Source organism: Mixophyes fleayi, chromosome 2 (genome assembly GCF_038048845.1).
Source record: "Mixophyes fleayi isolate aMixFle1 chromosome 2, aMixFle1.hap1, whole genome shotgun sequence".
Taxonomy (NCBI): domain Eukaryota; kingdom Metazoa; phylum Chordata; class Amphibia; order Anura; family Limnodynastidae; genus Mixophyes; species Mixophyes fleayi.
In genome coordinates, this window is record NC_134403.1 from 15,508,524 (window position 1) to 15,624,673 (window position 116,150).

Below are 116,150 nucleotides of genomic sequence, written 5' to 3' on the forward strand. Positions count from 1 at the left end.
TCCTAATGACTGGATAGACTGCATTCTCAGTGATGTCACTGGTTCCTAGTAACTGGATAGGCTGCATTCTCAGTGATGTAATTGGGTCCTAGTGACTGGATAGACTGCATTCTCAGTGATGTCACTGGTTCCTAGTGACTGGATAGGCTGCATTCTCAGTGATGTCACTGGTTCCTAGTGACTGGATAGGCTGCATTCTCAGTGATGTCACTGGTTCCTAGTAACTGGATAGGCTGCATTCTCAGTGATGTAATTGGGTCCTAGTGACTGGATAGGCTGCATTCTCAGTGATGTCACTGGTTCCTAGTGACTGGATAGACTGCATTCTCAGTGACGTTACTGGTTCTTAGTGACTGGATAGACTGCATTCTCAGTGATGTCACTGGTTCCTAGTGACTGGATAGGCTGCATTCTCAGTGATGTCACTGGTTCCTAGTGACTGGATAGACTGCACTCTCAGTGATGTCACTGGTTCCTAGTGACTGGATAGGCTGCATTCTCAGTGATGTCACTGGTTCCTAGTAACTGGATAGGCTGCATTCTCAGTGATGTCACTGGTTCCTAGTGACTGGATAGGCTGCATTCTCAGTGATGTCACTGGTTTCTAGAGAATGGATAGGCTGCATTCGCAGTGATGTCACTGGTTCCTAGTGACTGGATAGGCTGCATTCTCAGTGATGTCACTGGTTCCTAGAGAATGGATAGGCTGCATTCGCAGTGATGTCACTGGTTCCTAGTGACTGGATAGGCTGCATTCTCAGTGATGTCACTGGTTTCTAGTGACTGGATAGGCTGCACTCTCAGTGATGTCACTGGTTCCTAGTGACTGGATAGGCTGCATTCTCAGTGATGTCACTGGTTTCTAGTGACTGGATAGGCTGCATTCTCAGTGATGTCACTGGTTCCTAGTGACTGGATAGACTGCACTCTCAGTGATGTCACTGGTTCCTAGTGACTGGATAGGCTGCATTCTCAGTGATGTCACTGGTTCCTAGTGACTGGATAGGCTGCATTCTCAGTGATGTCACTGGTTTCTAGAGAATGGATAGGCTGCATTCGCAGTGATGTCACTGGTTTCTAGTGACTGGATAGGCTGCATTCTCAGTGATGTCACTGGTTCCTAGAGAATGGATAGGCTGCATTCGCAGTGATGTCACTGGTTCCTAGTGACTGGATAGGCTGCATTCTCAGTGATGTCACTGGTTCCTAGTTAAGTGATTTTTCAGCACACGAACATTTGGACGCTGTTATCTTCTGTGTCACTAAAGGAGTCCCCATTGACATCAGTATCAGATTTTATTATCCAGACAGAGGAGACAGTTAAGGGAAAGGTGAAGAAACACAGGGGAGACATTAGGAGAAGTTGAAGTGACACAAGAGACACGAGGAAGAGATAGTGGGTGACAATGGAGAGGTAATTAGACATAGGAGAAGGGGGGCACAGGATGGATAGTCTTGCATCAGTTAATATTCTTCATATTATACTATATGGTGTTAAAATACATCTAAAATTAATTATTCATTTTAAACTTTCAAAATCCCTCAAGCTTCTTGGGGTCTAGGAGCCCCCCAGCCTCCAATGTCCATACCAACACTTCTAAATTCCCACTTTAACCTCTGGTATTAATACACCCAAACCACACTAGATGCCTAGAAATTAGTGAAAACCCTGCTTAAGAGTCATTTAAACGTATCCTAATTGCGAATTTGTAAAATCACATTAGTGACTATTCTCTGTTTCTGTTTTACTTATTATTCAGATATTGTTATGTCTATTGTCTTCTCATGTGTCATTACTGCATATCACTGCTCAGTTAATCTCTATCTACCAATATATTGTACTGATATTATTGCATCTTTCCATTTTGTGGTTACATTAACCTGCACTTTATCAGCCTTATCAGAGATTAGACTTGTTATACGTCACCTACTGCTTACTGGGTTACAGTCCTATAGGTTACATGACCTTTAATAAATGTGCCGTGTGGCTCGCAGCCTGTTCCCGGAGTGTATGGGAGCTGTCACAAGAGAGGGGGGGTAAATTTCTTAAAACTTCTAAAAAGGAGAAGTGGAGGTGTTGCCCATAGCAACCAATCAGATTCTAGTTGTCATGTTCTAGAATGTAGTAGATAAATGACAGCTAGAATCTGATTGGTTGCTATGGGCAACACCTCCACTTTTTTTAATTGCAGATTTGACAAATTTTCCTTGAGGTTTTGCTAAATCAACCCCTGGGGGTCCTTGTCAGTGGCCCAGAGACAAACCGTGACTCGGGTGGAGGCTGCATTTGAGAACTTGACAAAATATGACATCACCCCTCTCCCCACCGAATGCTTTGAGATACCTGGGGGCACAGGGGCTACATATAAATAATATTTTTCCTGCTTTATTATCTTACTTTTTCCTATCTTTTAACTCCACATTTCCACATTTGACAAGATAATAATATGCATTAAAAAAATTGCTCTATAACTTAATGGAAATTTCAATGGAAAATGACTATATTAACATAAAAAAACTTAAATAATATTGAAAGATTTCATTGTTTCACTTCTATAACATCACTTTTGAAAATATTCTCCAATGAGTTTGCAACAAAGGTGCTTCTGTGTACTCATATATAATGTGTAGTTATTACTATGTCTACCAATGCTCCATATGGGGTACAGGCAATAACTTTTAATCTATACAAACCTTAGTTTTTTTCCCATCAGTAACAAATTAATAATGAATAAAAATAAGACTGATACTACATATAAACACCTTACCAGGATAGTGTTTCCGTGATTCGTGTAGTGAATCCCTTAACTTCTGAGACCATAAATTCTCTAGATTGCTGATAATTACATTTTCGGAGAAGTGTTTATAGTGCACAAATAATATGTCAGTTAAAATTGGGGGTAATCAGTAAATGTTCTATTGGCAAGATTTTTTTGCAAGGGTTGGAATTCAGGCCACAGAGAAACCTGGAATTAACACATATTGGATCGATTTATCAAACATTCTAAAAAAGAAAAGTGGATGTGTTGCCCGTAGCAACCAGTCAGATTCTAGCTGTCATGTCCTAGACAGTACTAGATAAATGATAGCTAGAATCTGATTGGTTGCTATGGGCAACACCTCCACTATGGGCAACACCTCCACTTTTCCTTATTAGAAGCTTTGATAAATCTACCCAATAATGTCCCCTCTAATTTTTATATTCTTTTTTCAGTAGTTCATGGATAATTTTACTAGTGTGCAATGGTGGAACAACAGAATGCGGGGAACAGGGGTGCAAAATATATTGCCCCCCATGCACAGCTTAGCTCTCTGGTCTTTGGCGCCTACACCCCCCCCCCCTCAAGAAAAACAACAACAACAACAACATGCTGCTGTGTGTTTGGGGCGTACACAGATTGAGTTTGGAGCTTGCCTGGGCAGTACGCCATTCTTCGCTCACCCAGGGCCCCTTCGTTAGTCCTTATTCCCCAGCCCTTCGGTGCATTTCATACAAGCGTTTGCATATGTCTGTTTTTAAACCTCTATTCTGGTTCTTTCCGCTCGCAATGACTGTAGCTGAGGTTTCTGTCTAAGCCACATCCTTGGCTGTCAGTTTGTGAATTGCAGAACTGAACTGTCCCTCTGATTACCAGCGAAGGCTGCGGGTGTATGTTGCACTTCTGCTGCCAGTCTGCGAGACGGCCACAACAAGTGTGACGCTCGGTAGATTTGAATCATTGCCTTCCCTGTCAACCTCTGTCCTTTCACGCTCTGACTCTAAACGCTGTCTGAGAATAATGCTGAAACTGCATCTTATAACATAAGTCTGCCAAGAGGTCACACTTATGCCAAATGGATAATTGTTAATAACCTGCTGTAACAGGAGTATGTGACAAACCAAGCCCACAAGGCGCTTTATACGATGTGCAAAGTTTTCATTTTGTATTGTCTGAGAGAAAGGTTTAACCCAGCGACGTAAAGCGTGGCGGGATCCTATTGGCTAGTTTAATTAACATATTAACATACCTACTTTTTCATTGGTGGACTCGGGACAGCGTGGGCGTGCCACTGTGAGGTGGCCACAACACACAACAAGAGAGCGGTCACATACCCCTGGGGGCTTTCCCAGCGCTTCAGGAGCCCCCCCATCCCCTAATTATGCCCCATTCAATGCCATGCGCTCCTGCCTCTGGTATGCACGGCTTCCAAGGGGACACAACACCCAACTATACTGGAAGTGGTCAAATGTCCTGATGGCATGACAGTCCCCTTAATTTCAGGACTGTCACACTTAAATCGGGACAGCTGGGAGGTATATATTAGTTATTGGGAGAAAGAAATATAATTTTGGGAGTGAATTCTGTTTCACAAGTATTGGACCAACATGTAGAATGATAGTATTTTTCAGGCCTGGCTGTCGCGGTCTTAAACTCATCACTGCATGGTCCTAACACAAACCCTAATGATGTCACCAAATTGTATAGAAACCACTGTTTTAGGGATCACTCCGACCAAAACTAAAAATGCTGTTTTGGCTGAAGACCAATGAGATGAAATAAAAAACAAACATTTACATACCTTCCACCTTGACCGGATCCTCTCTGGTCCCCAGATGGGTCTATTGGTTCCATACCAAACTCCCTTCTATTCTTCCTAAGCGTCCTCCATCAACATGGGGAAGGGTTAATGAAACCCACTTCAATGGTGTCCTTAGGCTTGGTTCCAATGGCCCAGAATCCCCCCTACACTCAAATTGGGACAGCTCTGTGGTTTAGAGGGAGGAAACAGCTTCTAGGCATCTCACCCCTCTTGTCTGCCAAAAAAACTATAACACAGCCTGCAGTCTAGGACCCATTTTTGTGGGGATCTGCTATTCCTTTAATGAACTTTGGCTTCAACAAAATGGCTGCCATGATCGTTCTTACCTTTGGTTCCAATGTATGGGTAATATTTATGCTTTAACTCTAGGGTTTCTGTGAATGCAGTAAAAGTCAGTTACTTGTGATATTCTGCAATATTTTGGCTGCTGAGAGTGATGTAAAGCAATTGAATATGAGGGGAGATTAGTATTTATTGTGTAGAGTTGCATTACTTTACAAGGTATTATTATTATTATCATTTATTTGTTAGGCACCACAAGATTTACGCAGCGCCGTACACAGTACAAACAGTAGACTATACAGGGTGAGACAGTACAGAACAATAAACAAAAATACCAATACTTCAGAAACTCCAGGCAGGCAGATGCAATAAGCATGGAGCCGAAGAACAGGTGAGGAGACAGGAGGGAAGAGGGCCCTGCTCATGTGAGCTTACATCCTAAAGGAGGGTAGACAGAACAGGCACAAGGGGAGCCAGAAGAGAGAAGGGAGAGCGAGTGGAGGAGGTGAGGTATTACATTGCATTAATATTAATCATCATCATCATCATTTATTTATATAGCGCCAGCAAATTCCGTAGCGCTTTACAATTGGGAACAAACATTAATAAAACAATACTGGGTAATACATATAGACAGACGGTAAGAATACGGCATAAGTTTTTTTTCTTACCTCATTTATGTATAATACATTATTATATTTATATATTTATATATTATATAATTTATATTTATGTACTGTTATTATTATGGCAATTTTTTTAGGCTTTTTTTCAAAAATAAATTATTTAGAAGGCTCCCTCTACAAACCCTGCGTTAGTCGCTGCACTTTGTTTGTTTGTAACTTCCCACGCGGAAAAAGGATAGAATCGCATGGTGGGGGGACCATTGCAGTGAGCAGGGGCCTTGGCGGATGCAGTGAATAGAGTATAGAAATTACTGTAAGTAAATAAAAAAAAAAGATTTTATCTCATCAAACTCCACCCAAAACTTATTATGCTGTAAATACTAGAATGTAAGCTCTTTGGGAAAGGCAATATCAGAAGAGTGTATGATGAGCCCCAACAAAATTAATTTTAGGGTAAATTTTTTTAGCAACTATGATTACCTATGGGAAAGGATATATTATCGTATAAGAAGAAAATAAAACAGAACTTTTGGACTTTATAGTAATTAAGAGGTTATATATAAATCTAGCAGCATTCGATTGATTTTTGTTGATGGCCAATCACACGCATCCTTTTCTGGTTCACGACCAATCATATGCAGCCAATTACAGACAGAAACTACCCCCGTCTCTCTTTAAATCTGTCCCTGAGTTATTTTAATACCAGAAGACTGTACAACCCATTTAAATGCATTTTTAGTTTTGTCATATTTCATTTTACTGACGCGAAATAGCTAATAAGGGGTACAAGCTAAATATTTAACTGGGAAGTCTTACCCCAGGTATCCTAGGGACCATTTGGAGTTCATTATTCAAATGTTGAGATTTTGAGTCCCTAAATAAATCAGTAAACTATGAAAGTAATGTGTCCAGACAGTGTCAAAAAGTCTCATCATTTGAAAGATAATCTTTCAAATCAATTATTAATCAATATTGACTGTCTGAGTGGCCATTCTGGGTACTTATTCTATTTTAACCATCGTATTTCATTTTAAACAACATGTTGAAAAGAAGTTCATCAAAGATGGGCCTAGATATGGGTTTAATCCTGCGTTTTTGTGTGTTGACAGTAGGGGCTAGATTTACAGCGGGTTTGAAAAAGAGGAGATGTTGCCTATAGCAACCAATCAGATTCTAGGGCCTGATTCATTAAGGATCTTAATTTAAGAAACTTTTTATTTAAGTCTCCTGGACAAAACCATGTTACTGTTATTTGTGTGCTACATGAAAAAACAGTCAGTAACTTATGTGCAAAACAGAATACTAATTTGCACTCCTTGCATTGTAACATGGTTTCGTCCAGGAGACTGAAATAAGAAGTTTCTTAAGTTAAGATCCTTAATGAATCAGGGCCCTAGTTATCATTTATTTAGTGCATTCTATAAAATGACAGCTAGAATCTGATTGGTTGCTATAGGCAACATCTCCACTTTTTCAAACCCGCAGTTTAGCAAATCTATCCCTAGAAGTTTATATAGTTTATTATCACTGGTGCAACAAAAATATATAAACACTGTTCAAATAAAAAACAAAATTATTGTTTTGTTCTAATAATTCCAGTATTAGTGTTTCAATGTCATGCTCTAGTTTAAGGAAAAATATCTATAAAATATATGGTGAACAGCGATGTATGATAAAACATATAATAATATAAGAGGGAAGATGAAATGTTGCATTGACACATGTGATACATACATAATGTGCTGTAAGTTAGCGGGAGTGAGAGTGAGTGGGGGCTGAGTGCACGGTGCCTTCCTGAGGTCACAGGTTTTACTATGAGATGATCTGAAGAAGTTCGGGTCAGACACAGGGTGAGAATGGAGACGTTTTACCCATACTTGGGTGGCAAAGTGAGAAGTGAGTAAATCGGGGAACTTACACCACAGACAGATGAATCATCAGTGTAACACAGAGGTCGGGTTCTCACCAGCCTGAGATGGGAGGTATTCAGCCCATCAAGGGGTTTTCTATGTGTGAATTTGTAGCTAGAGACTCACAAGTGGCTGGGACAGGGGCTCTAGGATTGTGGATGGAGGCAGCAGAAATGGACATTCCTGGTAACACTGCGTCCTGGATTCTTGTCCTCTCTGAGCCACCTCCGATTAGGAATAGAATCCATCACTTTTCCTTTCTACCTCTTTACCCAATATTACCTTCTTTTCAATGCTGCATCGCTACTGCTACTATACATCTCAGAAGCCTGTGGCTGTCCAGCTATTCTGGGCAGTGGCGGATCCAGGGGGGGGGCCATCAGGGCAATCCCCCCCCCCCCTAGCAGGGGCTTGCTGCCGACGGCTGCACAATATGTGCAGGTCCGTTCGGCAGTGACAATGTGCTGCCCGGCTGCTCTGATTGCGTTTAAAACACAATCAGAGCAGCCGGGCAGCACATTGTCACTGCCAAACGGACCTGCACATAGTGTGCAGCCGCCGGCAGCCTTTGAAGTCAGAAAGGGGGCAGGGCCTAAATCGCCCGGGGTAGAAAATTTTTCTAGATCCACCCTTGATTCTTTGACTTATAGTTCCACAACAGATAGCGTACCACAAGTTAGATACCTATGCATTACATTCTCCATAACAAAGCACCCAACTGTCCCCTCTGCATCTTTACTCCAATTCTTCACCTCTCTTTATATAAAACTATATAATGAATCTCTTGTTCTCTCTCTCTCCCTCTCTCTCTTTTTCTCTCTCTCTTACTCTCTCTCTTTCTCTGTCTCTCTCTCTCTATTTCTCTCTCTTTGTTTTTCTCTCTTTCTTTCACTCTGTCTCTCTCGCTCTCTCTCGTTCTCTCTCTCTGTCTCTCTCTTGCTCTCTGTCTCTATCTCTCGCGCTCTCTTTCTCTCTCTCTGTCTCTCTCTTGCTCTCTCTCTTTCACTCTCTCTCTCTCTCTCGCTCTCTCTTCCTCTCTCTCTGTCTCTCTCTCGATCTCTCTTTCTTTCTCTCTCTCTGTCTCTCTCTGTCTTTCTCTCTCGCTCTCTCTGTCTTTCTCTCATCTCTCTCTTGATCTCTCTCTGTCTGTCTTTCTTTCTCCTTTTCTCTCTCTCTCTTTCTCTCTCTCTCTCTCTCTCTCTCTCTCTCGCTCTCTGTCTCTCTCCCATTCTCTGTCTCTCTCTGTCTATCTCTCTCTCCCATTCTCTGTCTCTGTCTCTCTTGCTCTCTCTCTGTCTATCTCTCTCTCCCATTCTCTGTCTCTGTCTCTCTTGCTCTCTCTCTGTCTATCTCTCTCTCCCATTCTCTGTCTCTGTCTCTCTCTCTCTCTGTCTATCTCTCTCCCCCGTTCTCTGTCTCTCTCTCTCTCTCTCTTTCTAGATAGATAGATATTTATAGATAAGATTTGACACATTTTTGTTTTCCTACAAAAATATTTCACTGCGTTGCTTTAGCCAGGCTCAGGGGCTGGCTGGGCTGGGGGGCAGTGGGGGCAGGGGGACAAGGGAACTGTGGGGGCATCTGCCCTCCGGCACGGTCCCATAGTGGGCTACCTTAGGCTGGGTCACTAGGTTACCTGCATTTTTTCCCTTTAAACTGTTCCCAATCGGCTGCGGAGCCGAATCTCACCACCACTGGCTAAACTTTGCAGTCAGCCCCTGGTCGGATGGGCTACAGAAATCCCAATTGCTGGATGGACAGGGCTTCTAAAAATGTGCCATGGGTGTATCTTTTGGGGGAAATGTCTATAGCTATCAGTGGGTGCATTCTGTGTGTATCTGGAAGGACTAGGGGGGATCCCAGGATTCGTTGTACACACAACACAGCCCCCTCTGCTCCTCTTACTTATCACACCAGATCCATTCGCTGCTAAACACCTTAGAAAACAACTGACGCTTTGTTAACAAGGTAAAGTAACTTTATTTCATTTTCATTCATTCTTTTTGCTTACAACGTGACAGCAGATGAAATAATATTACTACAGTATTTGGTAAGACTTTCTAATCCCTAAAAGGTTTGCAATTAATGAATAGTGCAACAGAACCCTACAAATATTTCTGCTCAGTTGTGACATTCTTGGTATTGATATTTGCTTTCGAAAGATCCAAACACTTAGAACAATAATTCACAATATTTACACATCTGCGTCTTTCTATGGAAGGAATCTCACATCATTTTTGAAAAACAATATTTGCTAGAAAATGATGCAAACAGTCTTAAACGGACATTTTTTTCTTTAACAAAAAAACATGGAACAAACATGAGAAACAGATTTTTTTTTTTACCATCGATATTGCAGAGAAAATACTATGTGCATTTACAGTTTTTTTACTATTGGATGTTTTTTAGAAAGAAAAGTGGTATTTATGTCAGTTTGATAGTGTGCATCTCTATCTAGCAATGTATTTTTTGCAATGTGTGACATATATATAATGTATACAGTTGTGTATAAAACACTTCTATATATAGTACATTGGTAGCGCATTATATACTAGTAGACTATTCATCCAAGTCATTTATCTCCAAAAGTTTTTTGCGTTCTTACATGTCGCTGACTCTTGTTGCTGCACTTGTTTGGTGTGTTCATCGGTTACCTGTGTAAGTGCTGGTACTTTCCAAGGTGGCACTGTTGGTTGGCACGCTCCAGCCTGTAATAGGCAGTATTGAACGACAAGTCCGGAACAACCCTGGCAAAGCCGATTGCGCCCGGCGTCTGAAGCCGGCGTCCAGCAGGGCGTAGATCAGGGGGTTGGCGCAGCTGTTGGCGAAGGCGAGGGCAGCTGTGGCAGTCATGGCTTGGTGTATCGCTAGCCAGGCTGGGCACGGTATGTCTGCCCCCAATTTAGATATCACCGAAACAGTACTGAGAGTGTTGAATGGAAGCCAAGAGAAGCAGTAAGCTCCGACCACGCAAGACACGATGCGTAGCCACCTGTGCCCACGCCGTGGCTTCCCAGAAGTCAACGACGTCCCTACGTAGCTGCCAAAGTAGTTCCACAGGTACTTGGCCATTCTACAGTAGCAGAACAGCACAACAGCAAATGGCAAGACAAACGTTAGCAGAATAACCGCCATCTTGAATCCTAGACTGAAAGTTGACGTGCCGGAGTCCACACAGGTAAATTTTTCGCTATCAACATGCCGGCTGACCAGCGAAGGGAAGCCAACGAGGATGGACAACGCCCAAATTGTACAGCAGGCCCCAACAGAGCAGGATCGTATGCGTAGCGGGTGTACCTTTGTTCCCTTTATCACGGCAAAATAGCGGTCCACGCTCATGATTGCCATGAGTAAAGAACTGGCGCAACGGGTGACGGCAATGGCAAACCCGCTAGCTTTGCAAAGGTAAACCCCGAATGGCCACTGACCTCCCTGTGCCAGGGCCGATGCCCACAGAGGCAACGTCATAACAAAGAGCAGGTCAGAGACCGCGAGGTTGAGAATGAAGGTGTCCGCGCGACGTGAGCTGCGCTTGAACACCACAGCAATCACCACCACGTTGCCAGTCAGCCCAATGAGGAAAAAGACAGAGTAGAGGGTAGGTAGAAGCCAGCGGGCGTGGGGCAACTCCTCAAACTGGCAAGTCCCATTCTCATAATCCAGAGGAAAGTAGTCGAAAGTCCAAGGCTCCTCAGTCGCATTCTCAGAATCCAGAGAATAGTAGTCGAAAGTCCAAGACTCAGTGTCCATCGTGTCCATAGCTTCAGAGAGTTGTAACATAACACAAGATGCCAAGTGGGGTTTATGTACGTCTCCGATGCAAACACATATTTGGTGTGCCTTCCTGTGGTTACACACCCAATAATCACACAGTAAATAACCAATCCCTCTCAGATCAACACCGGTAACTCCCAACACCCCAGAACCCCAGTGACCTCGCCTGGCACCCTTTATCTGAAATTAGGTCATTTTTTCTTGTGTTTTTTTGTTTGTTTGTTTGTTTGTTTTCATTTTCTTGTGATCACTAGTCAAACTTTTACTGTGACATTATAACAAACAATTTGACCTAAAAACGTGCAATAGAATCCTGAACTAACACTAATAGCCAACAGCAAAGCCGGTACTAGCTACGATTATTAGTACATCTTGATTAGAAACTTCAAATGATCAATTATAAATGATGTGTAAGTGAGAAACACAGCATTGATATGTATATTTAAATACTATATATATATATATATATATATATATATAATGAACTGCTATGTATACAATAAATATATTGTACCACTCTACAGACCTATTTTTCTGTCATCTCTTATCCCATTTATATTTACATCTGCCTGTAATTATATTGCAACTTTTTGTGTATATGGTCTGTAAGAATGCATAATGTAACAAATAGAACATTTTAAATTGTGGAAGTTATCTAAGAGTTAACTAATAAGGAAGCGAAATGTTTCTCCGATACAGAACTAGTAAAATATTATTAATCTGAAATTAAATGAAATGGGAGTTACCAGTGAGCTGTGACCCAGATGAATGTTTAGATTTTGAAAATCAAATCATTAACAGTCTTAATAACACTATATATATATATATATATATATATATATATATTACATTTGAACACATTGTTAAAATACATAACTTGTGCTGTGTTTGTATCTAATTCCCTGTGTGTTTTCTTATTCTGTATTTATGAACAGCTGCATAGCACAACTTCTCTACCACTGTTTATTGATTGTAATTCTTAGTATTCATTCTTATTCTGTAAATTTGGACACCTGCACAGTACCACTTCCATTGTTCTTACAATGTTCTTTATGTTGGATGTGATTTTCAGTATTTTTACTTTTTATGTATGAACAGCTACACAGTACCACTTTCCTTAATCTGTGTGTCATTCTCAGTATCTGCTTTTATTCTTCATTCATCAATAACTGCACAGTACCACTTCCCTTCTCATGTGCATCATTCTCAGTACCTGCTTTTTTTCTGCAGTCATAAATAAATGCACAGTACCACTTTCCTTCTTCTGTGTGTCACTCTCAGTATCTGCTCTTACATTGCACTCACAGATAACTGCACAGTACAACTCCTCTTCTTCTGTGTGTCATTCTCAGTATCTGCTGTTACACTGCATTCATAGATAACTGCACAGAACCACTTCCCTTGTTTTGTATTACGGCTGCAGTGTATAAAACAGGGGCAGCGTACACCGGAGGCGGTAGACTGAAGAGAGACATTTGTGAGTTCTTTCTGTAACACTGACGTCTTTTCAGCTCCTCTGGGCGACCGTCACTGCACCTGTCTATTGTTCCTACTTTACTGGACTCTGAAACAGCCGGAGAGACAACTGATAATACTGATATATTATACTTATCTGTCGCACTTCACAGCATTGCACAAACTACACTGAGGGTCTATGTGCAATGACTCCTCTTCTATATGTAATGATACGTAGCTGTCTTTGTATGTATAAATAAATATACGCATTTATTTACTTCTCAAACTGATTATACAGTTTTCAGTTTATAGACTTTCAGGGGTAAATGATAATGAGAGTAAAGTATGAGTAATGGTTACTGAGTGAGAGATAATCAGGGGTAACAGAGGGTTAATCCTGCGCAGTTTTGTTTTTTTCCTACTTACTATAATACTATCTATTACATGTTTTTGATTTGAGCTTAATTCATAGAATTGTGATAAATTGAACACAAAATTTGCACTTCTTATGGTTATTTTTAAGCACAATTCTGCATTTTTAGTCCATTTTGTAGACTATTGCTCTCATAACTAACTGATAATGTTACTATGCAAATTTCCAGACACAAAAGCATCCTCTCGGCCCCACAGTAAACAGAATGTACCAAACCTTCTTATATCTGCCATAATGGGTCTGCATTTGTCTCTTGATGCATCAGTTTGTTGATCAGCTGTAATTAAATAATTAATGCCCTTGTTTCCAATTAATAGTGATTCACTTTCCTACTGACATAGGCCCTATATGGATCGCAGTAATCTGGGAATCTCCACATTGATTTTACATGAACACCTACACAGGTTAGTCCTTAATAAAGCATTGTCAGTGATTGTCATACGGTATACGGCCAACGGCTAGACATTCATTTGGCTGACAATTCAAATGTAGACATTATTATATAGACAGGGTTAGGGGTAGTGATAGGGGTCAGGTTAGGAGTATGGTTAAGCATAGGGGTAGGGATAGAGTTAAGGATTAGGGATAGGGTCAGGGATAGGGTCAGGGTTAGGCATAAGGTCAGGATCAGGGTTAGGGACAGGGTCAGGGATAGGGTTAGGGATAGGGTCAGGGTTATGGATAGGGTTAGGGATAGGGTCAGGGTTAGGGATAGGGTTAAGGATAGGGTCAGGGTTAGAGATAGGGTTAGGGATAAGGTTAGGGATATGCATAGGGTCAGGGTTAGGTATAGGGTCAGGGTTGGGGTCAGGTTTAGGGATAAGGTTATGGATAGGGTTAGGGATAGGCATAGGGTCAGGGTTAGGTATAGGGTCAGGGTTAGGGATAGGGATAGGGTTAGGAATAGATTTCAGGATAGGGATATGGTTAGGTATTGCTTCTAGGATAGGGATAAGGTTCGACATTGTGCTAGGGATAGGATTAAGGATTAGAAATAGTGTTAGGGATAGGGTTAAGGATTAGGGTTAGGGATAGAGTTTGGGATAGGGATAGGGATAGGGTTCGGCATAGGGTTAGGGACAGGGTTAAGGATTAGGGTTAGGGTTAGGGATAGAGTTCGGGATAGGATTAGGGATAGGGTTAGAGATAGAGTTGGGATAGGGATAGGGTCAGGGATTGGGATAGGGATTGGGTCGGGGATAGGGATAGGGTTAGGGATAGGGATGGTTTAGGGTTAGGGTTAGGGTTATGGTCAATGATAGGGATAGGGTCAGGGATAGGGATAGGGTCGGGATAGGGTGAGGGTTAGGGATAGGATTAGGAATAGGTTTAGGGATAGTATTGTCGACCTAATAATATTGTCTACATTTGAATTGTCTACCTAGGAGCTGGATAACCAAGGATTTTGAGTCTATGTTCTGTTTTGACAAATTGCACCCTACCATATTAAATAAAACTAACTACCGACTGGTTTGTGTTTTACACTATGGTTGTCAGGAAAAGTTGCTATTATAACTTCTCGGTAGGGGATTAGTGAAACACCCAAAGTAAACACTTGTGCAGTTTAAACGCAGGACACAATGTGGTCTGAGTTTAGTAGCCAAACAAGAGAGGGGCTCACTGAGAGGGTCAGTGGTTATCTTTCTCGCTATGGTTAGTATTTTATAAAGGCGCACATTCAGGATGTGGGTAACGAAAGACTTTTGTTATTTTTAAAGATACCCTGATAATTCTGGTTTAGCTTTGTGATGTTTTTGTGCTTTCACAATAACCACCCAGCCTTTACTGCAGCCTTAATACGGAGATCAGCGTAGGATACTTTGTTTAAAATATAATAATAAACCTTTACCAAACCCAAATGAAAATAAACTAAATCAGCATAAAATAAAAATCACCAGGGATATCCTATTACTAACCAGGATAGTGTCGTGTATTATATCCCAGATACCCCATCAGGAGCTGGCTGGAATGGGAGCAGGGGGGCATCTGAGCCGGTCCCATAGTGGGCTACCTTGGGGAAGATATTATATTAGACACGTGCTGACATAGATCTAGTACTAATTGCTATTTTACTTACTAATCGATACGGTTTGCTTTGGATATATCAGTTATTAGACTAGGGGCAATCTATTTGAGTGTTTTCTGAGGCTTTTTCGTGTTAAAAGAAAAGAAACAAAAAAAAACCTAAAAACTGTTTCTGTTCCAGCACATAAAATACAAATATGTATTAACCCTTTATCCGGGATTAGTAGAGGAATACATTTCAGAGAAATGTTCATGGATTTGTAAACGTAACCATGGAAAAATGGGATTTTTTTTTTCCCCTTAACAAATGGAGATAATTAGATAAATAAGTGGACAATTTTTTTATTTTTTTTTGGGGGGGGGGGGTATATTAACAAATTAAAGTAATTACCAGCTACAATGATGTTGTGCTGTACAAGGAAAAAGGGTTTGTCATAGAAATATAGACTAACCCTGGTCTTGAAAGAGTCAACTAAAACAGATCTAGCAGATAAATACTGGTGTAATTTATAGGACTGTTTGATACATAATTGCCATGTAAATAAATAGGAATTAGAATTTTTCAACCCTGCAATATCACTAAACCTTCATCTCCATCCTACCCTCTTTTCAATGTTGAGGGATCTTCAGTCCTGTAGCATGGGACTTGGATTTTAGAAGGTAGTAGTAAATCCTCAATAGATTATAAATAAATTGGGTTTATATCTAACAGTAACACTGTGACTATGACAAAGTGCGTTAGACACGTTTTGGTCAATCAAAATTATTTTCCAACAAGTGGCTAAAAAATATTTTGTCTCGAATGACAATAGACGACGAACACGTCATTGGAAAACTTGTTCAATCAGGTTGGAAAATTCTGGTTGATTATTAGCAGATTGGTATATTTAGCTAATTTAAATCAATACTAATATTTGAAAATAAATTAATTTAAGCAAAAAAATCTAAATCTGTACCATCTAAATCTTGGGTTTGTGGTGTCATTATTTGTTTTTGGACAAATTAGGTGATCTGCAAATATTAAAATCAGTTACCAATCAAATCATTTATCTTTAAATTAATAAATCGAGTATGTTGCTGACTTTTTAACAACAGGAAAAAGCTTACCCCCGACATCCAGAGAGCACGTCTTCAGTTCTGATATGTTTATACGAATGGTTAAGCTCTAATTTAGCAATCTGTTAGTGTGAGTTCTCACAACTGCTAACATTTATTTTATCGCCAATTGTTTACTGTACTATTTCTTATTTTTTTTTGCAATGATCTGTTTTGAAACATTCACACTTTGCATTTGTTTCTGTGGTTGATTGTTCAGCCAGAGGTAATGCCAGAATTTGCCTTCAGTTCAAATAATCCCATTATATTTCTTGAAACTGAAATTGTACAAGATTAAAATCAAATTAGCAATTGCACAAAAGTTGTTTTTGTGCTCATTAAATAAAAAAATGAAGGAAAATGGAAAAACATAACAAAAAATACACAAAAGCAAATCCAGTGTATTAACAATATTTTGCAATTCTATTCACAAAATAAGTTTGTTTATTTTTTTTTATTCTTTTTTGCAAAAGTGGTAAAATACATATTCTTGATTAAGGAAAAAAAATACTTTTCTGGCTAAAAGTATAATTATATTTGGAAATTAAAATTGTGAAACAGATGGGTTGCATTTTAAAAACATTAATCAAACCATTAATTATCTGCTTTCTTGCAACTGTTGAGCAGATTGAAACAGGAAACTCCACTACGCTAACAAATATGGTGTTTAAAAGCAATTTAAATGGTAACAGTTTGATTTGATACTCCTATATAGGGGCAGTTTATGTGCCTGTATATACAAACATCACGGGGACTTGCCAGAATTAAAGCTAGTGCTACAGCAATTTTTCTATTGTGTTAGTAAACCTCCGATCAAACAAAGCAAGAAGTTAATATACAGTATAAAACGGAATATTACAGAGGACAGTATTTTGCACTCAGCTCAATAAGAATATTTGGCATGAGGACATCAGCAAGAGGTGTTTGCACATGCGGAACAGGGCTTCAAAAATGGGCTTTCGTTTAAAAAAAACAGAAATGTGAGCATGGACGATGCAGTTAAACATATGAACATAGGAGGATTGAGGGCTTCAATGTCTCTCCATCCATAGATCTTTTGCATACATTTGTGACTGCTACAAGATATTGGAGCAACATCAAAGTTTTGGTTTAGTGTTCATTAATTATTGCATATCAATGCTTACAATGATTGCACGCATTAATCACTATATACTTATTATATAAATTATTTGTTTAGTCTGTTTTTTTCCCTGAACACACAGGATAAGCATTTTTGCAGTCGTTGCTTAAGTTTGTTTTTGCAATAGTAACACTTGTGGTTTCTCTGAAACCTCCTCCGTTTAGTTCTGTGTATGCGGTGAGCAGATTTACAGCCCTTCCTAGTAATCAAAATTATTCACACATTTTTGCTTTAAGCATTATTTTTTTTATTCCAGCACATGCTCAGTGGGGAGTAATAGAAAGCAGGAGATACATAGAAAATCACAGTTAAAGGCTGTTGATATATATATAAATATATATATATATATATATATATATATATATATATGTATATATATATATATATATATATATATATATATATATTTATATATATTTATAGACATATATATATATATATATATGTAGATATATATACATATATATATATATATATATATATATATATATATATATATATATGTAGATACATATATATATATATATATATATATATATATATATATATAAATATGTATATATATCTACATATATATATATATATATATATATATATACATATATATATATATATATATATATATATATATATATATATATATATGTATAGATTGCAGACTATACAGTGATCCCGGATGGTATCGGTGACACGCCCATCATAAGATTAGTTCTGCTCCGTGTTCCGTGGCTCCACTTCTACATTATTGCTGGGTTTTGGCGAAATCCTAAAAGCACAAAAGATTGTTATTTGCCATAATTGCATTTATTTCTGTAATAAAAATGTGTTTCAAGCCTACAGATTGCAGCTATCTCTGTTCTAGATTGTACTCGATAAATGACAGGTAGAATCTGGCTGGTTGCTATGGGCAACAACACCTCCACTTTTCCTTTTTAGAATGTTTGATAAATCTACCCCATCGGCATTAATTATTAGCATGTTAATCGTTTTTGTGTCTTGCCATTATATAAAAGTGCGCCATTATTAAATTGATATGTACAGTTTAATGAACCATTCTCAGCTGAGCCTATTTTGCCACTATTTGGGCTAGTCCAGTGTTGGCTAACCTGTGACACTCCAGGTGTTGTGAAACTACAAGTCCCAGCATACCCTTCCAGGAATAAGCTGCTATATATGGGCAAAGCATGCTGGGACTTGTAGTTTCACAACACCTGGAGTGTCACAGGTTAGCCAACACTGGGCTAGTCATATTCCAACATCAATATCAGTCCTTTGTTGGTGCATTAAACACACAAATTATACCTTGTTTCTTTTTTCAGAAGACTGTGATTTTTAATAAAATACCATTAATTTATGTATACCTCCTGCAAATACATCTACCTAAAATATAATGTTGTTGTTTTGTTTTTTTAATTGTGAGAAAGTGAACTAAAAGCAAATGAGTATTTTTTTTTTTCAAACCACCTATCTAAACCACCAAGCAGACATGATTCTACGCATAGTTTTTCATAATAAAATCTGTACTTGAAAATGATCATGCCTTTTTTATATTATTTTTTTTTTTGCTAGTTTACACCATTTTGAATGAAACTCATAACATGTGTAGGAACGATATGGGAAGCCCAACAAGGCATACCATTTTGAAAACTAAACAACCTACCGCCTCATATGAGTGTACTCTGGAGTTTACTGAAGCCAGGATGGGAGATATTTGGACATTATAAGCCCTCCCTCCTCTCTGAACTTCTTAATGTTTACTGTAGTGTTGGGTTATTGTCTGTTCATCACAAGTTAATAACTACTAAAGGGGCACCTTATTTGAAAGAGGGTACTCCCCTCTCTGTGCCAGGGTGGAGGATATGTGTTCATTACTTAATGTTTTCCATAGTGTATGGTGATAATGTCTGGTGATTACCAAACAGTTAATAATAAAGGAAAAAGAAAGAAAACATGGAATGTAAGTGAGGGCACTCTTAGAGTGATAGAGTAATATTTTAAAATAAAAAAACTTTATATACTTGGTAGTGAATCAATAATCACAATAATAAATTATTATGAGATCCTGAATTGTTAATCTCTCAATAAAGATTATATAACTTATTTTGATGTCCTAATCGATACCGTATAACAATGAGTTTTTAAAAATTAGGCAGATGAATATTATATCTGGTGATTAACAGGGTGCAAAAAAAAAACATTGAAAAATGCGCCGCACCAGATTCAGACAACTCTGTTCAGATATCAGTCTCTATATAGAGATTGAGCTGAATGAAAGGCTTATCCCCTTACTGAGTGGAATACTGAAGTGCTATCGCTCCTGAATCTATGCTATCTTTTGAGTAGCCTACTTATAGATAGAGAAAAGAACGCTACTCTAAGCGGTTACCGCCCTGGATATACCAGGGGTAGTGATGCTAATTTTTAATGTCTAGGACTGTAAGAAAAGGATCTATTTTAATGAAACATAGCAAGGCAAATGCCGAGGCGCGTTTTGCATACTCGCTTTAACTAGGCTAGTTTTGAAAACTAAACAACCTACCGCCCCATATGAGTGTACTCCTGAGTTTACTGATGCCAGGATGGGGGATATGTGGACATTATAAGCCCCCCTACCTCTCTGAACTTCTTAATGTTTCCTGTAGTGTTGGGTATTAGTGTCTGTTCATCACAAGTTAATAACTACTAAAGGGGCACTTTATTTGAAAGAGGGTACTCCCCTCTCTGTGCCAGGGTGGAGGAGATATGGGCATTACTTAATGTTTTTCAAAAACATACTAGTAGGTTAATTGGCTGCTATCAAATTGACCCTAGTCTCTCTCTATGTCTGTGTGTCTGTGTGTGTGTGTTAGGGAATTTAGACTGCAAGCCCCAATGGGGCAGGGACTGATGTGAGTGAGTTCTCTGTACAGCGCTGCGGAATTAGTGGCGCTATATAAATAAATGGTGATGGTGATGATGATGATGATGATGGTATATGGTGCTATTGTCTGGTGATTACCAAACAGTCACTACTTAGGAGCTCTATATTAGGAGCTATGAACGGTGGAGTCATTGTACTTTGGGGGCATATATGAATGTGGGCTGGTGTTTTCTCTATGTCAGGAGAACTGAGCGATCTCATGATCAAAGACGGAAATGGAAAATATTTATATTGGGCAATGCAAATTCTACGCAGAAAGTGAGACTAAATTCACTAAAAAATAAATTATTATTATGCACTGAGCTTTTATTCGAGAATAGGCAATTATATAGATCATTATATTAAGCCCAAGTGGTATCACAGGTTCCCATTAAACCCGTGGGCTGCATGGGCACATGGGCAGGAGAGCCCCCTCGCTCGGATGTTTTAAGAGCAGAGCGCGGGGGCCCAAGAGGCTGCAGCGGTATTACTGGCCCCCTACCCAAATACCATGCACATGGCTGCCCCTGCACCTTGGACATAGCTTTCCATAAAAACTAGATGTGGAATGGAACCTAAGTGGACATGACATAAATCAGACACCTAATAACTTATTATACAACATTTATCTGTAGAAAAAGAGACTAATGAACATGGAGGAGAAAGGAAACCGAGAAAGAGATTTGAGTTGATCTGTGAAGGAAACGGCTCATTTTATTGCAGAGTTTTAGTTTCCATCTAAACCTTTGAATTGAAAATGTAAACTGAGCAGGGTTATAGCGGGTAATCATCACAGAAAGTCTCAGTTCTCTGTTTGTTATAACTCCATGCAGTTCAGGAATACTATGAGTCAGAGAATGAATAGGACATGTCTTTCCTCCTTTCGGTAAAAATATGCAAAATACCATTACTGGGGTAATGAGTTATGCCGGCTAGAGATGTTGCATAGGTTGAATCGTGTGACCAGGGCACAGTAAGCTGGAATGTAATCAATCCTGTACTATTCTAGGGTTGGTGCCTGGGGGAATTATTTTGTTAAATTGGCCCTGAATATGCTTTCTTCTGAGACCAGAGTGGGGAACTCTAGAGGGTTTAGAAGTATCTGTGTTTTCTCCCTCAAATTGCTGCCTCACTACTGCTCTACCTCCAGCTATTTTTCACAAGTTCCAGCTTTGGAGCTGCCTCACTGCTGCTCCACCTCCTGCTACTTTTCACATGTTCCAGCTCTGAAGCTGCCTCCCTGCTGCTCCACCTCCTGCTACTTTTCACATGTTCCAGCTCTGAAGCTGCCTCACTGCTGCTCTACCTCCAGCTACTTTTCACAAGTTCCTATTTGGGAGCTACCTTACTGCTGCTCTTCCTCCAGTTACTTTTCACAAGTTCCAGTTCAGGAGCTGCCTCACTGCTGCTCTACCTCCAGCTATTTTTCACACGTTCCAGCCTTGGAGCTGCCTCACTGCTGCTCCACCTCCTGCAACTTTTCACATGTTTCAGCTCTGAAGCTGCCTCACTGCTGCTCTGCCTCCAGATACATTTCACACGTTCCTATTTGGGAGCTACATCACTGCTGCTCTACCTCCAGCTACTTTTCACAAGTTCCAGCTCCGGGGTTGCCTCACTGCTGCTCTACCTCCAGATAATTTTCACAAGTTCCAGCACCGGGGTTGCCTCACTGCTGCTCCACCTCCAGCAACTTTTTACAATATCCATCTCTGGAGCTACCAATAAATTTAATTTGGGATTTTTTGTGTTTTTTTTTAAAGTAAATGCAGTATTTTTGATGGAATGGTCTAACCATAAATATTAATCTAATATTATATTTAATTGCTCCATGCTCCATGCTGATTTCAGTTCCGCTCCAGCTCTAGTGTTACAGATCCAGCTCCACTCCAGCTCTGGAGCATAGTTTTCTTTTTTTTAAAAAACCTGATTGGTCCGTTTTGGCTCCAAGTCTTTCAGCTTCCTCCTAGCTCAGACATGGAGCATTGTCCATCCCTAGTGGGAGCAATAAAGCAAGGGAAGGTGTGTCTAGAAAGGGACAAAATGAGAGCGCTGTTTTTGTGTGGCAGCTAAAAACTTGGAAGTAATAAAAACTTCTGACAATTTTCTCACTGTCTAAATACTGTTTAATGATTTCAACTTTGTCAGTCGATCGAAAAAACCCCCAAAATAGTCATTATTTGTGATTTAAAGTCAGACGTTCATTTTTCTTTGTATAAAGGCTTGGAGGGGTGCTATTTATTTTCCAACACTCTGGACAAGTGTTGAAAGTTTTTTTGAAGGGGGCGGAGTTAGAAGGGGGTGGGGGGTTTATGTTTGTAGTTTTCACTTTACAATTTTTTAAGATGTTGCATCTTTGAAACCATTTTATAGTCCAATTAAAAAAAGAAATAGCTACAACCAATATCAAAAATTTTACAGGGTTAGGAGAGGCTGTTTTTTGAACATATGAAATTAATCTAAAGTATTATCAGCAAAGGTCTGTAAGAAATGACACCTGGGAAGAGAGGTATGTTTATAGGTGTAATTGTGCCTGTCTAGGTTTTTCAGAACACTTTTGCTACGTTCGGAAATATTAGAGGTCTGCAATACAGCAGGTCTTCCGTATTTTTGTAAACGAGAACCAGGACATCAACCAGTCCATCTGTTGCTTCCTGCTTAGAGGCTAACACTGTAAAATCAATTAACGAAACCTGTTCCGATCAATTCAGGTAAACTGTGTGTAACTAGGCTGACTTATACTAAGCAGCCAAGTGCTGTGGTTGCTATGGAAACACAGGGCGAAGCAGAGGTCAGTCATACCAGAGAGCCTTTGAGGAGAGGAGAGAGAGGCAGGAATTAGAAAGCTTAGGGGAAGAAGTGTTGGGAGTCAGAGATGTGTGACAACAACAGGAGATTGGGTGAGCTATGTGTGGAAAGGAGAGTCTGCTGGAATGACTGAGTGTACAAAGGAAGAGAGGGATACCCAAGCTATGTAAAGATATGCTGGGTGTAGCATTGTACATAAAGGTCTTGTAGCCGGATCCCTGGCAGAAAATCAGGTAGCCTAAGCAGCCTGAGTGAAATTACACATCAAAGCGAGCCTATGTGCGGAGAGGGAGACTTTCCGCTATTAGCGAATTGCGTGTGAGCAGAGAGGGACAGCTAGCAAGATCAGGGTTGCAGCTAGTCCACGACCCAGCAGTGGCTGAGACTGTCATCTTTATCCAGAAGTAGAGAGATAAGGAATAACACACCAAACACTGTGACACCATTAATGCTGCATTAGGAAAAGAACGATATACCTATATTTCTATCAGTTAGACCTCTTTGCATAATGCTGCACTCAGTGTTATCTATCAGAGATATAATGAACGATTCAACAAGTGCACCAATGTTAACTAGTTAACCTCACAAACTGCTTAATATTGGCAAGACTGTGGTTATTGTTGATTTATGTTTTCACACTGTGTGTGGGTGCGTTGTGGAAGAGTTTGGGCCCCAGTGAATGTACGTGTGACGGTCATCTTGTTGTTTAGTTATTACTGTACTATTACTGTACTGTTGCTTTTGATTAATATCTTACACGCTGTTCTATTTATCCCATTCAGAATCTCCCCATATTTAAATCAGCCTCTCCCATTTATTTTCCCCAAAATAAACACCCAGTTGATTGTTTGCACCCACAGTGTGCTGTACATTAATATTTAGAGGGTTAGTGTGGTCAGGTACAAGGGGCTTCCTGAGTCAACCCCTGGTGGATCCAGTCACAGTCTGCAGAAGACTCGGGTGGAGGCACTGAAGAGAGAGAGAACATTTCACCCCCCCTTTCGGTGTGCTAGAGAAAGGAGGACTACATGTGTGTATCAAGAATTCCAGTGATATCTACAGGCTGTAGCTGGTGAGCAGGGTCCTCTGATCAGTTTGTTTGTTAATACCCAGTCCTAGTTTATTACTGTTTGTGTTCCCAGTTCTGATGCGCTACATGGTATGTTGGTGCTATATAAATAAATGTTATTATTAAGCATAACAATAATTGCAGTGCCTCCCTAATGTCACTGAGAAATAGGCTTCATTTTCCCAATGGCAAGGGGAAATCCTCAGTTTAGCAGGCAGAATACTGTTGATGGTTAAGATGAGAATGTCACCTCACCTACCGGATCCCAGCACGCCTCTCTTGTGTCTCTATGCCCACAGCTAGTGCCCGCTTTCTTCAATCACTAACACAGCGAATGTCCAATCACCTTCTTCCTGCAATGATGATATGAGGTAGGTAGTTCTGCCGCTGATCTTCCTCCTTGACCCCTCTGCTGGTGCCAACCCCCGTGTGATGACTTATAGCAGCAGTAGGGGTACTGGGGTGGGAAGGAGCACCTAGTATACAAAGGTCTTCAGTGATGTCACGTGTTCCTAATGAATGGATAGGCTGTATTCTCAGTGAGGTCACTGGTTCCTAGAGAATGAATAGGCTGCATTCTCAATGATGTCACTGGTTCCTAGTGACTGGATAGGCTGCATTCTCAGGGATGTCACTGGTTCCTAGTGACTGGATAGGCTGCACTCTCAGTAATGTCACTGATTCCTAGTGACTGGATAGGTTGCATTCTCAGTGATGTCACTGATCCCTAGTGAATAGACAGGCTGCATTCTCAGTGATGTCACTGGTCTCTAGTGACTGGATAGGCTGCATTCTCAGTGATGCCACTGGTTCCTAGTGACTGGATAGGCTGCATTCTCAATGAAGTCACTGGGTCCTAGTGACTTGATAGGCTGCACTCTCAGTAATGTCACTGATTCCTAGTGACTGGATAGGCTGCATTCTCAGTGATGTCACTGGTCTCTAGTGACTGGATAGGCTGCATTCTCAGTGATGTCACTGGCTCCTAGTGACTGGATAGGCTGCATTCTCAGTGATGTCACGTGTTCCTAATGAATGGATAGGCTGTATTCTCAGTGAGGTCACTGGTTCCTAGAGAATGAATAGGCTGCATTCTCAGTGATGTCACTGGTTCCTAGTGACTGGATAGGCTTCACTCTCAGTAATGTCACTGATTCCTAGTGACTGGATAGGCTGCATTCTCAGTGATGTCACTGGTCTCTAGTGACTGGATAGGCTGCATTCTCAGTGATGTCACTGGTTCCTAGTGACTGGATAGGCTGCATTCTCAGTGAAGTCACTGGGTCCTAGTGACTTGATAGGCTGCACTCTCAGTAATGTCACTGATTCCTAGTGACTGGATAGGCTGCATTCTCAGTGATGTCACTGGTCTCTAGTGACTGGATAGGCTGCATTCTCAGTGATGTCACTGGCTCCTAGTGACTGGATAGGCTGCATTCTCAGTGATGTCACTGGTCTCTAGTGACTGGATAGGCTGCATTCTCAGTGATGTCACTGGTTCCTAGTGACTGGATAGGCTGCACTCTCAGTAATGTCACTGATTCCTAGTGACTGGATAGGCTGCATTCTCAGTGATGTCACTGGTTCCTAGTGACTGTATAGGCTGCATTCTCAGTGATGTCACTGGGTCCTAGTGACTGGATAGGCTGCACTCTCAGTGATGTCACTGGGTCCTAGTGACTGGATAGGCTGCACTCTCAGTAATGTCACTGATTCCTAGTGACTGGATAGGCTGCATTCTCAGTGATGTCACTGGTCTCTAGTGACTGGATAGGCTGCATTCTCAGTGATGTCACTGGGTCCTAGTGACTGGATAGGCTACATTATCAGTGATGTCACTGGTTCCTAGTGACCGGATAGGCTGCATTCTCAGTAATTTAACTGGTTACTAGTGACTGGATAGGCTGCACTCTCAGTGATGTCACTGGGTCCTAGTGACTGGATAGGCTGCATTCTCAGTGATGTTACTGAGTCCTAGTGAATGGATAGGCTGCATTCTCATGAACATTTGTTCAGCCCAGAAGGTGGCTGTTTGTGTAGACGATGGGTGCGTATGTGTCCGAACCAAAATGGTACTAAATCTGGCCTGATTAATCATTATCATTTATTTATATAGCACCACCAATTCTGCAGCGCTGTACAGAGTACTCACATCAGTCCCTGCCCCATTGGAGCTTACAGTCTAAATTCCCTAACACACACACACAGACAGACTAGGGTTCATTTTGTCAGCAGCCAATTAACCTACTAGTATGTTTTCAGAGTTTGGGAGGAAACCGGAGCACCCGAAGGAAACCCATGCAAACATGGGTAGAACATACAAACTCTACAGAGATAAGACCATGGTCAGGAATCGAACTCCTGACGCCTGTGAGGCAGAAGTGCTAACCACTGAGCCACCGGAAATGTATTGCATCTCCACAAATTGTTTCAACTTGTTATCGTTACACATTGAGCATTAATGAGAAATTGTAAGGTACTTACACTTTAAAGCATCGTCTATCACCTTTATATGGACAAAAATCGAAACAAAATATATTTTTGTTATCTATTTTCAGTAATTTATTTTTCTCTCCAAAGCAAGGTCCGTCTGAGATAATGCACATGTGAGAGAGTCTGTTCCTACTTCGTTATGCACCGCTAGGATGTAAAGGAACGTGACCTAGTTTCTCAAAGAGCCTCTCTGTTTGCCTGAGATGACCTCAAATCCAAGAATGCAGTGAATTAATAGCTGGGTCTCGTCTAGAGATACATAATGTATGTTAGTTGAATCTCACAGGCTGATACAGAACGTGGACAACACATCTCTCTCTGTGGTTTTTCTTGTGCTGAAAACCTTGTTCATCTCCAAATCTGCAGTTCATTAATGAAGAGCAGAAAATATATCCTATATTGTGATGAGTTGTAGGTCTGTCGCCCTAAAACACGAGACTGGGGACTTGCCGACATGTTACCATGATCATTTTGTGGGGCATTTCCAGCATTGGCAGCATATATGATTTTGTGCAGGCAGCACAGTGGTTAGCATTGCTGACTCCCAGGTTATAGGTTAGATTCCGACCAGGGCACTACCCGTGTGAAGTTTGTATGTTCTTGTATTTTTGGAGGGTGCTCCAGTTTACGCCAAAAACATACTGGCAGAGTAACTGGCTTCTGACAAAATTGACCCCTAGAGTATGTGTGGTTGGGATTTAGATTGTAAGCTCCACTGTACAACAACTGATATGAGTGACAAATGTTCTCTGTACAGTGCTGCATAATATAATTGTCAATAATTACCTGGTACACATTTACATTCACCACCCTAAGGTGATATATATTTGACCAGACAGTTGTGTGTGTTCTTAGGGCCGTGGCGCCCCTACAAAGCTTTAAGGGAAAGGTTGGTCAAAGCATCTCCAACTTGGTGGAACATGAGTGATTAGCCACAATTTGGTCCAATCTCGTGTTGTCTTTCTGAGTCTAAAGCAGCCCCCGGGATGTATGTTCCTTTCCCCGCGCATTTGTCTGTTTGTGAAATCTGTGAGATATTGTAATGAAATCATTGCTGATCGCCTCTCAGAACTTGTACAATCAACGTCTATTGTGCTGCAAAAGCTGTTAGGTGGCATGAAAACTAAGAAATGCCGACATAGCTGGGGTGTGATACACATGTTCCACAGTTACATGATCAACGTTGATATGGTCAACACCATAATATAGACAGGGTTGGAAAGTCGACAATAATGACATCACCAGTTTAATTAGTTCAGAAATTTGAATGTCGACAGTACTTTTAAGTCAACAGTAATATCCTTAACCCAAACCCTAACTCTTTCCCACTAACCCTAACCGTAACCCTATCCCACTAACCCTAACCGTAACCCTATTCCACTAACCCTAACCCTTTCCCACTAACCCTAACCGTAACCCTATCCCACTAACCCTAACCCTAACTCTTTCATAATAACCCTAGACTTAACCCTAAGCCTATCCCACTAACCCTAATCATAACCCTATCCCACTAACCCTAAATCTAACCCTAATTTTATCCCACTAACCCTAAACCTAACCTTAACACTATCCCACTAACCCTTACTCTATCAGACTAACCCTAAACCTAACCCTAGCCCTATCCCACTAACCCTATCCTACTAACCCTAACCTTATCCCACTAACCCTATGCCTAATCCTATCCCTGACCATATAATACTGTCTACATTCAAATTATCGACCTAACAATACCGTTTACGATTTGAATTGTCAGCCAAATGAATGTCTAACCATCAACCGCACACCCATAGCCCACGTAATTAGCAGAGACACACGTACTAATTGAAGTACTTCTGTGCTGCACCAATTCATTCATCACTATGTTAAGGGTTCAAAAATCCCAGAGGAAACGCAAACGATGACAGCACAGCATTTATTCAGCGTCGCTCTGTTGTCACTGTTTCAGATGATAGTTCTTTTTCTTACCTGGGACTTTCAAATCCAATTCAAGATAGACACAAATCAAATTAAAGTGCAATTAAACTTTGCTCACTGAAGTGTTTATGCCTTGAGGACCATGAAATAATGTCAGAGACATTCCACCCCAGATCTGTTATAAAGTAACGTTTAATATTGTATGACCTCCATTACAGACATCTGATGCCAAGTTCTACATCTTACATGGGAATCTAATACAGGTCAAAAAGATGAAATTTGTGTCAGTTAAGCTGTTGTGACAACATTGGCCCAATCAATTGTATGAATAAAAGAATTAACGTAGTCCATTTCTGCAGAGCCACTATGCAAGTCTGTCAGTCACACTTTGCTGACTCGAATAGTGAAGCAACTCCTTACCCTCCCCCCTCCTATAGCATAAGAAGCTGGTGCGGACAGGTGGAAGTGAGCATGACGGTATTTAGGAACACACTTTATAGGGATTATTACTTTATTCTGGCAAGCGTGTTATTTGTTTCATGCCTTTACTAACCGTTTTATAGATTTGTGTACAGACACCAGCACAGACAGCTTCTCTGTCTTGCATCAAGAAGGGAGGTGATAACCAGTCCACATAGTCCTAAAGAGCTGAGCTATTGGCTTGCAGTCTTCTAGGCATCAGAAATTGTTTGCACAGGTTAGTGGATTAGGCATGATCAGAAATATTTTAAAATTAACAACTAAAACGGAAAGCAAAAGATCTTTGTAAATTGACCCAATGTAGCACAATTTCAGACGTTGGCTAAAAACTCTGAGATGTATGTCTTGCTCTGTGTAATGGGGATATACTTCATTACACTTTTATTTTTAGTGCCAATGAATAAGACGTTGGATACAATTATATTTATAGCACTGTTGAGATGTGGGAACTAACTAACGAAATTTTAATCTCTGATACCTACAGGGTACACTATATGGACAAACATATTCGGACGCTTGACCATTACACCAACAGGGGCTGTAATGACATTATATACAAATACATATACTTTAATATGGAGTGGGTCCCCCTTTTGCAGTGATAACAGCTTCCACTCTTCTTGGAAGACTTTCCACAAGATGTTGGAGTGTATCTTTGGGAATTTGTGTCCATTCATTCTGTAGGGCATTTATGAGGTCAGACACTGATGTTGTACGAGAAGGCCTGGCTCACAATCTCCGTTCCAGGTCATCTCAAAGGTGTTCATTGGGGTTGAGGTCAGGGCTCTGTGCGGGCCAGTCAAGTTCTTCCACACCAAACTCATCAAACCATGTCTTTGTAGTCCTTGCTTTGTGCTCTGGGGTACAGTCATGTTGGAATATAAAAGGGCCTTCCCCAAACTGTAGTCACAAAGTTGGAAGCATAGCATTGTCCAAAATTACTTGGTATATTGAAGCATTAAGATTTCCCTTCACTGGAGATAAGGGGTCTAGTCCAAACCCTGAAAAACAGCCGCATACCATTATCCCTCCTCCACCAAGCTTCACAGGTGGCATAATGCAGTCAGGCAGGTAACGTTCTCCCGGCATCCGCCAAACCCAGACTCACCCATCTGACTGTCAGACAGAGAAGCGTGATTCACCACTATACAGAACACATTTCCACTGCTCCACAGTCCAGTGTCGGTGTGTTGTACACCACTCCATCTGACACTTGGCATTGGTCTGGGTGATGTGAGGCTTGCATGCAGCTCGGCCATGGAATCCCCTTCCATTTAGCTCTGGCCGTGCAGTTTTTGTGCTTACATTGATGCCAGTGGAAGTTCTGAACTCTTCAGCGATGGAATCAGCAGAACGTTGGTGACTTTTATGCACCATGCACCTTAACAGTCATTCATATATATTTTTTTTTAGTGTAAAGCATGAAACACATTTCCACAAAACTGTGACTCTAGGTAGATCTAAGAGGGCGGGAGGGAAACAATTTTGATATGAGATTTGAGATGTATGCAGGGGTAGTGTTGTTGAAGGCTTTGTAGTAAATTGAATTTGATCCTGGAGGACACAGGGAGCCAGTGTAGGGATTTTCAATGTTCTGCAGCAGATGTGGGCTGTTAAAAGAGGAAGATCAGTCTTACAGCAGCATTTAGGATGGATTGAAGTGTGGATATATGGGTGTTGAGAATGCCAGATAGCAGGAGGTTGCAGTAGTCAAGACGGGAGATGATGAGAGAATGGATAAGAGATTTAGTAGCATGTTAAGTAAGAAAAGGGCGTATTCTGACAATGTTTACAAGGTGGAGTAGAAAATACTGGGATGTGAAGAATAAAGCAGAGGGCTGAGTCAAGTGTGACACCAAGGCAGCGGGCTTGGGTGACTGAGATTGTGGTGTTATTGTCAGTGGGAGAGATTTGAGAGCAGGTGGTGACTCTGGCAGGAGGGAAGATAATAAGTTCTGTGTTGGACATGTTGAGCTTTAGGTAGCGTTGGGACATCCATGTGGAGATAGCAAAAAGAAATTCATTGAAGCTCTTGTCTGACATTCTTCGTACAAGCGTATGGGCTTAATTGATCACCCCTTAAATCAGTCTGGTATATTTGGAGGGATTCCCTTCACTCTCACATTTTTGTGACATAAGGCCTGATTCCTGTTCGGACGTAAGTCATCATCATCACCATCACCATCATTTATTTATATGGCGCCACTAATTCCGCAGCGCTGTACAGAGAAAATTTGCCTCTCACATCAGTCCAGTGCCACATCTTGTGTGAAATAACTCAGAAACAGACCTGCCAGGCAATTCATGTCTGTATGCAAATGACACTTACAACTGCCTTAAATTCGAAGGGCAGAACGTGGGAGAGAGGGAAGCTGCGGATGAACGCAGGTAATGTACAGTAAGGGCGTTGCCAACGCAGATGCGGAATGTTCAAGTCCTGTTTTTCTTTTAAAAGTAAATTATTTTTAGCAGCATCATTGGCACCAGCTATAGAGCAGGTGTCAGTGCCGACTGATTACATGTATGTATGGTGCATGGGGCGTATCAGAACATGTGTTTACAATTAAGAGAAACTATAAAAATGCATTTTATGTACAGTATACTGTAAGAACATCCTGACATGTATTTCATGTAAAGTTTTAGCAAACTTATATTTTTTATTAATGAAAGAATTAATAGTTTGCAAATTAACTTTATACAATATTTATTTTTTGCGTTGTGATGGGACTGTATATTGCACATACACATGTACGTATCCTGCACTGTGTTCTGTCTACATACAGCAAGTAACGTTTAGGCAGAACGTACATTCATCCAGATTCATATGGAAATGCTTATTGAGATCTGATTGGATGTGAGTACAGTTGAAACTACACTCAAGTTCTGCGCTCGTGTTTTAAACGCAAGTTGGGTTCAGCTAGCGTCTGAACATGAATCAGGTTCACAATACAAAATTCACTTCTTAAGTGCGTGAAACATCTTAGAGAGGAGGCCACGACCTCTTCTAACTTTGTACGGTCACCTATTTGAGTGATGTCTACTCATAATTCATCAACAATTTTCTATTGCAGATTATCATGAATGGGCCATTTTGTCATGTTTTTATACAGCTGCGTGTCTAGATTATTTGTTGTCTCCATTTCACCATTCTCCCAAACCTCCACCCTCTCGCCATCCTTTTAGGCCTATACCCTCATGCCATTCTCCCAAGCCTCCACCCTCTTGCCATCCTTCTAGGTCTATACCCTCATGTCATTCTCCCAAGCCTCCACCCTCTTGCCATCCTTCTAGGTCTATACCATCATGCCATTCTCCCAAGCCTCCACCCTCTCGCCATCCTTCTAGGCCTATACCCTCATGCCATTCTCCCAAGCCTGCCCCCTCTCGCAATCCTTCTAGGCCTATACCCTCATGTCATTCTCCCAAGCCTCCACCCTCTCGCCATCCTTCTAGGCCTATACCCTTATGCCATTCTCCCAAGCCTCCACCCTCTCTCCATCCTTCTAGGTCTATACCCTCATGTCATTCTCCCAAGCCTCCACCCTCTAGCCGTCCTTCTAGGCCTATACCCTCATGCCATTCTCCCAAGCATGCACCCTCTCGCCATCCTTCTAGGCCTACACCCTCCTACCATCCTCCCAGGCCTCCACCCTCTCGCCATCCTTCTAGGCCTATACTATCCTCCCAGGCACTCAGCCTCCCATCATCCCCCCAAGCCTTGACCCTCCTGCCTTTCTCCGAAGCATCTACCCTCATGTAATTCTCCTGGCCTCCAGCCTCCTGCCATTTCCCAAGCCTCCACCCTCTTACCATCCTTCTAGGCGTACACTCTCCTTCCATCCTCTCAGGCATTAATCCTCCCACCATTCTCCCAAGCCTCCACCCTCTCGCCATCCTTCTAGGCCTATACCCTCATGGCATTCTCCCAAGCCTCCACCCTCTAGCCGTCCTTCTAGGCCTATACCCTCATGCCATTCTCCCAAGCATGCACCCTCTCGCCATCCTTCTAGGCCTACACCCTCATGCCATTCTCCCAGGCCTCCACCCTCTCGCCATCCTTCTAGGCCTATACTATCCTCCCAGGCACTCAGCCTCCCATCATCCCCCCAAGCCTTGACCCTCCTGCCTTTCTCCGAAGCATCTACCCTCATGTAATTCTCCTGGCCTCCAGCCTCCTGCCATTTCCCAAGCCTCCACCCTCTTACCATCCTTCTAGGCGTACACTCTCCTTCCATCCTCTCAGGCATTAATCCTCCCACCATTCTCCCAAGCCTCCACCCTCTCGCCATCCTTCTAGGCCTATACCCTCATGGCATTCTCCCAAGCCTCCACCCTCTAGCCGTCCTTCTAGGCCTATACCCTCATGCCATTCTCCCAAGCATGCACCCTCTCGCCATCCTTCTAGGCCTACACCCTCATGCCATTCTCCCAGGCCTCCACCCTCTCGCCATCCTTCTAGGCCTATACTATCCTCCCAGGCACTCAGCCTCCCATCATCCCCCCAAGCCTTGACCCTCCTGCCTTTCTCCGAAGCATCTACCCTCCTGTAATTCTCCTGGCCTCCAGCCTCCTACCATTTCCCAAGCCTCCACCCTCTTACCATCCTTCTAGGCGTACACTCTCCTTCCATCCTCTCAGGCATTAATCCTCCCACCATTCTCCCAAGCCTCCAGCCTCTCGCCATCCTTCTAGACCCTCCTGTCATCCTCCTGGGCCACCAATCTCCTGCCATTCTTTCAAGCTTCCACCTTCTCACCATCGTACCAGACCGCCAACCTCCCACCATCCTTCTGGCCTCCACCCTCCTAACATTTTCCAGAGCCTCCACCCTCTTGCCATCCTTCTAGGCGTAAACTCTCCTGCCATCCTCTCAGGCCGTAACCCTCCCGACATTCTCCCAAGCATCAACCCTCCCATTATCCTCCTGGGCCACCAATCTCCTGCCATTCTCCCAAGCCTCCATCCTCTCGCCATCGTCCCAGACCTCCCACCTCCCACCATCCTCTTGGGCCTCCACTATTCCGCTGTTCTCCCAGGCCTCCACACTCTTTACAACTGATGCAGGTTGCATTTAGCTGGCTTTGCCACAGTTCATGAACCTGTGTAGGACAATTACTCCTTTCATGGTACTAATCTCTATTACATTCTATATCTCCCCAAAAAATCAATGGAAACAATTCAGCCTTATTTATTTAATAAATTATTAATATAGAAAATTAAATAAAAACAATTATGTGTTAAGTGAGCAGAGATTGGCGTTAGATGTTATGTGCTCTGTGCGGGATAACCCCCATCAGTTGTCACACCTGGAGTATTCCCTTATACCACAAACGGACCGCAGAGGTGACGCCGTTGTTGCCTCAGCTCTGTTTATAGACTATATGGACCTGAGTCATTAAGGAAAGCAAAGTATAAAAAAAGCAGTAACTTTTCACCTGGGCAAAACCATGTTGCATTGGAGGGGGAGGTAAATTTAAAAAGTGGGGACAGATTTATAATTGGGGTAGGACATGTCCTAGATCAACTTTACATTTCATTGAAAAAATAAGCTATCAAATATTTGTTTTCTATATGAAATAACAGACAGTATTTATCTTATGTGCAAAATAATAAACTAATTTCCACGCCTTGCATTGGAACATGGTTTGTCCCAGAGAACATTTACTCCTTTTTTGCCTTTCTTTCCTTAATGACCCTATAAGTTCTGTGAAACTTACAGCTACAGGATCTGCTTGACTTATCTTGCATGAAATTGGTCCGCGCGTGATCAGAAACTGACATTTACTCTATTGAACTCAATTGCATCCAATTCATGTCCACTCAACTGACACTTCCAACTGCCTGCGATCTGAAGAACGGAACGGGGACAGGAAGGGGTACGTACAGTAAGGGCATGCCGGGGTTGGGTGCATGCACGTTAGTCCGATTCAAGCTCCGGGCATCTCTGAGCTACGGGCGATGTGTTTGCAAGTAAGAGAAACTATATAAACACATTGTATGTACAGTACTCATTAAGATGATCCTTATTTATGTATTTCATGTTTACATATATTTTATTAATAATTATAGTATTAAGAGTTGTTAATTTATTTTATATAATATTTTTTTTTCTGCATGCATCCTGATGGGACTTTTTATTGGACATATGGATGTGTGTATCCTGCACCGAGTTTTGTCTGTCTACATACGGCAAGTGACTTATACCCAGATTCCAAGGTTCATCTGGAAACATGACTTGAGATCTGCAGTGCGGAACGATCATTCTGCAGGAGGGTGAAGCAAAAGCTGAAGTTGAAGATTGTATCCTCAGAATTTCAGGTCTCTGCAAAATAGCCTATTCTTCCGTGAAATACGACACTCTCTAAACTTGCTTATCTTTAGTTGCAGTGACTCAGATATAGACCGCACAGCATCAGGTCACGTCTCTGGGGCACAACGAGAGTGGAGCAGGAGAACGCAGTGTAAGCAGAATGGTTGGTTTGCTTTAGCAGGACTCTGTGGTAGGATCCTGTCTCTGCACATTACTGTCAAACAAACCATCTGCTTGACCTACATTGCTGCATATTCCTCGTTGGGGGAGGGGGGTCACGCAGTATACCTACAATACATCCAGCAGCTGGCAGTATGTTTTATTTAGGCACTAGGGACATGACCTAAAGATACGAGCGAAAGACACTACAAGGAACAACGTTTAGAGTAGGAAGAGGGTGCATCCTAGTCCTATTCTGAATCACAGTATTTGTACACCGATCAGCCACAATATTAAACCACTGACAGGTGAAGTGAGTAACATTGATTATCTTGTGTTGGAAGCAGGAAAAATGGGCAAGCATAAGGATCTGAGCGACTTTGCCTAGGGCCAAATTGTAATGGCTAGACGACTTAGTCAGACCATCTCCAAGACGGCAGGATGATCACAGTATGCAGTGGTTAGTACCTACCAAAGTAATCCAAGGAAGGACAAGCGGTGAACCGGTGACAGGGTCATGGGCACACAAGGCTCAATGATGTGCGTTGGGAATGAAGGCTCGCCCGTCTGGTCCAATCCTACAGAAGAGCTCCCTACTTGACACCTCCGTTCTGCACAAGATCTGCGTCTCCCTTCCACTTTCATCACATCCTCCCATTCTCGGTTACAGCACCCACTTTGTGGAATTCCCTCCCTCGCACAGTAAGACTTTTCTCTAGTCTACAAATGTCACGAACAAGGTAATAGGAAAGCCTCACCTGCTGGTATCAGCGCTGCTACCTAAGGAGGCGCGGAGTCTAACCACGCCCCAGGTTTTCACTAGGGAACCACGCAAGGAGTTTTGGACTTGTGCTGAGACGTGTCGTCGTGGCCCTCCCAGGTAGCTACCAGCGAGTTCTGGTGAACAAACGAAGTCGACAATCCGGGGTCAGAACCGAGCGGGCAAAAAGGTACAGAGGCGTCAGGCAGAAGAGTAGTCAGGAAGCCAGGGGTCGAAGCCAGGATATCAAAACAGGAACCAAGGAGAATCCGAAGAGAGAGGTCAGGCAGGCAGAGGTCAGAAATCCAGAAGGTAGCAATAAATATATATATCTCTAACAGGAGCCAAGAGACAAGCTGGGAGACTAGATACTCTGGCACCCTAGAGTCCAGCTTAAATAGTGGTTCACAGCCTCTCATTGGTGGGAGTGGAGGTCGGCGGTCAGCTGGTCTTACTGCCGACAGGAAGCGCCACTTAGCGTCTCCGTTGCCTAGCAATGGAGACGCGATGTTCAGGCGCATGTGCCCAAACGTCCTCTCTACAAGGCGGAAGTGACGTCCCGTTGCCTAGCTGTGTCTCATTTTTGTTAATTGAGAGCTTGTTCCCAGATCTGCGGAGTCTGGGTGAGCAACGGGGAGGGCGGAGCATGAATTTGTGATTCAAAATAACAGGATGAGATCAAGTCTCTGCCAACTTTTTTTTAAACACATTGTCACGTTGCATGTATGTATCATCCTGGGTTCTCTGTGAATCCTATATAAGAGTCATCCATCACTATTTCTGCTTTACATCCGCCAGTGGGTAATGTAACGGGTTGAGTAAGAATTTCCGGCAGTGGCAATGCCGATGCTTATCCTGTCAACACCAAAATATCCACAGGGTAAATGTCGACACAATCATGCTGCCTAAAATGTATTGATTGTTGACAGTAGTAATGCTGACGACCACATTCGAGCAGTGTCGGCGGGATCGGCAGCTATACAGCCGCCAGACCCACCGGCACAAAACAGTTATAAAAAATACATTAAAACAGTAATAAAGCTTAAATCTAACCCCCCCCCCCCCCCCTCCCTCCCGAAACATCTAAAAACTTGTGCTGGCAGCCAGCGGACCTGCAAGCCACTGTATTGCCGCTGGAACTGCAAACCGCCGGCACACAAAGGGTTAAAGAAACCTAGCGTGCCACCAACCAATCAGATTTACCCTAGTGCTGTCAACCTAGGCTGGTAGTAGCAAACTCGGGGGTACAAAAAGTGTGGGGTTCCCCCAAAGTTTTACTAAGACCAGTAACCCTCAGCGTGGGCTCCCTCTGCCATAGTGACAAACTAGTCCCAGGCTGGTCCGCACGGGCCTGGATTTCCTTGGGGATTGGAGTCCACAAAAAAAGTGACCCCCAATCCCCTCCGAAAGCACTAGGACTCCTCCCACTACCCTGGGCATTGGATGTGGGGCAATACTGATTGCATTCATAAAGACACCACTTTGTGTTGGTGCACTACAGGTCACAGCAAGCCCAGGGTGCCGTTACCAGTTGGGTATGCTGGTGCTTGTAGTACTACAGCATGGATGTGTCTACAGGATAAATGTTGGCATATCCACTGCCAGAATTATGACTATCACTGAATGTAACAAGGCAATAAATAGTAAGTATCTTGATAAGGGAGTATTGCAATTTAATGGCACTTAAATTTACAATAATAAAAGTAGTCGTTCTGCAAAAGGGCAAGCTATAAGCACCAGTGTTTCCTCAGAGCACAAAGCATGGTGTATTGGTAAAAGAATGGTAATAAAGTTATTCAACAGTAAAAAAAACAAAAAACCTGTGGGACCACTAGGTGGCGATACATAGTTTTTCAATATCAACTATGGTTTCTTGTCCAAAGATTTGTAGACTACACTGTGGGCAGGATTGTATATACTATATGCTGTATATAATATATGTTTTTTTTACATCTGTACAATGTCATGTGACATTCCACAATGAGTAATGGTAGATTGGCGCCCATGAAATTCCTGGAATGTTTCTCGTTCTGCTATAACTTCTTGTGCTTTGCCCAAGGCTCTGGTCAGTACAATTAGTGCTTACAAACATGACGACTCGACTTATTGCACCAGTGCAGAGTAACAATGCAGAAGCCCTTGATCAATATATTTCTGTAAGAGCTAAAAAGCTGCAAGTTGGATGGATGTCTTCACATCTCCGGCTGTATCCAAGGATGGGAAGCCACTTGTTCTGGATGCATTGTTAGCTGCAGGGGCAATTTGCATATAGCTACCAAGAATTCCTAGGATGAGTCTTATTCCTCTACCCTTTAATTCTGTGGGATAATACTGGTTGTTTTCTGATGTGAAAGTACAATTACTTTCTGTTTTAAGAAGGCTCGTACTGTATGGTGGTGCTTGTAAGTTACACCAATCAGTCACAACATTAAAACCACCTGCCTAATATTGTGTAGGTCCCCTCGTGCTGCCATAACAGCTCTGACCCGTCGAGGCATGGACTCCATAAGACAGAGGTCTCCTGTGGTATCTGCAGGGCCGCCGAGAGGGGGGGGGAGCGGGTACTAATTACCCGGGCCCGGCATGTCAGGGGGCCCGGCCCGGGCCCTTGCGCTGCTGATTTTTTTTAATTTTTTAATTTTTTTTTTCAAAACGTTTTTTTTCCTTTCCTTTTTTTTTTTATTTTTGGCGGGGGGGGGGGGGGGGGGGGGGGGGGCTCGGTTGTTGGTGGGGGGAGCAGGCTAGTTTAAAAAAAAAAAAAAACATACTCACCTGATCGCGGAGCCGGCATCCCTCCTCTCTGCTGCTCTGTGCTCTATTCAGACTGTCTGAATGCTGGGTGTGATGTCATCATGTCATGCCCAGCATTCAGTCAGTCTGGAGCAATGGAGCACAGAGCAGCAGAGAAGACCAAGAGAGGAGAAAAGGTAAGTGAAGGGAGGAAAACGAGGGGGGCACAGAGGGGTTAAAAAACGGGGGGGGGGGGGCAGCATGACAGAGGGGTTAAAAAATGAGGGGGAGCACAAAGGGGTTAAAAAACGGGGGGGCAGCATGACAGAGGGGTTAAAAAATGAGGGGGCACAAAGGGGTTAAAAAACGGGGGGGCAGCATGACAGAGGGGTTAAAAAATAAGGGGGGGCACAGAGGGGTTAAAAAACGGGGAAGCAGCATGTCAGAGGAGTTAAAAACGGGGAAGCAGCATGTCAGAGGGGTTAAAAAATTAGCGGGAGCACAGAGGGGTTAGAAAACGGGAAAGCAGCATGTCAAAGGGGTTAAAAACGGGGAAGCAGCATGTCAGAGGGGTTAAAAAATGAGGGGGAGCACAGAGGGGTTAAAAAATGGGAAAGCAGCATGTCAGAGGGGTTAAAAAATGAGTGGGGGCACAGAGGGGTTAAAAAATGGGAAAGCAGCATGTCAGAGGGGTTAAAAATTGAGGGGGGAGCACAGAGGGGTTAAAAAACGGGAAAGCAGCATGTCAGAGGGGTTAAAAAATGAGAGGGGCACAGATGGGTTAAAAAATGGGAAAGCAGCATGTCAGAGGGGTTAAAAATTGAGGGGGGAGCACAGAGGGGTTAAAAAATGGGAAAGCAGCATGACAGAGGGGGTGAAAAAATGAGAGGGGCACAGATGGGTTAAAAAACGGGGCAGTATGGCACAGTGGGGTTAATAAACAGGGGTCAGCATGGCACAGTGGGGTTAAAAAATGGTGGGCAGCATGACACAGTGGGGTTACAAAGGGGGGGGGAGGCATGGCACAGTGGGATTGAAAAAGGGGGGGAGCAGCATAGTATAGTCTGATGAAGGGGAGCCAGATGAAGGGGGCAAAAACAGCATGGAGGGCACAGTGTGATCATAAGGCATGGCGATGATGAAGGGGCACATTATTGTAATATTGGAGCTGGAGGAAGGCCTAATTATTAATCGTGGGTGCTATTGATTTAAGGCCGGGGCTGGCTGTAATTTTCTAAATGTAGCCCTTTTTTTTTCAAAATAGGTCCTTCAACATTTCTGGATCCGGACAAGCCACAACTAAAGAAAGCAGCAGCCACAGGTGGAGAAAGTGAGAAGAACAGGTAGGAGAGAGCAGCACAGTGTGTGAAATGTTGTGATTCTAGTAGGGACAATACCAATTTTTGGTGAATGTTGTGTCCAATGTAAGGTGTAGGCCAAGACTGAACTGTTTGTGTACACACTGCATTGTTTGTATACTACCCTGTGGTGGTAGATGTCCTGAAAGTCAGGAGTGCTTAAACATATGTGACGCTCCGGCGAATTGAGAGCCTAGTGGTTTTTATGTTAGCCACGCCCCAATGGCACGTTTGCCACGCCCCCAAATGCATGACCGCACCTCCCAAAATTTTTGCACTGCCGTTTGGCTAGCCACGCCCCTGAATATATGACCATATACCTAATTTTTTTTGCGCCGCCGTAAGGCGGCGCAAAAAAATTTTGGGGCTTACTTCACTATGAGGGGGGCCCCATGAATTTGTTGTACCCGGGCCCTGAATTCTTCTTGGCAGCCCTGGGTATCTGGCACCAAGACGTTAGCAGCAGATCCTTTACGTTCTGTAAGTTGTGAGGTGGAGCCTCCATGGCCCGGACTTGTTTTTCCAGCACATCATCATCATCTTCATCATCAACATTTATTTATATAGCGCCAGCAAATTCCGCAGCGCTTTACAATTGGGAACAAACATTGATAAGACAATACTGGGTAATACAGACAGACAGAGAGGTAAGAGAACCCTGCACATCCCACAGATGCTCGATTGGATTGGATTGAGATCTGGGGAATTTAGAGGCCAAGTCAACACCTTGAACTCTTTGGGCTAGATTTACTAAGCTGCGGGTTTGAAAAAGTGGGGATGTTGCCTATAGCAACCAATCAGATTCTAACTTTCATTTATTTAGTACCTTCTACAAAATGAAAGCTAGAATATGATTGGTTGCTATAGGCAACATCCCCACTTTTTCAAACCCGCAGCTTAGTAAATCTAGCCCTTTGTCTTGTTCCTCAAACCATTTCTGAACAATGTTTGCAGTGTTGCAGGGAGCATTATCCTGCTGAGAGAGGCCTCTGCCATCAGGTAATATTGTTACCATGAAGGGGTGAACTTGGTCTGCAACAATATTTAGGTAGGTGGCACATGTCAAAGTAACATCCACATGAATGCCAGGACCCAGGTTTCCCAGCAGAACATTGCCCAGAGCATCACACTGCCTCCACTGTCTTCTTCCCATAGTGCATCCTGGTGCCATCTTTAACCCAGGTAAACAGTGCACTCACACCCGGCTGTTCACATGATGTAAAAGAAAACGTGATGCATCAGACCAGACCACCTTCTTCCATTGCTCCATAGTCCAGTTCCGGCACTCACATGCCCATTGTAGGTGTTTTTGGCAGTGGACAGGGGTCACCATGGGCACTCTGATTGGTCTGCAGCTACGCAGCCCCATCCGCAACAAGCTGCGATGCTCTGTGTGTTCTGACACCTTTCTATCATAGACAGCATTAACTTTTTCAGCAATTTGTGCTACATTAGCTCTTCTGTGGGATTGGACCAGACGGGTTAGGCTTTGCTTCCCACGTGTATCAATGAGCCTTGGGTGCCCATGACCCTGTCTTCGGTTCAGCTTTTGTCCTCCTTTGACCACCTTTGGTAGGTACTAACCACTGCATACCAGGAACACCCCACAAGACCTGCCGTTTTATAGATGCTCTGACCCAGTCGTCTAGCCATCGCAATTTGGCCCAAAGTTGCTCAGATCCTTATGCTTGACCATTTCTTCTGCTTCCAACACATCAAATTCAAGAACTGACTGTTCACTTGCTGCCTAATATATCCCACCCTTGATAGGTGCCATTGTAACAAGATAATCAATGTTATTCATTTTGTTTGTCAGTGGTTTTAATGTTGTGGCTGGATGGTTTCTATTGCAGAGCACTTCTCTTAGAACAGTTCCATTACTTGTTTTCTCTTCCCCATAATCCCTTAATCTCCCATTTTCCTTGAATTTATTCAGTTTGCTCTAGACGGTTTGTTCTTTCTTTTTTTTTTTTACAGTGGGGCCCGAATTCAGGAGAGGCGGTGATTGGTGACTCCTAAATCTACTGCCGGTGCGGCAAATGTCCCAGTTACGGTATAATTTTCAATACAGCGCATAGACAATGAGTGGGCATTCGCTGGATGGCAGAATATGTTTAGATTCTCTTGTTCCAGTTCTTCTAATTTTGCCAGCCACTCACCCTGCAAGAATAACAGAGACTCTCACTCAAATGCCCCCTCGTACACTTTAAATATGATTTTAATTATTAAAATAATGTTGTTCAGCAAAATATGTGAATCCATTCCCTTAACTCAATGTGTCATTTTCAAGTGTAAATAAAAATAGGTTTTGTCCCATTGTAAACTATCCACACATGCAGATTTGATTGGCCAATTAGATAATTTTTTGGCCAGTGTATGGTTCCGTCCTGCTAGATGTAAATTCAAGATGATCTGACATACTGGTTATGACAGGATGGACAGCCTATGCCACCCTGTCTGTTGTTGCTGGGAACCGGCTGGGCTTACTTTGCCACCGTTCCCTTTTGTTATCCCAAATGCGCCCTCTTGCCGCAGTAAGTGGGGCTTAGGCTGCTGCCACCACTGGACTCCTTACCGGCATCCAGAACTGGTTTCCTTCTGGGTAACTGACGCTGCTAGCGTACCCACTTGCTGGTACACCTGAGCTGGTACCCCTGACCTCTTCCTATAGATCAGGGTTGCTGTGGATGGATTCCCCCCCTGGCCTATCACACTGACCAGAGCTGCTGGGTAGCGGGCAGAGCGGTGGTACCGGAAATCTGGGTCCAAACCTCATTACAGCTGGGAACAGATTAGAGTTGGGTCTGATCTGTAGGTCACAGGAATTTCAGCAGGGAAGAAGTCGTCAAGCAGGTCTTTAAAGCAAGTGATGTTTATTTGCTCAAGTTCCCTGAAAAGGACAGTTCATACTGGTTTAAGGTACCAGTGATCAAGGGTAATGGGAAACAAGAATAATACATTTCAGTACAAACAATTTCTGTTTTATACAGTTTTGGACACAGCCTAGCATGGGGTAAGCCAGCCCCCTGAAGTCCGAGTTATTTTTAGTATCAGGATGCAATATGTTTCCCCAAACATGCATTTTATACTCAACGAAATTTGCAGTAATCTATGATAACCTAAATCACATTGATCGGAGATTTATTTTCATTTTAACCAGGATACAGGTAACAGCTCTCTGCTGGGCCTTCAGGCCAGAGCAGGCATTTGACACTTCACATCAAAAGACTTAGTTAGCATTTCCTGCTATCAGCAAAACAGACTTCCTCTCCACATATGTCTAATTGGGGCTTCCTCTAAAAAGGTTAAAAAAAACAAACAAATTTCCTCCCCTGGTCTCAGAAATAAAGACATTTTTCTATACCAAAATACACACAGTACATTTGCAATTATATAAATAAGCACCGTGCGCTATTTTCTTTAAATAAATTTATACCATAAGCTATTTGTAAGTGATCCAGCCACACTGGTATGCTGGGATTTGTAGTTCTACAACAACTTGAGCTTGTTAGGGGTGGTAGAAGAGAAATTGTCTTTGGGAATATGAAACCCAACAAGGGTAAGGTGTCCTGGGGTCTTCATTCGACTCTGATAGGAACTATAATGACCCCTTTATATAAATTGCATTTGGTCATCTGCAATTGAATGGAACGGAATATGGCTCAAATGTAACTTTATAGAAGGGTCGTTGATCAATATTGAGGATTGGGAGGGCCACGGGGTGATGCAGGATGAATGTTTGACGAAGCATACACAGAAAAGAATAATGAAAACTGCTCCATTCAGCCTTCACCTGAGTGGCTGTCTGGAAGGCCTTGCGCCCCCCGTAGAGAACAACAGGTTCTATCTGAGCTGCATTATGTTGGTTGGGGCGCAATTCAAGCTGTATCACCCATGGGCACTTACCGTTATTCTGTTACCCTAAGTGCATCTACAGTCTTGCCTGTAGACAAATCCCTGAACTAAATAACTCCGAGTGGTAAAAAATGGGACATCCTGTGTAGGTCATGTGATCAGGAACCACCTGAATGTCCCACTCACATTTGTTGTTTGTCAATAAAGTTTCCAATACAGATGTAAACATTGCATTATATATAATGAATATACATCTTTCTGCATCTATTTGGTGTGTGGTCCTTTTCACTATTATTTTTTTTACCAATATCCATTTGATACCCCCTCAACCAGCATACTCCTAAGAGAGCACATTACAAACAGAGGGATATACACTCAGTGACCACTTTATTTGGTACACCTTTCTAGTACAGGGAAGGAGCCCCCTTTGCTCCCAGAACAGGGGACATGGGTTCAACAAGGTGCTGGAAACATTCCTGAGAGATTTTATTCCATGCTGAGATGACAGCATCACGCAGTTACACCAAATTCTGACCCTACTATCTGCATGTCACATCGAGATTCGTCAGACCAGGAGACGTTTTTCCAGTCTTCAACCATCCAGTTTTGGTGATCCTGTGCCCACTGTGACCTCAGTTTCCTGTTCTTAGCTGACAGGAGTAGATCTTGGTGAGGTCTTCTGCTGCTGTAGCCCATCCACTTCAAGGTCTGACGTGCTGTGCGTTCAGAGATGCTCTTCTCCATACCACTGTCATAACGCATGGTTATATGAGTTACTGTCACCTTCCTGTCAGCTTGGACCACTCTGACCATCCTCCTCTGACCTCTCATTAACAAGGCATTTTAATCCACAGAACTGCTGCTCACTGGATGTTTTTTGGTTTTGTGCACCAATCTCTGTAAACGTTAGAGACTGTTGTACGTTAAAATCCCAGGAGATCAGTCATTTCTGAGATACTCAATCCTCCCCCGTCTGTTACCAACATTCATTCATTCAATGTCACATAGATCACATTTCTTCCCCATTCTGAAGTTTGGTCTGAACAACAACTGAATCCTTGACCATGTCTGCATGCTTTAATTGCTGACAGATAATTGGTTGATTAGATTTTTGCATTAACGAGCAGGTGTACAAGTGAATATGAAAAAATTGCGTATTTCCTCCCATATGCAAAGATGTACACATGACGTGATGCATTTGCCTGGGCATCGGAATTATATGCACACCAAGTCATCACCAATCAGCGGGTATTTGCAACTGCCCTGTATCCGGTGCAAAAGGTATGCCACCTGACAGTTGGTGATACCTGTCTCTGTATGCTTTCCAGTCGAAAGGGGGCACCAGTGCCGGACACATTCAAGTCTGCTTTGGCGCTATATGCATATGCCCTCTTGGTGGGCATGCCCCATGTGAAATTGCACACTGTACGCTACGCAAACTGGTGAAAGTTCCATAGCCTTTTTCTATAAACAGTGGGGGAAAAAAATCCAACTAACCAAAATCCTATATACCACATAGCTTTCACGCAGCCATGCTGGTGTCTTCAAACGTTTAAATAAGGATTTGTTTAGTAATATAGTTGTCTCAGTGTAGAAGTCCACTACATTTTTCCATCCCACAATTGATCATACTACGGTTTCCACATCATTCTTCCTGCCTAAAATATAGCACTTGTGAATGCTGTTTCTAATGTGTCTCTATTCACCAAAGTATAGTTAAGAGCTCACCATCATTTGCTCATCAATGTAATTCAGGACCAGGACAGTAGCATGGTCTGCCTATTCAGGAGATCCACCTGGACAAAGTTCTAGATCGAGGAATCGCCAAATTCTAAAATATTTACTCTTAAAAATAAAATAAAATAAAATAAAATACTCTTTCCGGATACGTAATAAAATACAAGGTGACCTGTTCTTCACTTACGCTTGAAGAAGGCACCAACTGTGTTTCTTAATCCATATCCACGAATTTAACTTGAAAGAAAAAACTGTCCTCTTTAAAACATGGGTCCTCTTGTCTTCCGAGGACACGAGGGGGCTGTCACCTGTCCAATTCAGACACCCCCACTAGGAAATGATATGGTCTGCAGCTAGTCCTAGTGAGCGAAAGTGGGGTGTGCTTATTATTCACCCTTTATTAAAACAACCCTGATTTGATAGAACATGAGATGTTTTGCATTGTGTTTACATTTGTTAAGCAAGCCATTGTTGTTGGTTATAAAGCCGGGTACACACTGCTGAAAATTACTGCAGAAGCGATTTCAGTAACGATTTTACCAACCACTGAAAGTCCCGATGACCATGCAGATACATGTGTACACACCTTCACGATTTACTTTCAGATCTGTGATCTTCATCTCTCATAACCGTCTGCTGAAAAGATCCTGACTCTTTACACTCTACAGATATCTGCCCACACTGCTGGGCGTGAGTCTGTTTTGTAATTTTTTCCTGATGTGATTGTTGAGTGGAACGCAGATCTGTTCAGCGGGGTGGGATGGGGAACCTACATCTTCAGCAACACTCCCACCCCAGAGAAACCCCTCCATAGACTCAAAGGCAGAGTCGTTTACAAATATGCAAAAGCTATTTTGTAATGTGCCAATTTGTACTCGTAAACTCTTCCCATGCAAGATGGACGTTCCTGGGAAGGTGTCAAAGCTTCATGGGAGGAGCCTGTAAATCATGGGCGGTCCTTGCTTCGTGCATATTAGGCACAGTTGCACCCACATGCAGGGGTGGAACAGTACATCACTGGGCCCCATAGTAAAATTTGGGTAGGGGCCCGTCAATGCTCTTCTTGCCTTTTGGGCCCCACACACTGCTCTTAATAGCAGAGAGCGGGGTCTCTATTGAGTGTGCGCGGCCCAAGACATGTGCCCAGTGCACCAGACTAGTGCATCATCCATAACCACACCTCCCAATGGTCCCGATTTTGGAGGGACACCTCGATTGATGATCTGAAAAAGGGGTGAGGTTTAATAAGAAAGCAGGTGGAGGTTTACCTTAATATGTCCATTTGGGGGCGGAGTTTGAATGGGGTGTTTTGTATGGCCACTGTTTTGCTCTTTTGAGGACAGACTGATCCCCCTTCCCCAGCTAGGTAGTGTTCCAGTCCTGAGTTTTGCATCAATATGACATGTCTGTTGGCGGAGTAATGTGATATACCTACATATATGTGACCATTTAGCATTCATCCTGCTAGGACAAAACAGAAGAGAGTCGCTCTTTAGTCTCTGTAGCCTTTATTTGTGATCCAAAGCACCCAGAACAAGCAAAGTTAACAAGCACATCACTATCTTTTGGTTATACAATAGTCGTCATTCTCATACGAACAGCAAGTAATGGTATATAGCACCGAGGGTGGTGTGTGCGGAACACGTTACACAACAACCTGTGATAAGCAACAGACACCCAATCACAAAGCAGCAAACAGGAGCCGTCTACCTGCTGGGAATCTATACCGGGTAATCACTTACAAACCTGCGTGATGTGGAGTACCGGAAAGGAGAACGGATGGTGTAACATAACTTTATCCTCCTAAAATGAAAGATTTATTTAATATCGTTCCTATTCGTGTAGAACAGATCAGCTGGCAACTTAGATAATAACGCTGCGCCAATACAGCAAATGTGCCGCAACCACTGACCACCAACACAGCCAGATTGAGAGTTGACTCTACCTTAGAAATTGTGAGAGGGTATACCCTAAGTAACTGTAAGCTCATATGCTCTTGTCACTGTATCTAACACCATCCTCCATTGTGTTTATGGGGAAATATAACGATCAGCACCCAAAAAAAGGAAATAAAAATAAAAAGAAATAAGATACAAGAATTTCTATACAGCCCCCGGAATATTTCAGCCCAACGCGAGTGCCTAGTATACGCCTGGTAACCAATCAGGCTTCTGCTTATATTATTCTAATGGGGACTAGACCGATCAAAGCTAATACCTGATTGGTTAGTGTTAGTTATTAAATAAGACTTGTTGCCTCAATATAAAATATCGAGTTTGCCATGGGTGTTCTCTAACTGACCATTTAGCATTTTTGCAAGTCTACATTTGCACCCAGATTTATCGCAGAAACAATTTATTAAGTAGGGAGATGGTATTTACGTGTGGCGGTGAGCAGCCCTTACATGCAGTGTTTTTGGTGTGTTCTGAAGCCCCGTGTATGTAACGCTGATGTCCTCGTGGGTGTTGCGTTCTGACGTAACATCCATAGGCAAACCGAGAGGGGGTTTCCTAGTGCCTGGAAACCCCCCTCCAAGCCTGGGGCACTGTATAATTGAGGTGGCTGGACCCTGCCCCTGCTTTACATGGCTCTGCTTGAAAAGGGAGAGCTGTGTGCATCTAACAGTAGTGCACGCAGCATTGCCCATGTATATTATGGGGATAGGAAGAGTTGGAGAGCAACCAAGCACTGTCTAAAATTATAGCCACGCCCCCATGCATGCTGGTCACGCCCACTGGTGGCCTGGTGTGGAAACCCCCCCTCTAAAAATCCTGCGTTTTCCCCTGACATCCATGTGTAAACACAACTTTAGACACACGGCCTTTTGCGACAAACTTGCTAGTGGGAAACTCAACTGAAGCACCAACTGGATCACTCTCCAACTCCAAAACGTGTGTGAAAAACTGGAAAAGCGATTAGCTGTGAATCGTGTCATTAAGCCCCATCCCCTTCACCAGGATAGTGGGCAGGATGCGGGACTTTGTACAGATATCTTGGGAGACCTTCTAGAAATTTGTGATATTCCGGGAATCGGCAACTAGTACATGACTTTTTCTATGCTTAATAATTTCTACCTATTAAGAAATGTGTTTAATTGTTACGTGTACCTAATGATTGTGTAGAGGATTATGCTAGGTAGGACATTTATTGCATTTATTGAATGAGTAAGATGTATGTCCAATATGCTACTATCACAATTCACATGTGCATATATAGGAAAGGGTAAGTATACTGTAAAATAAATTACCTACAGCTTGGTTTCTTAACTGTGCTCCCGCTTAAGACACGTCTGCAGGATATCTTACATGTTCTTCTACATTGTGCTCTAAGCTGCCCGCTATGGAAATCACAGGGTAAAAATCCGATTGGCCGGGAGGTGCCGCCATGCGGCTCCGGGGTAACACAGCGCGTTGGAATTTTTACTGAAATCTCTGCACTAAACAGCAGATTCTCAGTGCAACCCTTTGGTGTAGAGATCTCCTTAGCTTAGGCCTTTAACTCTTTATTTTCCGGATTGCTCAGCGTACAGCGAGTGTTGATGGGAAGAGGTGGTCCATGGCCAAAAACGATCGGTAGGCGAGTCTAGGTAGTTGCCTAGAGCACTAATGGCCAGAGGGTGCCTAAAACACTGAATGAGACATAATGCCACTCACCCAGTGATTTTAATGACCCCACAGTGCCACCACTGAGTGTGGAGGGGGGGGGGGGGGGTAACGATATAAGCTATAACTATATCCTTTTCTTCTCTGAGGAAATAAACTGACGAATAAAACTATTTTTAGGAAGTCAAATGTAACTGAGCGAAGTTGACTTCACCATTTAAAGAAACATCTTCAATGACATCAATAGAACCAGGAACAAGGGTTACGGGGTATTAATTTAATTCCTTCTGTACATTATAGATCATAATTGCCCATAACCCAGCATTCAATGCCTATAATATTGCTAATAATGGATATCTGGCTAGTACAGGCGTAATCAATAGTTACCCCACTTATTGCATGTAAGATAACCTGCTTAATTGTACAGAGCTCAACTAAAACCATTAAAATTGTAGTAGAACTCTTTCTGTATTAATAATTCCAGATAAATGAATTTCATATAGCTTGATAATATATATTCTGTGAAAACACTAAAACGTGACGTTCCTGATGAACTGTAACAAAATATAAAGTATAATATGTAAATGATAACGATATATGTCTCCTGGTAACAATAAAGTACATGTATATATGGAATTACATTCATTCTCACTGATTAGGACCCAAGGGGTAACATATTCTGGCTTGGGCAACTTCTGATTCTAACAGTGCATGATGGGACTTGTAGTCCCACAACGGAGAGACATAGGTAGACTACCGCTGCTGTTGATTATCAGAACACCAGAAGTAACCTTAGAGTTTTGTGCCCTAAAGGAGGTATGCGGGTGACGGCTAGACATTCATGTGGTCGACATTCAGAAAGTCGATAACATTAGGTCGACAATTTGAATGTAGACAGTACTATTACTTTGACAATTGAAATGTAGACAGTATTATTAGGTCGACAATGGAAATGTAGACAGTATTATTAGGTCGACAATGGAAATGTAGACGGTATTAATAGGTCAACAATGGAAATATAGACAGTATTATTAGGTCGATGTGGAAATGTAGACAGCATTATTAGGTTGACAGTTCACATGGTTGACAGTATTATTAGGTCAACGTTGAAATGTAGACAGTAGTAGGTCGACAATGGAAATGTAGACAGTATTATTAGGTCGACAATGGAAATGTAGACAGCATTAATAGGTCAAGAATGGAAATATAGACAGTATTATTAGGTCGACGTTGAAATGTAGACAGTATTATTAGGTCGACGTTGAAATGTAGACAGTCTTATTAGGTCGACAATGGAACTGTAGACAGAATTATTAGGTCGACAATGGAAATGTAGACAGAATTATTAGGTCAACAATGGAAATGTAGATAGTATTAATAGGTCAACAATGGAAATATAGACAGTATTAGTAGGTCGACAATTGAAATGTAGACAGTATTATTAGGTCGACAACTGAAATGTAGACAGTATTATTAGGTCAACAATTTGAATGTAGACAGTACTATTAGGTAGACAATTGAAATGTAGACAGTATTATTAGGTCGACAATGGAAATGTAGATAGTATTAATAGGTCAACAATGGAAATATAGACAGTATTATTAGGTTGACAATTGAAATGTAGACAGTATTATTAGGTCGACAACTGAAATGTAGACAGTATTATTAGGTCGACAATTTGAATGTAGACAGCATTAGTAGGTCGACAATTGAAATATAGACAGTATTATATGGTTAGGGATACGGTTAGGTTTGTTACGGATATTGTTGTTGACCTAATAATACTGTCTACATTCGAATTGGTGACCTAACAATACTGTGGATGTCATTATTGTAGACTTTCCAGCCCTGTCTATATAATGGTGTCGATCATATAAATGTCGATCATGTAACTGTCGAACATATGTATCACACCCCTTTTGGATATCATTTTGCCATATTATGGGGTCTATCTATTATATAGAGATAAATCCAAAATTCAGAGTAAAGGGGGATTTTTCGCATGATTTACAATCTGGAACTGGAAGCCCAAGTCCATACTTCCAGATCCAGTTGGCATGCACAAGAAAATGTTAAATAAAATAGTCATTAGTTGCACAACTCAGCCCAGGTTCCTACAATAGGAGAATAAGTCCTACGATTGGGAACTAAGAAGAATATTTTGTACTGGGTTTATTATGTCATATTCAGCAGTCAGTGTCTATAGATCTGCAGTTAGGAGTAGGACTGTCGTAAGATTTATCCTATATAACTTAGATATTGGGATAACATAAAGACTTATTATGAATCCGCCACACGATCCACTTATAATGTAACAGACATATAGCAGCATCACACAGTGGGACTATAAGATGTCTGGTTCCTGGGATTATACAATAACCAAACTGCTCACATAGTAATTATTGTGTTATTATCTTTTCCTTGATTGGAATAATAATGTCTCTGAATATCGTTACTGGTATAATTCCACAAATGTGCCCTTTATATTGGGTGTGTAGGATGGTGTATAATACATTTACAGAGTGAGAATGTGAAGCCTAAACAAAGGACTGTACAGGGGACCCAGAGGACACAGTGATACAATGTTGTCATAATGGGAAGAAATGTAAATAGACTCTGGTCAGAGAGAGGGGAACTGATGCATAATACTTTGTAGCAGAACAAGATAATGTGAGCAGCCAAATCTAGGATAAGGAACCTGTAATAAAATAATCTATCAGCAGGGAAAAAATGGAGGAAAGAGACTCTATCAAGACCCTACAATACTGAGGGTGTCTGGGGCAGCGGAGCGATGCTGAGCTCGCTGGAAATATAGGCTGGCAGCAGTACCGGCCTTGAAGGGGGAGTCCCCACCGATATGGGGGTTTTGGTGAATAGGAAAAAGCTATAAATTCTGTGGAAATCGGAATTTTCACCGGATCTGATAAATAGACCCCCGAGAGTGAACTGCAGTGCAGAGAGAGCAGAGAGAGACAGGTGCTGTGCAGAGAGAGCAGAGAGAGACAGGTGCTGTGCAGAGAGAGCAGAGAGAGACAGGTGCTGTGCAAAGAGAGCAGAGAGAGACAGGTGCTGTGCAGAGAGAGCAGAGAGAGACAGGTGCTGTGCAGAGAGAGCAGAGAGACAGGTGCTGTGCAGAGAGAGCGTAGAGAGACAGGTGCTGTGCAGAGAGAGCAGAGAGAGACAGGTGCTGTTCAGAGAGAGCAGAGAGAGACAGGTGCTGTGCAGAGAGAGCAGAGAGAGACAGGTGCTGTGCAGAAAGAGCAGAGAGAGACAGGTGCTGTTCAGAGAGAGCAGAGAGAGACAGGTGCTGTGCGGAGAGAGCGTAGAGAGACAGGTGCTGTTCAGAGAGAGCAGAGAGAGACAGGTGCTGTGCAGAGAGAGCAGAGAGAGACAGTTGCTGTTCAGAGAGAGCGCAGAGAGACAGGTGCTGTGCAGAGAGAGCGTAGAGAGACAGGTGCTGTGCAGAGAGAGCAGAGAGAGACAGGTGCTGTTCAGAGAGAGCAGAGAGAGACAGGTGCTGTGCAGAGAGAGCAGAGAGAGACAGGTGCTGTGCAGAGAGAGACAGGTGCTGTTCAGAGAGAGCGTAGAGAGACAGGTGCTGTGCAAAGAGAGCGCAGAGAGACAGGTGCTGTGCAGAGAGAGCAGAGAGAGACAGGTGCTGTGCAGAGAGAGCAGAGAGAGACAGGTGCTGTGCAGAAAGAGCAGAAAGAGACAGGTGCTGTTCAGAGAGAGCAGAGAGAGACAGGTGCTGTGCGGAGAGAGCGTAGAGAGACAGGTGCTGTTCAGAGAGAGCAGAGAGAGACAGGTGCTGTTAAGAGAAAGTGCAGAGAGACAGGTGCTGTGCAGAGAGAGCCGTGAGAGACAGGTGCTGTGCAGAGAGAGCAGAGAGACAGGTGCTGTGCAGAGAGAGTGTAGAGAGACAGGTGCTGTGCAGAGAGAGAGGTGCTGTGCAGAGAGAGCGTAGAGAGACAGGTGCTGTGCAGAGAGAGCCGCGAGAGACAGGTGCTGTTCAGAGAGAGCGCAGAGAGACAGGTGCTGTGCAGAGAGACAGGTGCTGTGCAGAGAGAGCAGAGAGACAGGTGCTGTGCAGAGAGAGCGTAGAGAGACAGGTGCTGTGCAGAGAGAGCCGTGAGAGACAGGTGCTGTTCAGAGAGAGCGCAGAGAGACAGGTGCTGTGCAGAGAGAGCAGAGAGACAGGTCGTGTGCAGAGAGAGTGTAGAGAGACAGGTGCTGTGCAGAGAGAGCGTAGAGAGACAGGTGCTGTGCAGTGAGCGTAGAGAGACAGGTGCTGTGCAGAGAGAGCACAGAGAGACAGGTGCTGTGCAGAGAGTGTAGAGAGACAGGTGCTGTGCGGAGAGAGCATAGAGAGACAGGTGGTGTGCAGAGAGAGCGTAGAGAGACAGGTGCTGTGCAGAGAGAGCGTAGAGAAACAGGTGATGTCAGATAGAGTGTAGAGAGACAGGTGCTGTGCAGAGAGAGCGTAGAGAGACAGGTGCTGTGCAGAGAGTGCGTAGAGAGACAGGAGTTGTGCAGAGAGAGACAGGTGATGTGCAGAGAGAGCGTAGAGTGACAGGTGATGTCAGAGAGAGCGCAGAGAGACAGGTGCTGTGCAGAGAGAGCGTAGAGAGACAGGTGATGTCAGAGAGAGCACAGAGAGACAGGTGCTGTGCAAAGAGAGCGTAGAGAGACAGGTGATGTCAGAGAGAGCGCAGAGAGACAGGTGCTGTGCAGAGAGATCGTAGAGAGACAGGTGCAGTGCAGAGAGAGCATAGAGAAACAGGTGATGTCAGAGAGAGCGTAGAGAGACAGGTGCTGTGCAAAGAGAGACAGGTGCTGTACAGAGAGAGCGTAGAGAGACAGGTGCTGTGCAGAGAGTGCGTAGAGAGACAGGTGCTGTGCAGAGAGAGACAGGTGCTGTGCAGAGAGAGCGTAGAGAGACAGGTGCTGTGCAAAGAGAGCATAGAGAGACAGGTGCTGTGCAGAGAGAGTGTAGAGAGACAGGTGCTGTGCTGAGAGAGCATAGAGAGACAGATGCTGTGCAGAGAGAGCATAGAGAGACAGGTGCTGTGCAGAGAGAGTGTAGAGAGACAGGTGCTGTGCAGAGAGAGACAGGTGCTGTTCAGAGAGAGCGTAGAGAGACAGGTGCTTTGCAAAGAGAGCGTAGAGAGACAGGTGGTGTTCAGAGAAAGCGTAGAGAGACAGGTGCTGTGCAGAGTGAGCTTAGAGAGACAGGTGCTGTTCAGAGAGAGCGTAGAGAGACAGGTGCTGTGCAAAGAGAGCGTAGAGAGACAGGTGGTGTTCAGAGAGAGCGTAGAGAGACAGGTGCTGTGCAGAGAGAGTGTAGAGAGGCAGGTGCTGTGCTGAGAGAGTGTAGAGAGACAGGTGCTGTGCAGAGAGAGCATAGAGAGACAGGTGCTGTGTAGAGAGACAGGTGCTGTGCAGAGAGCATAGAGAGACAGGTGATGTCAGAGAGAGCGCAGAGAGACAGGTGCTGTGCAAAGAGAGCGTAGAGAGACAGGTGATGTCAGAGAGAGCGCAGAGAGACAGGTGCTGTGCAGAGAGATCGTAGAGAGACAGGTGCAGTGCAGAGAGAGCATAGAGAAACAGGTGATGTCAGAGAGAGCGTAGAGAGACAGGTGCTGTGCAGAGAGTGCGTAGAGAGACAGGTGCTGTGCAGAGAGAGACAGGTGCTGTGCAGAGAGAGCGTAGAGAGACAGGTGCTGTGCAAAGAGAGCATAGAGAGACAGGTGCTGTGCAGAGAGAGTGTAGAGAGACAGGTGCTGTGCTGAGAGAGCATAGAGAGACAGGTGCTGTGCAGAGAGAGTGTAGAGAGACAGGTGCTGTGCAGAGAGCGTAGAGAGACAGGTGCTGTGCAGAGAGAGCAGAGAGAGACAGATGCTGTGCAGAGAGAGCATAGAGAGACAGGTGCTGTGCAGAGAGAGTGTAGAGAGACAGGTGCTGTGCAGAGAGAGACAGGTGCTGTTCAGAGAGAGCGTAGAGAGACAGGTGCTGTGCAAAGAGAGCGTAGAGAGACAGGTGGTGTTCAGAGAGAGCGTAGAGAGACAGGTGCTGTGCAGAGTGAGCTTAGAGAGACAGGTGCTGTTCAGAGAGAGCGTAGAGAGACAGGTGCTGTGCAAAGAGAGCGTAGAGAGACAGGTGGTGTTCAGAGAGAGCATAGAGAGACAGGTGCTGTGCAGAGAGAGCGTAGAGAGACAGGTGCTGTGCAGAGAGAGCATAGAGAGACAGGTGCTTTGTAGAGAGACAGGTGCTGTGCAGAGAGCATAGAGAGACAGGTGCTGTGCAGAGAGAGCAGAGAGAGACAGGGACTGTGCAAAGAGAGCGTAGAGAGACAGGTGGTGTTCAGAGAGAGCGTAGATAGACAGGTGCTATGCAGAGAGAGTGTAGAGAGACAGGTGCTGTGCAGAGAGAGACAGGTGCTGTGCAGAGAGAGCGTAGAGAGACAGGTGCTGTGCAAAGAGAGCGTAGAGAGACAGGTGCTGTGCAGAGAGAGTGTAGAGAGACAGGTGCTGTGCTGAGAGAGCGTAGAGAGACAGGTGCTGTGCAGAGAGAGCGTAGAGAGACAGGTGCTGTGCAGAGAGTGTATAGAGACAGGTGGTGTTCAGAGAGAGCGTAGAGAGACAGGTGCTATGCAGAGTGAGCGTAGAGAGACAGGTCGGGCACAGAGAGAGCGCAGAGAGACAGGTGGTGTTCAGAGAGAGCGTAGAGAGACAGGTGCTATGCAGAGAGAGTGTAGAGAAACAGGTGCTGTGCAGAGAGAGCACAGAGAGACAGGTGCTGTGCAGAGAGAGCATAGAGAGACAGGTGCTGTGCAGAGAGAGCGTAGAGAGACAGGTGCTGTGCAGAGAGAGCGTAGAGAGACAGGTGCTGTGCAGAGAGAGTGTAGACAGACAGGTGCTGTGCAGAGAGAGCACAGAGAGACAGGTGCTGTGCAGAGAGAGACAGGTGCTGTGCAGAGAGAGCGTAGAGAGACAGGTGCTGTGCAGAGAGAGCATAGAGAGACGGGTGCTGTGCAGAGAGAGCGTAGAGAGACAACAAATTGAAACAAGATCTGTAGAAACAGAAAAGACAGAACCAGACACTTTCACCTACACCGTGTTACAATACTGGGATGAACTAGATACTCCTGTGACTATAACATGTTCTCATTGTGTCATACAACGACTATACATTCACGGTACTCTTGCACAAGTACAATTGCTGATGACAGGCTCCGGGGATCTGTTGCCTGTGAGATCACACAGTCGTGTGGTTTGTAAAATATGTCTTAAAAAACTGCATAGAGATTGTGTAACGTACTAAATGCAAATACCTGGCACAAAATACAATGTGACAACACTTCTGTGTGCGGCATGCATCACACACAGAGCTCAGGAAACACTGTGTACTGCTATTCTCCCACAGACAACAAAGCTACATTGTATTCACACACTGCTACATTCCCTTCTCATGCAAATCAGCCTGGAAGTCACCTCCTGATCACTATACTGGAAGCAGATTCTGGCAACTATAGAGAGAATTCCTTACTCTGCTCCCAGCGCGCACAAGTCGCTATGACAACCACAGTACGGTAATTGGCGTGGCTGACGCAACAGTGGCAGTCTTTCTTGGTTCTTCCATTGGGATGTGCCATTGAAAAATCACAAAAAAAAAAAAAAAAGATGTTGTTTGTTTTGTGTTTATAAATAAAGCTAGTTTTAGTTTCCTAAAATCCAGTCCCATATTCCTAGATCTATTGTCTCACACCAGCTGCCAATCATGAAATAAAATCTTGTATTTAATGCATTTGATTTTCTAGTGCAAAGTAAAATATAATTAAACAACAAAAAATTATTTAGAATTTTGTTTTGACCTAGAAACAGTTATTAAGACTTAATTTAATTTTTATTTTTTTGCAGTCATTTTTTTCAGGCAGCATTACATTGTACAGATAGGAAACCATTGAAACCGGAAGGGTTTAGAGATATAACAAGATTTTCTTTACAAAAAGACCCCTCAAAGACACTACAACATAGTTTAAATTCTTGAACAGATATGAGGGTAAACTCTACAGGCATATGGGGCCAAAATGCCCTTTAATTCATGTTCCAAATTACCAGGACATCATTGTTATGACAAGTTTGGGGACATTGCCATTTAAGATCATTAACAAGGGGCACCTTGAGGCATCAGTTTTAGGAAAAGCTCCAATATCACTCTTGCAGCATACAGTAGAGTAGCACCCAAAATGAATCCCTATCATTGTTAATGTTGTGTACAAGCCCTTCTGCAACTATTAGTATATACATTACTTCATCGTTCAGGCTAGCTTTCCTATTGTCTTTATATATCATCCTGCCGTAGTTACTTTTAATTTCCTTTAGACATGACACAGATCTGGCGTGTTCTCAGTCTGGTCAAATAATTTAAGCTACACTGAACTCTGTTTTCCACCTTTAGATAAATTAAGTTTATCGGCTATGCGCCATAATGCAGCTTTAACTAAGTGCATTGTTTTATCTTCCTGAAAAAGTGTTGTGTTTTTCAGCAGGTTCTTTGTATCATAAAGGAAGCACTACTTATTTTTAGTTCCCAAGGCAGTGGCATCCAGAGAGCATCCGTGTCATATCCAAGGGTAATTAAACTAAACAACGCTGTCTATAGGATATCAGGTACATACTGAAAAACACAACAGATGTCCAGAAAGATACAACAACGTCTTAAGAAAGAGTTTCTGGAAGTCAGAAGGTGAAAGATCTTGTTAAGTGTAGCTTTTATCGTTTGAATAAATAATTAAATGGTATTGTTTGATATTGTTCTCTGTAAACACTTGGGTTATGCTAGTCATTGGTATTACCAGAGAATGGAACTGCTATGATAACATAATCTGTTACTGCCCAGTTATGTAGCGCTGTTACAATTGTTTTGTTTATTAAACAAGCTACAAAGTCTCAATGTTCTATACACAAGTACTGTGCAGATCAAAGAACTGTCATAGTGACACAGACATGCAGTATTTACATTATAGTTAAAGGTAAACTATATATATATAACGATGGTTATACTTAAATATAAATCAGTATATTATCAAAGGCAGACACGTGAACTGGAGATGCAAATTATAGATAAGTCTGTGCTGTGATAATCAAACTTAAATTATTAATAATATACATTGATGATTTGATCTGAACTATACTTGAATGTATGAGATTTAGACGTATCAGTCTATAGCCTTCCCAATGACGAGACCTGAGCAGTCTCAAAAGCACCTTCTAATTCTGTTCTTAGCTAATACATTGTATCACTCCAAACTCTGCACTTTAAGTGGCGCAATATCAAAGTGTCCCAGATTCAGTCTTTAGCATCTAATGTGTCTGTTGTTATGCTTAAAGTAGTCTACTAGCATTTATGTTGATGGTATAAGTTTCCCCTTATACAAATATTGCCTCCCCCCCCGTTAGTAACCCCTCCCTAGGGCTTTAATATATGAGTTCCCTCGTTCACCCAAGGTCCTAATACATCAACGCTAACTATCAACTTTCAACCACTAAGTACATGTTACACCGAGTTACCACACATAGGAGTATAGGGACAAAACAGGAGGCCTGGCGGGGTGAACGGAGCGATACATTCTGATTCGTAGCACCGTGAGCACGTATAGATTTGGGTCAATCTCACAACGAAATTTTGACCGAACACAAACAGTGTCAGAAAAGTGTGTCTGACTGAGTGATGACGGGAAGAGAGGACGAGAATTCTAGAATACAATCAAAGCATAAGCAATTTCAGAGTCGCTAACATAATTCTGTGGCCTCGGTAATAAAAATAAGACAATAGTAAATGCTATTAAATTACTCTTTAGCTTCGGCCAGTTTATTGTTCATCTCTTTAGTCTTCTCTTTGTCCTCTGGTTTTGCCGTGGGGGTCGTCTCCGCGCCCTTCTTTTTAGATGCCCGCCCGGGTATGATCAGCTTCTCTTTGGCCTTTTTCACAGGTTTATGGCTTGGCGTGGTCTTTTTTGGTTTGGAAGTCTGAACACTAGGCTTCTCCACCTGGACAGACGTACATACAAACCACAAACACACACAAAGAGGTGGGAAATGTCATTTAGAATACTGCAATAACCAGGGTGATACATTGAGTTCTACAAGAAAATAACTGTTCTCTTATTTCCTCTTCCGCTAAAGGAATTTACCCACCACAATCTGTTTCCCAGTGAGGGCTTGTGCAAACAGGCTTTTGTTTCACCATGAAAAGCTGTTTATTATACATTTTGTTAATAAAAACAGTACTGTGTATTTATTGCATTTATTTTAAAAAAAATAGATTGCTTTTTGACATGCATTTATCTGCTTTTCATCCTTTTATACCACATATTAACATGTGGTATAAAAACCAGATATTTCATGTTAAAATGAATTCTAACCACTTACTGTGCATTTCTAGCACTGATAGTCGTTTTTCCGATTGTAATGCGACAATAGTTATACTGACCCAAAAATGACGATTACTATAAGGGCGACAAGAAGGAAATACGAACTTGCCCTAACATAGACAGACCGACACGCCTGATACAAGCCTGATGTAAATTGCGACTGTAGAAAAAGCCAGCAGTGCACGGTGGCTCAGTGGTCAGCACTTCTGTCTTACAGCACTGGGGTCATGAGGTCAATTCCTGGATATGGCCTTATCTGTGAGGAGTTTGTATGTTCTCCCCGTATTTGCGTGGGTTTCCTCCGGGTGCTCCGGTTCCCTCCCACACTCCAAAAACATACTGGTAGGTTAATTGGCTGCTAACAAATTGAACCTAGTCTGTGTGTGTGTGTGTGTGTGTCTGTGTGTGTGTGTGTGTATGTTATGGAATTTAGATTGTAAACTCCAATGGGGCAGGGACTGATGTGATTGAGTTCTCTGTACAGCGCTGCGGAATTAGTGGCGCTATATAAATAAATGGTGATGATGATGATGATTCTCGTCACTTAGCATTACATTGCCGGTTTTAAGGCGGAAACGCCACGACACGCCACCTGAATAATCTAACGGTTAGGATTAGGGTTAGCGCTAGGGTTACATTTAGGGTTAAGGTTAAGATCCGCCCATCTTAATGTGGCCCTTTTAAGTAATGAAACACTGCCAGCGTTTTCTACAGTCACAATTTTTATTAGGTCTGTATCAGGTGTGCCGGGCATCTTCTCTGTCTGTTTTTAGGGTAAATCTGTATTTCCTCCTTGTCGCCCTCATAGCAATCAGCATTTTTGGGTCAGCATAACTATTGTTACAATTATGACAATCGGAAAATCGTACCACACCCATTGTTAGATTCATTCAACAAAACACACGGATAGGTTTGTCAAACATCCCCGGAGATGTTGCCCATAGCAACCAATCAGATTCTAGCTATCATTTTCTTTAATGTACAAGATACATGATAGCTAGAATATGATTGGTTACTATGGGCAACACCTCCACTTTTCCTTTATAAAAGGTTTGACTAATCTACCACTCAGCGTTATAAAAGAGAGCAAAGCTGTGTTTTTAAAACTAGACAAAACATGCAAGAAAACAGTCTGTACGCAGTGCTATTGCTTTCATCATATAATAACCTGATCTGCTTTTTAGTTTCATATTTTTAAGATAAGTAAAAGATGAGAGAGACAGGAAAGACACCGCTGTGTGCACAGGATCCTTCATGTTTGTGGAAAAAATTGCCCCCCCCCCAACTTCCTTTTGTGTCTTTCAGCCAAGTCTTTGTATCAACTGGAGGAATTGTTCATTTCCACAACTCTCGGATATGATACAAAGCTACACCTGGGACACAGTTGTAGCTGATGTGAAGAGCTCAACAAAGCTTTATAGTCGCTCCAGGCAGTGAAAAAAATACAACTCTTCCCGATGATGGAAATACTTGGCTGAGAGCATTGATTGGTGTCAAAGAGTGAAAAGATGTATTTAGTACAAGTTACATGAAAGCAAGTACAAGTCAATAAATTAAAACCACATGAAGGTGAAAAAAACCTTTTTAGAGGTTAAAAGGATAGGGAGATGTGGTGTATTTGTGTATGTGTGCGAACAATGAAATTATTTTTATAATTCACTTACATACAATGTAACATCTGATGTTCAGAATATTGGCATGTGTCAGGCTTTGTTCTGTCTGTACAGACATTAGATCAATACAATGTGGGTCAGTATAGGTTTACTTATAGATTATAAGCCCTTTTCACCCTGGTTGTTCAAAGGTTTCATACATTTCAATTACTGATATTTTTAAAACAGTTATTTTCCTTTATTAGAGCAACACACAATGAGGCAATAATGAGGAATCTGAATAATTGTAGTTAGTATCTGTGCCTCATTGGCACATCATTTCTGGGACTGCTGTTACATTTACAAATGATCTTTAAATGGTAACTTAACCCTAAACATAAACTATTTTCTCCATCTAAGAGGATCATAAGAACCATCATGTAATATATAGTAACTTTCTCGGTGGTATAATGCCAGTCATCTCTCTTTAGTCCTCTCTCTCTCTAGTCCTCTCTCCCTAGTCCTCTCTCTCTAGTCCTCTCTCCCTAGTCCTCTCTCTCTAGTCCTCTCTCCCTATTCCATTCTCCCTAGTCCTCTCTCTCTAGTTCTCTCTCTCTAGTCCTCTCTCCCTAGTCCATTCTCCATTGTCCTCTCCCTCTAGTCCTCTCTCCCTAGTCTTCTCTCCTTTGTCCTCTCTCCCATGTCCTCTATCCCTAATCTTCTATCCCTAGTCCTCTCTCCCTAGTATTCCTCTATCCCTAGTCCTCTCTCCCTAGTATTCCTCTTTTTCTATTCCTCTCTCTCTAATCTTCTCTCCCTAGTCCTCTTTCCGAGTATTCCTCTATCCCTTCTCCTCTCTCCCTAGTCCTCTCCCTTTAATCCTCTCTCCCTATTCCATTCTCCCTAGTCCTCTCTCCCCTACGCCATTCTCCAAAGGCGTCTCTCTCTCTCTAGTTCTCTCTCCCTAGTCCTCTTTCTCCCCAGTCCAATCTCCCTAGCCCTCTCTCTCTCTAGTTCTCTCTAGCTAGTACTGTCACTCTAATCCTCTCTCTCTCTAGTCCTCTCTCCCTAGTCCATTCTCCCTAGTCCACTCTCTCCAGTCCTCTCTCTCTAGTCCTCTCTACCTAGTCCTCTCTCCCTAGTATTCCTCTATCCCTAGTCCTCTCACCCTAGTCCTCTCTCTCCCTAGTCCTTTCTAACTAGTCCTCTAACTCTAGTCCTCTCTCTCTAGTCCTCTCTAGTCCTCTCTCCCTAGTCCTCTCTCCCTAGTCCTCTATCCCTAGTCCTCTATCCCTAGTCCTCTATCTCTAGTCCTCCCTCCCTAGTCCTTCCTCCCTAGTCCTCTCTCCCTAGTTCTCTATCCCTAGTCCTCTATCCTTAGTATTTCTCTATCCTTAGTATTCTTCTATCCTTAGTATTCCTCTATCCCTACTCTTCTCTTCCTAGTCCTCTCTTCCTAGTCCTCTCTTACTAGTCCACTCTCCCTAGTTCTCTCTCCCTAGTTCTCTCTCCCTAGTCCTCTCTCCCTAGTTCTCTATCCCTAGTCCTCTATCCTCAGTATTCCTCTATCCTTAGTATTCCTCTATCCTTAGTATTCCTCTATCCCTAGTCCTCTCTTCCTAGTCCTCTATCTCTCTAGTCCTCTCTCCCTAGTTCTCTCTCCCTAGTTCTCTCTCTCTAGTCCTCTCTCCCTAGTTCTTCTCTCCCTAGTCCTCTATCCTTAGTATTCCTCTATCCTTAGTATTCCTCTATCCTTAGTATTCCTCTATCCCTACTCCTCTCATCCTAGTCCTCTCTTACTAGTCCTCTCTTCCTAGTCCTCTCTCTCTCTAGTCCTCTCTCCCTAGTTCTCTCTCCCTAGTTCTCTCTCCCTAGTCCTCTCTCCCTAGTTCTCTATCCCTAGTCCTCTATCCTTAGTATTCCTCTATATTTAGTATTCCTCTATCCTTAGTATTCCTCTATCCCTACTCCTCTCATCCTAGTCCTCTCTTCCTAGTCCTCTCTTCCTAGTATTCCTCTCTCTCTAGTCCTCTCTCCCTAGTCCTCTCTTCCTGGTCCTCTCTCTCCCCAGTCCCCTCTCCCTAGTCCATTCTCCCTAGTCCTCTCTCCTTAGTTCTCTATCCCTAGTATTCTTCTCTCTCTAGTCCTCTCTCTCTCTACTATTCCTCTCTCTCTCTAGCCCTTTCTCTCTCTCTAGTCCTCTCTCCGTAGTATTCGTCTCTCCCTAGTATCCCTCTCACCCTACTCCTCTCTCCCTAGTTCTCTGCATGGGGGGGATTTAAAATGGCAAATTTAGAGTTGGCGGGCTGGCGTTCTCTAGCTAAACTCTAACTCACAGTGTAAAAAAAAATCTGCATTTGCACCCCTGGCATCTCATCATGTTTAGCCGTCAACTGAATTTGCTCATTTTACTCTAAATGATATCCAATATAAACATCTTATTATGTAATACTTATTCATTAATTTTGCTACACTCAGGGCCCAGTCACTTTATGCTGTTTATTAGGCTTATTTAGGCTTGACGATATTTAATCTGGCCACTCATGAGCCAAACAGGTCAAGATCTCTCCGTCCAGATAACGTCTGTATCAAATGTGCGGCCGTTACTGCGATCAGAAGAGGGGACGCACCCAGGATAACAGCGTACTCCAACATGGCCCCAAATGTTTCCACCATGATATTTGTTGGGTTTTCACTCATTTTAGGATCACACATGACTCAGTATCAGGCCACGCCATCAGCGATATCACAAATATGTGCTTCCTCTCCGTTACATATCTCCCAACAGTCACAGATGCAAAATAGAAAATAATAAGCCCCAACACCACTTTGGGGTAAAACCCAAACTTTTTTACCCCAAACCCGTCCCTTTTAGCTCCACAACATGGGATTGTCACGCTGAAAAAGCTGGGAGGTACGGAATTAGTATGTTGATATTTAAACTTAGACAGCAACATCAATCCTCAGCTTAACATTATAGAGGCAATAAAAAAATCTAACAAAATATTATAATAGCACAATCATTTTATACACATCTCTGTACTATAGCTGTTTTAACACCTCAGACCGTGTGCTACCAGACTAGAGAGGCAAATGCAGGCTTTTTAAATCATACTGTAATTAGTCAAGGGATAAGCATTGAAGCAAACTGGGTAACAATCTTCTTACAGCTGAACATGAACACCAGCAACTGGAATAGTGCAATGTGCATTATATACATGGTAGTAATGCCAAACAGACAGATTACAATACAAGAGAGGAAATAAACAGAATTACATAACCCAGCAAGTTCTCCCAGGGCTGGCTGCAGCGAGAGGAAGCTCATGTCGTATAGTATAGTATAGTATAATATAGTATAGGGTATTATATATAGTATAGTATAGTATATATAGTTTAGTATAGTATAACATACATATTATAGTATAGTATAGTATATATAGTATAGTAGAGTATAACATATATATCATAGTATAGTATATTATATATAGTATTGTATAGTAAAGTAGAGTATATATATAGCATAGTATACTATACATATTATAGTATAGTATAACATATATATATATTAGTTTAGTATAGCATAGTATATATAGCATACTATATATAGTATAGTATAGCATAATATATTATATATATATATTATAGTATAGTATAGATAGCATAGTATATAATCATTATCATTAACATCATTAGCTATTTAAATAGCGCCACTAATTCCGCAGCGCTGTACAGAGAACTCACTCACATCAGTCCCTGCCCCATTAGAGCTTACAGTCTAAATTCCCTAATATAGACACACACTCACACACAGACAGGGAGAGACTACGGTCAATTTTGATAGCAGCCAATTAACCTACCAGTATGTGTTTGGAGTGTGGGAGGAAACCGGAGCACCCGGAGGAAACCCACTCAAACACAGGGTGAACATACAAACTCCAGACAGGTATGGCCATGGTTGGGAATTGAACTCATGACCCTAGTGCTGTAAGGCAGAAGTGCTAACCACTAGGCCACTGTGCTGCCCACATATATAGTGTATATAGTATAGTATATTATATATAGTATAGTATAGTATATTATATATAGTATAGTATAGTATATTATATATAGTATAGTATAGTATATATAGTATGGTATAGTATAATATATTTAGTATAGTATAGTATATATAGTATAGTATAGTATAGAATATATAGTGTAGTATAGTATATATAGTTTTTTATAATATATATAGTATAGTATAGTATATATAGTATAGTATATATAGTATAGTATAGTATTTATAGTATAGTATAGTATATATAGTATAGTATAGTATATATAGTTTAGCATAGTATAGTATATATATATAGTATAGTATATATAGTATAGTATAGTATATATAGTATAGTATAGCATAGTATATATATAGTATAGTATATATAGTATAGTATAGTATATATAGTTTAGTATAGTATATAGAGAATAGTATAGGATAGTATATAGAGAATAGTATAGTATAGTATATATAGTATAGTATAGTATATAGAGAATAGTATAGTATATATAGTATAGTATAGTATAGTATAGTAAATATAGTATAGTATAGTATATATAGTTTAGTATAGTATAGTATACATAGTATAGTATATAGAGAATAGTATAGTATAGTATATATAGTATAGTATAGTTTATATAGTATAGTATAGTATAGTATATATAGTTTAGTATAGTATATATAGTATAGTATAGTATATATAGTATAGTATAGTATAGTATAGTATATATAGTTTAGTATAGTATATATAGTATAGCATAGTATAGTATATATAGTTTAGTATAGTATAGTATATATAGTATAGGACAGTATATATAGTATAGTATATATAGTATAGTATATATAGTATAGTATAGTATATATAGTATAGTATAGTATATATAGTTTAGTATAGTATAGTATAGTATATATAGTTTAGTATAGTATAGTATATATATATAGTATAGTATAGTATAGTGTATATATATATATATAGTATAGTATAGTATAGTATAGTATATATAGTATAGTATATATAGTATAGTATAGTATATATAGTATAGTATAGTATAATATAGTATAGTATATATATATATAGTATAGTATAGTATAGTGTATATATATAGTATAGTATAGTATAGTATAGTATAGTATAGTATATATAGTATAGTATATATAGTATAGTATAGTATATATAGTATATATAGTATAGTATAGTATAGTATAGTATAGTATAGTATATATAGTATAGTATAGTATAGTATAGGGGTCTAGGGTCACTTGGAGTAAGGTAAATGTTGCTAAGGTTATCTTATTAATTAGAGTCTTAGCATTTTTGCAATAATATTGCTTATATTTGTTTGTAAGTACGCTGTATCTCCTTAAATCAAATCAGATATTATGTGTTAATGTTTGTTTGAAATCAAGCAGCTAAGCACAAAGGAAATTACCTGAGCGCCTGCTAACGGGAAACTTTACAGAATCAAGAAGTAATGCCAGGATCAAGGACCTCTGATTGGAGAATCAATAAGGAACTTGATGACATTTAGCATTTTTTAGATTACTAAGCTTGACCGCTACCTTGTTTTATATCTAATTTTATGTTATAGAAACTTTCCATTATGTTACCAATACTTTCCATTGATGTGATTGTTGTGATGTGATTATTGTTTATAAAAATATTAGCTATTTCCTTGAGTAAAGCAGTTCAGTTTGGGCACCAGACTCTGTGTGGTCTCTTATTTCTGAGCTCCAATAGATCGATACAGCTGCAACTACATCTGATGACTCCAACATTGGTTTGTCAATTGAAGGTAGTTGATTGCATCTGTATAGGAAATACAGAAGGCTACCCCGACAATAGTATAGTATAGTATGTATAGTATAGTATAGTATAGTATAGTATATATAGTATAGTATAGTATATATAGTATAGTATAGTATGAAGAGAATAGAATAGTATAGTATATATAGTATAATATAGTATATATAGTATAGTATAGTATATATAGCATAGTATAGTATAGTATATATAGTATACTATATATAGTATAGTATATATAGTATAGTATAGTATATATATAATAGTATAGTATAGCATATAGATAATAGTATAGTATAGTATATATAGTATAGTATATAGAGAATAGTATAGTATAGTATATATAGTATAGTATAGTATAGTATAGTATATATAGTATAGTATATATAGTAAAGTATATATAGTATTAGATAGTGTAGTATATATAGTATAGTATAGTATAGTATATATAGTATAGTATAGTATAGTATATATAGTATAGTGTAGCATATAGATAATAGTATAGTATATATAGTATAGTATAGAGAGAATAGTATAGTATAGTATATATAGTATAGTATAGTATAGTATATACAGTATAGTATAGTATATATAGTAAAGTATATATAGTATAGTGTAGTATATATAGTATAGTGTAGTATATATAGTATAGTATAATATAGTATATATAGTATAGTATAGTATATAGAGAATAGAATAGTATAGTATATATAGTATAGTATATAGAGTATAGTATATAGAGTATATATAGCATAGTATAGTATATATAGTATACTATATATAGTATAGTATAGTATAGCATATAGATAATAGTATATTATAGTATATATAGTATAGTATAGTATATATAGTAAAGTATATATAGTATAGTATAGTATATATAGTATAGTGTAGTATATAAAGTATAGTGTAGTATATATAGTATAGTATATAGAGAATAGTATAGTATAGTATATATAGTATAGTATAGTATATATAGTATATATTATATTATAGTATATATAGTATAGTATATATAGTATAGGATATACAGTATAGTATAGTGTATATATAGTATATTATAGTATAGTATATATGGTATAGTATATACAGTATAGTATAGTATAGTATAGTATAGTATAGTATATATAGTATATTATAGTATAGTATAGTATATATAGTATAGTATATATAGTATAGTATATATAGTATAGTGTATATATATATATATAGTATAGTATTGTATAGTATAGTATAGAATAGTATAGTACAGTATATATAGTATAGTATAGTATATATAGTATAGTATAGTACAGTATATATAATATAGTATAGTATATATAGTATAGTATATATAGTATAGCATAGTATAGTATAGAACATATAGTATATCATAGTATAGTATAGTATATATAGTATTGTATATTACAGTATATATAGTAAAGTATAGAACATATAGTATATCATAGTATAGTATAGAACATATAGTACATCATAGTATAGTATATATAGTATAGTGACAGTCTATATACTGCCAACAGCTGACTCATAGTTCCAAAATGTTGTTATATGCATCACAGGACTTATTGCAGGGTTCATAAACAATGTGTAAAAGTTACATTGTGAAACTAGCGCACACCCATCAATTTATCTTGCAAGAGAACAACAGGATACAGGTGTTAGTGTAGCCATGGAAACGTCACCTACTTTATACAGGGCTGCTTTATAGAAATGTGTCTTGTTACAATGTTTCCCTTCAGGAGTTTGCATCATATGTTTACGTATCCTGCAAATGTTACTGTCCCATGTAATATCTGAGCAGCTGAAGGACACCCCTTGATTACTGATCTAGGGCTCATTCACATAAGCACAATTAATGGTCCGTTGCATGAACCAGAGGAACCAGAGAATACTTGTAAACTATCTGTGTTCACAGACTATAAAAGGAACAAAGCTGATAATAACTGGGCTTATGCAAGATATGAAGTTACAACTATGCACCACACACCCTAAACAAACACTTAACCTAAACATGTAGAAAATGGTATCCTGGCTGAAGTTACTGGGCCTGATTCATCAAAACACGCGCTCTGAGCACAACCCGCGTTTAGTATAATACGCATGTACTTAGGCTCTGCGCTCTCCCCAAATTCATCAAGGAACGGATCTGAAGATACCTTTGCGTTTGATATCGGGTGTAGGTCCGCTCTGCACTACCACACAAGATGCTGCAGGATACATCCAATACCTATGTGGATTATAAATTTGCAAAAGAATGCACAGGAAAAATATTGAATTAATATCTCCTGTTATTAACATAACATTTTCCCCATGAAATACATTTATTAGGTTGCTGTTGATGTCTACTGAGCATAAAATACATTTATGCAGTTGCTCCTGATTGCAAACACATGTTATAGCATGCATACGATACACATGTTTTAGCATGCATCACTACTGCCCAGGACTCAGACTGGCCCTGTAGCTGGAGCAAGAGAGACGGCAGAAAAACAAGTAACTTTGAGATGCCCAGAGCTTGATTTGGACGTGACTGCATGCACTTGAGTTTGGCACGCCCACACTGTACAGTGACCATGGCGAAACACTTCTTCCCCGCCCTGGTCACTGCCTGAAATCATAGGCTGTAGTACATGTGCTTTGTATTCACGGACATATCTCCCGGTTCTGGATATGCGCAGAGTGATTTTACATTAAATACGCTCAAATTCGGCAGATACACGCCTTGATGAATAAGGCCCGCATTGCTTATGTATGTGAAATTCTGATGTTCTAGGAACCAGAGATACGAAACACGGGTAAATACGGCAGCTGTCTAGAAGTGATGCCTCACAGATTTATCAAACCTTCTAAAATGGAAAAGTGGAAGTGCTGCCCATAGCAACCAATCAGATTCTAGCTATTTCCTAGAATATACAAGATACATGATAGCGAGAATGTGATTGGTTGCTATGGGCAACACCTCCACTTTTCCTTTTTAGAAAGTTTAATAAATATACCCTAAAGAGAGAAAACTATGGGTGATAACAGAGAATCAGTGGAGAGAGAGAAGCCTCCTGGGCAGTTGTCATGGGCAGGAGATAGGAGAAGTGGGTCTTGCATGGATGGTGGGCTTTATAATGCAACATGGAGGGGAGCTATCCAGGGTATTAGGAACCCCTTAACTACTGGCACTATAGGTAACTGCCTAGTTTCGCCTAATAGTAGTGCCCGCCCTGGTTAAGAGCTTCTCCTAATTTCAGTTGATGGGGGAGGATAAGGGATTGAGAAGTAAAAGACATATTTTGTTCTCACAGTGAATCAGCCATTGTGTGGCCTCACCAATATCCACATAATCCTAGTGAATTGATTGGCTGCCTCCAGGCAACCAATCATACATCGTTGGTAATTTAATCATCTCAGTCAAATATTACTATAGATGAACTAATATTGAGCATATCTATTCACCAAGGACTGAGGCTGAATGTTGGTTCATCTCCTATTAATCTGAAAATTGTGACACTTTTTCCACTGAAATAAATGGGATTAATTGTGACATGTGCCACAGAAAGTGCAATGCAAAGTGTATGCCATCAATATTAAATATATATGTATATATGTATACATAGTCATAACAGTTCTATTTTTAAAACAAATGTTATATACAGTACCTAATTTGTAAGAATAAGTTAATTGATCATAAGAAATTAACTTGGACTGATCCTGTACAGTCTAAGAAATTGTGTCGCACAGGACGAACTTCTTGGTTAGCTGACGCTGGAGGAGAAAATTGCAGCAGGACAAATCAGCTCACAGAAGTTTTGGCAGATAAGTTAGTTTTATATAATTAATGAGTTAAATCACACACATCATAAATTGTGATGTAACTGAGCGGAATTAGAGAGTTTTCTGGGTTAGAGAGCCATCGTTCGACCTGCCAACAGTAAACGTAGCCTATCAGAACTTATTTATCCTAATATAATACATCAAAAACAAGGCAACAATCCACACACGATCTGTAACTCTTTGCTCTTGTATGCAAATATAAGCAGTTTTATATTCAGATAAATATCATTTTGGCCCAGCCGCCACTGGAAAGACCAAAGCCGTTAATAAAAATCTAAAAATCGGGATGACATCAATGTATCCCTTTCTTACTAACTTGTATGTATGAATATACGTAACTATAGTATATGGAAATAACAGGATAGTTGTTTATTATTTTCTTATTAAGTCTATTCTGCAGAGTCCATACCGTAATAATACTCTTTTCTCTCACTCTCCTTACTTTCGACTTTTTATGTCTCCCTGTTTGTGGTCATAGGACAGATAAACACATAAATCACCCCACCCCACATGCCTACACAGCAAAATACTTTTATGACCAAATACTTTTGTACTTAAAGGCAAACTATCCCATTTTTTAACCTTAATTTTGTATTTGGTTAATATTAAAAAAATTATCTATAATAATATTCTTGTGGCAGGACTATACTTAGCATCAATAAAGGTGTTTCTAAGATTATTTTCAGTGGAGAGCCATGATTTTTTTTTCTTCTGGGATGGGACTTTTTGGGATACTGGGATATTAAGACATATAATGGGGACATTATTTAGTGGCATTGGACAGATCTCAACACCCTATGTCTATGTCCTGAGGGTATGGGAGTGACAGGGAGATAGAGAAGGGGGTGTAGATAGAACGCTCATGTGATGAAACCAGTTTGATAACCTTGTAACCATTCTGTTTCTCGTTTCTCACATAATGTGGATTATAGCAAGTACTTTTTATAGCCCATGCTTTTGTTCCCCAGCTCACCAGACTACAACTGCATTGTCTAATTATATGTGGCTTAGGGGACATTGTAGTTCAGTGTAAATATGTATGTGTGTATTGTTTATGGAAGATATGGCAGTGAGTATGTTATTCATTGTCCTTAAAGTGAAGCCAGGTGGGTTATGGGTAAAGATCAGGTGGTGTCCAGGATACATGTGAGCGGGCTGGAGCTGCATTCATTCTCTCCCCTCCTTCCTCTACAGGAAGCATGGAACAGCTGGGGACCCTGTGACATCACAAAGTAGTGTAAGGGGTTAATTTTAGGAGGGCTGACTGCTACCCTATCTTTGGAGGTGGGGGAAGCCAATTAGTATCAATTGTTCTCCTTAGGACTAGTCCAGACAATCTGTCTGCATCCCAGCAGGGGGCTTCTGTGGAAGGACAGCTCATCTTCACTGCCCTATCCAACCCCTCTAGTCCTGCACTGACCAATGATTAAGAAGAATAGACTTAGGGGTTTCCCCAGTAAGGGGAAAAACTGTGGAAATTAAACCTGAGATATAAGGAGCCACTCCAGGAGGGAGGGGTGTTCATTCTGGGATTTCATTCATGAAAGGTGCAAGATCTGGGTTTTGAGATGTCGTTCTCTACTAGAGTCTATATATGCAGCTGAGAGAGATCCATGGGTCGGGTAGTCTGTACAGCCAGGTGACTATAACTCCTTACACTAGTGGGGTAAGGGACAGATGATGTGGTAAACCTGCCTGGCATTTATTTACTGTGTGTACATAATATTCTAGTGTTGTTTGTATGACAATAAATATACTGTTGTATTTTTATAACTGCATTTGCCTGAGTGACTATACGAATCCTAGAAGGTACTGGGTAGACTTCCCTGGCATAGGAAGGCACCCGTGGGTGGCCGGCCAGCGTGAAGTGGGTAGCATTGGGCCAGACAACCCGGTATCTTCACAGCCCATATCTGGTTCATAGCCTGTAAAGAAGGATAAGCCTGCAGCTGTGTTCGGCGTACATATTCCCCTGTGTTAAGCACAATCAAACAAAGAACATTTTGAACTTTGATTGTCTTTAAACCAATATCTGATGTGTGTGTTGGAACAGGACCAGTTGATAAAAAATGGTGCAATAAATTGTGATAATGTTGTTTCATCTACACATAACTCAGCCTGATAAAATCCATCAGGTCATACAAGCCGATTGATCATATTCCTGACTCAATAAAGCTTGTCTGATAATCAGAGACAAGGTCACTGTATACAGTATGGGTAACGGCGACAAGGACACCACATCCCTGATAACAATCTCTCAATGGCTTTCTAGTCTATCATGTAAATATTCTGCTTCCTTTCTCTTCCAGAAACATTTAAACAGCTAATAGCAGTGGTGTGGCTACTCCCGCTAACAAGTCCCATTTATCCAGTTTGGATTTAATTACACCCTTCTGTAGGATTTGTAGAACATTCTCTTTTTGTGTATTTTATGGCACATCAGAGCTCTGTCTCATAGATCACCCGGGATGCATTATCCGTATTGATTATAGCTCCTGTGTGATCCAGAAGTTACAAAATTGCTTCCCTGCTATTGCAAATGCTGATATGCATTTATCATCCATTCCCTCTAATTCTGCAAATCCACAAACAAAATAAATGAAGAACTAAATCTCATTGAGGGCCCAATCCCTCGGTTTTGTCCTCTATCCAGTAGAGCGGTATACGATACCAAACTACAGGTACTGGAAGGCTGAATTGAAGCAATGTTGACTTAAAAAGGGAAAGCAAAGTCAACAAGAGGTGGAGGAACACCAAGGTCTGCCACCGAATAAAGGGTACTATGGGTAGCATAAGCAGTAGATACTGGATAGATGACGTCCCATACTGCGTGTAGGGGATATAAATCTTGGGGGGTGGACATCTGGATCTCCTGCTGAATTAAGGTTGTCTGATGAAGGCAGGTGTTATGTGATCCTTCACTCTAGAGATACTCAAACCGGTTTGTTTGTAATTTCTTTCATTTTAAATCAATTAAAACCATCCAGCTAAATTCAAGAACATATGATATGTGATGACATTTCCAATGGGTTTAACATTCTCTAAAATCTTTACTTTGGAATAGTAGAAGGTCTCTACACCTTGACTCCATATCTATCCATAAGTTTCTGAGCTCCATCCGGACAATATAAGACAAAGGCGGCATATCGGGCAGGCTTGGGGATACTTAAGCTGGCCACTCATGAGCCAAACTGGTCAAGATTTCTCCTTCTCTATAACGTCTGTATCATATGTGGGACTGTTACTGCGATCAGCATAGGGGACGCACAGGATGACAGCAGATTCCAACATGGCCCAAAATGTTTCCACCACAATATTTGTTGGGCATTCACTCATTTAACCATGAACATGACATATGGGGGACAGATGAGGCCCAGCTCACCTCTTTAGTTAAGTAGGGCCCGCCTTGGTTACACCAAGGGGAGAATCATCTGAACTAGCTGAGTACCCTGAGCTGGGTTCAGGAGTTCCCACAATAGCAGTCCATCTAAGAGAAGTCACCACACAATCCTCCAGGATGACTACTCCCCAAACAGGTAGACTTCATATGCCAGGATGTCCATGTATCGACCCCCATCATGGAACGCAATGCCTATATATCCCCGAAAAAAGTTTGTCTGCCTTTAAAAAGTTGGCTAACTAGATCGCTCAACGCAGGGCAATCCTGTTTCCTGTATCTGGTGTCTCTGATTTAATGACAAGGGTGGTACACTAAATAATTCTGATCCTATGTTGTAAATATTCTGTTGTCCGCATCACCCTTCAAAAACGATTGCTGCAGAGTGACAGAAAGGACACACTTATACAAATACTCACATACATGTATAAAACACTCATATATGACAAAAGAAATGAATTGATAATTGAGCAGAATTCTTTTAGCATCTGGCATGAGGACTTCCAAAATTCTGCATTTAGTACCCCAGAAAGATGCATTGCTAATGTGATGAAACCAACCGACATAACGACCAATGGTCCCTAGGCCACAAAGTGATTTTCATTCGTTAGATCTATGGTTTAGCGCAGCAAGAACAAACCAGGATGTAAACGCTAACTCCGTCCAAATACCAATTATAAACTAATCGCTGTCATACAACAAGCTTAGTGACCTCACACCGCCGTGTTGAAAGAGCTTCTGCTTCAGGGTGGACAACCCGAGAAAATTTAAATCCAAGTTGTGTATCAATTAAGGAAGGGGATTGGCGAGAGCAGCGGACACAGGACAGTTTGCACTTTCCCCATAGTTTATAGGAGACTGGAGCTGTTATAGCATAACTCCTAATACACCCGACTTGGTTATACTATCGGCAGGGTATGCCTGGAGATATGCTTCTCCGAAATTCTACAGGAAGAAGGAAAATGTGTCTTGTTAAACCTATAAGACCTGATCTAGACAAAACCAATATCTATATATGATTGCAAACATTTATTTTTAATTTTGCATGCTTCAATTAATGGAGAAGAGGCACATTTATAATAATATCCATACTGATCCGTAGGTACCTTCCATACGCTCCCCCCACACTTTAGCGAGGTCCTGAACCCCCCCTGCTCTCCAACCTTAAACTGGATGTGTTGCTCCATTATAGCAACAGTGCACCCACTTCTGTTTTTTGGCATCGCAGGTGTATTTAAATCCAGGGATAATTGAGGGCCACAGGCTACCTCTTTATTTAGTTACTGCCAACTCCATAGCAAATCATTGATTTCAGTAAAGCAGTGTTAAAAACAGCATGGACCATTGGCAATTATTGGGCAACGGGTTCTGGGAGGGGGGCATGGTGTTTTTTTGTGATACCCACATAAAGGATCCAGCCAACACTGACAGGGCTGGTGTTGGTTCTCCCTATGATATTGGGACCACATGCTGTGGATTTCCCTGTTATCTTGTGACCTTCCGAGCCTGTTAACCTTGCGCTGGTTTGCACTTTAGTAAGGTGACCCTACATTTGTTGTCACCCTGTTTTAGTGGGAACCAGTCCTGGCTTTATGGCGCTGGTAATGTATTTTAGGGTGGGTGGCACAGCAATTTTAAACATATAAATATTGTTAGAGGAATGGCCTATTCATTTCAATGGGGCTTCAGCATGCTGGAAAAACAATTGAAATGAATGAGAGCTCTGTGTTGCTTGTGCTTGGACACTTTCGCAAAAGAGCGTAATCGTGTCCAGAACATATCCACTGCGGGTATACTGCCTGTAAACCACACAAATGCATAGCGCTTATATGTGTTTCCACAAGCGTTTCACAGTTTTTATGCCAACGCCACACCAGTGGGTGACCAGCCTTACAGTCTTGCACTAAAAAACTGAGGAGCAAAATATTAAATATATAAAGAAATTTAAAATAAATAAATATGTGTGATATGTAGCAATGTACAAAAGCACCCATGTGGCGTAGACATTGAATAATAAATACAATGAATGCACAGAATATGCCATACATTCCATCGTGAACATTTTCACAGCGAGTCATGTGACACGAATGACATCATTATTCTCCATATAAGTAACATTTTACAATCCCTTTTCTCCAAATATGTGACCATATTGTACAGGATGGTTGATATTTATAGCATGTAACTTGTGTATACTAGATACGTTTTCTATATGATTTCTAAATAAGTCCTTAGCTTGTGTCATACAGGTTAATGGTGATCTAAAGGCAACATAATTACCCATTCTCTTGAGAGTCTGTGCCGGGAATTGAATTGTCTTTAGAAAATAAGTGTTATAATTATGCTGGCATCTCACACAGCGTTCTATCGGGACAATTTGCTCATTTGTGTAAGGTCAAAACAATCGGTTTATGTGAGAAAAGAATCTGATTAGAACCATGTTAGACCATATTTTGGAAGCATTGTTTTATCTATAAGGTAATCATCATCATCATCATCATCATCATTTATTTATATAGCGCCACTAATTCCGCAGCGCTGTACAGAGAACTCATTCATATCAGTCCCTGCCCCATTGGAGCTTACAGTCTAAATTCCCTAATATAGACACACACTCACACACACATAGACATATACATACAGACAGAGAGGTAGAGACTAGGGTCAATTTTTGATAGCAGCCAATTAACCTAACAGTATGTTTTTGGAGTGTGGGAGGAAACCGGAGCACCCGGAGGAAACCCACGCAAACACAGGGAGAACATACAAACTCCACACAGATAAGGCCATGGTCGGGAATCGAACTCATGACCCCAGTGCTGTGAAGCACAAGTGCTAACCACTAGGCCACTGTGCTGCCCCGTAATCAACTGACCATATCGGCATGGTGCCTCCTGTGAGTTGGTTGTTGGATCTCGCCACCAGCTTTCAGATAACTAGGTATGTGCAAATTATTTAGGGATTGAGATGAAGGAAGGGTTGGCCAGCATTAATCGTGCTACGCCTTCTCTTGTTCAATGACCTGTATTTTTCAATACAGATCCCACAAAAACTTTTGTGGAGTCACTTGACGAATCTAAATGGATAGTATAGAAAAAAGCACATCTCTTCCATTATAAAAAGTCATTGTATGTCCATTCTGGAGCTTCTGGATTGTTCTCTTCCTAGACATTATAATTTACATGCAATACCACCCAAAACTCTCAAAAAGAAAATAAAGGACAGATTAGACCACACCTCATCATCTACCAAGACCATGCCGTGGTCCACCCAATGCCATGACCTTTATCAACAGTGTACATCCTTTTTGGCCACAAGAAAGATGAACTATGGACATTTCTGCCTTACCTAACAATGGATTATATGAGCAGAAACAGGTTTTCCATAATGAGGGTTTATAAAGGATAATCTATCTGTTCTCCTATCACATATCGTTAAACCTTGGGATGACAGTACAGTTTGATGTGGCTATATCCCACCAGGTAGCTCTCGACATGATGACAGATGGACAACGGATTAGACAGAAGACGGTAGGCATCTCTCACCTTGGAGGTTTCCTTGTGAGGCTCGCTGTAGAGACTCCGTATCCTCCTGCGTTCCGTCAGTTTATTGTCACCAGCGATGGGCTGGTTGCATTCCCCCTTGTAGGTGGCCTTGTAGCTGGTTTCATGGACCATTTTCTCCTCCGGAGGCTTATACTGGAACTTGGCCTTTATGGATTTTACAGGTTTCACATCGGTCCAGGGTTTGAACTCGTTTCTGTAAGCAGAGAAAAGTTCTCATTAATTATTATATAGAGCATGTATGCGAAGGACTAAAGTAAGTCAGCTTTCTATAAAACAGCCCTTCTGCTCCACGGGAGGTTTCTGTCCTCCATGAGGTCGCCTTAGGACACCTGTGTTACGGTTTGACATGTGTACCGGCCATGACCATGAAATGGGTTAGAGAGGTGTCACCACTTAAAAATCATACTGACTACTCCCTACCATACCTTATCCCCCCCCTCAATGTTAATAAACATACCAGTTTAGTTTGTACCTCACACCCTTTTTGTCCTTATCGTGTATTGTGGGCGAGACAGCAAAGGTTCCTGGGCCAACCCTTGGTTCCTAGCCAACACATGTCAGCTACCTGAAGGGACAGAATCAGAAGACAGACCTAGGAGAAGCTACTGAGGACGTCAAGAGTAAGTGAATTTACTTTCTTACAGGTAATATTAAATAATACACTGGGTGGCACACAGGGCCGGTGCTAGGGTCCACGGCGCCCTAGGCATTTTGTAAAAAGCGGCGTCCCCCCCCCCCCCGCAAAAATCGCCGCCCTCCTCCCTCCTCCCTCCTTTCCTTACTTTGTCTCACCACCGCCGACTCTCTGCTCCGTCTCCTCACCTCCACTCACTGACACTAGTAAGTGGAGGGGAGGAGACGGAGCAGAGAGGTGGCGGTGGTGACAAAATAGCCTCTTCCCCCCTCCCCGTGCATCTGAATGCTGTGCGGTGGCCGTGACAGGTATGGTCAGCGGTCGCCGCACAGTTTTAAAGTATTTTAGAATACTGTGGCGCCCTCCAGAGCCCGGCGCCCTAGGCAAGTGCCTAACCTTGCCTAATGGGAGCGCCGGGCCTGATGGCACCAGCCCGGAGTTTGCACAAAGGCAATATCCAATTATTCATCCTGCAGCAAAGTCTGTAACCCTTGGGATAAAGCTGAACGTGTTGGACACATAACATTACCGTCCTCAACAGATACATTTGTTTTAAGTTTAAGTTCACCTTCAAATATTGAAGGTTAGAGGGAGGAAGAGGAAGGTGTAATGTAATAATGTAACATCGGCTCATACTCCGAACCCTCACTGTTGATGGAACACCTGAGATAAATATATATTATTCATTTCTCAACACCGCTATCATGGGAATATTTTGATTGTCGCCTAAATCCCATCTGAAACACACGTCCCTGTCACACTTATGTCTCCTCCACAGATGATACAGAAGGGTGCAGGTGATATTGACGGATATAGGGGAGGAGGAGGGCTAGCAAACGCGGCCAATGGCAGCGATAAAAGGTACATTACTAATGCAGCCTCTCTCGTTATCTATTCTATACATTATTCCCAGTATCTGTTCCTAGTCTTTATCTATAAACTGTACATTTAATGACAATCACTGCAGATTGAGCACATAAATTGGTAATGTTTGAATAACTGCTTTTTAATTATAACATGAAACCTTTGTCATACCAGAAATTCCCCACATTACATATAGTTTCTTAACTAGAGCAAATACTGATGTCCTGACAGAGAGAGACCCGGGATTAATCATTTATAATGTGGTAATCTTGACATTTCTCCTTTCTTAAGATTAGCTCCCCGGGCGAGCTTTGAACAGATTACATGGTAATCCCACCAATAATTCTACAATTCTGTTCCCAGATTTATGGTAATCGGAGATTATTCCCCCACAATGTTTCACTCTCTCCCGCGCGACAGACACCCATAGTTATCCCAGTCTAAGCCAATTAGGGACTGCACTATACCTCGCATCGAATTTAAACAACCTCAAGATAATAGTGATAATAGTGATTATATTAATATTATTACTCTTATGACATTAATATTTCCAGCTTTAAAGGCCCACACTAGAGTTATAAATAAAATATGTTCCCTCGCCCAAGTACAGCTTCATAGTATCAGATACATAGGACATAGTTGCACTTTGGGCAGCACATTGGCCTAGTGGTCAGCACTGCTGCCTCACAGCACTGGGGTCATGAGTTCGATTCCCGACCATGGCCTTATCTGTGTGGAGTTTGTATGTTCTCCCTGTGCTTGCGTGGGTTTCCTCCGGGTGCTCCGGTTTCCTCCCACATTCCAAAAACATACTAGTAGGTTAATTGGCTGCTATCAAAATTGACCCTAGACTCTCCCTCTCTGTCTGTCTGTGTCTGTGTGTGAGTGTGTCTATATTAGGGAATTTAGATTGTAAGCTCCAATGGGGCAGGGACTGATGTGAATGAGTCCTCTGTACAGCGCTGCGGAATTAGTGGCGCTATATAAATAAATTATGATGATGATGATGATTCATCTTCGAACTCAATGTGAACTCACAACAGTTTTAAACAGCCAGGAGCTACATTCACCTATATGCAGCATCCCACACCCCAATCACTAAAACCATAAGAGCTATATTCATTGCAACCACACAGCAGAATAGCAATATACACAAGGCACAAAAACTAGAACCATCAAACGTAAAAGAGCTCTCAACGCCAAACAAAAAAGAGCTACAACAGCGAAAGAGCGACAACATAAGCGCTAACAACAGCAAAAAGTGAAAGTATATTGTCTATAACCCACCTGCCTACAAGCCCTCCACCCCCCCATGATCCCAATCCCACCCCTCCCCACCCTTTCTCTCTCTCACCCCCCCACAGGCTTATCAAGCAAACAAACAAATGGAACAAAAAGGCCAGAAGACACCAAAATGACTCAATTGGACAGAAAACAACCAGTATAAGGTAAGCCAAGGCCAACAACCAGCGACACCGACACACCCCAAGGAACTCTCACTACACCCAAAGTTGCGCCACAGAAACACCCTACTGCATGCTGGTACCCACAGGCTGGGAACCCCTGTAAAATCCGCAAATGCAGCAACCGCCACAACACAAAGCAGCAAACAAACAAGCGCAGAAGTCCAAGGAGACCCCCACAAAGGATCCCCTAACCCCAAAAACTCAATGTGAATGCAACCTGCATTTAAAAAAATAAATGTAACTTGCACGAACGTTCGTCCGCATTCAAAACAAGCGGATCTCAAGATACGCTACCGTATAAGTACACTCTGGCTGTACGTTACGTGCTGTATGCAGACAGACAGAACAGACTGCATTAAACGTACATGTGTATGTACAACATAAAGTCACATTACAACGCATGCAAAAAAAAATATTTTATAAAATAAATGTGCAACTCTTAATAAATATTGTTTTTTCTTATTTTTTTATTCACTTGAAATACATAAATGAGGATGTTCTTAGTGTCCACGGTATATACAATGCATTTTTGTAGTTTCTTTTACTTGCAAGACATGTTCTGGCACACATTCGTGCAGTCATCACTATCAGTCGGCTCTTACACCTGTCCTGTCGCAGGTGCAAATAATACGACTAAAACACACGTGGCTGAGAGATAGGCAGAGCTTGAATGGGACAAACGCGATTACGCCCTCTCTCGGCACGCCCTGATTGTACATCACCTACATCCGTCCGCCCGTTCCCATCCCTATTCCGTCCTTCAAGTTGAAGTCAGTTGGAAGTGTCATTTGCGTTCAGACATAAATTGCATTCTATGGTGTAATGTCCGTTTCTGAGCATGGACGGAGCGATTACACGCAAGATATGGAACGCAAACAGGCTTACATCTGAAGACGAATCAGGCCCTGTTACTATGTAATATATGGTTTTAAGTCATAGTTAGTTGAGGGGTATATAGGCAAACCTAGGGGGGGGGGTTCCCTAGTGCCTGGAAACCCCATCCAAGCCTGGGGCACTGTATAATTGAGGTGGTTGGACCCTGCCTCCGCTTCACATGGCTCTGCTTGAAAAGGGAGAGCTGCACCTAACAGTAGTGCACGCAGCATTACCCATGTATATTATGGGGATAGGAAGAGTTGGAGAGCAGCCAAGCACTGTCTAAAATTATAGCCACGCCCCCATGCATGCTAGTCACGCCCACTGGCGGCGTGGTGTGGAAACCCCCCTCTATAAATCCTGCATTTGCCCCTGGGGTATATAGGAATTCCCATGGATTTTGGCTGAGAAGCCCATGTAATCAGTGCTATGTGTTTTCAATTTCAGAAATTCCTGCAACTATGTTTTTGTGGATATGAAATGAGATATGAACATTTTCCCCATCTTTGCCCCCCTCCATCCCGTTTTTTTTCCTGTACCCATTTTAGCTTGCAACGCACTAATAAAAAACAATGTTGAAAAAATAATATATCATGTAAACCTGTTTTATGAATGTAATACTTATTTCGGTAATGATTTTGTGACATCATTAAGCATAAAACTCATTTCCCTGCACAGTCCTTGTATCGAACTTCCAATGGGGCACACTCTGGCTTTGGTACGAACAAAAGATCATGCAGTAATTTTAAAGACCAGTAACGTATCTGTCTAATCAACTCTGTATCTATAACTTGGTGCTTGGCCTTCCAAAGACAACCTTGCAAACACCCTGTGTGTATGTTGTTATCCTCATATCCACTTGTGACTGTCTAGATTCCATCATTGAACCTTTTATTACAAGTCGTACATATGACAGATCATTGCCTTTGGCAATAAAAAGTTCACACATTATTGTACATTATTCTAATGTTCTTGAGAAGAGAAGAGTCAACTGATTTTTTTTTTTGGAAGACCAAATTACATCTGTAGATCCAAATACTCTGTAAAAAATGTTGCAAACTGTTTTCATAAATTTAACGGATTGTATAGTTGGAACTTGGACTCAAGTTCTACCTCCTAATGAAAACAAAACACTAGTCAACAACTCTCCTCATGGCAACTTCTGATAGAGTGGACGTAGGGAATGGAGGAAGATCAGCTAGCAGATTGTCTTTAATATCCCTTGTCAGAAAATCACTTTTAGATCTTGACTTTGTTAATAATTACATTTTTCAGACGACTTTGTTAATAATTACATTTTTCCAATTTACTCTTGGAAACACTGTTGAGTAAATGACATTGGTGACCTGTTCCTGTCATGTTTCTTCAAAAACTAAAGTATGAATCCGTTCTGATTAATGGGTTTAATGACCTTTAATGTCCAGGGATGGAGGAAATTATTAAATCTTAGTAACCCTCGACCTTAACTGTGAACCCAGACCTGAAAGAATAATCATTGTACATGGCTGACACAGAGCTTAGGAAGTAGACGTATGTTATATGTGTTGGAGAAATTATTCCCTGGCTCATCTTACTGGTAGTGACCGGGGTGGTTTGGGTCACTGCCGGTGGATAGAGTCGTGTGACAAATCTTAGACAATACAGGAGCCCACAGGCTGTGTGCGCGGTGACAGTAACAAGGACGCTGTGAGACTGGCTGGAGACGTGAGTTTCAGAGACGCCCCTGGAGACCACGAATAAATGAGTCTGTCTCTCTGCAGCCGCCATAATTAGTTTGTAAGACAGATATGTGTAGAGCACTCCATAAATGACACGCTAAAATAAGACCAATAATGGTGGTAGTCTGTGTGTGTGTATGTGTATGTGTGTATATGTGTTTGTGTGTATGTGTATGTGTGTGTGTATTTGTGTGTGTATATGTGTGTGGGTGTGTGTGTATGTGTGTGTGTGTGTGTGTGTGTGTGTGTGTGTGTCTATGTGTGTGTGTCTATGTGTGTGTGTGTGTGTGTATATATGTGTGTGTGTGTATTTGTGTGTGTATTTGTGTATATGTGTGTATATGTGTGTGTGTGTGTGTGTGTGTGTGTTTGTGTTTACCTGTGGTAGAGAAATCTGATTGTAAGCTCAAATGAAACAGGAACTGATGTATCTGAACTAAAATCACAGTTAAACTTGACTAAGAACCTTGGACCTCAGGGGAACCCTGGATCCAGTACATTGCTAATATATGAAATACATCATTGCTGTCCAGAATTTAATGCCATCTAATGGTAGAAGGTTGTTCACTTTTTTGGGGCAATTTGTAATCTGAGAATAACTCTGTAAGTATGATTTGTTCTATACACTTAGCATCCTTTACCCTAACGTCTGGTTAGTAATATGATACTGGTCTGCTCATTTTACATCACAATAGAATACAGACGCCTTATATTCTAGATAATCTTACTCTCGGAGCTACAAGGGTCATAATACTAACATCTAACTTTACCTATAATAACTGCCAATGTCACCTGCATAAGAAGATACATTCAATACACTTATCTATGCCGTAACATTAATGAGTCTGGAGATGTTTATAGAAACAGGTGCAACATCTGTGCTCATCATTCTGTTTCTGTACATAAAATATACATGTGATACTTAGTGTCTTATATTCTGATACACTATACATTTATTCTAGAAATATTGATCTTGCTAAATATAACTTAAAATACAAGATTTTCATAAATTAAATATTGGGTGAGAAATTATTATTATTATTATTATTATTAATATTTATTTATAAGGCGCCACAAGGCGTCCGCAGCGCCGTACAGAGACAAACAAAATTACAATACAATGGGAGACAGCACAGTACAGTAAACACAGCAACTCAGTAAGCTCAATGCACAGCTAGAGAGGGCGGGGAAGGGGGAGGGAGGATCCGCAAAGGACGGGGCCCAAGAAGGAGGACGCGGAAGACAGGGAGACCCCCAGGGGGGAGGAGGGAGCGAGAGTGGACGTGGGATGGAGGACCCTCGAGGAGGAGGGCTAAGTAGCTGGAGAGCAGAGTTAGAAGTGGTGGAAACAGGAGGAGAGATGGCCCTGCTCAGAGGAGCGTACAATCTAAGGGGAGGGGTGGACAGACAGAGAGATGCAGGGGAGAGAGGGAGAGTAGGGGGACAGAGGCAGAAGATAAGGTAGGAAGTTAAGTGGGAGACAGAAAGGCTTTAAGAAAAAGGTGGGTTTTTAGGGCCCGTTTGAAACTGGACAAATTAGGGGAAGTTCTGATGGAAGGAGGGAGCTTGTTCCAGTGGAGGGGGGCAGCACGGGCGAAGTCTTGGATACGCGCATGGGAGGAGGTTATAAGGGGGGAAGAGAGGCGACGGTCAGAGGCAGAACGGAGAGGGCGGGATGGAGCATATAGAGAGGAGGGTGGAGATGTAGGGCGCAGTGGAGTTGGCGAGGGCCTTGAAGGTGAGTGTGAGGAGCTTAAAGAGGATTCTGAAGGGGAATGGGAGCCAGTGAAGGGCTAGGTAGAGGGGGGAGACAAAAGAGGAGCGGCGAGAGAGGAAAATAAGCCTAGCTGCAGCGTTAAGAATGGATCGAAGGGGATTGAGATGAGAGTGGGGGAGGCCAGTGAGGAGGAGGTTGCAGTAGTCCAGGCGGGAGATGATCAGAGAGTGGATAAGGCATTTGGTGGCATCTTGGGAGAGGAAGGGCCGGATGCGAGCGATGTTGCGCAGCTGGAAGCGGCAGGATTTAGCAAGAGAGAGAATGTGGGGGCCAAAGGAGAGAGAGGAGTCGAGGATGACACCAAGGCAGCAAAGTTGGGGGACAGGGGAGATAGAGGTGTTGTCGACAGTGATGGAGAGGTCAGAAGGGGATGGGGTATGAGAGGGAGGAAAAACTATGAGCTCAGTTTTGGCAAGGTTAAGTTTGAGGAATCAAGAGGACATCCAGGAGGAGATGGCAGAGAGGCAGGCGGACACCCTAGAGAGGAGGGAGGGAGAGAGATCAGGAGAGGAGAGGTATGGTTGAGTGTCGTCAGCGTAAAGGTGGAAGCTGAAGCCGAAGGAGCTGATGAGTTCACCCAGGGAGGAGGTGTATAGAGAGAAGAGTAAGGGTCCCAGAACAGAGCCCTGAGGGACCCCGACTGGAAGGGTGGATGGGGGGGAGAGAGACCCAGAGGTGGTGACAGAGAAGGATCGGTGAGTAAGGTAAGAGGTGAACCAGGAAAGGACTGGGCCGGAGAGGCCGAAAGACTGAGGGGTGTGAAGGAGGAGTGGGTGGTCAACGGTGTCAAAGGCTGCAGAGAGGTCAAGGAGGATGAGAAGGGAGAAGTGGCCCCTGGCTTTAGCAGAGAGGAGGTCATTAGTGACTTTAGCCAGGGCAGTTTCAGTGGAGTGGAGGGAGCGGAAACCAGACTGGAGAGGATCAAGGAGGGAGTATTCAGAAAGGTAGGAGGTGAGACGGCTGCAGACGAGCCTCTCGAGAATTTTGGAGGCAAAAGGGAGAAGAGATATGGGGCGATAGTTCGAGAGAGAAGTGGGGTCAAGATTAGGTTTCTTAAGAATGGGGGATACGAGAGCATGTTTGAAGGAGGAGGGGAAGATGCCAGTGGAGAGGGAGAGATTAAAGAGGTGAGCGAGGTGGGAGCAGGTGGTGGGGGAAAGGGAGCGAAGAAGGTGGGAGGGGATGGGATCCAGGGGACAGGTAGTGGGGGGGGGATGAAATGAGAGAGTGGACTTCCTCGCTGGTGGTGGGACGGAAGGAGTGGAGGGGAAGGTGGTTGGGGGGGGAGGACAGAAGAGTGGGAGGGGTGGAAGAGAGAGTGGAGGAGGAGATTTCAAGTCGGATGGCCTCGATTTTAGAGGAGAAGAAGGAGGCGAAATCGGAGGCAGTCAGGGAGAAGGGAGGGGGGGAGGGGAGGGGGCCAGGAGAGTGCTGAAGGTGGCAAAGAGGCGGCGGGGGTTAGAGGACTGGGAAGAGATGAGGGATTTAAAGAAAGATTGTTTAGCGAGTGAGAGGGCAGAGCTGTAGGATGAAAGGATGAATTTAAAGTGGAGGAAGTCAGCCAGGGAGCTGATGAGAAATCATCTAAGACACGCACCAAGGGGAGTTATATGTACTAGTGTTGGGTCCAGTGGTTGAAGTGGAACTTTATAAGTGACGGTATGAAAAATGTAAGTGACTGGAATGTGACAGTGATACAATGTAACCAGTTTGAGAAGTGGCGGTTTGACATACCACCGTATACCCACCTCTTCCACCACTGGTTGGGTCACTGGTTGAAAGGTAACAAATGTGAGGTTTGCTCAATCCTTAGCTGGAGTGTCAGGTAAGGACGGCCCAGAAAATGTAGCAGACTCTGTGAGACCCGGCATTATTTGTACTGGGATTGCTGGTTTGCAGGAGGGAGTAATACAACAGTTTTACTATTCCCACCAATTTAGGGTCAGAGCCATCGTCAAGTGCTTCTCCTACAGCCAGCTGTCCTGCCTAGGTCACCCAGGATTAATCGGAGCTTATTTTTATGTATCCTAGGAAAAAAAAAAAACCTTACCCAGAAACCACTGATTTCAAAGCAAAAGAGAACTGAATGTGTTATAAATTGCCTGTTTACTCCATACAGTACTTTATCTCCTGCAAACACCCTCTGCAGTACCCCCAGGGACTGGTTCTGCTGTACCCCCTAGTATGGAGCCGGCAACATCTGACCCCTCCTCAGCCGGGCAGGGGGGCTTCATATAGTGAGTAATCGGCTGTGATAGGTATATCTTACAGACTGTGCCGTTAATAGCAGCTTGTACAGGGCAGACATGCTTGGAAACAGCAACTATTAGACAGTTGGGGGACAGAATGGAGCTACAGGGGTACATGAGATTAGGGTATCGCTGGTAGGATCTCTTTTGGGGCTTCGCATGTGCTGCACCCTCTTATCCGTTCTGATCCTTTCTCTGTTCAGAGTAGGAGACCGATGTTAAATGGACACATCGCCCGTGCTTTTTTTTTATCAGGTCTAGTGGACTGATGGGGTGTCCTGGTTAGTGTGTTGCCCTCCTGCCACCCTTGCCAGCCCTGTATAAAAATTTTGGGCCCCGGCAGAAAAAATCCTAGGGCCCCATACATAGCCAACAAAGGGGGCGTTGCCAGATCTGGTTTGTGGCCCCTCCCTCTACACAGGCCCTCCCCCCCTCTCGGCTTCCCTGCTCAGGGCATATTGTGATCATTGGTTGTGACAGAGACCATCTCTATGTGTTCTCCTGGAACACTGGATATAAATTTAATGATAATAATATTATTCCATACTTGCCAATTCTCCCGGAATGTCCGGGAATCTCCCGAAATCCGGGTAGGTCTCCCGGACTCCCAGGAGAGCAGGCAAGTATCCCGCATACTGGAACATACTCCCCAAAATGACGCGAATCACCGCGCCCCGACCCCTCCCGCCCTCCAATCTCGCCCCTTGCCCCGGATCTCCCAGAATTCAGTTTTAAAGGTTGGCAAGTATGATATATTCTTTATTGCTGAATATCTGTTAATGCTGTACTGATCCAAAGTCCATTGCTGCCATATACCCAGGGGCTGGCTGGTTGGGCAGCAAGGGGGCATTTGCCCACCAGGCCGGTACCATTGTGGGCTTCCTTGGGCTGTGTCACTGGGCCACTTGCACCTTTTTTACTTTAAAATGTTCCTAATAGGCTGCAGAGCCGGATATCACCCACTGGGCTCAAATTTGCCAACCAGCCCCTGTATCTACCTGAACCATGGCGGCATTGAGGTATCATCTTGTCAGTGACTGCATGAGACAACACACGCACTTGTCCAATAAAATCTGCCTTTAACAATCAAACACTGTTACTGTAGCAAACCAATAACACTCATTTAATGCATAATCCTGGCACTTGATTGGTAGATTCTATTTATGTGGCTCTTAGATATCTTGGTCTGAGCTATCATCATCTTCAGTCACCAATCCACCTGTCTAATCTGCCCTCATTCTGCAAATGTATATTGAGAAAATATGGTTCACTGAACTGCAGGAGCAAAATTGCTGATGCGGTAATCTGCAGCTATCAAGGACTAATTTTTCTTAACTGTTTATTCAATGCACTTGGCACAATGGGGGAGGGTGAACTAGGCTCCAGCATAATGAACCATTGCAGTGGGAAACGTTCACAGGCCAACCCTGGTTGTTTAATATTATCTGCTTCGGAGCATGAATAGGAAGCAGAGTATTTACAGAAATGCTTATAGCCCAGTAAATAACGGCTGCTTTGCTCTCAAGACAACAAACATTATATTTAAGGGGCATTGCCGAATTTTGTTTCTCTGTGTGTACAAACTCTGTGTGCGGAGATTGTGACAAATAATTCTTTCAATCTTTGCTTTTTTTTGACTGAAAATGGTCTTTTGTTACAGGGGTTTTTACGATTTACAGCCTGGCAGTTGGAAGGGGCCTTGGAAGCAATTACGTCAATCAATGTTAAAGGTCTAATTATGTGGCGATGCTTGATGAGGCAGAAGGATGATTGACAGGTTTGTTTTCTAAATTGTTCTGCAAAGCCTGCTTTTATGTCAGACCCTCCCAGTGGTCCTATCCCCTTACCATCAATCAGACAAAAGCCCTCTTATAGCAGCTTATATATTGTCCCCTGAACCTCCTCTCCACCTGACATCTCCCACATAATAACCAGAGTGGATGTGACAGCCGCCACCTAAACTCCTCTGTATTCCTGCAACCTTTATTCTGTGCAAGCAGCGGGAACTTGTTCATTCTTGGCAGTTTCCTTTTCATTTTCTCCCAATAGATTTTTTTTTTCCAATCTCTGTTTTCTTTGTTCTGCAGGCTCCACCTCCCTGTTCACACACAGCCCCCTCCACGGCCACCATCTTTACTTTTACAGGGCAATAATCTGCCATAACATTAGCAATAGACACTACGTGCAAAACAGCTGCGCTCAGCCCAGACAAAAGTCTGTAACGTTTGTAAACTAGGACAAGAAGGAACTCTGGTTCTTCCATTGTGACTCTTGTAAATGTCTTCAGAATTTGTGGGTAAGGGGGAGGGGCTAATAAAAGAGACAGGTCCTTAGATCCGAGAGGTCTGTAAAGATGGGATTGTGACATTTGAAGGAATTTCATTGTACTGCTTGTATCCAGTAATGGTTCTTACACACATATATGTATGTATATATATATATATATATATATATATGTATGTATATCATAAGTTAAACAATGGGTACGAAATAATCTAAGACGCGAGGGGAGCTATATGTACTAGTGTTGGGTACAATGGTCTAGGTGTAAATTTATAAGGGGTAATGTGAGAGTGTTACAATGTAACTAATAGGAGAAGTGGCAGAATGGCATACCACCGTATAGCCACCAATTCCACCACTGTGTGTATGTATATATATATATATATATATATATATATATACAGATTGTTGCTACTAACATTTTGCAGTTGTCGACATGCACTCCACGACAATCAGATGCTGACCTCTAAATTAGAATAATAACATTTACATTGCAATTAGTACGAAGCAGGCCCGCCTAGTAAAAATCACAGTCGATTCCGCATAGGTCATTCATATAAAGTTAGCTTTAAATGACAGATTTGCCATCTTCACCTCTCAATGTTGACTGCTACTTTCTTAGAAATTAGAACACAATTCAATTCAATTCAATTGTATCCATGGCAGATGATACAAAAAAAAAAATCACAGCGACTTAATTGTCATTGGCAAATAACAGCCGGCGTTAAAAATAACCAGAAACCATCACAGCAGTCTGGTATATTGTGATCATTCTGGATCAATATAAAAAAAAATAAACTGAGTGTAAACTGCAAATGGACAAGTAATGCTGTTTCTATGACAACCGTTCATCTAGGTTTTTACAAACACAGATAAAGTCAAATTGATACATTTAAGTCAGATTTTTTATTTATGCCTAATTAATAATTAACAGCATGCATTGATCTCTAGTATGTTTACATTGCTCTACTGTTGTTTCACTACATCTGCCTGGAGGTGGCTCATTGCATCCACTACCCAGCAAAATAGTATCTTCTAGCTGCAGTACTCCTAAACTTACCTTACTGCTTACACCTCCCTGTCTGTGAGTCTTAATGGATTGTCCATCTAAGGCTTTCTTGGACCCAACCCTAGTGCGTTCTGAGTGACGGAGCCAGTTCCAGTTTGAGTTCAATTCTTTTCATATCTACTGCAGCTGCCAAAATTCTCTTTTTTTGGTTTCAAAATGACAGCATAATTCTAGCACCTGGATTTCATTATGATTTTTAAAAATGAAAAGCTAATAAAGTGTTTTAAAAGATAAGTACGGGCCAGTTGAAATTCTAGAGCTGTAAAAGTGCCAAGGTTATAAATAAAACTGTAAAGGCATAGAAACAATAATAATATATAATGTAAAACTATAAAAATAAAGACAGAATTGCTTTGTAGAAAAAAAAATAGTTGTGGAAAAAGCTGTTGATATGAGATATGTGGAATTAATGGCGCTATATAAGTAAAATTATGCTGATAATGTTAATGATATCTGTGGTATCTAAACTTATAAAATGTGGTTTATTTTAGAGTTGACATACGACACTGTGACTGACCCTATATAGATGAAGCAAAAAGACCTTAGAAATGTGTCGGTGCGGTTAATATTAGCTATAGTGTGACTACACTCACCTGTTGCTGTAATACCTCAATCAATGACCCTTTAAGTATAACCTGAAAAGTGATTTAAGCCACAATCTGACCTGTACGAGGAACCTGCTGCTTTGTCTTCATTCAGTTGACTTTGAAGAGGGGTCACCGTCTCCTTGGAAAGTGGTTTGGCCGCTAACTTCTCTCTGTGCTGGATGACTTTGGTTTCCTCCACTACAGATACCAAAATCTCCGGGGTCACGTTATATGCAATCGCCACCCTTCCCTTTAGCAATCGTAGCTCTGCACTCTCCAAAGACTCGGCCTCAATGATCCTCTTCTCCACGGGTGGTAAAATAGAACCCATTACATCCTTCTTCTTCTTATCCTCAACGAAAGGGGTATGAACTGGGCCATGGATGGGTTTTGGGATCCAAGGGTGGTCTCCTTGGCGAGGTATCGGCCAGGACCTGTAATCCTTCTTGTACTGGGTCTCTCGTTCTAGAGGAGCTTCAGAGGGCAAATATTCACTTCTAGGTTTGCAGCTTGGTTCAGGGGTGGACTTCCAGTGCTTGTAATCCTGTCTCATAACTGAGCCCCTGGTGGACTCCAATCTCTGAGAGAAGTCCCTGGGCGACCTAGTCTGGCCTCCGTAGTATGGATCTACCAGGGGTGGCTGGGTTTCTATGGCAGCAGACCCAGGGCGTGGTTGTGGCTGCTGGCTCAGATGAGGTCCATCTGTTGCCTCCGAATATTTTGAATACATTAAAGGGACTGAAATGTCCCCTTTGTCTTGCTTATTCCCAAAGCGAGCAATGCAACATGCCCTAGTCACACAGGGCCATGCCATCGTTGTCAACCTTGAGGAGATCTCCACTTGCTTCCTGCTGAGTAATAGGTTGGTGTTTTTCAGTTAAACCTTCTTTGATCAATGAACAGAAGGAGTAGCCGTGGCAATCGCTGGTTAGCAACTGAGAAAAATGCTATTGCCTTTTTAGCAAAGGAAGAAAAAAAATGTTGCCGGTAGCTGCCTTGCAAGTGTCAAGTGAATTTTCTTTCCTCCTATTCAGCAGCTTCCATGGCCATTAGAGGGGGAATAGCATTGGATAATCTGATGCTATCCGTTGTCTCATGCCTCCTCTGTTTAATTATAAATTTAAATTTTGCAATCAGTGACCACCAGCCGTAGTCAGCAGGAATACAACAAACATCTCTACAAGGAAGGACCCCACCCACTTGCTCTCTGTATCCCCAGATGCCAAAGAAGGGATGGGGGAGGAGAATGTAATGCTGGCAAAAGATCTCCTCTATGCAGTACCTAAAATGCAACATCAAAGGAGGAGAGAAGGAGAGTAAGGGAGGGAGTTCAATCCATTTAACCCTCGGTGGGCAGGTATAAAATATATGGCATCACCGACCAATGTCTTGAAGGATGCAGATTGCAAAGGAAGCCGCTTCTCTCCTTTGGGAGCTGGGGTGTCTATTCACCTATATAAGGATCTGCTTTTAATTGTTAATTCCCAGTTGATTCCCTGCTTGCAGATGGACTGTCTCTAAGTTAATACCAGCAAATCTGTGTTCTAATATGCAAAATAGGTGAAATCAAAGCTTATTTTGTTCAGTGTCTATGTAAGATATCTCACCCTCTTCTATGATGTTCCTTGTAACTGAATTCAGCACCATAGACACTGGACAGCGCAGTTCTAACCTGTATGATAACACTACACAGAGCAATAACTGAGACCTTCCTGGGAGAATCACACAATATTGCTTTATATTAAGATCTAAATGGTCTCTGGATGTCAGATGAGACTCTAGATATCCATGCATTAATTATTAATGTATCAGCTTACACCCTAGTAAATTGACATTTTTGTGTCCACTACAGTATATTTTATGGGAACCGTGGCTGCCATTTTCATTCAGACCACAGTGTCTCCAATTTTAATTTAATCAGTTTCCTAAAATCTATTTAAGATATTTGAGCAGCTCAGTTTTTAACCATTTTCATCGCTAGTTACGTCATTAATGAAATCAATATTTCTGTATCATTCTGCAATTTCAATAATTCAGATTTATAATTCCTCTGTAATACGGTGGCACTACATAAATAAATAATAATAATGCGAGAAGCTGTGCACTAATATTTTGGGTGTAAGAATGTCTGATGGGGTTACTTAGTAACAAGCTGAAAATGCAAAGTTACCAAAACCACATCTGTTGCTTTTCTGGTCTCCCTTGCAATAGTTTGGTGAAAGCTCGCTGCTGATTGGTTGCTAGGGGTTCTGAATTCTTGCATTGTGTTAGTAAATAACATTTTCAGGTAGATGCAGAGTATTGCGCCAGTTGGCGTAGCCTATCTTGGGTGCAATCGTGCGACGCACGCCCAGAAAAGACGGAGCACGCATTTGCGCCCATTCAGATCTGTGTGATTCTGCAGTTTGCGCCTGATTGCCCCTGGATATACAGGACAGGGGAGTTTTAACAGTAAGGTCGTGTTTACGCAACTGTGAACTGAATGTAGACCATTAGAGGACTGAGAATGCCGTCCTATTTGCGGGTGGTCAGGAAAAGGTGCAAATGAAAGATGATGACGATCATGTTCCCTAGCACCAGCAACCTGCGTGTGATTGGCTGTTTGCAAATGCGCACTTTACGCTGGACATATCAGATCTTTTAAGTTTTTGTGTGCATCATATTTGTTTTAGATGCACAAGACAGGGAGTATTAGAGATTAGTTTTATTGATGTATTTGTTGCAAATAAAATAAATGGTTGAAAATATGGGTGCAAGTGGGACCTAAGTGTATGTGACCCCGTCTGGCGTACAACCAGGCGCATATGCTACTGTTGCTGACTTTCTCGCATTATAAGTTGCTGAATTGCATATGGTCGCAATTGCAGATTTTTTTAAATGTCACTAAAACTGCGGCTGTAATTTGAGCCGTAGTTGTGGCCAATTATTCATCAGCCCCTTTGGGTGTAGACTCATGCCTGTTGAGCATCAGACAGTCCCCATCTTGTCATCTGTGACTCGTCACCACAAAGCAATAAAGTCTGGTAACTCAAGTTTTCTACAGTATTAGGCTATATTTAACGTCACATTTTAATTTAAAGAGCAATATTAAGAGTTATTGTTATTAACATTATTATTTAATTATATAGCAACAGCATATGTGTCTATATATAGCTTACTTTGTGCATTTAATCGGTAGAGCAAAAAATGTAGCATCTCTAGAAATTGCGACAGGCAAATGAGACAGTAGGTGACTAATTAGTATATTTGTGCAGGGTCTATCTACGCAAGAACCAAAAAAGTAGGACAATGGGCCTCAAACCCCTGCACTGATAAAAAACAAACCCATAATAAGCAAAAATAAATAGTGAAAAGATGGTGTATAAATTGGAACATTCATTTGAGGGAAAGTTACAGTTGTACAGAATATTTAAAGGAAATATTTTATTATACTGCACACAACTATTATGCTTGTGACATAAGGTTAGGAGACTGTGTTTATTAACATGACAGAAACTGCTGAAATGCTTAGCAACCATGCTGTAAACCATAGCAACCAATCAGGCATTTGCTTTGATGAGTCTGACTTGCACTTGACCGATCAGAGCTGGATTCTGATTGGCTGGTATGGGTAACAACACAATTGTGCTCACTGAACCACGTTGCAAGTGAAATCACTGACTTATTTGTCTCATAAAAGGTAGATTAATAGTTTACTGAACATAGTGAAGAGTCGGTTAGGGCCTTGGACACGAACAGCTGAGCACAATGAAACAACCATATGAATAAAGAGATTTATATTGTTGAACATATCAATGTATATGAATATGATTTTTTGGAAAAATCAGGCTGACCTGTACGAGGAGCCCGGTCCACCTTCCTCTTTGATCTGCATGTTGAGAATATCTGCTGCATCCCTTAGTCTGACCCCATCCACCGACCATCGTGAGGATGGAGACTTCTCCCTGGCTTTCTTCCCTTGGTTTGACCTAGGAGTGGAATCTAAGCCCGCCGCATGGCAGAATGTGACAGAAGCCTTGACTTTGGGCACCACTAATTCAGAATCCACTTGAGGTGGCTCCTCAGGCCTCTTCTCAGGTAAGGCTACTGGTGTTGTTTTTCTTTTGGCCTCACTTGAAGCTGTTGGGGCAGTCAGGCCCGGGGAGGGCTTTGGAATCCACGGATGGTCTCCGCGACGAGGGATGGGCCAGGCTTTGAAATCTTTCTGGTACTGTGTCTCCCGCTGAAGAGGAGCCTCGGTTGGCTGGTAATCATTTTTGGGTTTGCAGCTAGCCTCCGGCTTTACCTTCCAGGCCTGGTAATCCTGACGCATGACTGAGCCCGACGGTTCCTTGGCATGCACGGGCCCAGGCTGTTGGGACAAGTCTCTAGACCCAGCATGGGCTCCATGGTCTACTAGGGCCGTCTGCGCCTCAATGGCGGCTGAGATAGGATGGGCTTGCGGCTGCTGAAGGTGAGCATGGTGTTGCTGACTTCCGTCGGTAAACTCGGAGTACTTGGTGAAAACCAACGGGACAGCAATGTCACCCTTGTCTAGCTGGTTCCAGAATCGGGCTATGCAGCACGCCCTGGTGATACAGGGCCATGCCATGTTCTCCACCCTGGCAGCTGAGTGGGGCCTCACTTCTCCCCTCCTCCCACCTTGAACGATGCAGAGATAGTAACAGTATACTCAGGTGCAAACTGCAGTCCTGGTGTTTTAGTTCCAGCAAATCTGAGAATCCACAGTTTCTTTGCAAGCAGAAGGTAGATCGTCTTGATCACATGAGACAACTCCCAGAGCTCTGGACTATTTCTAAGTCATCTTGCAGATAAATAAACCTCTTCTTCTATGTGTCCTTCCACTGTCTGTGGTGTGACTGCAAGGACCCCACTGCAAGGTAAACACTCTCAGCTGTGCATGGAATAAAGGACTCTAATGCATCCTCTTGCTCAGACATGGAACAGTTTCTGCAAGTGTCTCTATGTCATGATGCAGAAGGAAAACAGATGAAGCCTCCTGGACCTCCTTCCACACCCACTATCTGAGTGCATCTGATGTTTTCCCTTTGCAATCCTGTCAGTAGCAGCCTGGCACAATCAGAAGGCAAGATCGTGAAGCATCTCTGCAGGAAGTGGCCCCACCTACTCTGCTCTCTGCATCCCCAGATGCTGCTGATGAGAAGAGGGGGGTGGAGGAGGAGAGATGCTGAGGGATGGGGAGGGGGGGGGGGGATGGCTCCTCCGTCAGCACGTTGCGTCTGAAATTAATGGATCTGCTGCCTCCTGTTAACTATTCGTCGTCCATGGGGTCAGATTGAGCGCAGATGGATTTAATTACACTTTCCTCACCTCTCGCTAAGCAGCGGATTTTCTGCTGGTTCTCCTTGGCTGAATGATTCCCAGTTTGTATTACTGATGTCTCATTCTGCAAGGCCTGCGCTGTGTCTGGTGCAAGACATCCTGGCATTATTTACCGTCTATTATATGCAATTACATAGATACAAATATAATAATTCTAAATCACAAAATCTAACCAATTTAACTAACCCAATGCATTACTACTTCAGTATAGGAAATCTTGAATTAGGTATTTTATACGTTGTTTTGTAATTATTGCAATTTAAACTTCATGTCCATTTTATAAGAATCAGGGCTGTGAACTGGTAATGCACTGTATTTGTTCACTAAACCGGTGTTTTATAACTTTAGGGTACTTGGGAAGCAATGCTCAAAGTTTTAAACTTCATTGTCAGAGACGGTTACATTTTGTACTAAAGTAATTTACGAATCTGCAATATGTCATTTAATGCATTTGCTTTGCCAGGGCACAATCCAGCGAACAGTCTGAACGGGCACGCGTACTGAGCGCAACCTGCGTTTAGTATGATACGCACGTATTTAGGCTGTGCGCACGACCAAATTTATCAAGGCAGGGATCTCAAGATACGAGCGCTGTTGAAATCAGGGGCAGGTCTGCTGTGATCTACTACACAAGACGCTACAGCGGTGTCGGCTAACCTGTGACACTCCAGGTGCTGTGAAACTACAAGTCCGAACATGCTTTGCCAATATATATCAGCTTATTGCTGGAAGGGTATGCTGGGACTTGTAGTTTCACAACACCTGGAGTGTCACAGGTTAGCCAACACTGCGCTACAGGATACGTTCAATATCTATGTGGATGATAAATGCGCAAAAGGACGCACAGAAAAAAAAATCATAAACATTGAATTAATGTCCCCTGGTAATAATATAGGCATTCATGAAAAAAACATAAAAAAAGTTTTTTTCTTTCCCTTTTTTTTCAATGAAATATATTTTTTAGGATGTTCTCAGTATCTACTGAGCATAAAGCACATTTTTACAGCTGCGCGTGATTGCAAACACATGTTATAGCATGCATAGGAGACTGTTATCATTACTGATCAGGACTTAGACTAGCCCTGTAGCTGGAGCAAGAGGTGCGGCAGAAAAACAAGTAACTTTGAGATGCCCAGAGCTGGATTTGGAAGTTGCTGTGTGCGGTTGAGTTTGGCACGCCCTTAATGTACATTGACTATGGTAGAACGCCTCTTCCCCGCCCTGTTCACTCCCAAAAATCGTGTCAGTGTCCTTTGCGTTTGAAGATGTAGCGGACAAGGCGGCGTTTACTGGCGTAGGTCACAGATCTGGGCGTGTGCAGTGTGATTTTGCATATGATACACTCAAAAGCGGCAGATACGTCCCCTGATGACTCCGGCTCGCTGTATCTAACAACTGCTGGCGTGCAAGATGCGTCATATAAACTACAGCATGTATGTGTAGCTTGTTTTATAATTACTGACACTGCTTATCTGTTGCTGTCCAGCAAACGTGGTTCTGAAAGAAATTAAGCTGAATGCCATTCTGTGCGCATCATATTTTTGTACGAACATATTTCCTCCCAAATAACAGACATATATTAAGCCATACTTGCCATCTTTTCCTCGTTGGCTTCAGGGAAATCCCGGAGAAGGTGAGCGTGTGGGGGCGGGGCTTGACAAATCGCATCATTTTGGTACCGCCCCCTAAACAATTGTCATAATTTTGACCAATTTCAGCAGGGGGAGGTGCCAAGATGACACAATATTTGCATCATTAAGCCCCGCCCCCACCACTTATCTATTGCGGGGGAGAGAACCGGGAGGTTGCCCCAGAAATGCTGGAGTCTCCCGGACATTCCGGGAGAGTTGGCAACTGTGCGTTAAAGAAAAGCAGCTAATGAATCTCTAGAGACTGAAGTGTATTTTACATTTCTGTCTCCATTACTGAAGTCATGTTGTCTTACCTGTCAGTCTTTGATTAAATCTTGGTCTCCATGAAAATGGCCACCTCCATAGGCATCAATACATGGACATAGGACACAATTTCTGAACTGTGTCATCATGCCACAGATGACGAAGCCAACCACGTCTTGTACTGGCTCAGCATCAGGGAGAATGGCAGACTCTTCAGGGAGTGAGGGAGATCACCCCTAGTTCAGGGAGTCTCCCTGACATTCAGGGAGAGCTGGAAAGTATGTATTAAACTTAGATTGAGCCTACCAGGTCGTTACAATAATTAACATTTTTCTGGCTCATCACTTATATACCTAGAAGATGACCCGTTGCTTTTAGGATCATATGAGTGGTCGGTTATCCATCTCAGTCTAATATTTACACTATTTGGATTTTCTTAAATTCTATTTAGCATTTGGAGTTTGATATCAAGCATTAGATGGGATGTTGTTATGTAAACCCAAGTCCAGGGATGAATCTCATTGTGACAGGAAAATAATAAATATTATTATCATTAGTTTATTATATTATTATATTATATTGTTATTATGACATTTATTGTATAAAGAGCAACACATTCAATAGCATTAGAAATAAACAAATCATTGTAGATGGCTATTTTTCCCCGCTGATATTGCTAGTTCTGCACAATTGAGTTATTTGTGCTGCTTTGATAACCAAGGACCTTTACTTTAACTTAATTTACTATAACAGGCCATCTGCTGGTCGTCCATAGAACACCAGGGTCAGGATAGAGTTAATGCTGAGTCATGGAGCGCTCACATTACTTAACGGTTCTGAGTATTGATGGGTGTTGGCGAGAAAGGTAAAATCTCCTGATAGAATCTGGAAACACACTTATATGCTGGGACTTGTAGTTCCACCCTGCCCGGGGAGCCACGGGTTGCCCAAGCTTGGTGTAAAACTATCAGAAACCTGTGTGTGGGGCTTATTTAGAACTCTTCCAAGTTTATACAAATAACAGTGTTGATTTTATAGGGACCCTTTTTATCTTTTTACCTGTTGTTTAATTAAGGACCAATACATACGTTTATTAATCTATAAAAGTACATTAATCTGCCCATGAAATAATCTTTATTTTATGTTTCTTTGAATTTAACTGAGATGTTCAGTGGACCATATTAGACCATATTAGACCTGTGGACGTTAGCTAATAGGCAAATGTGTTTACTGTCCCTCAGTGTTAAATAACCATCATGTTATATTCTCGCACCCCAGAAATACACAATACTATTATTTCATAGAATAGACTCTGCAGACCTTACCGGTCAGCCAATTACAGAACAAATAACATCACATGAATGTTTGTCTTCTACACAGATAAAGGTAACTAGACTTATGGTAAGTTGGTTATTTTCAAGGTGAACTTTTCTGTTCTGTTTTGGCTCTAATTATGCCCAACACTTAAACATCTGTATAAGGGATATAACAATAGGGAGATCTGAGGGTTCAGCAGCTACGGGGCCCGTGGGTAACAGGGGCTGGTCAATGCCGGGTCACCCCTTCTCCAGGGCCATTTTTCCCTTTGGGCACGCTGGCCAACTGCCCGGGGGCCCCTTGGGCAAGGAGGCCCCATAGGCAGGCTCTGAAGTAATAGAGGAAAAAAAAGAAAAAACTGCGGTCATGCTGTGGGGGTCCGGCTCCCCCCCCTGTTCCCCTTCTGTGTGCTGCGCTCACACTGAATGTCCGGCGTGACGTCATCACGCCCGACATTTTCAGTGAGGAGCGCAGCACGGAGGAGCCACAAGGAATAAAGAAAATGAAAAAGAAGAAAAAAGAAGAGGAGAAGGAGATAGAAAGGTAAGTAAAGGGGGATAAATAGGAGAATAATAAAGGGCACAGTATTTGATACAGGGGCTGGGGGGGAGAGGGGGAGGGGGTTTGGAGACCAGAAGCTTGATGAAGGGGGACAAACAGGAGCATAATGGAGGGCACAGTGTCTGATACAGAGAGAGACCAGAAGCTTGATGAAGGGGGACAAACAGGAGCATAATGGAGGGCACAGTGTCTGATACAGGGGAGACCAGAAGCTTGATGAAGGGGGACAAACAGGAGCATAATGGTGGGCACAGTGTCTGATACAGGGGAGACCAGAAGCTTGATGAAGGGGGACAAACAGGAGCATAATGGAGGGCACAGTGTCTGATACAGGGGGAGACCAGAAGCTTGATGAAGGGGGACAAACAGGAGCATAAAGGTGGGCACAGTGTCTGATACAGGGGCTGGGGGGGAGAGGGGGGTTGGAGTCCAGAAGCTTGATGGAGGGGGACACACAGGAGCATAATGGAGGGCACAGTGTCTGATACAGGGGAAACCAGAAGCTTAATGAAGGGGGACAAACAGGAGCATATAAACTTAATTTTATTGATAATTTACATTTTTATTCCAGTGAGTGGTTGTGTAGGTAGGGGCCCCAGGGCACTTCTTTGCCCGGGGGCCCATAATGTTGTTAAGATGGCCCCGCCCTTCTCTTCCGGGCCCTCGCTCACACCTGAGGCCAGCTTCATGTGGAGAAGAGACCCCCCGCTCTCATCTATTAAGAGGAACGGGATCATGGAGCCTCTGTCCAAATTTTCCTCTGGGGCCCGGTCGTGCATTGCTCCGATCTGAATCATTATAATGTAGTGATGTGTCTGCCTGTGTCTGTCTGTGTCTGTCTGGATACAGATGTGTTTGTATATCTTAGAACTGGACACAAAATAATTAGATACAGTAGAAAAATCTCCATATCGTATGTGCTTACAGATGTATTGCTCTCATTAGAACGGTTAGATTAATGCTGACTGGTAACCATTATATGTCCTTATTCAATAAGCTAATTATAGGAGAGTATTTGACGTGCGTTCGTTACATCGTTACTGTCTGCGGCGTGATGTCTCTGCTGTTACATGACAACCTTGGAGGATTCTGTTGCTATGTGAGAGCTTTCCTCTCTCAAACAGACGTTTCTCTAATTAACCCTTGTTGTCCCGTCGCTGCATTGTAACCTCCCTGCCGCTACCAGACGCCCAGAAGCAGCTGCAGCTTTAGGGCAGGTCAAAGATCCTGGGTTCCCCTGACATAGGGCCTGATGTAGATTTGGATGCAATGAAATAATAAGTGTAAATTGCATCCCGTAATTTACACAGGATTCCAAGTCAAACAAATCTTTAGATTAGTGCGACTCAGAACACTATCCAAATTGCACAAACACTTCTCTGTATCTGCCTTATGGGCCGGTGTGCATGATAGACTTAAATGTTAAAAAAAAATTGTGCCCCACCCTAACAGCGCTAGGGTGGGGCACAGCTGTTTGGGAGGGGTGAACACCTTTTTTTTATATTTATTTTTTTACTTCTTCTTTAACACAGCAAAGTCTGTGGCACGAGCTGAAAGCACCCACAAAAGATACGTCTCCTAGAGACCTATCTGTGGCTGCATACATAGCATGTAAAGTGCATGAACACGCCTGTACATTGCTAGGCTGGTCCACTACCGCCCTGTTCCGTTCCTCAGAGCAGAGAGGTGCAAGGGGGTGATCCCTCTCAGTGTAAGTGCAGACAGGTGCAAGGGGGAGACTCGTCTCAGTCTGAGTGCAGAGAAGTGCAAGGGGGAGAACCGTCTCAGCCTGAGTGCAGAGAGGTGCATGGGGGAGATCCGTCTCAGCCTGAGTGCAGACAGGTGCAAGGGGGAGACCCGTCTCACCCTGAGTGCAGAGAGGTGCAAGGGGGAGATCCATCTCAGTCTGAGTGCAGAGAAGTGCAAGGGGGAGACCCGTCTCAGCCTGAGTGCAGAGAGGTGCAAAGAGGAGATCTGTCTCAGTCTGAGTGCAGAGAAGTGCAAGGGGAGATCCCGGTTAGTCTGAGTGCAGAGAGGTGCAAGGGTGGAGATCCATCTCAGTCACGGATCCTTGGCCAAAAGTGCTTTTTGCGCTGATCGGTTGGACTTGCGTCCAACTCTACATCCGGCCTATGAAGGGCAATTAGTTGCTTTGATTGTATTCCCAAGTGAGGTGACCTATCTATATAATGATTTTTTTTGCGTTAAGCTGGATGTAAATGTTTTGTGATGGACTCCATCTAATAAAGTTTTCTGCCTTCACGGGAGCTTCATCTTAGTGAGGTGGAGTCATTCCTATTAGCTATTGTACTGGTATCCCAACATAGCCATCAGGTAGGACTACAATCTGTCAGGCGCGGTCCCTGTGCCTCTCCATCCTCACAGGGATGGACGCCTTCTCTGCCCCCGAAAGTCGCGTCTGGTTGCCGAGCAACCAGGCGTGTGAAGTCCGGCCGGCCGGCAATGTCTTCAGCGCTATTCCGAAACCCGGCGGTGGCAGGTGATGTCATCGCCGCCGGTAAACCTAAGGATCATTTAGAATATCCGGTCAACCTTATCCTCACTTATCGACCTGGCTCCAAGAATTTCTAGGCAGACGCATTATCATGTTCTTTCGATATTTTTGACTCTCTTCCCCCTTCTCAGCCTGAACCTATCATTGATCCTGTTAGAATTATGGCTTTGACTAAATCTTTGTGCAGAGCTCCTCCTTTGGGTTGTTCGTTAGTGGAACCTTATCTACGACGCAAGGTTTTACGCCGGGCCCATTTTTCTAAATTAGCTAGACATGCGGTATTCATGAAAACCTATGCCCTCCTGTCCCGGCATTACTGGTGGCCGACCATCCGACATTCACAAATTCATCTCGGCCTGCTCTGTCTGCGCCCAAAACAAAACAACCTGACATTCTCCCTTGGGTCTTCACCATTCTCTTCCAATCCCAGACCATCCGTGGTCCAGCATATCGATGGACTTTATATACAAACCTTCCTCCAAGCCCTGGATACAATACTATTTGGGTGGTCAGTAACCGCTTTTCCAAGATGGCCCATTTTATTACCCTGGTCGGTCTTTCTTTTGCCTCCCAGTTGGTCCATGTATTTATTAAAGAGATCTTCAGACTCCACAGCTGCCCTCAAGAATTTATATCTGATTGTGGCGTCCAGTTTGTCTCTTGTTTTTGCAAGGTCTGCAGGAATATGGGCATTGCATTGAAATTTTCATCTGGAGATCACCCTCAAACAAATGGCCAAACAGTACGGGTGAACCAAGACCTTGAAACATTCTTACGCTATTTTTCTTCTGAAAACCAGGATAATTGGAGCAATCTTCCTTGGGCCGAGTTTTCCCATAACAACCACACTCACGAGTTTTCCGTTCCTCTCCCTTTTATGTGGTTTTTGGTACCCACCCTGTTCTTTCAGTTTTTCCTTCTACCCCTAGCTCTCCTGTTCCAGCTGCGGACTCTTTAATTCGAGAGTTTTCTGGCATCTGATCTCAAACCAAAGATAATATGCTGAAAGCATTCTTACGTTCTAAACGTTTTGCTGATAGGTGCCGAAAGATATTTCCAGTCCCCCATCATGGTGATAAGGTCTGATTATCCTCTCGGAACCTCAGATCGCCCTTTTTGCATTGTTCACCCAATCAATCCAGTAATGCTCAAGCTCCGGTTATCTTCCGCGCTTAAAATCCATGATACCTTTCATATTTCCCTTCTCAAGTCGGTAATTCCTGGGTTCTTCCAGTCACCCCCTCGTCCCTCTCCCATTATTACCACCTCTGATGAGAAGTTTGAGATCAGCCATATCTTGGATTCTCCTATTTCTTCGTTTGACTCTCCCATTGAATTCTCCCTTTTAGTGCTGCAAGTTCTCTCTGTTAATGGACCCCGGCCTGTTTGACTATTCTTCTGGATTCTCATTTGGTACTGTGCAGACTGCATGGCTTGACCTCGGCTTCCTTGACTAACCGTTTGCTATCACCTATCTCGCTTGCAGCACTTCTGGAGAACTACGACCTGCGTGTTTCTCACAGCTAAATCCAAACTCCCTTGCGGAGGTCCCTGGTGAAGACCGGAGGCATGTTAGACTCCGCACCTCCTGATAGGGCAGCGTTAATATCAGCAGATCGGTGGTAGTCAAGTTCCTGGTACTTATAACACCGACACTTAGTTTAACACAAAAAAGTCCAATGCTTACATGCCTGACACTAAATAAATATAGACTGACCTTAATAATGACAAGTGAACTATCCAGCACTGTTCACCTACATTCCGAAGAAAAGTAATAACGGCACTGCATTTTTACGCCATTTCAAATGGAGACCGTCATATTACCCGTTTTCAAAATGTTGTGCCGTGATTACTTGTCTTCAGAATGTAGGTGAACGGTCTCGGATACTTCACTTGTCATTATAAAGGGTAAACACACCCAACCCTAGCAGATAACTCCGTTACCTGACAAAATAATTGGGAATAATTAGTTCTCTGGCCACTGGGTCCAGGTATAGGAACTGTGGCATAACGTACAAATTTAGTAATTTGCATTTGTACATTTAAAATGATTCTCACTGTAGAAATGGTAAGATAGCAAAATAATAAAACTAATTAATTAAAAAAAAGGAAATGCTAAACAAAGTCAATACTCTGCCCCCCCTCCTCCGTTGTCACTGGACATATGTCAACACTACAAGTTAGAGCTCAGTAAATACCCAGAAATATATATTTAGTTACAGGAACTGAACAAGTATTGTGGCATAACGTATCAAATGTCTTGCTAAATTCTAAATAAGCTATATTCACAGATTGTCCCTGATCTATCACTTAGTGACTCAAACTAATCACACTGGTTGTGATTGACATGACTTCCCAGAAGCAGCTCCATACTGCCAGGAATTTGTAATTTGACTATCAATAGTCAACAATTTTTTAAGTGATTTCATTAATTTCCTTTTATTAACAGGAGACTCACAGGTCTCAGTTCCTTTAAAACTCTTTGATATATACTATGAGGGAACGGGGTGCTACTGGACTGAGAACTTTGTATTCATCACCCGTTTCTCACGGTTTATTGTACTTTTAATCCTTGACCCAGTCTAAGTATATACACCAGAGCATCGGTATATTATGTGTATTATTATTTCATGTTATTAGGTACATTTTGCCCTTGCTATTACCTGCAATACTGTATGTAGTATAAATATAAAGAATGTTGCAATACTGTGTGAAAATAACAGGACAGCAGCAGTCATTTTGCTTGTGTTAGCTAATGTAATTACCATTTGTCTCAAATCTCCATTGTCATAAGGTGCAGCTTAGATTTGGTTTGTAATCAGAACAATGTCTGAGTCAACTAGTTGGCAGCCTAATCTGAGCGGTAATGAGGTTAGAACTTCTAGATGATATGCAATGTGCCTCCACAGTAATATATTGGCTGAAATAGCATTGGGAAATGTATCAATATGTATCAATATAAATGTTATTGTATCAAAATGTATCACAGATTCAGATGGTGTAACACTGCTGATACAATGTGTCAAAAGTCTTATTGTTTCATGTAAGCGTGCAGTGTCATTCCTTGATGTAATCAGAGCCTGATCAACCACTAGGCAGACCAGGCTGCCGCCTGGGGCGCTGGGTCCCGGGGGGCGCGGCGCTGCGGGTATTTTTTTTTTTTTTTTCTCCATTCATTTTTTTTTCTGGGGTGGGAGAGGAGGGGTCACCGCGGGGGGGGGGGGGCGCCGCGGGGGGTGTAGGGCTCGCCGATCAAAAGCATTGGTGGTCAGTGGTTAGCAACACACAGCCAATCGCCAGGCTGCTTGTTGCTGTGCAGCAGACAGGAAGCAGGACGTCTTCACTTCCTATCTGCTGATCTGAGGAGAGGAGCGACGCTGGCACAACTACAGGTAAGTGAAGGGGGGAACTGCCCTGCATATCTATAGGGAGGGTGGGAAACTGCCCTGGATACCTATAGGAAGGGGGGGGAACTGCCCTGCATATCTATAGGAAGGGGGGGAACTGCCCTGCATATCTATAGGAAGGGGGGGGAACTACCCTGCATATCTATAGGGAGGGGGGGAACTACCCTGCATATCTATAGGGAGGGGGGGAACTACACTGCATATCTATAGGAAGGGGGGGAACTGCCCTGCATATCTATAGGAAGGGGGGGGAACTGCCCTGCATATCTATAGGAAGGGGGGGAAACTACCCTGCATATCTATAGGGAGGGCGGGAACTACCCTGCATATCTATAGGGAGGGGGGGAACTACACTGCATATCTATAGGGAGGGGGGGGAACTGCCCTACATATCTATAGGAAGGGGGGGGGGGAACTGCCCTGCATATCTATAGGAAGGGGGGGAACTGCCCTGCATATCTATAGGAAGGGGGGGGAACTACCCTGCATATCTATAGGGAGGGGGGAACTACCCTGCATATCTATAGGGAGGGGGGGAAACTACACTGCATATCTATAGGAAGGGGGGGAACTGCCCTGCATATCTATAGGAAGGGGGAGGGGGAACTGCCCTGCATATCTATAGGAAGGGGGGGGAACTACCCTGCATATCTATAGGGAGGGGGGGAACTACCCTGCATATCTATAGGGAGGGGGGGACTACACTGCATATCTATAGGGAGGGGGGGGAACTACCCTGCATATCTATAGGGAGGGGGGGGGACTGTCATGCATATCTATACGGAGGGAGAGGGGGACTGTCATACAAATCTATAGGGTGGGAGGGGGGGGGCTGCCATGAAAATGTATAGGGAGGGAGAGAGGTTGATATGTATGAAGTAGGGCAGAGGAGGGGGGCTGATATATGTGACTGGGGGAGTTTTGATGTGACGGGGGGGGATAGCTAGCTAGCAGAGTGGAGGTAAGGAAAATAGCTGCAGCAGGGGTTAAGGAAAATGGCTGTGGGGGGGGGGTTGTGGTTAAGGAAAATGGCTGCAGGGGGTATTTAAAAAATAGAGCAGCTTTGGGGGGCAGAATCTCATGATTGTGTGGTGGTCACATGGGTGGTCTCAGCAATCACTAGAATACTAAATATTAGTGAGATGGGAGTGGTAGAGGTTTGTATTTGATTGACAACAAATATTCAGATATTGCTTATCTATGCCTGTCCAATGGGGTACTTTTAGCTGGCCATAATGGAGTGTTTTGTTTTAACTAAAGGGCCTAATCATTCAGGGTTTGCATTATAATACATTTTTGCATTTTCAAAACAGGACGCCAACTTTCCAGAAGCCAGCGAGAGGATAACAAAGTTGCAAGAGAGAAGAGCAAGAACAAGTAAGAGACAATGGCACAATCTGTCTACATTTGAATGCTGGAGAATACACCTGAACATTCATATTCAGGAGTGTTCCTATACACCTATATATTCGGAGGAGGGGGGGCGCTGCGGCCGTATTAGCCTAGGGCGGCCAGAACCCTTATTCAGGCCCTGAATGTAATATTGTAAAACCAAGTTTAGTGTATCCAGCCAAAATAGCTAATTGAGTCCAACTATTCCATTGTATAATCAAGGTAACAGGGACAGTATGTCTAGCAGCTAAAGTGTTGACTGAGAGACCCCGGCTATAAGGGGGAGATTTGAGACATTTGACCTGACTTTCTGTGTATACAGCGATGAAGATAGGGAGAGGAGAATGTCAGGGGAGCTGTTCTAGCTTGGAGGATCCTGGTGTACAAGACATCAGCGAAAAGGACTCTGGCCAGGCATCGTGGTGCTGCTGGAGGAGACCCCACCAGGACAGGGTCGATGTGAGCCAGTATCCCAGGCTGGGAGACCCCATAACTGTTTTGCTAATCAGTAGTGGTGATATTGCGGGAGGATAAGACTCTGAAAGAGACAGAGATTATTACTTTAGAGTGCTGACTACAAGAGACTGCTGGAGGATACATGCTACCATTTACCCTGTAAATTGTGAACGTCTTGTGGTGTTGTGCTGTCGTAATAAAGTCTTATTTTGGATATATTCTGGTCTACCCGAGTGAGTTGAATCCCACAGAGGGTAACTGCTACCCAAGCTAAGGGTGGTATCCTCACACATACTATCTGGACCATTGACTTAATTGCTCTTAAATGTGAGTGTTCCAAGGACACCTATTCTACAGTGAATATATTTGTGTACAGTACTGTAGGTACATCCCCTCTACTGTAGGTGGCCCCTTAGAACTTTCAGCACCAAATAAAGAATGAAAATAGTTATTCCCTTTCTTTGTTTCTTTCTCTGTCTCTCTGCTTTATTTCTCTCTCACTGTCTCTCTGTCTCTCTCTCTGCCTTTATTTCTCTCCCTCTGTCTCTCTGTCTGTATTTCTTTCTCTCTCTCACCCTCTCTGTCTCTCTCTCTCCCTCTCTGTGTCGTTATTTCTCTCCCTCTGTCTGTCTGTCTGTCTGTCTGTCTCTCTCTCCCTTTCCCTTTATCTTTCTCTCTATTTCTCTCCCTCTGTCTCTCTGTCTTTATTTCTCTCTCCATCTCTCTCTCTCGCTCCCTCGTCCCTGTGTCTTTAATTATCCCTCTCTGTCTCTCTCTCTGTGTCTTTATTTCTCTCTCTCTCTCAATCTCCCGCCCTCTCTCTCTCTCTCTTACGCTCTCTTTCTCTCTCTCTCTATTTCTCCCCCTCTCTCTCTCCTCCCTCTCTCTCTCTCTCTCTCTCTATCTCCCCCCTCTCTCTTTCTCTCTCTCTCAATCTTCCCCCCCTCTCTCTCTTTCTCTCTCTCTCTCTCTCAATCCCCCCTCTCTCTCTCTCTCACGCTCTCTCTCACTCACGCTCTCTCTCTCTCAATCTCCCCCCTCTCTCTCTTTCTCTCTCTCTCCCTCCCTCCCTCCCTCTCTCTCTCTCCCTCTATCTCTCCCCCTATCTCTCTCTCGCTCTCTCCCTCTCTCTCCCCCTCTCTCTTTCTCTCTCTCCCCCCTCTCTCTCTTTCTCTCTCTCTCTCTCAATCTCCCCCATCTCTCTCTCTCTCCCCCTCTCTCGCTCTCTCTCTCTCTCCCTCTCTCTCCCCCCTCTCTCCCTCTCTCTCCCCCCTCTCTCTCTCTCTCGCTCTCTCCCTCTCTCTCTCCCCCCTCTCTCTCTCTCTCTCAATCTCCCCCCTCTCTCTCTTTCTCTCTCTCTCTCAATCTCTCCCTCCCTCTCTCTCTCTCTCTCCATAACATATCTGTGAGTGCTGTATCGGGAGCAGTAGTAATAAGGTCGGCCCTTAGTTGCAGTTATACATCTGTCACAGCTGTGTCTGCACACTTGAGCATTTGCGTAAAACTTGGAAACAACAAGCAGCAATATAGCAGTAACATTATAGCAGTAACATTATAGCAGTAACATTATAGCATTATATAATATTATAGTAGTACCATTACAGCAGTAACATTATAGCATTATATAACATTATAGCAGTAACATTATAACATTATAGCAGTACCATAATGTCATTATATAACATTATAGCAGTACCATTATAGCATTATATAATATTATAGTAGTACCATTACAGTAGTAACATTATAGCATTATATAACATTATAGCAGTAACATTATAGCATTACATAACATTATAGCAGTACCATTATAACATTATATAACATTATAGCAGTACTATTATAGCATTATATAATATTATAGTAGTACCATTACAGCAGTAATATTATAGCATTATATAACATTACAGCAGTAATGTTATAGCATTATATAACATTATAGTATTATATAACATTATAGCAGTAACATTATAGCATTATATAACATTATAGCAGTAACATTATAGTATTATATAACATTATAGCAGTAACATTATAACATTATATATGCTTGCTGCATTCTGGACCGGTGATGTCTGAGTGTAGGATCCATACTGGTTTCTGTGTGTCCTACGTCATCAGGGACGGTCCCAGTTATCAGCACTGAATGATCTTAGTTTAGATCAGTAGTTCCCCATCTCATTCTTACCAGGACCCCAAGTGTCAGTGTTACATCGTTCTGAAACACAAAAAGAGCCAGTACCATAGAATTTATATCTGACCATCATGGGACCCCAAAAACAGATATCGGGGTCCCACGTGGAGTCCTCACACACAGGGTAATGCATTTGATTACTTGTTTCCCAGATATCGTAACCTCGTGGATTGTGTGTGTGTTAGTGAAGGGGTATTAATGCCTATATCTCCTCTTCTGCATTCCAGAGGAAGTCCAGGGTAACATGTATGGACTGTCTAATGACAAAGCAGGGCCCCATTTTCTTTGTTAAACAGAAATCAAGATAAATATTGCAATGAAATCCTTTAATCTCTATTGGCGTTCTATGTTTATTTCTTATAGCTGCTGAAAAATAGCTTTTTCAGCAGCCTGTATTAAAATGAAATCTTCTTTTCTTTTCTACTTTCTATATCTCTTGATTAAAAAAAAAACAAAAAAAAGCAAAAAAGTCCTCATATAAAACATAGGACTGGAGATTCGAGCAGAACAAAAATGATAGAGGAAACTCCACACAGAGCACTTAAAGCAAATTCCAACATAAAATTCTTTGGCCAAATGCGTAACGAGGTGAATAATCCACGGAAAAATTTTGAAAACTTCTCTTATCTCATCTTATATCTTATAGTCACCAGGACCCAATGACATCATTAAGGGTTAGAGTTCATCAGTGTCTGGTTCCTAGGCAACCGGCAGGCTGCCAGCACACAATATGGCCGCCTACGCTGTGTGTAAGTGACAGGTGAACTTTAACAATGAAAAAAAATCATTTTCATTATCTTTCAGTTCATCGTGCATGAGCTGCATGTTTGAGACCCCGAGTGGGTCTTCTGTTTAACAATCAGGTATGGCGGAAATTTATGAATACCACTGCAGTGTCTAATTACATGTGGATAAGGGGACATTATAGCTCATTGTTAAAATGTATATTGTTTATTGTATCTTGTTGATATTACATGGAAGCTGTTAGTCATTGTCCTTAAAGTGAAGCCAGGTGGGTTATGGGCAAGGATCAGATTGAAGGATACAGGTAAGGGGGAAGGCCAAATAGTATCCATTGTTCTCAACATGACTAGTTCAGACATTTTGTCTAGAACCCAGCAGGGGTCCTTCTGTGTAAGTACAGCTCATCTCCACTCCCCCTCAAACCCCCTGATATAGCACCCACCAATGGTTAAGAAGGATTGACCCAGGGGTTTGCCCAGTGTGGGGAAAACACAGTGGAAATTAGACCATAGATATACGGATCCACTCCAGGCTTGGGGCGGGGGGATTCATTCTGGGACTGGAAGCTGCAGGGTGGCTGGTTTTAGAGTTGCCATTCTCTACCAGTGAAATACATCAGCAGATGCACAGGTTGTCAAGCCTGGACATCCAGGTGACTGTAGCTCCTCAAGCTAGTGGGGTAAAGGGCAGATAAAGTGGTAAGGCTGTCTGACATTTATTTACTCTGTGTATATAATAATCTAGTAATTGTTTTTATTACAATAAATGTATTGCTTTACTTTCTAGCTGCATTTGCCTGAGTGACTGAGAACCCTAGAAGGTACTGGGTAGACTTCCCTGGCATAGTAAGGCACCCGTGGGTGGCCAGCCAGCGTAAAGTGGGTAGAACTGGGCCAGATAAACCCGGTATCTTCCCAACTCTGCTTTGTTGTAAACAGTAGATAAGCAGTTCTTATAATAAGTATCTGAGTCCATGTAATAAACCCTGCATGTGTAACATACTTATGTATAAGCATTTACGATGTATGATCCTGAATGAATATAGCACATTTATTACTATTATGCTTTAATGTAATCTTGTAAATTCCGTCATTTAATTCTGATATGTATGCGATTGTTTTTCTTTTCTTTTTGTTGTTTAGTATGTTTATATCTTAAAAAATTTCAATAAAAATACTGGAAAAAGAACAGTAGATAAGTCAGTTTAATTCTAGAGTGTGAGAGTAATGTAACGTTACTGCTATGGTAGCGTTCTATTCAGTATATTCCAAAATGTGCACCTCACCTTACAGACAAGAGGCTTCTGCCCGGTGCCATGTTAGTGAATTAATAATGACTTTTTACACACACGGCTGCACATTCCTCTCACACCCACTGATGCGGAAAAACAAAGACTTAGATAGATATATAAATGTGTGCAGGGAGTTTACTCAGAACATTGGGGGCTTGTTTAGCTGGTTTTTTGTTTGGAAAATGACAAAACATCAGGATAGAGGAGACAGGTCTTATTTTTGGAGATGTAGCAAAGAGGTGTATAGGACAAAATGAGAAAGATTATTTTCAGAGGGGCTGCCCTGGCATGATTAGGATCATAAATTCATCTGGAAAAACATATCTCATCGCTATGTGATGGGAGATGCTACTTTATTGCTACATAATTAGGTCCCGTGATGTGATGTAATGTTTAAGCTCAAATTTTGCTTGTCTAGATCCCATGACTTTGCTGTTTAATAAATATAAGTAAAATAGTCAGTATGCCCCCTCCCCCTCTCCAAATCTTTACCCAGCCCCAGTGATTCAACGATTCACCGGCTACAGTGAAGCGCCAATGCAAAGTGGGCCAATGATTGAATCTTTGTAATGGGCAGTCTAAGCCCATCTCTCAGCATATCAGATAACCAAATAGGCACTACATCTAAGCACATACAAGAAGATCTGGTCAGCCAACTTCGTCTTTTCTGTCCAGTCACTATTTACAAAGATGCAATAAAGTCCCTAAAAACGGGATAAGTTGGTTACGGTGGTAATCGTTTTCACGATTACCACAAATCCGGCAAATAAAAGCCAAATGTAGCAAAACCCGATTTTTATTTAAGCAGACTTACCGTAAGCAACGTTGCAGATCTCCCATGGGACCACCAGGCTGACCGCAAGTTATTCCGAATGGAGAGGTGTCCGTCAGTACAGTTTGACGTCATCGCGACCTGTTTCAATTTAAAGCGGCAATGTTGGGACCACGCAGGTTAAGTATTTAAACTCTTAGACCTCCTCCTTGTTGGGGTTACAAGGATCGTTCAACTGTACCCAACCCATTGGTTATCTCTCAGTAGCAAGTGCTCACTAAGTTCCAGGAAAAATAGAAAAACGAGTCTGGTCACACCCTCACCGTTATTGTTGTGGCCCCCCAAAATGATCTCTATGTCCGACAATTGGTCTGATTGGAACACTTGGAACCATAATCTGGATGGCAGATGAACACTATTTTCCAATGTGTGAAATCATCTGCCCCTCAGCCATCACGTGATTTAGCTGCTCGGCCCAAGCCCAAAATGTGTTTGGATAAGATGGAATCACCCGTCTCAGGCAGGATGGGACAATGTGTGGTCAGGATACCAACTTCCTTCCCTGAGAGGCTAAATAAACTGTTATATTATTTTTATTTATTTTTTTATAATAGAATTTGTACTACTACATCTGTTTGTAAATTATAGCAAATGTATTCTTTTGACAGCAAATTTGGACAACTCTGAGCAAGATGATCTGCACCAAATCTGTACATTTAAGACGAGCGATACCTTCCCTTACTGCAAGAAGAAAGTGTTGATGACATCTTGGGGTCAGTCTGGTGTTTGGGCAGAAGTTAAGTGTCCTACACAAGCCATCTGTCACAGAGGTGACGGCACATATGTGAGTTTGCCTACAGGACAACAGTGGTAAACTGGCAGTGAATGGCTATTGATTGACTCCTGGATATAACACTCTAGTGAATAGTGAGTTTTATGAACGAAGCCGTAAACAACCTGTCAGTTATATTGGTCCCGGGAAATAAAATTGTTTCTGGAATTACTAAATACTTACGCTTGAAGTTCTTGATGCTGCATCTACATGAGGCCAGCAGCACAATCCTTGGGCGTCTTTTCCTATCGGCGCACCAGAGCGCCAGCCCAGCCGTATGCCATGATGTAGGTCTCTAACATTACAGGATTGATGCATTGAATGTTTAGCTTTAGGTGGTATAGCACAGTCAAATCTGGTCCCAAAAGGTTACCTGATGACCTGACCGGCGACCTGAGCTCTGATGGCCATATGGTGGGATGTATGTGGACCCACCACTGTGGGTCCACATACATACCAGTGATGACAGATACATATGCGCGCCAGAGCATGATTTTGTGAAACTATAAAACTATGTGTACAGTACGCATTAAGAACATCCCTGATTTATGTATATCATGTAAAACATTAAAAAACAAACAAAAAGCGAATTTTTATGAATAATTATAGCATTAAGAATTGTAAATTTATGTTATAAAATTATTTGTTTTTCCATGCTCTCTGATGGGATTTTATATCGCTCATATGAATGTGCGAATCCTGTAGTCTGTATTCCTGAAATATGGATACTAAAAATGTGTAGCCGGAGCGTACTACACCCAGATTCAACTGGAAACGTATCTTGAGATCCGCTTGTATTTGAATTTAGACGTAGATGGGTTCTGTTTTAAATGCAATTTGCATTCATATTGTGTTAGAGGATGAATCAGTCCCTCAGTGTAAACTGGATCTAAAGGTATAATGAACCTGTCTTGCCTTAGGCACTGTGTTCCTGCTCGTCCTCCACTTCTTAGGTCATGTGACAGAGTCACTGGAAGGAGGCTGTCAGGCGCTGTCTCCGCACTGACACTTGGTGCAGGAGACGGACGCCTGCAACTTCTCAGCAGCCACGTCCTGTTGCTTAGCAGCGGGATGCTATTTCTGCTCACCTGTCTGCAGCCAGCATGTGTTACCGCCAATATCTCCCTAACCCTATCAGGAGGCACCTTAGGGTATATAAAGCAGCCTCTGACACATGTCTAGTGCCAGAGTATTTCGTCTTCAGCCTTGCTCCAGCATTTGTTCCTGTGCTGCTGTTATTTGGATTCTGACCCCGGCTTGTTCCTGACTTCTCCTTTGGTTCCTGATTCTGGCTTAGAGTGATATTTGGTATTGACCCGGCTTCCTGACCAGTCTCCTGCTTCTGATTTGGCTATATCCATTCCTCTGGTTTTGACCCGGCTTGCTGACTACTCTTCCATCCTGCCTCCTGGTGGGCCGTCACCGCTGCCTCATTTGTTACCTCGCCAGCTGACTGATACTGAGGGCCGCGACCTGCACGTCCCTTGCAGCAAAGTCCATACCTCCTTGTGGGGGTTCCTGGTGAAAACCAGGGGTGTGTTAGACTCCGTGCTTCAGTACTCAGTAGCGCCAACTGCTGGCAGGTATCATCAATTCCACCTAGTGATTCTGACAGAGGCTAAATGACAGGTATGTGTCCCAGGCTTCCAGCATTGTGTACGGAGAATGTGTAGATGTGTGGGAAAAGCTTCCTACAGAGTGTTTCCCTGTGATAACAAAACATGGTAAGGGTCTCTGGTGTTATGTATGGAGAAAGAGAAGGGTGG

General features: G+C 42.3%; 2 protein-coding genes across 4 annotated transcripts; both read right to left on the minus strand.

Annotated features, from left to right (window-relative positions):
* Nucleotides 1-9,791: 9,791 nt before the first annotated feature.
* LOC142139788 (putative G-protein coupled receptor 25) lies at nt 9,792-11,149 on the minus strand. The gene has a single exon (XM_075197658.1). It carries the CDS (start codon nt 11,147-11,149, stop codon nt 10,043-10,045), a length of 1,107 nt encoding a protein of 368 aa, XP_075053759.1. The 3' UTR covers nt 9,792-10,042.
* A 6,815-nt stretch (nt 11,150-17,964) lies between these two features.
* On the minus strand, nt 17,965-96,833 carry MAP6 (microtubule associated protein 6). 3 transcript variants are annotated; one of them, XM_075198555.1, is made up of 4 exons: nt 95,499-96,828; nt 78,122-78,335; nt 59,349-59,545; nt 17,965-18,088 (listed from the first exon to the last, which is right to left on the minus strand). In XM_075198555.1, the coding sequence occupies exons 1-4, from the start codon at nt 96,254-96,256 to the stop codon at nt 18,028-18,030; spliced, it is 1,230 nt and encodes a 409-aa protein (XP_075054656.1). In that variant the 5' UTR covers nt 96,257-96,828; the 3' UTR covers nt 17,965-18,027. The 3 variants fall into 3 exon arrangements, with proteins under 3 accessions (XP_075054656.1, XP_075054657.1, XP_075054658.1); XM_075198556.1 differs by lacking the exon at nt 95,499-96,828 and adding an exon at nt 91,743-92,932; XM_075198557.1 differs by lacking the exon at nt 59,349-59,545 and having other exon boundaries at nt 95,499-96,833.
* Between the last annotated feature and the right edge of the window lie 19,317 nt (nt 96,834-116,150).

What these genes read in the sequence shown, in the direction of transcription:
- MAP6 (XM_075198555.1), bottom strand. Translation starts at nt 96,256, where the DNA reads ATGGCATGGCCCTGTATCACCAGGGCGTGCTGCATAGCCCGATTCTGG. An exon ending in GGACCGGGCTCCTCGTACAG is followed by an intron (nt 78,336 to 95,498) that starts GTCAGCCTGATT and finishes CTCTGCTTACAG; the next exon opens with AAACGAGTTCAAACCCTGGA. An exon ending in CTCACAAGGAAACCTCCAAG is followed by an intron (nt 59,546 to 78,121) that starts GTGAGAGATGCC and finishes ACGTCTGTCCAG; the next exon opens with GTGGAGAAGCCTAGTGTTCA.
- LOC142139788 (XM_075197658.1), bottom strand. Translation starts at nt 11,149, where the DNA reads ATGGACACTGAGTCTTGGACTTTCGACTACTATTCTCTGGATTCTGAG.